This window comes from Pleurodeles waltl, chromosome 9 (genome assembly GCF_031143425.1).
Source record: "Pleurodeles waltl isolate 20211129_DDA chromosome 9, aPleWal1.hap1.20221129, whole genome shotgun sequence".
Classification (NCBI taxonomy): Eukaryota; Metazoa; Chordata; class Amphibia; order Caudata; family Salamandridae; genus Pleurodeles; species Pleurodeles waltl.
Window position 1 is genome coordinate 207,906,778 of NC_090448.1, and position 144,179 is coordinate 208,050,956.

Here is a 144,179-nt window from a genome sequence, read left to right on the forward strand (position 1 = left end):
TAATCACAACAATACACAAAGACCTAAGCCACTGTAGCCCATTCTAAATAAAAGAGGAGTCTGGAGTCAGGAAGTGGTGGTAAAGAGGGCACAATATGGACTGGACATATTCATCCCTGTCTGAACTCATCTGCCCTTGGTGCCATTAGGGTGATGGGGAGTTGCGCTAATTGTCTTGAACTCGAGGAGTGCATGGCAAAGTAAATGGGATTAAACAATTACTAGTTACAATATACATTTACTGGCCAGATGTTCAGAAACGTGAACTAAGAGTCTCAGGAAGAGTTTAGAAATAAGGTGTATTTCAGTAGTAATTCTAATTAGTGTCATAAATGGTATTATCAAGGCATATCAGGGTTATGGCAGCATTTTGTTTCACAGGGCATCAGCTTCCGTTCACTGATAAATTACTATCGTCAAGATTACCATCCACTGTGGTAAAAGCCAAACTGCGGCCCATATTTAAGAGGGCCAAGCGCCATCCTAACGACACATTAGCATCTTTTTTTATCACTAATATGGTGTTAGGTGGCCCAAAACTCTGCGCCATTTATACAAAGTGGCGCAATGCATAAATATGCCCCTATCCGTTTTAAGAGCTATAGAAAATTGTGAAGTGTGTTGCGCATCGTTCATACATTTCCATTTCTGTAACAGGTATGACACTTTTTTCTTTTTTCAAAGGAGTCTTCATTTAATAACTGATTTATTGACTATTTTTGTGATTTCAGTCTACTCCATGCAAAGGGATGAATAATGCTGCATCTTTGCCCTCAGAGGTGTGCTACCATTTGAGCAGCAGGTGCTGTGCACAGGGGCCTTTAGCCCAAAGGGGCCAGTGAACTATAATAATTGCTGCGTTTTACTACTCTTCAAGTAGTCAAAGGGGCAATTTTTCTATGCATGCACTAGAGTTGATGCCATCTTTGCTACACTACTAATTGTACTCCTGGATTTACGTTTCATGAATCGTTATTGGGACCTGCAGGTAGTAAGAGCAAGTGTATTGCCACATTTGCTTTTGTGGACTGGCCCACTATGCATAACAAAATAGTGGGTTTTGTCTGTTATGCTTGGCTACCATGAGCTACCTGGGCATGTTGATGGGACCCACCAATGGGGAATTATGCACTCTTAGAATTTCGTTTGAACAGATAGATGCAATACAAAGAGCGGAGAGCCAAAGTCAACACTGCTGACACTGTTGGAAGTTGGGAACCAGTTTACTGGACTTCTGTATTCAACTCCTGGAGCTCCAAGGCCTTGAGTTGGATAGTGAATGGCAGGTGAGGAAACCAAAGGGCTGTAGAAATGGACCGGATGTTTGTGCCATGACGAGTCCATTAGTTGGCAGCAGGCTCTTCTAGTTCTTCCTGAAATTTAGCTCTCTATGCGCATTATGCCTCAAAATCCATACAGTGGTGTCTCGTGACAGTTGAAAGTGGAGTGGGGTAAAAATTGTTCTTGACTTGTGCAAGAGCACTTGTGGGGGTATTCTTTCCACCTTGAGTTCAGAAACTCGGGTGAGACAACATCCCAATTTCTCACCCTCAGAGGTGGACCGAACCTTTGGAGTTGGTGACGGAGTCAGTAATTAGAATCATACAATTTCCAAAATCATTAATAAAGCCCGCAGTCAATATTAAACACCATGAATAATTCAACACTAAAACAAAACTTCAAACTGAATAAAGTTTCAAAGCTTTATTACAATCCCAACATCAATGTCACATAAATGATGCACAAAACCAAGTTATAAACATACATAGAAACCAGAGGCTGACCAAAGCATCTGAAAAGATTCAACCTAGAGAACATCAAAACTGTTAGACACTCCAAAAGAATTAAATAGATTATCAACAGCATAATATGAACATTTAAAGCAGATGATGGCGACATTAGTAAATAATCAAAATACAGGCTTAACAATTAATCTGAGAGCTGGGCCATTCCTAACACTAACCAGGATTGTGACTTGCATGTGTGGGGACGGGCTAACACATGCAGGGAAAAGCAAAAATGAAAGAAGGCAGAAATAATTTGGAAAATATCTAAGTAGAGAAACTAACTATAAAAATATGCTGGTGTAAGTTACTAAGCTAAAAGGGAAACGAGAAACCACATTTATGTATACCTCTCCTCATGGGACACCAGACAACATTGACTCATCCAGGCAGAGCATTCACCATCTTCTGGGGTTGGGTGGCAGCAGCATCAGGGCAGTGCAGAACATGAGCTGCACATAGGACAGATCAGCAGTTCAGAATTATTTGGCCTTATTAGTACTGAACGACATAACAGAATATGGCAGGTAAGACTATGATGAGAAAACTCATCAGGATGCTCAGAGTAGCAACAGGACAGCAGACTTAAGCAAAACAGACAAACTCCAACAGAGTTCTAAACAGTATAAAGTTCTTCACTAATTACAATCACCAAAATCCCTTCCATTGGTCGATTCAGTAGGCACAGTATGGGCATCAGTTTCCGCATCCATCATTGTAGATGGCACCAACAAATTCTGATACATACAGAATTCTTCTCAGGAAAAGTACATTGTCATCTTCTTCTGGTTACAGGATTCTGCCAAAATATTACATTTTCTAATAATCTGTTACTTGAAAATGCTTTCCCATGGCACACAATAAGCTAAGTTAATATTCTTTCACATAAGCTTCATGAATCTTCCTGTGCAACACAGCACCTAGAACAAATATTGTTCCATTAACTAAACTTGAAACATGCTTTTCCCTCGGAATTCAATAGAACATTCAAAAGTACATTTGCTGCCTAAAGAAAATAATTCAGGTTAAGTGGAAAATGAACACAAATAAAATTTTCCACTTCTGCTTGCAAAATGGACTTTCAGGCCTAGTCATGTTAAAAAAGCCTAATGCACATTAGTACAATTAGTGCATTGCTAAACTTATTTGTGCTTCTTACATTTTAAATCAAATATGCAAACAAACTATTTTATTAACCATTATTAATTTTGTGCCAAAGCAATTTTAAACCTGTATTTATTTTCTAAACATCATAAGTGTGTTAAATTCAAATTCATTTTAATACTCAAAATACATTTAATTTCCACTGTTTCTACATAAAAATAATAGTATCATGTTAATATTTATTAATAGGTCACATAGTTATGAATGACAAATGTTTTCTTGTTAAACTTGAGATTGAAATACAAGTAGTAGGCACAAATGTCCACCAGAATTTAAACTTGCACGTTTTCATTTCTACATTATTTTCACTGTTAGGCCTTTGAAACTGTATATTCATTAGCAGCCATATACTACATATATGCCAGTAATTAGTTAATAAAGTGTGATCTCTATCACATGCACAAACCAAGTGAGTATGACTGAATAGAAGCTCGTGGTGGCTATCTAGTGGCATAGCAATGGTGCCATTGGCCCCAGGTCGATCAGGGAAGATGGACCCCTCTATCACGTGTTTGGTTGTATTAAAAAATAAATAAAGTTGGGGTGCTGAATGCACTTCAAAAACATGAAGCCAATGCCTCTGCACGTGCTGCACTGTTTCCAGCTACAGCCTTGTGGCTGCCGACTGCAGCTTGGGTAGACAGAGTCCTTAGCATGAACTAGCATAAATCTTGCAGTAAGGAAGAAATGTAGGTATAAATCTAATATTTTGCTCGTTTTTACATTACAGTATAATTAGGTGTCCTGGAATTATGCGGCAGGGGAGAATCAACTATTGTGGCAAGTAATGGCAGTTTATGTGACATAATGCTCATGGTCATTTAGAGGTCGCCAGGGGTCGCAGCTGCTACCTCGGGTTGCCCCTTGTGACCCCTGCACTGCTTTTGTGACTCCTGGCCTCAAAGGTGTCAAAATCAGTCCCAGGCACACAAGGGTAGACCCACTTTTCTTGTTTTTTTGTAAATTCTTTATTAAACTAATAGTGAATAATATGTTATTACTCACAATTAGTGTAATAAAGAATGAATTGCAGTTTCCTGGGATATAACCTTCCCTAGCAGCTGAGTTAAGTAAATAAAGATTATAACTGTATGCTTGTGTTAGAATAAGTGAGTATGTGTAAATGTATGTGTATGTGTAAGCATGCATATGTGAGTGAAAGTAAATGTTTAACGGCATGTGATGTCACCTGCGCTATCCATAGATGTTCATGGTAATGCTGCACTTTTTGTGATACCTCATTATTTTTTTATTTTTACATTTTAACACTATTTGGGCAGATAATTCACGTCATTAGTACCAGTCTGACATCCAAATACAGCAATAAGCTACTAAATTAAGGAACTCTCATGTCCATTTCATTTTCCAAAAAAGCTCGGAATTACCATTTTGGTGCTGAAGCAAGTAAAATAATTACATGAAATATAATGTACTAAATGCCATCAGCAATTAACAATAACCAAGAGTGAAGGTATGCGTCTTTCACCATTTATGTATAGAAGTATTTCTTATTTGAAAAAAATAACACCTTTGACAGCGTTTGCAAGCAGGTTTTCATATAACATTTTAATTAATGTCATATTTTATCCAAGAAAATATTATCCGTAGGCAGCACCTCTGTCTAAAAAAAATAACACACTTCTTTCAAAACAACATTAACTCACTGTGACTTTGAAGAATTGATAATGTGGCGTGAGAATCAAGGCCTGCACACCTGCTCCAGGGCCGACTGCAGATTGAATCACACAATGACAGCTCCCCACCGCTACATGTCCATTTGGAACTTCGATTGCATGAATGAGTAAGCATGACAGAGCCCAGCGCTGTTCTGTGTCATTGTGGCCCATATTTATACTTTTTGACGCTAAACTGCGCTAACGCAGTTTAGCGTCAAAAAGTTTTGCGCCGGCTAACGCCATTCTGAAGCGCCATGCGGGCGCCGTATTTATTGAATGGCGTTAGCCGGCGCAAGCAGACCGGCGCTGCCTGGTGTGCGCGAGAAAAACCACGTACACCAGGCAGCGCCGGCGTAGGGGGAAAATGGCGCATGGGCGTCTTAAAATGGGGCAAGTCAGGTTACGTCGAAAAAATCGTCGTAACCCGACTTGCGCCATTTTTTTTCGACGCCCATCCCCCATCAACATGACTCCTATCATTGTAAAGATAGGAGTCATGCCCCCTTGCCCAATGGCCATGCCCAGGGGACTTCTGTCCCCTGGGCATGGTCATTGGGCATAGTGGCATGTAGGGGGGCACAAATCAGGCCCCCCTATGCCAAAAAAAATTATTAAAAAAAAATAAAAAAATACTTACCTGAACTTACCTGAATGTCCCTGGGGTGGGTCCCTCCAGCCTTGGGTGTCCTCCTGGGGTGGGCAAGGGTGGCAGGGGGGGTCCCTGGGGGCAGGGGAGGGCACTCTGGGCTCATTTTGAGCCCACTTGTCCCTTAACGCCATGCCTGACCCAGGCGTTAAAAAGCGGCGCAAATGCGCCGTTTTTAGCCACGCCCACTCCCGGGCGTCTCTTTTGCCCGGGAGTATAAATACCACGTAAAGGCCTGGGAGTCATTTTTTAGACGGGAACGCCTCCCTTGCATAACATTAACGCAAGGAAGGGGTTCACGCTAAAAAATGACGCACATTCCGGGAACTTTGGCGCTATACGCCTCTAACGCCATAGTATAAATATGGCGTTAGTTGGCGTTAGTTTAGCGTCGAATTTGCGTCGAAAAAAACGACGCAAATTCGGCGCAAACGGAGTATAAATACGGCCCTGTGTGTGGTTCCCCTGCGAGGCACTGAACTTATTCTAGCTATTTCCAGTGTTGTTCTCTTACTGTTTACTACAGTATAAAGCTTGAGAGAAGCTTCGGGATTGGAAAGTGCAAATGTTCACCTGAGACTGGGGGCTGCGATCTATGCACACCACCAGGCTTCCTTTCAGCCAACTTCAGAGGCGTGATGTATGCATGTCAGGCTGGCTGTATCAAAGGCATCTGTCAGACTTATCTGCACTTTCATTACATTGCAAACCTGCAAACACAGCCTTCTCTCATTGCCATAATAATCATCATGTCATGGCCACGCCTCCTCCTATATTACAATGGTCTGGCCCCGCACACTATATAAATTAAACAAAGGTGAATTAAGCTGATTTAAAATAGTGGGGCAGTGATCTGACGCCCCCTAGGGAAGGGCTGCCCCTGAATCCATATGTGGCCACCCTCCTCATTCTGGGAATGATTTGGCTGCAAAAGTAACCTGTGAGTCACAAGTAGGATTTCAGGGGGAGCTGCATGGGCCTGAGTTTGTTTTTGGGCATTTTTGGACATGCAGCTGTGAGGAGGAAGAGGCTTCCCATTGCCGTTCGGCTGGCGACCTTGGTGTGTCTTTCAGCTGCACCCATCAGACAATTGTTTTCACCAACAGTGTGGGCTCAGTGTTCTTAGCTTGGCCAGCTGGCCTCTATCAAGACAAATTAGCTCAAGTCAATGTAATTTGCCAACCTCTGTTATCTTCTGGCATCTTCAGACAAATTACAGAACTGAGGCCCATATTTATACCTTTTTAGCGCTGCATTTGCGCCGCATTCTGACGCAAAAGCGGCGCTAACTTACAAAATACAATTGCATTTTGCAAGTTTGCTCTGCTTTTGTGTCAAAAAATGACGCAAATGCGGCGCTAAAAAAGTATAAATATGGGCCTGAGTCTTCACTACAGCAAAAACCAACAGAAGCCCATGTTATGAGTCACATGACCAATAAATACTTATGGGGTTCCCTCTTTTTCTTAAATTTCAAGCAGGGAAACAGGTTCTAGTACAAATCTAGGAACCACCCCATTGTGTGTATTCAGTTAAAAACAGGTCCCATGCCCCTCGGTGAATACTAAATATAAAAGAAAAGTGTGAATGTAGTAAGTTCCTCACGGAAGCAACCACCAACAAGCAATTGGCAGATTCTCGCCAACTGGCTCACTCGCTCATCATTGTCAACTTTCCTATATAGGGAACAGAACCAATACCCAGGCAATTGCAAAAAGAATATTATGTGTGTGTGTGTGTAACCTAAAAACCTCTACCATGTGAAGTACACATCTCAACCACTCCCTCCGGGTCCCCGTGAAGGGTGTAATACTTCTTCCTCACTAACAGGGGAAAAGATTAAAAATGAGTTGCAGTACCACACTGCATATTTCTTTGATTTGTTGTGCCCACATTCATGGTTAAAAAACCCATACCATGTTTAGACCATTTTAAGCAGAACAGCCAACATGTTTCATTGCCATTTCACTTTCTGGCAATTTCTCCAAGGCACAGAGACCCCATTCTACCATTAAGTGCACCGGACCTGTAGATGAAAAGAAATGAGGTAACAATGCACAGCATAGAAATTACACATACTTTAAAACATATACCCAGGGTTGTCCCTGCCCACAGAAAGCAAAGGATAATTACTGTATACTATCAAGTGGAAGCCTACTAAGCAGACCACAGGCAGGAAACAGGAAAACATTTGGGAAACTATGATCAGTCACCTGGAATAAAAATGATACATAATCAATCACATTTCATCTGTTATAATTCATCATCCTTCTGTCACCATGTGTGTTATCAAGTTTCAAAAACCTCTATACACACCCTGTCCTTTTCTGATGTGTGCACACCACACCACAATGGACTTTCAACAGTAACACGGTCCGGAATGGATGTACTGTTTTTTTCAAAATTCATGAACAATGCACTGTTGTAAATTTGCACATACCCAAATGCGTGACCATATTTGATCACACAAAAGAATGATGGACAGAGTGCTGAACGATGCAAACACTCACCCTCAGTCACAGATCTGGGTTTAATCCATCATTATTTTGTTCACCATGCCACCCATGTTTGGACCCAGCCATATGCAAATCAGTCTTGACCCTGTTCCTCATGGGAACAGTCCAGCCTGAACTGCCAGGCGAGGTCCTCCCTGGACCAGAAACAAGCACCTTGGGACCAGTTTCAGGATAACACCCTTCATCAGCCAGGCTAGCTTGATTCCAGTATCATGGCGAGTACGGGACCCACGTCTGGGCATACCCTTCCCACTTGGGGTAGCAAATGCAAAAAGAACAAGTGATGAACAGAATGCTGAACAATGTCAAACATTCACCCCCAGTAGAGAGATCTGGGCCTAAATCCATCGTTTTTTTTCTACCCATGCCGTTCCGGTTTGGATCCAGCCATAAGCAAATCAGTCTTGACCCTGTTCCCCATGGGAACAATCCGGCCTAAAAATTACGGAAAAAATGGCACAGTGGAATGTTCTAAATTTCACCGCACCATTTTTTCAGACCTCCCTGCATCAGAACGCCCCCCTTGCCTACATTATGTCTGGTGCAGGCATGATGCAGTGCAAGGACTTACAAAGTGGTGCAATGCAAGCATTTCACCACTTTGTAAATACGGCATGGGAGTAAGGCCGTCTTAACGTCATCTTGCCGTAAAAAAAGTCCCTAGGCAACGCAGGGTGACGGTAGGGGCTTGTAAATATGCCCTTTAGACTGTGACTGTTGATGCATCTCTCGAATCTGTCATTTCTGATACTGTGGTTGTTTCTTTCCGTTCTATACCTTACTCTGTTGCAGCCTAGGTGTGCTGTTCCAGGATTTGTGTACATAATGAAATCTTATTCAATACAAAGAACAAATCAATATTTGTTGGGTCTGCAACATCTATTAAGACAGTACAACCTGGGGAGGGGGGAGCAATGTAGGATGAAATCTCCCTGAAAGAGCTTAAAATCCTAGAGGAAAATTTTCCTCAGCAACCCATCTGTGTGCCAATTAGCCTGAAGCAACACGGCAACACAGTGGTAGCAGTTAGCACAGCAGCAACCACCCTTACTGGAGGGAGAGTTTATAGTGCAAACAATACACCATTTCCCCCATCTTGATCTAACCTTAGACCTCTTTGACCAGGAGAGCATACCAAATACACTAAAGCCCAAGTGAATTTGATCTTGGTAAATTACTTTACCCTTACATATGTTCCCTCTTATCTATGGACGTCATTTAGGGGTCGCCAGGTGTCGCACCTGAGACCGCTGGCTTGCCCTTTGTGACTCCTGCCACTGTCCCCTAGGAACAAATGGAGTACATTTAGCTGGAATACAGCCTTCCCTGACAACTGAGGTAAGTAAAAAAAAGTGCTTTGAGCGTGGTTGTTGGTGATGGACTTCCATTACTCCTAGCATTTTGGAGAATTGACGTTTGTGCTACCATCTAAACAATTTGAAGACGAATGCACACTACTGTGGCATTTCAATACCGAGATCAGAAACTGTAACTGTACAAATTATTATCTATCTACCAGAGAATCAAGCAAGATCTCCAATTTATTCAGGGGTGAGGGTGTGGCCTAGCGGCCAAAGCTGCCGACGTTGGAGGTTTGAGTCTAAACGTCATCTCAACTTCCTGTGATTTTGGGCAAATCACTTAGGGGGTGATTCTGACATTGGCTAACGGCGGGCGGTGCCAGCCAAACGGGAACCGCCAGAATACCGCTGCGCGGTCAAAAGACCGCTGCGGTTATTCTGAGTTTCCCGCTGGGCGGGCGGGCGACCGGCAGAAGGCCACCCGCCCGCCCAGCAGGAAACCCCTTCCCACGAGGATGCCGGCTCCGAATGGAGCTGGCGGAGTGGGAAGGGTGCGACGGGTGCAGTTGCACCCGTAGCGATTTTCAGTGTCTGCTATGCAGACACTGAAAATCTTAGTGGGGCCCTGTTCGGGGGCCCCTGCAGTGCCCATGCCACTGGCATGGGCACTGCAGGGGCCCCCAGGGGCCCCACGACACCCGTTACCGCCAGCCAGGTTCTGGCGGTCAAAACCGCCAGAACCAGGCTGGCGGTAAGGGGGTCGGAATCCCCATGGGCAGCGCCGCCATGGAGGATTCCTCAGGGCAGCGGGAAACCGGCGGGACACCGCCGGTTTTCCGTTTCTGACCGCGGCTGTACCACTGCGGTCAGAATGCCCTGGGATGCACCGCCAGCCTGTTGGCAGTGCATCCGCGGTCGTTGGCCCTGGCGGTAGTCAGAATGACCCCCTTATAAAACTCCCCGTCCCTACAAATATGAATGTGTCCATGGGCAATGTAATTGGTGTTCATGTAAAGTGCTCCCATACCTTCATGTTGAGTTCATGCTACGTAAAAACACTGCATCTGGAAACCATGATATTATGATACGGAGTCTACTAGCCAGCAAGTGGACTAGGACATTATAGACTAGAGATCCTTACAAGCAATCAAGATGATTTTAAGATACGTGCTAAAATTATGTGAAATGTAACGAGGGACACTGACCTTAACTCTGTATTGCTAACTCTTGTGGTAAAAGTTTGAACTGCAAAAATGATCTTGATAAGGACTAGTGTGGATGCCTCTGTTCAGCCACTGAACCATGAGAATCCCTTTCAGCATGCGTGTCCCATACCTTGACGTAAGTGCAAATCCGGAGCAAATACAAGAGAAGGTGACGATATTCTAGTCCACAATAATAGGAGTAAAGCAATCTAAGTAAACTTGCCTGGCGAGGAAAACGGGCGTGGTGTGGACAATGTTGCAGGACCTGTGGCAAGGACCAGTACTGGAGAGGACAAGCCGTCCACAACATTAATAAAGCAACCGAAAATACTACTGATAAGTGTCAGAACTTGGAGTAGTGATGAAAGACTAACAGGTAACAATAAGGTGCCCGCCGATGAGATTAATAAAGAATGCACAAAGCGGGAGGAAGAGAGGAGTCTAACAAGCAAAACAATCGAAGCACCCAGGATAGTCAAAATATCACCTCGCCACATACTCCCAAACATGATATAGCCAAGGATGATGATATCTGTCTAAGTGACTTGCTCAAAGACACAGCTGAAAAGTGCGAGCGTCCACCGCGTTTATATCCTAGATTTAGAGCTAAGGAAAAGGGGGGCACTGATTTGCTCCTGCAGCAGACCCCTACTAATGGCACCCTTGTCATTAGCTTTATTGTTTAGTTAATTAAAACCGTTACAAAATAAAATCAGCATTAAACAATTGTCGTTAATTAGGATCATTGTGAGCACCAATGATTAAAAAACAAATCAACAATAAAACAGTACTCTATGGAATGAGTAAACATAATCACTGTCTTCTGAAGGAGACTTAAGCTACCAAACTAAAAAGGACTCCACAACTGTAGTCTAACGCACTAGTGCAAACACGTACAATTGCGATTATGTCAGTGATTCAGCACTTTTCCAGAAAGACCTAGGTGATGGTTGTAATCAGGCAGCATTTTGCTCCTAGGCATGAGTTCATATGTAGCCGGGGGCTGGGCACTATAATTCTTTTGTGCAAGAACTACTATTGTGTCATTTATATCAGTGCCCATAATTTCCAAGCCCTCTCTGCCGCTAGTTGCGTGGACCTGCCCCACCTTCTGAATTATCAACTGATGGCTCTCTGTATAATTGACTAAAGTGCTTGTGCAATCACATACAGTTATGATTATGGCAATAATTCAGCACTTTTCCAGAAAGACCTAGGTAACATTAGTGATCAGGCAGTACTTTCCTTCTAGACGTGGGTTAGTGTATAGCCAGACAGGCAGGGCAATATAATACTTTTGTACAAGTACACTTACTGTGTTGCTTATGTCAATGCCCATACTTTCCAAACTCTCTCTGCCGCCATTTTAGCAGGACTGCCCCACTTTCTGGATTATCAGCTAATGGCCCTCCGTACTTCATGCTAACCACTCCCGCAGAAAGAGAAAGCAGCCACCTTAATACGGTAACATATTTTGTTAATATGGCCAGGAACCAGGCCGCCGAATGTGAGAAGCAGATGTTAGATAGTTTCAGGCACGAGTGCGCCCCAAGGTTAGGGTTACTGGTTTAATTAGCTGTCTCCTAAAGAGGGACAGCAACAAAGAAGATGTAGTGATGATTTGTGTTGGTAGGGACAGAGCTTCAGCTTACAAGCTCTTTTGACTTTGTGAGTGGTCCAAGAAGGATTAAAGTCCCTAACTGGCAAAGCCAATAGCTAGAGAATCTGCCTCAGGTTTCCACATTTAGTGGCTCCAGAAAGTATGGCTGTTGAGCCCCATTCAGGTGCAAGTGATTTAAAGCCTGCACTGTAGGTCAGCTTTTGATGATCGATAAGTCTTGTTCTCTCAAGATTTCCTTTAATCATCTATTGTTATTTTCCAGGTGTTACATGGTACGCTTTTTGCCAGCTGAATAAAGTCTCCCATCTCGAAAGTCTTTAGCGTGTTATTTACTTGTGTATGCAGCGTGTTGTCTGAGGTTTCAAAGATACATTTCAAGTGGCATTTTAACAACTGTGTATTTGCTATCCTGACTCTGATGTTAAACTTTAGGATAGACACTTGACAATCTAATTTCTGAGACACTAAGCTCAGATCTAACCTTAGCCTGGAGTGCCGGACATATCTTGGTTGTTGTATGATTTCCTTGCATGCCCTGCAATGCGCTTGTTCCAAAGCTGTGTCTAAGGTTCTGAGATGTGCCAAATGGCCTTATTGCAGGTTGGGAAGGAGGGTTGCCTTTGCTACCCTCGATTTTGGGGCTGCTGATGCTCTTCTTAGTTGTTTGTTCAGTTGAGCGAGCCTATATGAAATTGCAGTAGACTTGTTTATAATTGTGCTTATCTGTATCCCTGCCCAGTTGTTTTCATTGAACCTCACACCCAGCTAGTAGTACTTCCTGGCTGTGCCAATACACAGACTTCCAAGTCACCAGGTAATGTCCTTTTTGTTTTTATACTTTCCAAATATAAGAACATTCAAAGTGTTCATTGCCTGCTCTGAGCCAAATTTTGTGCAGTCCATTATCCCAATATCATCAGCATATTGGATGATTTGAAGCTTGGTGGAGCCTATCTTCGGTGGAATCAATCTGCTAGCCTCTAGACTTTTCCCTGAATCGGCTATATACAGGTTAAACAAAAGAGGGAACAGGCCGCACACCTGCTTTAGGCCTCAGTTGGTATTGATTCTCTGAGTTATCCTATCGGGACCTGTGGTCACTTGGACCCATGTGAGTACAATGAGATGATGGCACTTAAGAGCTGTGCAGGAATACCTCATGCAGCTAGCTTCCTCCACAAAATTGCTCTTTCAACCCTGTCAAATGCAGCACTATAGACTAAAAAAACAGCAAAATGACGGAAGGAGAGTATGTTTGTCAGGTTGCTGTCTCAAAAACAATAGTGCTACGATGCTATCCACTGTAGATGCTCCAGATCTGAAGCCAGACTAAACAAATGGCAAGATCTGTTGCTCCAGGGCCCAAGCCGCCAATTGGTCCAGCAGTATGCGGGGCATAGGTTTTTGCCTCTACATCAAAAAGAGCTACTAAACATTAGTTTGAGGCAACTGTACAGTCTCCCTTTTTGCGAATTGGGTAAAGGATGGACCCTCTCCAGGAGTCTGGGATTATGGCCAACAGGAACGCACTATTGAAGAGCAGAGACAGCCTCTTTGCCCAGTCTGCCGAAGAGCATTTGAACAGGGATGCTGGCCGACCATTGGGTTCAGGGGCCCCATCCTTCCTTATGTACTTGATGATGCTTTTGATCTTCATGGGGGAGATGTGTTCAGGACCTGCATGTTCTAATTTGTCAGAAACTGAGACAATTGATGGCTCCGGCCCAGGGGCTGCATTATTTTCCGTCTCTCCTTCAACCTCCCACATGACATAAAACTGGTTAATCCAAGCATGTATTGTAAGCATAGATTTGACTCACAATGCAATGAGGTTGGTAGCAAGATGTAATTCTTCACGTAAGCTATTCAAAATTATTCTCTGCCACTACATTTGCAGTAATTCACCACTGTACTATGCAGTGTTCTCATAAATTATGTTATTTGAAATATCACAACTGTTATTATGAATGCTATGATTTCATGCAGTATAAGTGGTTAATATGAAAGGGTATAAGCAGTGCATTGTAAAGGTGAGAGTTATAATTATGGTAGTGTTTTTTTCAATTAAATTTGAAAGTTTTTTAATTGCTTTACAATTTTTTGTGGCATATCACAAAGTAAATCCACCATTGTTTTTCTTTTTATGCTGTGGCTTGGAGTGGCATAAAGTAGAGTGGCAAACAGTAGAGTGCCATGGAGTACAGTGGATGGCTGTAAAGTGGAGTGGGTTAGAGTGGAGTGGCTTAGAGTGGAGTGGTGTAAAGTGGAATAGCGTGGAGTGGTGTAGAGCGGAGGGGCATGGAGTGGAACAGCAAAGAATGGAGTAGTGAAGAGTGGAGGTGCATTGAGAGGAATACTGTAGAGTGCAGTCACGTACAGCGGTGTAGAGTCAAGTGGTGTGAAGTAAAACAGCATAGAGTAGAATGGAGTGGCATACAATGTGGGTGTAGAGTGGAGTGTCATAGAGTGGAGTGGCATAGAGTGGAGAAGCATAGCATGGAATGGCCTAGAGTGCAGTGGCGTACTGTGGAATGGCATAGAGTGAAGTGGTGTAGAGTGGAGTGGGATCCAGTAGACTGTTGTAGAGTGGAGTGATGTAGCGTAGCATAGTGTAGCTTGGAGTGGCATAGAGTGGAATGGTGTAGAGTACAAAAGTGTAGAATGGAGTGGTGTAGAGTGGAGTAGGATAGAGTAGAGTGGTGTAGAGTGGAGTGGTGTAGAGAAGACTAGTGTAGATTGGAGTGGCATAGAGTGGAATGGCGTAGAGTGAAGTGGCATAGCGTGTCATACAGTAGACCTGTGTAGAAATGAATACCATAGAGGAGTGGTATAGAGTGGGGTGGTATATATTAGAGCAGTGTAGAGTATAGTTGCATAGAGTTGAATATCATAGAGTGGAGTGGCATACAATGAAATAGTGGAGGGTGGACTGGTGTGGAGTGGAATGGTGGGGAGTGAAGTGGCACAGAGTGGTGTGGTGCAGAATGGAGTGCTGTAGGCTTGAGTAGAATGGAATAACTTATAGTGGAGTGATGTAGAGTGCAGTAACATCTAGTGGAATTGAGTGAAGTGGCATGGAGTTGAGTGGCATAGTCTGGAGTGGCAGAGAGTGGAGTGGGGTAGAGTGGAATAGCACAGAGTGAAGTGGTTCATATTAGTGTAGAGTGGAATGGCATGGAATGGAACAACTTAGAATGGATTGGTGTAGAGTAGAGTGGTGTAGAATGGAGTGGTGTAGAGTGGAGTGGCTTAGAGTGTAATAATGTAGAATGGAGCCGAATAGGGTGAAGCAGCATAGATAGGAGTGGCGCACAGTGACATCGCATAGAATGGAGTGGCCCAGAGTAAAGTGCCATAGAGTGGAGTGGCATAGAGGGGAATAGTGTAGAGTGTAGTGTGTAGAGTGGCATAGAGTAGAGTGGTGTAGAGTGTAATAGTGAAGACTGAAGGGGAATAGACCAGATAGGTATAGAGTGGAATGGCATAGAGCGGTGTGGCATAGAGTGGAGTGGGTTGAGTACAGTGGTGTTGAGTGAAGTTGGGGAAAATGGAGTGGCATAAAGTGGAATCACATAGAGTGGAACAGTGTAGAGTGGGGTGGCGTAGAGTGGAGTGGCATAGAATGGAGTGGCATAAAGTGGAGTACTGTAGAGTGGACTGGTTTTGAATGAAATAGCCTAGAGTGAAGTAGTGAACAGTGGAGTGGCATAGAGAGGAATAACATAGAGTGACGTGGCACAGAGAGGAGTGCCTTTGAGTTGAATCCAGTGGTGGAGAGTGAAGTGACATTGAGTGGGGTGGCATCAAGTGGAATAGCGAAGAGTTGAGTGGCATAAACTGGAGTGCATAGAGTGGCATAGCGCAGAATGGCATTGAGTGAAGTGGTGTACAGTAAAGTAGAATGTATTTGCTTAGTGTGGAGTGTCTAGAGTGGAGTGGGGTAGAGTGGAGTGATATTGAGTGAAATTGTGTAGAGTTTAGTGACAAAGAGTGGAGTAGCATAGTGTGGAGTGGCACAGAGTGGATTAGTGTAGAGTGTAGTGGCATACGGTGGAGTGGCCTTCAGTGCAGTGGCACAGAGTTGAGTGGCATTGAGTGGTGTGGTATGTCATATAGTAGAGTGGAGTGGTTCATCATTGAGCAGTGTGTAGTACAGTGTCTTAAAGTGGAGGGTGGTAGATTGAAGTGGCCTAGAGTGAAAGGGGATGCCATAAAAGTGGAATGGCATGTCGTAGAGTGGAGTGGTGTGTGGAACAGTGGAGCAGCATCTCATAGCATGGAATGGTGTGTAGTGTTATAGAGTGTTTTGGAATATCATTGAGTGTAGTGGCATGTGTTAGTGTGGAGTGGTGTTATTGTGGTTTAGAGTGGAGTGGAGTGGGGTGGAGTGTCATAGATTGGAGTGGACTGTCCTAGATTGGAGTGGGGTATCCTAGAGTGGAGTGAAGTGTCATAGAATGGAGTGGCATGCCGTAGAGCAGAGTGGAGTGGCGTGCTGTGTCACAGAGTGTAGTGTAGACAGGCAGAGTAGAAAATATCAGAACAGATATTGCAGAAATATAGATTGTGGGGTGGAAAGGATGCTTTTTGGTAGCAGATCTCAATTGGTTCAGAAGTGTTAAAGTTAAAAGGCACAAAAAGCTTAGGGCCTGATTTTGAACTCTGTGGAGGGGTTACTCAGTCCCAATAGTGACAGATATCCCGTTCGCCGAAATCTAAATCCCATAACATGAATTCCTATCTCTCTCAATCCTAACTTTAACTACAGAGTGGGTACCACCGCTATGTAGTATATTACAGTTTAAGTATTACATAGAATTAAGTTGGTTTTGTATGGTAACTATAAGTAAGCTTTAACCTTTGTAAATGTGTGTACACACACCCATATACATATATATAAACATATATATATTTATATTTATATTACATATATTTATATGTAGATAGATATGTACTTTTTAGTGCTTTTGCAGTGTAGTATTTTTGCAGTGTACTGCAGTACAAGAGGATGACATAATACATTTGGTGTGTGTTCAATGTTTTACAGTAAACTCTAGATTGGTACTATTTTTGTTGTGTCTAGAAAGAATGAGATACTTTATCAAACTGTGTGACTTTTTTTTAGTGATGTATATATTTAAAAAAAGATTTACGTAGTACTGCGGTACTACCTCTAAATTATCGAGGAAGTACCACAAAACTAATAAAATGTTGAACAAATAATTACATCACTGCACATATGCAACTGCACTGAATGCCACTGCACTCCATGCTGTACCACTCTACGCCATTGCACTCTACACCACTCAACTCTAGTCCGCACCACACTATGCCAATGCAATCTACACCATTCTACTTTACACCATACTACTCTATGCCTCTTCACTCTACACCATTAAACTTTAATTTGCACCACGCTACGTACTGCACTCTATGCCACTTTACTCTGCACCACTATTCTCTGACACTTCTTTTACTCTACTCTATGCCACTGCACTCTATGCCACAGCACTCTAAGCCACTGCAATGTGAGGCACTCTACTCTGCACCGCTCTATTTTATGTCACTGGACTCTATGCCAGTGTACTCTGGGCCATTGCACTCTACTCTATGTTACTGCTCACAATGCCCCTCTAATGCACTTTGCACTACTCTGCTTTAGGCAACTGCACTCTATGCCACTGCAATTTATGCCACTGTGCTGTACACCAGTCCACTCTTGGCTGCTGTGTTCTACGCTACTCTAGTAAGCACCACTCTGCTTCGCTGCAATCTACCCCAGTGTATTATACATCACTCTACTCGACTCTGCACCACTTTACTCTATAGTACTGCACTCTATGCCATTTAACTCTACTCGACACCTTTCCCCTGTATGCCACTGCACCGTATGCTGCTGTACGCTGCTCTGCACCACTCTACTCTATGATACTGCACTCTACGCCACTCCAAACTACACCACAACACAACACTCCATCCCACTCCACTGTATGACATCACACTTTACACCACTTCACTTTATGCCACTCCACTCTATTTCACTGTTCAGCACTGTATTCCCCTCTAAGACTCTCCACATCTGGCAACTCTACTCCAGTCCACTCAACACCACTTCACTGTACTCCACTCAATGACACTCTACATAACGCCCTCCAACCTACTCTAAGACACACTACTACACTGAACTTCACTATACTCTACTACTTCAGTCTACACCAGTTAACTCTAAAACCACTCTATACCACTCCACACTGACACTCAATTCCACTTTATCACGGTCTATGACACTGTACTCCACTCTGTGACACTGATCCCTACAACACTATACTCCACTCTATGCCACTCCATTCTACTCCACTCTGTAACAGTCCACTCTACTACATGACACTCCACAACACTGTGCCCTACAACACTCTCCTCCACTGTACTCAACAAAACCACACTCGATGGCACTCCATTCCACAACACTCTTCTCTGATCCACACTATGCCACTATACTCTTCCTCACTCTAGTCTACTCTATTCCACTCTACTCCATAGCAGTCCAGTCTACACCACTCCACTCTAAGCCCCTTTACACCACTCCACACTATGGCACTATATGCACGTCACTCGACCACAATCTATGACACTGGACTCCACTCTAAAAATTCAAAATTTAGAGTTTTAAAGTTATAACTCAAATTTATAATTCACCCCTGCTGTAAAATTACTACAGCTCGCACACCTCCATACACCATGATGTCAACTGGCCAGACAGGCTACATTAACTATAACTTGTGCCTTCCACATGCTCTACTTATACACTATCATTTTATACCACTTGTAGCTTGTTTAATCATAGCATTCATAAGGAAACCCATGACATCTGAAACAACGTAATTTTTGTGAACACTTTGGACGATAGAGGGGTGCGTTATAGTTATTGTAGTCTGGCTAGTGAGTTTGTTCTTCCTCATAACTACACACATTGCCATATGATTAATAAAAAAACTCTCAAATTCAACTATTTGCAAGTAAGCTGATGAGATAGTCACAAAATAAAATGCAATACCACCTAAAAGTAGCCGGTTACAGTTATCTACACAACACATAACTTACACCCACACCATGAAAAACATATCTCCGACATGATATGTTGTATCCCATGGTAAATGACATTGATGACCTCACTTGTCACATTACATTTTATTATCTTAACACTAATGTTTTCAGTAACACCACTCTGGGGTTCTTAAGTCCTATTATGTATAGATATAAATAGTATGAAGTAAAGAACAGTTGATTTAGTGGGCAGTAAATAGAGTTCCTAGAGGGAGTTTGTGAATTTGGAATTTTTGCACACATAAGCTAATGTGTTATGAGCAAAAGAAAACTACTCTTAACAATATTTTGTCTGTGAAATATTGAGATTTTTTATTATATGCTACATTCACCTATACAAACACTGCCAGCTTTTTGGCACATGAGGTAAGAGTTGGCAGAAAGGTCATGCCTTGGGCCAGGTCATGAACCCAATCTCCCTTGTGGCTAACATCCAAAGGAGAAAGGACTTGACAGGAAACTGACATACATGCATACAGTCCATTAGGTTTCTGTTGACATGTTACAGTACCTAGTATCTGGGTTAGTAGGTGGGTTCAGAGGTGGTTTGAGTGCAGACATATGACTGAGGTTGCAAAGAAGGCCTCTGGATCAACAGATTGTTTAGATAAATTGTTGATGTGGGTGATATCCTTATGTAAGAAGATTCTTCCCCAAAAACTATACATCTTCTGGATTATACCCATGTAAATTCTTAGCCATTTATTAGTTGTCTAGAAAGTTGACCTCCTATTATTGGAACAAAGGTATGCCCAATATTGCAATGGGCAAACTCATAGTCCCTTATCAAGAGGATAAGCTGGACGCACCTCATTTTGGTGGTAGTGTTGAAGTTTTTAGTGCGCTGGTGGACTTTTTTTCAGGAGCTGGTATTGAAAGCTTGCATTTTTATTACAAGCTTCAGTGACACTACTGGGTTCTATGTGCATGATTTGGAAAGTAGGGAATGCAGTTGATTTTGTCAGGTGAGAAAGTACTAGCTGACTGCCAATTAAATAATCTTGTGATATTTATGAAAGATAGTTAACTTGCACAGCTCCAGATGAGTCACAGCGTGGGATTAAAGATGAGAATATCATTACTGTTGACAATTTTACTGCCTGTAACAGGGACTGAGATTTCCAAAATTTGGATCCCCTGGTGTCAGGGCTTGTTGGGTCTGGGCTTGATTTCTGGCAGTGCAAGAGAAGCATTGAATAATGTGGCTGTACAAAGACTGTTGTCCAGATGTCAGCATATTGCCAAACAGTATGCCCAACCTCATTTACATGCTGTCACAGCTGTAGGCAACATCTGAGAACAAGCATTGGCAAAGCCAATAGGTCTCACCTCTGCAAGAGCTATTGAATTGGCCAATGTGTTTTGGCCGCATTGTGAACCAGTGTGGCTTCTGTTCAGCATGGATGAAAGTTAGTGCTGGAGAGTGGCATAGAGAGGGGTTGTATAGATTAGTGTACAGTGGAGTGGCATAGCGTAAAGTGGACTGGTGTAGAGTGGACTGGTGTAGAGAGAATTGCTCTAGAATTCTGCAGCGTATTGTGGCGCAGAGGTGGTGCAGAGTGCAGTGCCATCGGAGTCAGTGTTTTACAATGCAGCAGTGTAGATTTGATGTTGCATAGTAGAGTGCAGTGGTGTAGAGTGCAGTGGGGCAGAGTAGAGTAGAGTGGTAGAGGTCAGTGGCATACAGTAGTGCAGAGTTGAGTGCTGTAGAGTGGTGCATAGTAGAATATGGTGCAGTGCAGGGACATAGAGTGCAGTGGCATAGAGAGAAGTGATGCAGAGTAGAGTGGTGTAGAGTGCAGTGGCGTAGGGTGAATTGGCATAATATGCAGTAACGCAGAGTAGAATGGCATAGAGTTAAGTGTTGTAGAGTGCAGTATTTCAGAATAAAGTGTAATAGAGTGTAATGCTGTAGAGTGGCATAGAGTGCTGTGGTGTAGAATACAGTGGTGTTGAGTAGAGTGGCACAGAATGCGACGGTGTTGGGTACAGTGGTGAAAAGTAGACTGGAGTGGTGTAAATTGCAGTAGCATAGATAGGAGTGACATAGAGGAGAGTTCTACAGAGTACAGTAGAGTAGTGTGCAGTGGCCTGGAGTGGTGTAGATTAGGGTGGACTGGTGGAGAGTGCATTGGAGTAGACTGTTGCAGAGTATAATGGTGTAGAGTGCAGTGGTGAAGTTCAGTAGCATAAAACTCAGCTGTGTACAATGCAGCTTTGTAGAATGCAGTATCACAGATTAGAGTTGAGCATAGTAGGGTGCTGTGAAGCAGAGTTGAGTGGCATAGAGTACAGTGACTTAGATTGCAGTGGTATAGAGTATAGTTGTGTAGAGTAGAGTGGCAGAGAGTTCAGTGGTGTGGAGTGGCATAGAGTGTAGTGGTGTAGAGTGGAGTGAGGCAGAGTGCAGTGGCGTAGAGAACAGTGATGGAGAATAGAGTGGTGTTGAGTACATTGGCACAGAGTGTAGCAGTGCATAGTAGAATGGCATAGACTTCAGTGGCACAGATTGCAGTGTTGCATAGTAGAGTGTCATAGAGTGCAGTGGTGTGGTGTGGCATAGAGTGCAGAGTTATAGAGCTGAGTGGAGTAGAGAAGAGTGGCGTAGAGTGCTGTGAAATGGAGTACAGGAGTATGCAGTGCAGTGGCATAGAGTAGGCTGTTTCAGTTAAGTGGCGTAAACTGGAGTGGTGTAGGGTAGGGTACAGTGCAGTGGAAGAGAGTAGAGTGGTGTAGAATGTAATGGTGTGTAGCAAACTGGTGTGGAGTGCAGCGGCATAGAGTGCAGTGGTGCAGAGCAGACTAGTGTGGTGTACAGTGGATTGCCATACAGTGCAGAGGTGTAGAGTTATGAGTTACATGGGACAGTGATGCAGAATAGAGTGGTGTAGAGTACACAGACATTGAGTGCAGCAGTACAGAGTAGAGTGGCATAGAGTTCAGTGGCAGAGAGTGCAGTAATGCAGAGTAGAGTGTTGCAGAGTGAAATGGTCTGGAGTGGCATAGAGGACAGTGGCACAGAGTAGAGTGGAGTAGAGAAGAGTGATGTAGAGCGCAGTGAAATAGAGTACAGTAACATAGAGTGCAAGGCAAAGAGTAGGCTGTTTCAGAGTAGCATGACGTGGCATAGAATAGAATGCTGTAGAGCATTGTAGAGTGCAGTGGAAGAGAGTAAAGTGGCGTAGAGTTTAATGGCCTAGAGTAAACTGGTGTAGAGTGCAGTAGCGTAGAGGGCAGTGGTGCAGAGTAGATTAAAGTGGAGTACAGTGGATTGGAGAAGAGTGCAGAGGCATGGATTTAACTTAAATTAACGTGTTACAGTGTAAAGTACATTGGTGTACAATGTATTGGCATACAGTGTAGAAGCGTAGAGTACAGTGTTGCAGAACGGCATAGAGTGGAGTGGCGTTGAGTGGAGTTTTGCAGAGTAGACTGCAATAACCTAGACTGGAGTAGTTTAGAGTGTAGTGACGTTGAGAGGAGTGGTGCAGACTTGAGTAGAGTGAAGTAGCGCACAGTGTAGTGGTGTGGACTGGTGTAAAATGGAGTGGTTAAGAGTAGAGTGCAGTGGCATGGAGTGGAGTGACATAGAGTTGAGTATTCATGTTGTGGTAGCACACTGCCATTAGAGACAATACATTTTCAACTGAGATGACCATTACATTTGCACACGCATACAGTTTTAACTAATAAAACTATGCAGCACACAAACAATAATGTGTGGCAATGGCATCACCTAGTGTATTGATTTGATTTGATCATATTAAGGTATTTGTTTCCTACTCACTTCAGAATTAACCTAAAATGTGCTTTATTTGTGCGTTGCTCATTCTGATACATACCAAAATACTTACACAGTTCATTTAAAGGTTGCTGTGTGCTAGCAAAAATTATTTCCTACCCCCAGCATCCAGCAAGATTGTCACATAAATCCTCTCACTTTGAAGTCGGAGAAAGAAAAGTAAATAAGCTCCCTGGGAAGGCAGCGCCTGACATTTGACCTCATTCTTTGAATGCACAGCAAATGTGATGAGATAAGAACAAGATTTAAAGGCCCGTTAACATAAAGTGAGTTTATGGAAGAATAGAGACAAGACAGTTTAAGGATCGGGAGGGACAAAATGAGCCTGGAGAGCCTAAAGCAAATAAAGCCAGCATATACTGTAGAAAGCCAGAAAATGTGAGTTACAAACAACAAAGCCAATGGTAATCAACAGGCAGAGAGCTTTCCCAAAAAAACGTAGTGAATTTCCCAGGATGTCTGTAGCAAACCAGACTCAGGTAGGTTTTGTCCTAAAATGAACACACTTGGCAAAGCTAAATCATCAGGCACTGGATGCCAGACTTTTAGCTTTGTCAGTTCTGATTTTGTCATCATTTTTATAAAACTCAATTTTTGAGGAACTGCCAGCTCCTCACCAATACAAAAATGTACATTGGCTAAAAGCAAAATTATTTTTTGACCTCATATGACTTTGTCATATCAGCTCTTAGCTTGGAAGAGAACTTGTTTGGGTGGACGTGCTGCTTGTGAAAGAGCAGAATGCAGTCACTCACAGGGTCTTAGCCACTGGCTGAAGAGGACCAACCGTTTTGCCCATGATGTTGTGGGTGGAAGAAAAATGTGAATGGTACACCAACAAACCACTGTTTGAAAAGGTTGGGCTGAAAGCCCCAGGAAGTAAACATATTTTAGCAATAATTTTAGAAAAATTAAAAGGGCTCAGCTAACATCCGACTTGAAAACACCACCTGTGAACTGACAAATATCATAAAAAGCAGAACTTGCACAACAGTGGGCTTGCATTGCTGTTATAGTGTACACCTTTTCTAGTTGTTAACCTATAAGGCTACCTTTTCGGTCTGGCTTTACATCACAGCCGACTGCATGACCTATTGTTACTAACTTTTTAAGAGATATATAAGATGGTCTGTCTGTCACCTTATTGGCTATTTGATGTATTATTCCATCTTCCTCGAGGGACTATTTTGCATTTGTAAAATACTGTCAATCATTACACTGTTTGCCACATTACATTTTTAATCTCATGTATGCACTGTCTAGAGAATGCATTTTTTCTTTTACTTTATCAGCAGAGATAAAGGCATCGGTCTGTATTTAATGAATTAATTAGCATTTATGCATGCAATGCAAGCAACAAGCATTTGTGCATACCACTATTCAAATGATTTAGTACATTAAGCTAGACATCTTGGATTTGCCAGCAATTGTTTTAGAGTGAAAGAGCTTGGAGTACCAGCAAAAACTATGTGTGAATGTATGTATGTGTATGTATGCATTTATGTATTAATGCATGTATGTATGAATGTGTGAATGTGTGGGTGTATGTATGTGTGTGTGTCTGTATGTGTGTGTGTGTGTCTGTGTATGTATGGAGGCATGTGTATTTGTGTATATGTATGTATGACTGTATGTGTGTACGTATGTGTGTATCTATGGGATGTTTGCATAGTGCTGACCTAGCAGAAAGGCAACCTAGTGCTTACAGGGTCAGAGGCAAATATACAACCAAGTAGAGACAGGAGGGCATGCTAGGTCCAGCAAGAGGGGGGTGTAAGCTGACCAGTGGGGGCTCTATGAGTACCAGGCACACAGAGGAATGTGACATATAGTGATGTAGGTGCCAGCCTTGCGGGCTTCAGAATCTTAAAACAGGAACTAAGATTTGGCAGTGGTTAGCTCTTTAAGTGACTTCTATACTGCTGTTTCTGGTCATGACATGATGGCATTAAGTAGGCCAGGTCTCTCCGAGCCTTAAACCAAGCAGTAATTAAAAACAGACATTGAAATGAGTCCTACCGGGACCTATATTACTGTAATCAATTTTACAGGCAAAATCACACTCATCGAATTCTGAAAAATGAATGTAAAAAATGTTAAGGTAATCCATGTCAGTGATGTGGTTCCAGTTTATATTTAACATGGTTAATTAACATACTCTTGCATTCCCAAACAGGGTTTGCTTTTTCTCAAATGTTGTATTTATGTATTTGTTTTGTTAGTGCAGACTTTTACTCCTGTTTATTGTGTACTTTAAACTGACTCGTTTCCAGGTATGTATAGCGAGGTCACCAGCTCTGGTAATGGAAATAAAAGCAGGGCAAGCTTTTGACAGTACCTGTCTGTGGGCAAACAAGAAGTTCAGAACACATGGACAACCAATTCCTGGCCTCTACAGATCGCAGAGCAATAGTCACATGCAATTGTGATTGTATGCAAATGTGTGTGGAGCTACACACTTATCAAAATATTGAGAACACAAAAGTAAAAGAAAAAGCACTGCAGTGGGTATTATTTGTTTGTGGTGAGGGGGTGGAGCGAATGAAATGTGAAGAATTTCATGCAGGTGAGAGTGAAAAGTGGGTGCTGAACAGGAAAGAAGATGAGATTTGCAGAACGAAATTTTCAGAACGATGTGGGAGAAAAAAAGGTGTAAGTGAGTAGCATAGGCTGCAGAGGAAAGTGGTGTGAAGGGAAGAACCGGATGTGAGACACGCAGAAGACCATTACTCAATCCTAGACCTTAGTAATGTTTAAATCACAGTCACGTACTGTTAAAATTGACACATTTTCAATATTATTTAAAACAAATCATTGTTATTATTCATTCATCTTTAACATCTAACAACCTATGGCAAAGCCAATAGTCCTCGCTTGTTTTGGTTTATGTCAGTTCTTATTTTATATATCTGAATGCAATAACAGAAATCTTAGAAAGCGTCATATACCTGTCGGATGGCACACTATGGGAACCACAGAAGTATAATTTATAACTCACACCATTAATTACATAGAGCATGTTTCTTGGAAATAATTAGCCCACCCCACCCTTCAGAGACCCTCCATTTTTTATTTATTTCACCTCAAGCACTGCACAGCATTCTTGCACAGGTAACAATACTTTTGGCACCCAGATACTAATCACTCATTGCCTAATCACTCACACACACAAATACAAACAAACTTATATATATATACACGCACGAAGGGGACGATGCAGCGCTCAGACATTAAAACATAGCTGTGCCATCAGATGGAGTAAAATAGTTAAAAGGTGGAAGGCCCCAGATGTGCTGCCCCCCCAAAAGTCTTGTAATGGGAGCTCTGGGCTTGGTACTGGGCTGGTGCCTGCTCAGGCTGGGGAGAGGGGTCATCGAGGGCAGTGGGCAGGGAGGGTGGTTGTTGTCATCACTGGGGGCTCTTTAGACATTTCCACGGTATGTCTCTGTCACATGTTTCAGAAAAAAGGTTATCAAGATCCACGGAAGAGCAGAGAGCTTACTTGAACCTTTGTGGTAAATGCTAATTTCTTCCCAACTTGTAAAATGTAGACAAGAGCATGATTTACTGAAATGTGGAAATAAGTATAAACCAGACACACAGCCGTGAGGGCTGCAGCTCACTCATACAAATATATTTGGTATGCCCGAGCTGAGTCTCTGCAAGCCCTGCCCCATGATGGGTTGCTCCTGCTGGCGGTTCACGAGTTGCTCCATTCATAAACAAAAGGGAGCATAAGAGGGGGCCCTGCTTCAGCCCTGGGGGGACTGGTGAGTGTGCATTGCCCCGGGGACTGGTACGTTCCCTCGTAATGGGAGCAAAGCAAAGCAGGCAAGACTGCAATCACGAGGTCTCCACTGAAACCAGCACAGTGGGCTGAACCCACTGCACTCAGGCAGCCCTTCTGCTTCTAAGCAGGGATGTAGATCTTGTAGTGACAATTGAAATGTGTGCAGCTAGGAGGAGATTACTTAAAGAGCAGAGGACAATCAAAGCAAGTGCTATGCTGGCAAAACCACAAAAAAAAGTTCCACAAAAGCAGATAAAAACAGTACTTAGGCCTAAGGACACTGATAAGAGCAAAAACATGGGGAACAAGGAACAAGCATTGGTAAATGCAGGAAATAGTATGCTACAGCCAAAAGAAATGGAGGGAAAGTAAGTGGCAAGCACGGGAACCAATGAAAAGCAAGCACAGGACACAATGAAAAGCAAGGGTGGGATGTAAGCCAATTTTAAGGTTTATAGTCAGTATCATAGATTTCACAAGCATAGCACAAGCGCTTGCAGTTGAAACATAAAAACGAGAAGCACATTAGGAGAAACAAAACTCACTGAGAAGGAATTAAGTATATCCTGTAAACAAGCCATGCTTGTATCCACAATAATATATTTGAACTTATCCATTACAGGTGCTTACTGGTGGCATATGTCATCCAGGGAGGTGTTAGGTGGTACACATCTTTTGGAGCAAGGTGATTTCTTACTTGGCTGACGTCTTGGAGTTGCATCCAATTAGGTCCCTCAAATTCTGTTTGATGGCAATCCTATCAAAGAGGAATATGTTATGTTAATGATATTTACAGAGTGTCACTGGTATCCAGGAGGGTGTTCTGGGGCTAAACCCAAATGAATGGAGCTATTTGTTGGGGGGGGGCAAAAGTCACCTCCACCCATAAGCTAGTGTCAGGCATAAATGTGGCACGCCTGAGACCTTCCTCAAAACACTCAGACTTGTGGAAGAACAGAAGAAGGATTGCCTGTGAAGATACCTGACAGACTGGGCTTGCTCCAATTTCCACCCAGGACAAACCAGTGGATTCAAGGGTTTAGTTCTTTGATGTCCTGTTAAACTACAGGGACACAACAAACAGCAAAAAGCCTTTTTGCTGAAGATACCAGCTTACCAGTTCCAACTGGACCTGTCCTGGAACCTGTTGGTGGCTTCTCCTTCAGTGACACTTGACCCCCCGTGCTATTTCTGCTGTCCAGGGGTGCTGGGCTGTGTCACAATGTACTCTTCCTAACAGTCTGAAAAACCTGAGACTTACAACATTTTTGGCTCCAAAGAACTCCGCAATAAACCTCCCAAGTCAATTTGACCCCAGTATGTTGCTGCTGGGCTGAAGATCCCTCATGTTGGGGTATTTTGAAGCAGCAAAGCCATTCAGAGGGAAAGGCATTCAACTTTGTAGAACCTTCTTCGGCTACAGCCTTTCTCCTAAAAGAATACAGAGATCCAAAAAAGTGACTACATCCCAGTCAATCAGTACTTTTTTCAGCTACATTTTAGCCATAAAAAGTCACAGTACAAACAATAACAAACACAAGCTCCAGGCTAAAATAAGGAGGGTTTGGAAATCCCTGAAGATTTCCTGATCCTATGGGAACATCTGATGAAACTAATGACATACTGACAAATAAACAGACTCCCCAAACACTGGAGGAGTTTCAAATTCACTTTTGCTGATCTGGAGTTAAAAGAGAGCAAGATAGGATGCAAAAATGTGGCTCTCTGAAGAGAATAAAATTAGCAGAAAACAATAAAGTGAATAAAAGATTGCTGACTAATCTGTTCACATGGACAGCAGGGTAGGAAAGAAAACCAACTATCCTAGACAGGATAAATTACAGAGAAATGTGACATAGGCAACCTGAAATGGGTCAGATAAAACCTGTATTCCTGATTGAAGACCCAGTGCAAGTATGGCTGGATACGGTTCAGAGTTGTAATTTCTTGCTGCAAGGCAACTGTATCCATACACTGGGACTTCTCAGCCATTTTCAGGTCCGTATTGTTTACAAAAATAGATCAATCAATCAATCAATCATAGCATTTTTAAAGCGCAACACTATCACCCCTAAGGGTATCTGGGAGCTGAGGATGCTGTGTCTCTGTCAAAAAGCGACACCTTGAGTCTCCTTCAGAAGTCGCCCAGGGAGGGAGATGTTCAGAGGTGTTCAGAGGTGCATGCGGGGGGTGAGAGGTTAAGCGAGGTAGAGTGTAGATGTCTTGATGTAGGATGGCCTAGGTTGTGGAGAGCCTTGTATGCAAGTGTGAGGATTTTGAGTTGACATATTTTCTGGACGGGGAGCCAGTGGAGGTTCTTGAGGTGTGGGGTTATGTTTGAGTACTTGGGGATGTTGAAGATCAGTCTTGCTGCGTTGTTCTGTAGAGTCTGGAGTCTTTTAAGAAACTGGAAGGACACTCCGACATAGAAAGTTTTCCCATAGTCAAGGCAGCTGGTGACCAGGGTGTAGCAAGGAGATCAGTCTGTAGGTTTGAGGTAACTGGGGTTGGCGGAAGGTTTCTTTAGGAGGGGGTCTCACCTCTACATGTTTCCATTTATCTGAGAAGGTTGCAGTTGAGATGAGGTGTTGAGGGTGCAGGTTACTTCTGTGCTAATGATGTTGGCTCTGAGGTTGAAAAAGCTGATGAGGGCAGGCGGCGTGGGTGCCCCGGAGTGGATAGATGACATAATAGCTGCGGTGGTCTGTGTGATAATCAGGGACCAGGAGGTTATCGTGTGGCTGGTGTTCGCTGTTTGAGAGATGTTGACTAGCCTTGAGGTGGAGGGTTGAAAATGTTGTTTATGGTGGTGATCTTGCTGTGGAAGTAGTCTCAGAGAGTGTCACAGAGTTTCTGGGATTGGTGGATGGTGGTTTCTGAGGCTATTGAGTTAGAGAATTTCTTGTGATTCTGAAGAGTTCTTTCATGTGGTTGGCTGCGGTGTTGATGCGGGCAGTGATAGCTACTCTTTTTGCTGCCTTGATGTGTTAGTGGTAGTTGTGGAGTGCTGCCCTGTAGGTGGCTCTCATGGAGGCGGCTTTGTTTCTCGAGTAGGTGGCAGTCACGTTTGGAGTTTCTGAGCTCCAGAGTGTACCATCTTGCTGGCTTGGAGGTGTTGTTGATTTGAGCTTGTTTCAGCGGGGCAACTCTGTCAGCGGATTTGGTGATCCAGGTTGTGAATTTTTGGACATGGTTGAGGTCAAGATCTGCTGTGGATTCGGGCTGCATGGTGCCTAGGGCCCATAGAGTCTTGGTTACCTTGCCCCAGCTTTGGTGGGGGGTGCTGAGGTGCTTCGAGGTAGTGTGCTGAGAATTGGAGATGGTAAAGTGGACGATGATGTGGTTGGTCCAGGTGAGTCTAGTCATGTGTCGGTGAAATTGATTTTGTCGCTAGAAGTGAAGATGGCATCCAGTGTGTTTCACAAAGTAGGATGAAGTGGAGGGAGTCGATGCCGAGGTGGGCAATGACGTTGGCGATGGTATCACAGAAGGCTGGCTGTGGTCCCAGGTGTCTGTATGCAAGGGTGCCTCGCATTGTGGTGTTGGCATCGGTCTAGAGTCAGAAGTTAAGGTGCTCCATGAGGGGCATTAGGTTGTCATCAGCGATGGAACATTGGAGGGTTTCCTTGAAGATGATGGTGATGCCCCCACCATGTGTGTTGGTGCGGTTGTGATGTATCATCTTGTACCAATCAGGGAGCCATAGCAGTGACGGAGTTTGAGGAAGGTATTTGCCTTGTTTCTGTGATAAAGGCGAAGTCTGGGTCGTGTGTGGTGCTGGTGTCCCATATTTCCATGGTATGTTTGTATAAGAGACGGGCATTTATCAGGATACACTGGAATGGTGCTTGGTTGTTCGTAGTCTTCTGTGTGAGTGCAGTGCAGGCATTAGTGTGCACACATGAGTCCTTGTTGCAGGAGAAACAACAGTGTAGGCAGGTGAAGGGTCCCTTGGTTGAGCTTAGGGAGGCCCTGACGCAGCTGTTGATGGGGTGTCTGACATTAAGGGCCTGGAACTCCTTGGTGGTGTAGTAGTGGGGGGAGACCAGGGGTCCTGTCACTGGGTGCAGTCCAGTTATGGACAGGCATAGACAGGCTTGCCTTTGGTGCCCCTTCAGAGCTCCGGTGAGGGAGAGACCTTGAACTAGCATCAATTGTCTATGGTGAATGAAACAAATGGTGTAGACTCAAATCTTAAAATTGATTTTTTAACGAAAAACAACCAAGGAATTCTTTCCCTGTTATCTAAATTCATACAGTCTTTCAAAATTTGGCTAGAAAAGTCTGTATGTGAGGGAGACCAGATTTTTACCAAAAGTAGAAGTGGGGCTAGTTGGACCAAATCCTCTATATAGGATCTGGCAGGAGTTTAATTTTCAGCAACCTGTGAGGGCTGGCAATCCACATATCCCCAATCTCCTGCCCCATACATACCAGAAGAAAGACACTTCGATTTATACAGAAAAATAAGTACATCATTTGTTTTTTGTTTAAGCTTTCTGGCAAATTTAAAAGCGGCCTCAGCCATAATTTTAATTATTCATCTTCTCTTGGCCAAATGCTTCCCCTATTTAAAATTTGAATCAAACAAAATTCCTAAATTATATAAAAATTGAACTTTGGTAATTAGGAGCTCATCAATAAAATAAAGCTCTGAGAGCAAGTAGTTTTTAGACCCAGAACCATAACAAAGGATTTCTTATGATTTACCTTCAATTGTACGTCCCCCATAAATGTATTAAAAGAATATAAGAGAAAGTCTGTTTGCAGTCCAAGATAAAAGCACCAGATTATCTGCATAAAGTAAAATGGGCACCAGTCATGTTCTAATCCTTGGTAAATCTTTCCCTGTGTTTTGTAAGAATTGATCAAGTGCATTTATATAGAAAAAGGAATAAAAAGGGAGCTAAAATGCAACTCTGTCTAACTCCTTTACATACCTTGAAACAGAGGGTGCATTCCTCCTCAGGGGTATAGCGAATATTAGCCAAAGTGTCCCAGTGTAAGCGTTTTAGAATGTCGATCAATGAAGGGTATGCCCCTGCTGCTGTTGTTAAGTCCCTCATCCTACCCCGGTCCACCAAATTAAAAGCACTGGAATGATCCATGAATGCAAGATGTTAAGAACCATTCATGGCCTTTACATACTACCTAGAGATGAGGAGCAGGTTGACGGACTGCTCCACTGTACCTAAACCCCCTCTGAAACCAAACTGGGACTCAGCCCAATCTTTTAATTTCTGGAGAAGAACCCTTCAAAAACCATGGCCAAGGGGCCCAAGGGTCAAATCAGATGATAACATGATGGACCTCCTCAGTCATCATTTGTTTTAAAGTGACTACATCCAAACATAAAAAACTTGACCAGGTGAAGGCACCACAAGAATCCAGCCGGTGAGAAGGCTTTCCAGGGCACAAATTTTCCCACTCAGAGCTTTTCCCGCCTAAACCAATGGCTTCACTGGAACCTCGTCCAATGCCTATCTTATTTGGTGGATCCCTTCTTGGATACAACTTGCTGGCATGGCATGAGCCTCAAATAGTGCATAGATTCCTATCTGACACTTCTGTCTTACCCACATTGGCAATTAATGTTTGTTTAATGCTAGTTTTATTTAAAACTTTAATAGTTCATCTTACTGGTCCCACATATTGGATTTTTCTTCATTTTGGTGTCATTTTCTACACTAAATTATTCTTTATTTTTGTATACTGGAGTGGGATTTTTATTGATTTGTGTTTTTGACTTTTTACTATTTTAGTATTTCCAATTGCTTTACACATTTTCTCTAAGTTAAGCCTGTCTTTACTGTGCCACGGCCACCAGAGGTTGAGCTCAGGTTTTAATTACAGAAATCTTTACTGGCCCTAACATGATAGCGACATTATTACTTGTGGGGGGCTCCATACATCTCGAGTAATAACAACTTAATCACAGGATGTATTTCTGAATTGAATTTTTAATTGACATATGCCTTACCTAGCTACAGTCTGGTGAGTAAGCCATTGTGTTTTAACAACATTTTCCTCTCAATGAAAAACCAATGTAACTGTTGTCTATAAGGAGTGACATTAGTATTTGTGTGCAAAACGTACATCAGGTTAACTGCAACATTTTGAATTAACTGTAGCTTGGCAATGAGCTTTTTAGGAGAACCAAGGTATTAAATATTACAGTAATCCAGACTAGCGAAGATTATTGCTAGAAATGCTTGGTTCTGACAATCTAACAGTGGAATAGGAGAAATCTTTGCATGTATTGTTAAGAAAAGAATGCGAATAGAAGTTACTTTATTAACCGTGTATTCAAAGTAAAAACACTTTCTGAATAATATGGTTAACGGTCATAATTCAGGTGGGCATTAGTCATCAGACCAAGTGCAATTAGATGGTGTCAAAATTAGAATATCAGTTTTATTTGTATTGAGATTCAGAGTTTTGTTACTGATCGTTTTGGTCACATATAAACAACACCTACATTTGCTTATGTTTATTTCATTGGGCCATCCAGCTGAATAACTAGTTGAGTTTGATTGGCAGAAGTCATGAAATTGAATCTGAATAATCTTATCGGGTGGCAACATAAATATTAAACAGCTTTAGTCACAGAGAATAACCAGGCATTACCCCATACTTCTCCGATTTGATGTCAGAAAAAAACAAAAGAGAAATTTTACTGCGTGCATCCTTTTCTGTAAGTAAGACATCACCCAAACATTTGAGATTAATGCCATACAATCATTTTTTTAAATATCATACTGGATGGTGTGAAGTACAGCAAACAGATATTAAGAATGCTAAAATCAACTCAATTCAATTTGAGCATCGGGAAAACACTGCAGGGCATATTTATACTCCGTTTGCGCCGGAATTGCGTCATTTTTTTTGACGCAATTTCGACGCAAAACTAACTCCATATTTATACTTTGGCGTTAGACGCGTCTAGCGCCAAAGTCCATGGAGTTAGCGTCATTTTTTAGCGTGGACACCTACTTTGCGTTAATTATATGCAAGGTAGGCGTTCCCGTCTAAAAAATCGACTCCGAGGCATGTGCGTCGGATTTATACTCCCGGGCAAAATTCACGCCCGGGAGTGGGCGGGTCAAAAAAAATGACGTACGCCCGCTTTTGCGCCGTTTTTTAGCGCCTGCAAAAGGCAGGCGTTAAGGGACCTGTGGGCTCTGAAGGAGCCCAGAGGTGCCCTCCCATGCCCCCAGGGACACCCCCTGTCACCCTTGCCCACCCCAGGAGGACACCCAAGGCTGGAGGGACCCATCCCAGGGACATTAAGGTAAGTTCAGGTAAGTGTTTTTTTTTTTTTTTTTGTTGTGGCATAGGGGGGCCTGATTTGTGCCCCCCTACATGCCACTATGCCCAATGACCATACCCAGGGGACAGAAGTCCCCTGGGCATGGCTATTGGGCAAGGGGGCATGACTCCTGTCTTTGCTAAGACAGGAGTCATTTCTATGGGGGTTGGGAGTGAAAAAAAATGGCGCAAATCGGGTTGAGGCGAAAAAATTGCCTCAACCTGACTTGCCCCATTTCTTGACGCCCAAGCCCCATATCCCCCTACGCCGGCGCTGCCTGGTGTACGTCGTTTTTTTTAACGCACACCAGACGGCGCCGCCGGCTAACGCCGGCTAACGTCATTCAATTAATACGGCGCCCGCATGGCGCTTCAGAATGACGTTAGCCGGCGCTAATTTTTTTTACGCAAAACTGCGTTGGCGCAGTTTTGCGTCAAAAAGTATAAATATGGGCCTGCGTGTTTCTCAAGAAGAACAAGAGCCTCATTGAGAGAAGCACTTCACAATGTGGTAAGGACAGGAGTTAATATATCAAATGCTAAATGAAGAATCTAAGCTGGACAGACTTCAGTGTGAGAACCTCATTTTCTATTAGGGCATGCTCTTTCACTAGGGCCAGAGTACGATGGGCTAGTCCTGTAAGATAAAGAGTTGTTTGATATGTGTCAGTGAGAGAATCATTAGGATTTACAAAGTGACAGTTAACCATCTAGACTAAGGACAAAAGTCAAACATGTATTACTGCTCTCTCAGACAAATAATTTGCCAGCCTTTTACAAATATTTGCATTTTATATTTAATTGACATTACAATAATGAAGGGTAAATTAATCTACTCTCTTAAAAATATCTTTAGTAGAATTAATTGAGGATTGAATTTGTTTCACAAGATTTTTGGCTTTGTTTGACCTGTCCTGGTGACACAACCAAAATGACTGCTGTTTAAGTCCTGGTTTATTGTGCCAAAAATGTAATAAAGAGCTTAATACAAACACCCTATTTTTACAATGTGGAAAAAATAGAGGCTGTTAAGCTAACAACAGCAGAATTCTATCGCTATTTATTCAATACACCCTTTAAAACAATGCATACATTGTTGGCAGCTATCACAGTGCAGGTAACTTCCTAGCAGTTAACAAACTGATGAACTGTTATTGGACTTTTCTCATTATCAAAGCCTTTACTTGTGAAAGTACTTGTCACACTCCTTGCGCAGCTGATGCATTTTAAACGACCCTCTAAGGTGCGAAGCTGTGTCTACGAATGCTGACCCACAGCACTGGAAACACAGTGAAGGAAATGCTACGCAGTAAACTCTTTCTGAATCCTCCGACTCTGCCGGCATTGGCTGCGTTCCACAGTAAAAAGATCAATTCTTCGCTTATCTGCAGCCGGAGCTTTCAGAACAGAAATAAAACATTCGGTGAATATAATCCAACTGACTTAAAAAAATGATTTAGGAAAGAGGAAATATCAGAATGCATTCAGTAAATGAATATTTGTTATATTTTATCGAGTTTTTGGAGCACAGAAAACCGAATTACAGCATATTACTGGATCTGAAGGGCACTTATAAAAAGTTATGAGGACAGTTTAATTACATTTTGCCACAAAGAAATGGCAACGCACAAAAACATAATCCCCCTTAGGTGGCTGAGTGAACCTTAGTCTGGATTCATTTCAAATACTTTAAGTAACAGAAGTCTGCAGGACTGGTGCCAGGCCATTTGAGACTCAAAGCAAAACATGCGTGCCTCCCATCCATAATTACTTTGTGAGGAACTCTTTTTTATCCGAAGGAAGGCAAGCAGCTGCATGTATATACCACTGGCCGCGAACGTGTAGTGCCCCACTGTGAGAAAGTAGCCTCTTTCTAGCACGGTTACCCCCAAATTTTGCCTGCTTATAAGTATTTGTCAGTGTGTTTTTATTGTCTCACTGGGATCCTGCTAGCCAGTACCCCAGTCCTCATAGTTTAAAACCCTATTTGTCAGTGTGTTTTGCCTGTCTCACTGGGATCCTGCTAGCCAGGACCCCAGTGCTCATAGTTTATGGCCTGTGTGTGTTGTCAGTATGCTTGACTGTGTCACTGAAGTTCTGCTAACCAGAACTCTAGTGCTTATGTTCTCTCTACTTACCAAATTTGTCACTACACTTTAGTGACTCCATATTCCAATTCTGATTGGCACACTGTGTCCCCCTTATAAGTCCCTAGTATTTGGCACCTAGGTACCCAGGGCATTGAGGTTCCAGGAGGTCCTTATGGGCTGCAGCATTTCTTTTGCCACCCTTTAGGAGCTCATCAAAACCTTTCTACAGGACTGCCACTGCAGCCTGAGTGAAATAGTGCGCACACTATTTCACAGCCATGTTCACTGCACTGAAGTAACTTATAAGTCACCTAAATGTCTAACCTTCATTTACTGAAGGCTAGATGCAAAGTTACTGTGTGTAAGGGCGGTGCCCCGACATTGTCCAGGGCTGATTCCCCAGACTTCGTGAGTGCGGGGACACCATTGTAAGAGTGCACTACGTGTATGTCAATATATATGTCGCTTAACAATGGTAACTCCAAATATGGCCTTGTGAGGTGTCTAAGATCATGGAATTGTCCCCCCAATCCAAATCTGGTATTGCGGAGCCAATCCCATGCACCCCAGGGGCTCCACCATGGAGCCCAGTACTGCCAATACAGCTCTCTGAGGTTTCCACTGCTGTCACCTAACAGACAGGTTTGTGCCCTCCTGGGGATTGAGCAGCTCAACCCCAGGAAGGTAGAACAATGCATTTCCGTTAGGAGAGGGGTGTTACACCCTCTCCCATTGGAAATAGGTGTTACAGGCATGGGAGGGGTAGCCTCCCAGAGCCTCTGGAAATACTTTGAAGGGCACAAATGGTGCCCTCCTTGAATAATCCAGCCTACACCGGTCCAGGGGCCCCCAGCCCCTGCTCTGGTGTGAAACTCGACAAAGGAAAGGGGAGTGACCATTCCCCTGTCCATCACCACCACCCCAGGCGTGGTGCCCAGAGCTCCTCCACAGTGTCCCTGGCATTAGCCATCTTGGATTCCAAGGAGTGGGACCCTCTGGAGACCTCAGAGAGCCAGCAGTTGACGTCAGAGACCGCTCCTGGTAGGTGCATACCTGGGTAGGTAGCCAATCCCCCTCTCAGGGCTATTTAGGGTCTCTCCTCTGGGTGTTTCCTCAGATTCGGTTTGCAAGATTCCTCCAGGACTCCTCTGCATCCTGTGCTTTAGCTTCTGACCGTACGATCAACCGCAGACTGCTCCAGGAACTGCTGTAATTGCAACAAAGTATTCAGGACAACTCCAGTGACCTGGAACTTCAGCTCCAGCCAGCATTTGCAACAGTTTCCAAGGTGTGGATGCTCTGAGGACCGCCTGTTTTCACCCTGCACCAGAAGAACTGAAGGAATCTTCCGTGGAGTGACAGAATCACTTCCCTGCTTCTGCAGGCACCCTTCTGCAATGACAACTGATACTCTGGGACTCCTCTCCTGATGACGAGCATGCTCCCTGGAACACAGGTGGTGAACCAATGTGACCCAGACTGTCCAAAGGTCCATCTGTCCAAATTTGGTGGAGGTAAGAGCTTGCTAACCTCCCCGTGCAACGCGTCTTCTGTAGCTCCTTGGGATTTTGTGCACTCCTTCCAAGATTCCTTCATGCGCAGCGTAGCCCAGGTTCCCAGCACTCCATCCTGCAACACATAGCTCCCTGAGTTGTTCTCCGGCAGCTTGGGACCTTCTAGTGTAGTGCTGCGACCACCACACTTTGCATCTTCTTTGTCCCCGTGTTCTGGAACTCCCATGAGTGCTGCCTGGTCTTCTGAAGGCTCTCTGAAGTGCTGAGAGCCCCCCTCTGTCTCCTCAGTCCAAGTTGAGACCCCCCCAGGTCCCTCCTGGGTCCAGGCAGCTTCTTTTGGACGCAAACTGCATACTGGCTTGAACCAAGGCTTGTTTCCAGAATCCAGCAACGCAAACAGCCTGCATCCAATAACTCGACATGGGACATCTCCTGCACCAAGCAGGAACCCACAGCCATCTTCTTTAGCGCTCTTCTGTACTTTTCTTCTGACCGGAGAATCCAGTTTTGCACCTTCTTCTAGGTTCACAGGGGCTCCTGTCCTTCCTGGACTATTCCTCAACTTCTGGACTTGGTCTCCTCTCTCCACAGGTCTTCAAGTCCAGGATTCCATCGTTTATTGCTTGCAGTCTTACTTGGTTCTTTATCACAACTTGTAGTGTGTCCTGAGGAAACTTTCTGTACTTTACTACTGCTTTCCTGGGCTCTGGGGTGGGGTACTTTACTTACCTTTGGTGTTTTCCTACACTCCCAACACCCCTCCATACACTACACTTGCCTAGGGGGAAATTTGACATTCGCATTCCACTATTTTAGTATATGGTCTGTGTTGGCCCTAGGCCCAATGCAACCTATTGTATTTTCTACTGTTTGCATTATTCTATGACTGTCTACTTACCTGATTTTGGTTACTAATGTGTATATTGTGTATAATACTTACCTCCAGAAGGAGTATTGCCTCTAAGATATTTTTGGCCTTGTGTCACTAAAATAAAGTACATTTATTTTTGGTAACACTGAGTATTGTCTTTTATTGTGAATGTACTGTGTAGCTATAGTGCTATTGCAGGAGCTTTGCATGTCTCCTAGTTCAGCCTAAGCTGCTCTGCTACAGCTATCTCTAGACAGCCTAAGCTGCTAGAATACTGCCTACATTTCACTAATAGGGGATAACTGGACCTGGTATAAGGTGTAAGTACCCTAGGTACCCGCTACAAACCAGGCCAGCCTCCTACATCCACCCATTAATATATTTAAAACAAAAGTGCCTCTCTTATGTCGGAGGTCAAGATATGGACCACATCAAGCAGAGATAGCTCCATGAGTTGCTCTTTCAAAATTGCCAATTTTCATGGCTGGTGGCACGTGCCTCTCAAAACATTAAGTGAAATGCAGAGGAGAACACATTTTTATCCAGGTGTATCTAAGACTGTTGGACCGATTGTAAGGGGAAATGACAACTTTACTGGTGCATGTTTGAAGCTATCCAGAGCCAAGCATAATCTTTCCCTTTGCTGGCCTGTGTTTTTATGTACCACAATGTGGCATGACCAAGTCTTGAGGGATTACGGCTGGGACAGCCCAATTTGCATTTCTCTCTTTAATGTAATCCCAAAATAGCATAGAATGATGTTTCCTGGAAAGTACTCTGAATCCATTGAGCCCTGTTAGACCTGGCCCTTTTGAAGGATTATCCTCAAACATTTTGGCTTCTTTATCCTATTCCTATTTTTTTTTACTGTTTGCATTGGCTTTAGGACGCTAGGCACTTCGCCATTGCTAACCGGTGCTAAAGTGCCTATGCTGTCTGTCTAAATAGTATTGGTGATTGGTTTCTCAACGATTGGCTTATTCGATGTACCAGTAAATTCCTAGTTTGGTGCACCAGGTGTCCCCAAAAATTCTACCAGTGAGCCTGCAGCACTGATTGTGCGATCCACATGAGTAACCCTGCAAACATGTCTCAGGCCTGCCACCGCAGTTTTAAACTGCCATTTCGATCTGGCAATTGTCAGACTCAAACCTTACCTTTTACTATACGTAAGTCACCTCTAAAACAGGCCCAAGGCAACCCCATTGGCAAGGTGCAGTGTATTTAAAAGGTAGGCCATGTACTGGTATGTTTTACATGTCCTGATAGTAAAATTCTGCTGAACTTGGCTTTCACTATTGCAAGACCTATCTCTCCCAGAGCGTAACATGGGGATTGCCTTGAAATATCCTTTCTGGGTAATTTCCCAATGTGAGCAGATAGAGATTTGGAGCTTGGGGTCTCTGAACTCACAATTTAAAAATATATCTTTTGGTGGAGTTGGCATTTGAATTATAAGTTTGAAAATGTCACTTTTAGAAAGTTGCCTTTTTCTTGCTTAACCATTGTGTGCCTCTGCCTGTCTGCTGAATACATGTCTGGGTCAGGATAACAGTTGGGCTATTTGTGAATTCACTCTATCCAGTCACACAAAAGGAGGTGAGGTGTGCCCTGCATATTCTAATGCCCATCACCAGCCTGATGGGTCTTCTTGAGCTAGAGTAGTGGGAGGAGCTGACACGTGCACCTGAATAGGACTGTGCCTGTCCTCACACAAAGCAGTTTCAAACCACCTTGAGGGTATCTGGGGCCAGGGCGGGGAAAGGCAGGGTATTGTGCGCTAAAAAGACTTCTCTTTGAAGTTTGCTCACTTCAGAGACAGAAGTGGTTATAAGTACTGGATCTCAGACACCACAAAGTTAGAACACTACTGGACTGAGGACATTCTGCCAGGAAGAAGAGCTGGGTGCTGTAGGAGGGAATGCTACTCTGTCTGTTGCTCTGTTGAGCTGGCCTGCTGCTTGCTGTTTCTGTCCTAGGAGTAAAAGGACTGTACTTTGATTTCTACATCCTGCTTTCCAAGGTTCTCCAATGGTTTGAACTGAGCTTGCCTTCTGATAAAAAGTCTGAGGGCCATCAAAGACTTTACATGCCAGCACCTGGGCTCTCTTGCTGAGAGCCCTGACTTGCAAAGTGGTGCCAAATCCAGTTCCTAGGCCCTTGGAAGTGAGCTCTGGTGCAAGCAAGTAGAAACCAAGCACATCGACTCCAAAGCAACTTTGGAACCGGCACCGCTGTCTGACTACGTGCTGCTGCCTACATGCGAGCCGTGGTCCGCACTGAGTGTAATGACCGGAACCTACAACACAGGCCCGCCTCTGAAGTCCCACCAAGGGCACTACAGGTGTGGAAAATGTACAGCATGCCAATTTACACAAGACACTAAAGAGGTTAAAATAAATGGCATAATACATGTACAAAATGATTTTACAAATTGTAATACAAAAAATTTGATTTATTGCATTATGTGCCCGTGTGGTAAAACTTACATTCGACAAACCTCGCAACCAATAAAGACTCGGATTCTACAACATCGCTCAAGAATCAAATGTGGAAAGGAGCACCACTAGTAGAACACTTTTTGGAATCCACGCATAAAGCAGAAGATATTTGGTGGACGGTACTAGCGGTAATACAATCTAAATTGGATGGACCATCGATGACAAGGAAATTATTGAAATTGGAAGCTAGATTTATTGAAAAATTTCATACAGCCAAGACTGGACTAAACGATGATGATGAAATGTGGTCTCTAATTAATTGAAATTTGGTTGTCGATATTGGAGAAAATAAGCCTTAGAAAGATAACTGTATGATATAAATGTTTTGATTTATTTACTCACAGTTAGTCTGCTTTAGCACATAACACTGCAACCCCAATGCCGATGTAACAGTTATGGAACAATATGGTGTAGCGGCCTTTTAAGAAGAGATACTATTCCCCCTAAGATAATTATAAGAAATTTGATGGACTGATGTGTGAGATTCAGGCAGCTGGCTCTAACAGTTTATATATAGACTTCTTTAATCATCTGGTCAGACGATGACTTTGTCAGATCTAGAGGATACAATTGCAGTATGGGTAATTTATGACTATGGCACACCTAAGAGGGCCGCCGTATTTGGAGAAGGATTGCATAATCAGACGTAGTCAGAGACTAATAAGACGCTCGTAAGATGAGGAACACATAGAATTACGACACAACCAAGATGGCCGCCGCGTCTTGTCTATAATTGACGCAAGGTGGTTGGCCCACATAGGTATAAAGTAATGCGAGCAGGAAAGCCATGAGTTTGACGTTCGCGCCTTCCGAAGAACAGATGGTTGCTATGCAACAGAAACAGCGAAGACACGACTCGTCTTGAGCTGCCGTGATGTGTAGTCACACAGGCTTTCTGTGTCTCGGTAAGAGTTTTGGGATTACCATGCTACAGTTAATTAACGCGAGATGGGTTGTAACAGAGACATACAAGCGTCTTTGTCTTCGTGTATGTTTGCCTGTTCTGTAGGTTGAGGTGTTGGTTCCCTACACCACGAGAGTGCCGTAAAACTAATTGATTAACAATCGACTATACGGAAGGATACAAGGCTGATTGTCAGTAATTCCCTACTCATATGAAGTCCAGGTAACGCACAATGGCTGGGGAAAGCATACAATACAAGTCTGACCACACATAATGGTAAATGGGTTCAATATTACACAAAGAGCCTTTCGAACACTGATAACGGGATAAAATGGCATCACATCTTTGCGTATCGGTGTGGGCATAATGGAAATAGATTATAGAGAGCACTTTAATGACACTGACTTACTTTGCATTAATGTACTGACTACTTTAACACCACCTAAAAAGAAAAAGTAGTTTTTTGTGCTGTAACAACATTTTTATGTTTATTGTTGATTTTTTAGAGATGATATTGTCCTTCTTCAGTCCTGGTGAGGCCTTAAATCAGAAGGCCGAAACGCGTTGACATTTTTCCTTGCAAGTGTGTGGGCTCGTTAATCAATGGACTACAGTTAAGAGACTAGATTTGCACCATATAATTTCTGTGGAAAAGAAATACACAGTTCTTGACAGCTAAGTGCAAAAAAAGCCCACATTCACAGCAATGGAAGTGTATCACAACTGTATTTACATGATAGTGACCACTGATTAAATGTGTGGGGCATAACCCTTCGTTTATTGTTAAATTTTATAGATTATATAATTTTTTAGTATAATAAGTAATGTCTCGTCTATTGTCTATGTACATATTATGTATGTTTGTATTAATGTGGTGTCTAATGTTTTATTGACTAACCACAGCTCCTTTTTTAGATTTATTGAAAATAAATTTGGGAAAGAAATTAACCTAAAAGAAAAAGAATTAAGTACTATTTTTGTAATTTATCAGCTGATTTATCCATTTCTGCCACCTCGTTTGGTGTTATAGATTATAGATTGACCCTAGGCAGGACAGGGTGATAGGGTCTCCCCTCTTTTCTAGCTAATCCGAAGTCCCACCACAGCATGAGTCACAAGTGCTGTATCACCGGCGTCCATGACACCTGATTCCACCTGCAGCACCTGTGGCCCTGTGGTGTGATCACAACACTATGAAGTTGACACCACGCATCTTGAGCTGCTGGTTTTATCGACCCCACCTTGTCGTAAGAAACTAACTTCTCGCCAGTAGTGCCGCATTACCTCCCCTGCAACCGTAAGGTTCCGACGCCTACCCTCCCCTGCCTAGCCGTAAGGAGACAACTCCTCACCACCTCTGTAGCAGTAAAGAACCAATGCCGCACCGGCTCTGGGGACTCCTGCCCAATGCCATGCAACATCTTTGTTTCCTCATTGTTTTTCAAGGTATTGTATCCATGCGACTCCATGACCTGTCGGCGCTCCCTCGCGAGTGGCGTTGGACTGTCAGAAATTACTCTGTCAAGACGCCATGATAGCCCCAGTTGGAGCTATTGTGTTTCTAAGCGCTATACTAAAATTTAATTTTTGAAAATGTGTATCTTTATTTGTGTGTGTTGGACTTTTGTTGTTCTGGTCTTGCTTTACTCAAATAAATAGTGGCTATTTTTCTATACTGGTGTGGAGTACTTATGTGGTGTTTTCACTGTGTTACTCTGTGTGTGTGGGGGGGTGTTTGTGTGTGTGTGGGGTGTGTGTGTGTGTGTGTGTGTGTGTGTGTGTGTACAAATACATTACACATTGCCTCTGAAAAAAGCCTGACTGCATGAGCCACACTACCAAGGGGTTGAGCAGGGGTTATTTTAGCTGTGTGGCTCTGGCTCTACCCTGATTAGAGTGAGGGTCCCTACTTGGACAGGGTGCAAACCACTGCCAACTAGAAACCCCATTTCTAATAACCCCCACCTGTCTACTTCACTGAAATAAAGTCTCTGAGCCACTAGCTGAAATGTAGCCAATGACACTGAAGCCAGCAGTCTGCTCAACTTCTTTTGAAGGTAATAGCACTTATACATGTTCAAACTGAAATGTTCCTGGCACCTTACCTCACAGGTCAACTAGGATATTCCAGTTTTCCAATCAGATTCATTTACATTTGTAGGGCATTCTTCAAATTACTCCTGAGAATGGTTTTCTATTGTTGTCAGTCAAAAGCTTCAAAATCTACACATCCGTATATTCAAAGGATTAACAAACAGGCGGGCTATGCATGCACAATTGCAGATAAAGTATATACATGGATGGAAATAACCATTTCTACTTACGTTGTGAAAAGTACAAAGGTGTACTCAGTAGCAGTTTCTTTATGCGGGCGCAGGGGCGTCGCCCCCCTGTTTGTTTGCCACATTAAAACTGTTGATGCATTCATTTTTTTTCCGCAGTGCGCAGCTTGCCAGGGAAAGAAGTTACATGAGTGGGGAAGGCAGAGCCTCCGCTTGCTTTGAGCCAAGGACGGAGCCTGCTTATTCATTAGAAGGTGCTGGCCTCCTTGTGGTGAAGTGTGCATGTCTTTGGACGGATGCTTTGCTCCGACCAGCCAGACATGCGCCCTTTATCCCTTGCCAGGCTCTGCAATGTAGGAGCCCAGGGGATTGTTACCACGACCCCTAAGGCTCCAAGTGAGCGTTGGAAGCCCCTGACCCCACCAATCCTCGTGCTGCTGGAGTCCTGGGTTGGGACCAGCCCAGACCTGAGGGAGATGAGTTGATGAGGTCACATTCATAACTACTAACTAGCAGTGCACACGAGTCACAGCTGGAGTGGAGCCTGAGGTGCTGCGTGTTCGGTGCTGAAAGCGCTTGGATATGACAGTGAGGGGCATATTTATACTCTGTCTGCGCCGAATCTGCGTCAAAAATTTTGACGCACATTCAGCGCAAACCCTGCCCCATATATATACAATGACGCCGACCCCGTGAACGTCAAAATCCCTCCGTGTGCGTCATTTTCTGGATGCGGGAAACCGCCTTGCGTTAATGACATGCAAGGTAGGCGTTCCCATCCAAAAAATGACTTTAAGGCCTGTGCGCCTTATTTATACTCCTGTGTCATTTTGACGCACAGGAGGGGGCGGGCCTTAAAAAACAGCGCACAGCCTGATGTGCACCGTTTTTTAGCGCCTGGGTGAGGGCAGGCGTTAAGGGACATGTGGGCCCACTTCCATGGTCTCTGACCATAGAAGAAGTCCAGAGGTGCCCTTCCCTGCCCCCCAGGGACACCCCCTGCCACCCTTGCCCACCCCTGGAGGACACCAATGGATGGCAGGACCCCTCCCAGGTAAGTACAGGTAAGTTGGGGTAAGTATAATTGTTTTATTTTTTTAAAGTGGAATGGGGGGCCTAACTTGGGCCCCCCTACATGCCACTGTGCCCAATGGCCATGCCCAGGGGACAGAAGTCCACTGGGCATGGCCATTGGGCAAGGGGGCATGACTCCTGTCTTTGCTAAGACAGGATTCATTTCAATGGGGGTTGTGCATCACAAAATGGTGCAAATCCGGTTTGAGACATGATTTTTGACTCAAACCTGACTTGCACCATTTTTTGACGCACAACACCCATGTTCCCTACGCCGGCGCTGCCTAGTTTGAGTCATTTTTTTTTTACTCTGACCAGCCCGTAGCGCCGGCTAACGTCAATCCTTAAATAAGGCGCCCGCCTGGCGCGTAGGAATGGCGTTAGCCGCAGTAAAAAATTTTAAGCAAACCAGCGCCGCCACCGGTTTGCGTCGAAAAAGTATAAATATCGGCCTGAGTGTTCTTAAACTTTAGTCCCTGGTCTTTGAGCTTTAAAACTGTGGATTTGTTCTTGTGTTTTTTTTAAAGTAGCTTGCTGTGTAACGTACCAGAGCATAGCTTTCTTTATTCTGCCTTATTGTGCTATGACAGATCTACGCAGGTTAATGTCCCTTAACTCCGCCCATATCTAATAAACAAGACAAACCATTAAGTCATCAAACGAATGTGATGTTTGCATATGCGAGCGCATATCCATTAGGGTAATATACAGACTCAGTGGGCTCAGCGGTCGTGTTCTGCTATCACTCTCAATAAGTCTTAGCAAGCAGCAAGGTTAGCTCTACCTAAAGAAGGTGCACTCAGGAAGAAGACGGCTCCATTACCAGTCCATCACCATTGTAAGTGATTATCATGCATTATATCAGTTCCGTTCATTGTAAATAAATGACACTATTAACACTACATCAATGTAGGGTACTCAGTTTACCGACTTCAAAAGGATTGAAGGCAGAGTCAGCCTTGCCACGATCCAAACTCGTGACATCTGTTCTCCATTTTCGTAAGCAGCCAGACTTCAGCTCACAGAGCCATCCTTCACGCAATCAGCATTAGTTATTGTTAAGTACGGCAATAGTTTTAAATGCGAATCACGCTCCTTAAATGCATGGGCCGGCTACGGCAAATGCTGAGTGAGTAAAGTGCAGTGTATCACACACAGTAAACAGTGACGTGGCACGGCGTGCACGGCTTTCATCAAGGTATATAAAGGCATATAACACACAATAAAGTGTTGTGGCGCGGATGATATAAAATGGCACGGAACGACTCCAGTAAGACAGAGCACGACAGGGCTCAGTTCTAGTCATTGCTGCTGTCTCTAAGCCATAGAACTCTCCCAGGGCACTGCCAAGGCCTAGCTATGGTGACTTGGCATTACAAGAAGTACTCTGCCCACAGGCTGCAAGGGACAGAGCTTCCGGTGTTGTTGTGGGGCTTGCTGCACGGTTCCCCAGTGTGACACCGGCACTGCGGGCTTACAGCAATCAAAGTTCAAACCTTGAAAGTATGTTGATATCACGCAAATCCCTTGAACAGCAGCCCGGGCTGTGCGTACCCCTCGGTCTGCTACCCTGCCCTGCACAGTTATAGGCGCTAACATGAAGTAACAGAGAGGGTTGTTGGGAGACTTCCAGTGTCACTGTGTCCTTTGTTCTGTGGTAGTGACTGACGCTACTGACGCTGTGTAACCTCAGGCCTGATCCGCGGTCAGTCATGCAGCATACAGTAGAGTGAAACCTCACAGTGAACTGACCCCATAGTCTGGGGTGCAATCAGCAACACAGCAGCAGATACTGCACCATGGCAGGTACCTTTTGGATGTTCACCGCTCTGCATCCTGGGAGACACTTCGCTTTAACCCAAAGCTAGCAATATAGCACAGTGAACTGAACCTTTGATTCTGTCACAATGCAATTTATCTCCACTCATGAGTTGTGCATGAGGTAGAACTTTTAATAACAGTCAGCTAATTATAGAGGCAAGTGTGCAGCTGATGGTATGCTAATATATATCTTTTGAATGCCAGATTATGATTAATGACTTTAGCTCTCATAAAAGATCTGGTCACCTTTGTAATTTTAAATCGAGCGACCTGTAAGCATGCTATTTTCAAATAATCTTATTCTCTATATGGATTCGGAATAAAAAAAAAAACTCAAGAATTGTGTATTGATGCACACTTGCAAATATCAGTTTCACATCATATTTAGGCCTACATCTAACAGAAATATTGCTTGTTGGCATCCACCCCTCAAAGAGTGACTGGATAAGTGACAACTATGAGTAAGGGGGAGATTGACTATTTGAGTTGAGTGAGTGAATAAGAGAGTGATCATGCATATTAATCTTCGATTGGATGAATGAGTCAGTGAATGGGTGAGTATGGTAGTAGCTGAGTGAGTTATCAGTGAGTGGCTAAGTAGACAAGAGAATGGATCGATAAGTGATAGCGTGAGTGGAAAAAAGGATGCCTGAGAGAGTGAGTGACTGGGATCTTTTTATGAAAGAGAGAAGATAAAGAAAGGAAAGAGTGTGTGTGAGAGAGTGTGTGGGTTATGATCATAAATTCCTCTTTGGAGACCATACAAGCAGTCGTAGTCAAACAGTGCTGGTTGTAGAAGTACGGCACTGTAACATTTATATAGCGCTTACTATCCCTGTGTAGGGCACCGATACTGCCTAAGCTGCACTTTAGGGAGGTGGCGGTTGGTGGTCATTAGCTAAGTGGAGCTTTCAGTACTGCCTATAAGCAGCAGCTGAGCAGCTCATGTCAATCTTTTTTCAATTTTTTATTGGGAGGAGGACCTAACCTGGACCCCATGTTTGTCGTTAAGCTTGTTTGCTTTGCTCACTCCATAAAAGTCGTGCCCAACTTTTACGCCCCACCACTTTCAAATGTCACCAGCCACCACTGGTTGTACTGCAGGTTCTATGAAACGAAGTCTTAACTAGGTCTTGCAATCTCTGTTATTGCTCCCAGAAGTGTGGTTTATTTCCTACTCCAGCAAACGCAAGTATAATCAGTTGAGAATCTCTTTCAGGTAAGACACGTTCCAAGATGGAGTGAGTTTTTTTGATACAGAGAGAACTCTTCCTTTTCTCTAACATCCAAGCTTTGGTAAGCAAATTAATCATTGTCCATCCTCAAGGCATTATTTTAATACCACTGCAGGGCTTTCCACAGACAGAAGCAGTGGGATCTGATGGTACTCACGAGTAGAAGAGTCCAGGATATAATAGCCTATTGGCACTTTGCTGGGTATCTGGCACAGCACAAGAAATTCCTTCCTCAAAGCAATGCCCGCTCTATAAAAATCCTTTGAACTGATAGTAGAGGCAAATAATCAGCCTGGGCTATTTTCATATAGTAATTGGTTGTATTCCCAACTCAAAAAGTGCAATTACCTCTTTAATTCTGATGGGACGAAGAATGTTCAAAATATTTGATCACTTATACACCAGAAACTAAAGGAAATTCCTGAATTATGTTTTCATATGGAATCTAAGCATGATAAAATAAATGAGTACTAGATAATAAGTCAATGGACACCTTTTTTTCTACCTGCCTGTACGTTTATGATGTAACCCATATGGTAATAGGTTGCATCACAAAATGTACATTCTCAGGGGATCACAAAATGGCCTGTCGAATCAACATAAACTAAGCAGGTGTACTTTGTGATCCTGAGGGGTTGACTATAAATGTGGCGATGGTGTCCTGCTAGGGACTGCAGACCACCATCCCCATATTCAAAATAAAAAATGGGATAGCTTTTTTAAAACACCCCATGATTCCTAGAGCCACAGGTGGTGCTTTAAAAAACGTCTTGTAATTTGCTAAAACCTCAGGGGGATAAGGCCATGGTCCTTTGTACTACTGCATGCTCCTTTCTCGGCCACTGGCCACCCAACACGTTTACCCAAGAGAAGGATGTCCTGCAAGGGCAGCTTCCCATTTGTAACTGAATCGGACCTTTCAAGGTCATGGACGTCAATTAATCAAAATGCCAGGGGTAGCGGAGCTCACATCACACGCTCTTTCGGTTTCTACTTTCACTCACACACTCACCTACACACATATTCACACTTACATACACTCTTCCTCACATAAACATGTTCTCACCATCAACATTGCACACAACATACATTTAAAAGCATTTTTTCCTTACCTCAGCTGCCATGAAAGGACACATCCCAACTAATTGTACTCCATTTTTATTACACCAATAGAGAATAATATATTATTATTCCTTATTAGTGCAAAACAAAATTGACAGAAAACAAAGAGAGTGGAGCCCGAACTGACATTCATAAGGCTGAGGAGCCACTGTGTTCTTGGCACTGAATTTGCCACCTCTAAGGCCAGGGTTCGCAAAGACAGTGACCTCTAAATGACGTCCATGCTCAAGGTGGCAATATCTTTTCAATGGTTTAAGACTCTTATTGCCTCTAGTCATTCCAGCCTGACTGTGACTTGCAACTCCAAAAAGGAATTTACTACATGTCCACCCACCTTTTTGTGTTCTCAAACCCTGCAGTTCTGCGAATCACAGGGTGTGTGACTGTAAAAGGTTTTGTGCTCATGTTTAAAATGTTCCTTTGGCTGCCCCCCATTTAGGGAATACTTATGTCAGCAGGAGATCATCAACGTTCAGGCATTTTAAACTTAAACATAAAACGAGAGACCAGTAGCAGTCCAGTCTTCATAATGTTGTAGCCACGTTTATTGACATATCCATTGTAAAATTAAGACCATCTAGTGAAGATTGGGCAAATTTTAATTGCTCCAATTTGTTGTCCACAAGGCAACTGATGATATTTTCTTAGGCAATCTGAACCAAGGGAGACCCTGAAAGCCTGCAACTCAGAATAAGCTAACAATCTCTAAATGTCCTCTTCTATTTCTTTACAGACCTTTATTCAAACAAAGAGTAGAAGACTGGCTACATGCAATGTGATCCTCCTCCAAAGATTATTATTATCTTTTTGCTGATGCAGGTGAAAATAGAAAATAGGCTATTGTATCAATAACTGCTGCAGTTCAAGCAGATCTAGAAGACTCATTGCCAAGGCTCATATAATGTTATTATTGTATTAGTTAATACATTAATTAAAGAATCCTGTTATGTGCACTGCTACCCAAGGGGACTTCCTGGTGCTGATAGGGATAAGGCATCTGAGGGTGAGATTTGAGTGATTGAAAAAACAAGTTTTCAGCGTTTTCCCTGAAAAGAGGCAAGGAGAAGATATTTCTGATAGGAAGATACAGAGAACTTCACATTGTGGTCTCCAGGTGGAAAAAAGTGTGGCCTCCCATGCAGCTACGTTTTTACAGCATGTCAGTTGAAATTTGGAGGTATAGGCAGTGGCGGCTGGTGACATTTGAAAGTGGTGGGGCATAAATGTCTGTGTATGACTTATCTAGTGAGTGTAGCAAGCAAGCTCAATGGACATGGGGTCCACTGTGGGTCCTCCTCCCAAGAAAAAATTAAAAAAAGTTTGACAAATGGTGAATTTGGAAGGAAATCAAATTAGTGAGAAAGCTAGGTTTACAAAAGTGGGAATGCATAGTCTTGAAATACTAAACACATAAAAAATGCCCCATATTTTACTGCATTAATATGTCCACCCTTGACTTTAATGTGCGAATTGTACACTGTAACAACTTCAGGCCCTTTAAAGTGCGTGCTTACCCAGTGTCTTGCACTGCATGTGGCATCAACTTTGGAAGAAAATACTCTAACCAGGCATCTGGAAGCACCCACAGCTGCTGGCTGCAACCAGTCATCCAGAAATATGCCTTTGAGTGGGATGAAAAAAGAAGGGGCACTCTAAAAGGGAACGTGCAAAATAAAGTTCTGTGATTTCTATAGTGTGCCACCTGGCCTGTATTTTGGTTTCTCTCTGAGACGTTACTGCATCCAGAAATACAACACAACAACTTACATACACCTAAAACCTATAAGTACTGTTGGCTTTGTCAATGGTTGTTAGCTGTTTAAGATAAATGACAAACAACAATGATTGGTTATAAATATTTAACTTTGGAAATATTTCGATTGTGAAATTGTGACACTGTGAATTAAATATTATTGAGGCCTAAGGAAGGAGTAGGGCCTTCAGTTATGTGTCCTCTATGTTAGTTATGTTTGCCCTTTTTCTCTTCACATCTCATTCATCTGCTCGTTTTCAACCTTCTCTCTCCTCTTCAGCACCCTCTTTTCACTCTCGCCTGAATGCATTTCCTCACATCTCCCTCATTTTACCACCCCAAACATGCACTACACCCATTCACTTTTAAACACTTTATTTCCTTTTGCCCTCTAAACATTTTGACCTCTCTCTCTCTCTCTCTCCCTCTCTCTCTCTCTCTCTCTCTCTCTCTCTCTCTATCTCTCTCTCTCTCTCTCTCACACACACACACACACTCTTTGCTTTGGCTTCAGCCTTAGTGACAGAGCTCTCAATCAAATACCCTCAAAAACACCTGCAGAAGTCAAAGTATGCACTATGCAAGAGTAATACAATGCACAGAAAAAGAGCATGATGAAACAGCTAACTCTCTTGAGGAATGCAACGTTAAGTAAAATGTGAAATAAGAGGAACTAAATGGCTGACACACATTACAAACATTTTAACATTCATTGTTCGCATATCAATTTATTTTTTGGCAATAAAGTTAAGGTCATGAAGATAGGGCCAGTTGTAATGCCATACAGCAGATAACTGCCTTTACTATAAGCATGTATTTCTCCCTTTGAGCTTGACTCCAATATTTGGATCACTTTCACAAATGAACAAGAACCTGCTCATCTTTTGGATCAATTTTGTGAGGGAACAAATGCAGCAGCTCCACTTCTAAAGGAGCCAGCAATCAGAAGTCAGAGCCTGGGGTGTCACAGTGGGGAAGGTTAGCGTGACAAGGGGTCTCAGTATATTCAAAATAACACAAGATTAGCATTATATCACTCACCGAAACCAAGGCACTAAATCAGACCTGTTTGCATCCACTCCTACTGCATGGCGAAGAGAGAAAAAAGGGTGGGATATAGGCCTGTGAATGATAGACGGCTGCCCTCATGCAGGGTTGAAGGGAAATGAAGGACTCTGTGTCACATCCCCAACACTGCACTTTTCATTACAAGTCTGTCAATGGGATCCTCGACATCAATGCAGTAGGAAATCACACCGTAGTCTCACTACATCACTGAAGCAAAACACCTTTGATGCGGAGCTATACAAACTCCACAAACCAGCATTTAACATAGTTTGTTCTGTGGACCTACTGGGTCCCTGTAGCCGGCCGAGGCTCCATTACAGTCAGCCTGAACTTGTGACTTTCTCCCGTTCTGGCACAACCAGATATCCATAGTTGGTGTTGTACACCTTTTGGCGTTATACATGCTAAAAATGTAAAAATTCAATATCTCAGGTTCTACTGATTGGATTTCTGTCATTTTGGTCTTGTTTTATCTATTAATGTTTTGTGGATCCTTTTGTGGTTTGTTTCCACTGTGATACTGTTTAAAGTGTTGCACAAATATGTTACACATTGCCTCTAAGTTATGCCTGACTGCTCTGTGCAAAGTTACCAGGGTGTCGAGCACAAGTTAATTTTGGTGTTTGCTTGTGCCTGACCCTGAAAAGTATTGTGGTTGCTGCTTGACCAGGACACCCTAGTCAACCAACAACCCAATGGCTTGCACTGGTGTTCAGCTGTAAGGATTTGACTTGTGTTTGTGTAGAAATTCTATCCGTAATTGGCCTTTCAATTTTTTAAAATTCTCTCGATGTCTGTGGTGTCTGAACCCATCAGCTGCAGATCACAACCTTGTAGTGTAAAGTGCTAACTTCAAACAAATGCTAGCTGTGTGCCATATCCCCCTGCCATCCATACCACCTAAGTAGAGTGCTTCGAGGTGCCAATGTGAGCAGTATATAGACATGTACTGCTGATCTACACATACAGAAGATTTTCGACAACAATAACTAAAGACAAAACAAGATGACTTTGTGTGTTTAAAATTCACAGACAGCGACAATAATTCTGAAACATGTAAGTTGCTGTGCCGTATCAAGCAGGACCGGTTTTGCCCTCTTACTATGGTGTCTTTTCTTCAACTCTTCTGGCTAAAATTTGTGGTGTCCTTTAACTAGGCATGTTTGCCACCAATAATGCGTAATTGAACAATTAACTTAATTATAATGTGCTTGTATAACGTGTAACAAGCTCAGCCATTTAAAGTTGTTATACATTACTCCATGTATTTTAGATGTACACAAATATATGCTCCATTTTCTTCACAGACATTGGTTAACATACATCAAATTACCACAGTTAAAATATTTTCATTCTAAATGCAACGAGTAGTCAGTTATTGATAAAATTACATTTCTAAAATATTGTGACTTGGGGTACATGTGAAAGTGTAAAATTCTGCTACAGAAGGTCAGACTCACTCTCTGCACTCACTCAGTGAGTGTACTCGCTGGTCTGAGAAGGTGTGCAGAGCTGCCTGTAAATGAAACAAAGGTCCACATTATTTGCAACTGTTTGTCAGTCCTAATGTACCAGCGAGGAATCTTAGATCTGCAGGAGAGATGTTGGCAATTGTTCCCAGATTTAAGAGAGTATGTATGGATGGGAAGTAATTCGGCTACAGAGCGCCCAAACTGCGGAATGCTCTGCTCTTAGCAGTTTGTCAGGCCCAGGCGGAAGAACTGTTCAGGAAAAAGTTAAAATCTGTTTTTTTAGCTCAGGACAGGAAGTATGCACTCTAGAAATTACGTTATTATTATTATAATTATAAGTATTATTATTATGATTATTATTATTATTATTATGAAGGACTGAACCCATCTGACTTGTAACCAGAGTGACTCTAAGGGCTTGCTGGCATGCTTCCTGTTCTTCTGAAGTCTCAGGTACACAAAAGATATGACACACCACCACCCACAGCACCTGGACTTTGCATGCTGCAAGGCTTGCCCTGCCTAGTGGTGCCAAACCAGTCCTGGGCCTTTGGAAGTGGGTATAAAGTACTGCCAAAATCTATGCATCACCATTGTTGCACTGGTCGGAACTGATGCATCTTTGTCGGTGGCAGCACTTCACTACTCAAGTACATCGCGGCTGCCCAGCTCAATGTCAATGCATCACTGTCATCGTAAAAGGGTTCACTGACAATGCATCGGCAACTGGGCAGATAGGATCTGAAACCTTGCTTGCATCCTAATGGTTCAACGTTGAAGCACCGCCTCCTCTACTCCTTGCATCAATTCTTTGCAATCAATGCAATCTCCATCCAAAGGTACTTTAGAACATGAAAAGGTTAGTCTGTGTATCGGACCCACAGTTCACCTAAACTTTCCTATCTGACCCAGTCAAGCGTGCCCCGTTTGGCGCTTAATGTATCTAAGCACTATATTTCCAGATATTCTTCAAAAATTAATATCTCCACTTCTACTTTTTGGATTTTTATCATTTTGGTCTTGTTTTGTTAATTAAATTAAGCTCTATTATTTGAACATGGTGTGGATTATTTGTGTGTGGTGTTTTCTTTTACAGTTACAAGTGCTGCACAAATACTTAACACATTGCCTCCTAAGTTAAGCCTGTGCCAAGCTACCAGAGAGTGAGAAGAGGTTAATTTATGGCATGTATCTGACTTACCCTGATTAGGATTGGGGTCCTACTTGGGCAGGGTGCATACCTCTGCCAACTACAGACTCAATTTCTAACATCAGGCTACTGGAAGATTGTTTTGACTGAGGGTCAAAAGAGAGGTCTGCATTCTCAACCCCCAGAGAGTACTTTCTAGTTCTGGATGATGCCGTTTGTTTGAAGAATGCCCTGCGACCTTTCAAAGAAAGGTCAACAGGGTCCAAGCTGAGAAGGAGGCAATCTGTGCTCTCTGTGTGGTCCACAAAGCTGTTTACAGCTCCAGCTTGGAGGAACACCTGTACCACCTCAAGGAGGTGCTTCAGGCCCTGCCACAGGCAGTTGTAACTATCAAGACCAGTAAGTGCTAGATAGGGCATGGTTTTGTGGTGTATCTGGGTCACATGGTGTGCAGGGGCAAGGTGCAGCTACTCCAGGCCAAGAATGAAACTATCCTGGCCTGGTGGATCCTATTTAGCGTTATTGGGAACCAGGAGATAGCGGATCCTTCTGACTTGCCGGCTTGTGCCCCAATCACCTAGTGACTTTTAACCTACTTAGCCTGCTGTGTTACAGCCATTTATTTAAATATTTCTTCCAAAATGGCTGCTATGTTTATAGTTAGGAAGATGTTTTGATTTCACGTTATCAGTGCCACTCTGTGAAGGCGCCACTATCAGCATCAAGGACAAGTGTTATACGTAGGTATTTACATCATGTTCTTTTCCCAGTGGGTCCGAGAGATTCCACACTTGGAACAGGAGAAACAGCTACTGAAAATTATTTCCGATACCTATACCAGTATAGGATGGGATAGTTTGGGAGCCAAGCCGAAAAAGCCCGAAATACAAAGTATCACCCCTAAGGAGGGCACCAAACAAGCACAGGAGTGTTCCAAAAAGCACTGGGATAAACAAAAGCAAGTTAAAGACAGGCAAAGTCAGACAGCAGATTCTCTACACTCTGAAAGGAGATATAGGCCCTCATTTCAACCTTGGCGGTCGGACGAGGCCGACCGCCAAGGCTGAACGGCCAGTTGGTCGCATTTGGACCTCCACGCTGGGCCGGCGGTGATGTTGGCCGTAACATTGCAGCCGGCTCCTAATGGAGCCAGCGGCAATGAGGCGGTGAGGTGGGTGCAGCAGCACCCGTCGCGCTTGCCACTGTCTGCCAGGCCAGTGCCAAGTGCATAGGCAGTGCAGGGGCCCCCGGGGTCCGTGACTTCCCTTACTGCCAGCCTCTCCATGGCGGTGTCTACCACCATGGAAAGGCTGGTGGTGAGGGGAGTCAAAATCCCAGGGCAGCGCTGCAAGCAGTGCTACCCTGGCAGATTCTGACCACTGGGACATTCATGGCGGTGTGACTGCGGCGCTACCGCTGCGGTCATAATATGGCGATTCATACCGCCAGCCTGTTGGCGGTACGAAGGCCACTTTAACCCTGGCGGTCGGTGACCGCCAGTGTTGTAATGAGGCCCATAATCTCATAAATAGAGAAAATATAAAAACTCCTGACAATAATTCACGTCCCTCTCGTTCTTTTCAGGATGCACCGGATAGAAGTAGCGAGAGAGTGTGCCGGTCAGAGCAACATCATGACTACGTGAAACATAAGAAAGACTCACCACAGTCTTCAGACAAAAAATAAGACAAGTCCAAACAACAAAAGCCACAGTTTAAATAGAAAAAGGTGACAGTACTTTAAATCAAAAATGTCAGTAAACGTGAGAACACTGCTGAGGAACAGAACGTGGGATGTGACGCTGGTGGACAGCATCGCAGAAGTCACGCTATGTCGCCAGAGTCTGAAAGATGATCTGGCTGCAACAGCAACTGTCACTTTCATAGGAGTCGAGACTGCAGAAGGATGCATTCTCCCACCCAACAGTGTTTATGATTTAAATATCCAAATTGAGGGAGACATAGAGCACACCATTAGTGTAATATTCTGAGATGAACTTAGTTGTGATATCCTATTGGCCGAAAGGGACTGGTCTCCTGAATACGTCCGTAAGCTCCCACATGGGGACAATGTCATTTTACCTTCTTTTTCTGATCTTGTTTCAGGGGTGGTAAAGCAAGCTTGCACTGTCAACTGGGCTTTAGCGCAGGCACCTGTGCTATATCGCAACCATGTAGGTTGGGATAAGGAGTCTCCTTACCATGTAATACCGATGAGGTCTACACCCCACACTCAGCCACTAATATCCCGTTAAACATGAAGCCAAAGCTAAAGTGAGAGATCCTCACTCAGCTCAAGTAACAGGAAGTAATTGAGCCCTGTGTCTCTTCAATAAATAACCTGTTATTCCCCGTTACAAAACCCAACCATTCATATAATCTTAGATTACAGACAATTAAACAGTTATACACGCACATACGCAATACAAAATTTACACAGCACAGCACAAATTAGCAAGATAGTGCATAAGAAATACAAAACAACCTTGAATATCTCCACCGTTGTTTTCTGATAGAACTTAGAACATGAAAGACAGGGCCTGACTGCATTCTCATTGGGCTCACAAAAAAGCTTCTGTCGCTTACCCCGGGCTACAAGAACAGACCAGGGCTGTTTTCAGCCCATGTAACAGCAAAATTGCACGATTTTGATCCTGAGGCATTGTCCTATGTGGATGACCTCTAACTCACAGATGACGACCTCAACATTCATCTTGACAGGGTTGATCAGATCATTCTGGGATTCACAGCTCTTGGTTACAAATTTAACTTCCAGAAAACTAAAATAGCCTTTCTCAGTGTATTGTTCCTGGGATGCAAGCTATCAAATGAGGGCAAGAGCCTAGAAAAATGTGCTTAACTCCATCCACCAAATACTGTCAAGAAACTACAGTCTTTACTTAGTTTCTTCAACTTTGGCAGAACATATATTCCTGACTATGCACAACACATCAAGCCACTCTATGATTTAATACGCCCCGATTTTTCTAGCAGACACTGGACAGTAGAACACACACGCATCCTTAGAGGATGTCAACAGAATATGCTGGAAGAAAAACACTTACACACTCATGACAACAAAACAAATTTGGTCATCAGAATATTTGCTGCTGCCATTAGGTTCACTTATGTAACCTTTAATGAAGGCGACACAGTGCCCATAGCATATAAATCACATTTATAGTCCAATTCAGAACAACGCTTTGAGCCCACAGAAAAAATTCCAACTACAGTATAGATGCCTGTCATCAAGGAGAGGCCACTTGCCCAAGGGAAACGCATTATTGTCGTTATCCCGGTGCCAGCCTTAGAGGCTGTCACCAAAGCAAGCATTCCTAACACTAAAGTATTACATCCACATTGGATTTAATGGGCAACATCCATTACTGTCACTGATGTTGATTACATCTTTGATCCAAAACTTCAAACACATGAATTTCTCCAATACGAACAGGAGTACCCCGCACCTCCTAATATCTTTTTGCTTGACAGATACCATACTGTAATTTACACCGATGGTTCAGCACAACCAGCTATAGGTACTAAACATCAGTACTCAGCCGCTTGCGCAGCCACGAGCGGAGTGATAAAGGATGGTATATTCCACCCTCACAATACCTACACGCAGACCCTGGGAGACTGCACAGCTCAGGTGGTTGAACTTAAAGCCCTTATCCTAGCGCTAGAACATATGGATCCAGAACAAATCACATTGATTGTCTGTGACTCGCACTATTGGGTCTAGTCCTACAATGATTATCTCAATCATTGGCAATTGAACAGGTTCTGAGACTCAATGGGGAACACCATAAAACTCTATGGGGAAGGGTGGCTGATCTTAAGAATAAGCTACCTGATGCTCATGTAGTCCATACATTGGGCCACCAACGTGTAGGGGGTACACGTTATTGACAATACTTTGGCTGATGAAGTGGCCAAATCCACAGTAGCTACGGCTTCTGTTGCTGCAGTTACTCGTTCCCAGACAAGATAGGCTAATGACATTTTGGCTGCCGTGAAAGCTTCAGCTGAAGGCAAGCCTCTCCCAAAAGCATACACTACAAAATATTCATACCACATCAGTGCACAGAATGTTGCCTTTGCAATAGTTCCTGGGGTTGGAGATTGAGTGATCCATAACTAAGACTAGAGATTAGATTTAATCGAAGCAGCACATGAGGGCGTCGCCTCTGCACATGCTGGTGTTGCGGCCACAATAACACTCTTACAGAAATGCTTCTGATGACCGAGCCTATACAAACAGACCAAGCAATATGTTCTTTGTTGTGACATTTGCAGCAGATAAAGGGCTCAAACATCAAACATCCACTGCAGACATCCATCCTAGTGTCCAATAGGCCACTACAATGTGTGTACCTGGGCCATTGTGGTCCCCTTCAACCTGATGGTGCATAGAAATACATCTTAGTCACTGTAGATTCCTGTGGGTATGGCCTCCGTGACCGTCTGATGCTCAAACTGTTATTAAAGACTTGTTGATCTTTATCGGTACATATATGGTTGCAGCATTCCATTCGGACTAGATGCCTTCGCCTCTGAGACATTCAGTGACACCATGCGGACGATGGGTGTTGAATTCCATCACTCCTCACCCTACTATCCCGAGGGTAATTCAGTTGTGGAGTGGAGGAACTGAGATCTAAAGCAGTCCTTAACAACTAGAGTATAAGGTTCTGGATGCAGTTGGCTTCATCACCTGTATGGGGGTCGGAGAGCACTGAATAATCTGCTAAGACGGTCCTTGGGAGGACACACTGCTTATGAGGTGCTCTTTGGGATACCTATGTATGTCCCAGATTTAGGTGGCTCCGGTGTGGTGGCAGCAGACACACCTTTTGACATAAATGAAAGTCTCACTGTCTTACAGGAGCTTCAGCAATTTCGTGAAGATAATTCATCCACCAGTGCTCCCACTCTAGGAATAAGGGGTTACCCAAAAAACTTCTACTGGCTGGATTTCTAAAGTCGGAGATTTGGTTTGCAAGAAGATTGCTGTGAAGAAGGAGTTTGGCCCATCTTACAGCGCACCGGTCCAAGTCCTGGGAATTCAAAGTACCAAAACTGTCATCGTACCATCGCTGCCTGGTTCCAAAACAAACAGATTTGTCTCCATTGACAACATCAAACTACACCATGTGGCCTATCCTGCACAGTAGACCTAGAGGTCCCTTGGGTAATTCCTGGTCTTCTCTCACTACTCAACAGGACATACGTCTTCAAAAAAGAAACAACAACTCTTCTTACTACAACAGCATGTACAACAATGTTACAAATGGCTCCTCGAGCATGGGCAGGGAGGAAAATTCGCTTTTGCTGATTCCTGTTACCACTTCACCAACTACAACTGTCCAAGATGTGGCTGTTTTCTACTCCAGCTCAATGCAAACTGACAACATTGTCTATTATGAACCTCCACGTGAAGTGGATCCGTCCACCAGCAATGCACCGGCTCCTGTGTTTTCAGAGACTGCTTCTGGTTATTTCATCGACCTTGATGACTTTTCATCAACTTCATCTACACGTGCAACTGAAACTGTTTCAAAGACACATAAGCTGTACATATGGCTTAAAAATAACTATTTAATTTATCCATGGATTTATCTGTGGATATTTCTGACATTGCTTGCCTTTCTATTATAGATTGGTTTCGTAACTGTTTTCTTTCTCCTTATAAATGGTCATTATCTTCCTGAACGCACCTCTGTCGACCCAGTGGATGAACTCTTAACTCCATATCTTTCCTCACATAAAGTCCGGAGAGACTTATCCCTTGTGAACCTTTCAGCAGTACCAATTCCAGGTGGGACTGTGCGGGGTAAAGTTCCATTTGATATATATGGGCCTACTGAGGTCATTCAAGTTCCAGATGCCTTCAGAATTTAAATGACTGATGTAATTACACCTGGTTTTGTTGCTGATGACTGGGATGTTCAAACAATTGATTCAATGCTTGCTGAATTGCAGGATTATGCTATATTTGAAAGTGATGATAAGTACACTAACAAAAAGAATTATGGGGAAATGTTCTGTTATAATATTTGGGGTCATTACTGCGTGCACTGAACAACTAGACACAGATCAGTATTTAAGTACACACTGTGAGAACACTGTTCAAGTCCGCCTGTTGGAAGCCCAAAGCATTTACAGATAAATTCCCCTATTTTTCTGGGCATGACAATAAGAATGCACAATCAGACTACTTCAAGTTACCTCCTCCTACAATTAGGAAAATTTTGCTAACAAACACTTAATTCTTTTATTCAGATTCCTTTGTTTCCCAGCTTGCAGTTGAAGAATACGAATACTGGAAGAACACTATTGATGTCAAAAGTGTATTGGGACACAAGATTGGCAAATTCAGGGTGGGGAAGCCTTATTTAGAGCATGCCTTATTCCTGTTTAAATGATCTTTTTGAATGACACAATACTGCCTAGGGTTAGCAAAGATGAAGGAAATGAATGTGCCCAGTATCACCACACCTGCAAAATTCAACAATTGTCAGTCCTTTCTAAATGTGACAGAGGAAGAATTTGATGCTAAGGTTCAGGATGGTACCTATAATTCTTCACTTTCCAGTCCCGGTGGGTGGTTATTGTGACCATAGATGGAAATGGGTGTCAGGTGCGTTTTGTTAATTCCTCAGGGAGTTTCAAGATAAGCCGGCCAGACCCCCGCTTTGTCTTGGGTCAACACTCGGGTATAGTTACTGCATACAGTGTGGGTAAACTGTGCCAAGAACATCTTAATACACTATCTGAAGACATAGACTTACAACTTTTCTTGTTAGGTCCCAGAAAGCCATGCTCTAAAAGATTCATCTATGCCATATATCTGAGATCTGGAAGCTTTCTCAAATGGAGGCAGCAGCACGTTTGAGGCAAAAAGATAGGGAAAATTTAGAAAAGACCTAGCTAATGTTGATAATGGCAAGAATACTTTGTCCAGCAGAATATACTCCCTTAATAACATAGGCCTTCAATATGACATTGGCGGTTACTGTTAAAGTGGCAGTTAGACCACTAACAGCCTGGCGGTAATTACCTCCAAATTATGACATTGGCAATGATACCTCCCATAGACAGCCAATGTACCACACCAACTGCCAGTGCCTAAACACCACTGACGACGACGGTAGCCATCAACTGCCAGGCGGAAGTCAAGGTACCAACACCATCAAAAGCCTGGCGGAAAAACAGTACAGAAAACAAAAGACTCACTATCAGGGATACAGGGGACTGCGCTGCCGCCATGGAACCGGAACTCCATGTCTTCCTGATGCTCTACCACGCCATGGCCGTCCTGTAACACCAACGCCGATGAAGACAACGACGGTGAGTACAGACGCCTAGTACACAAGTGAGGGGAGGGAGGAAAAGGAGAGTGACACACACACGCACAACACACACCATTCACACACACACCATACACAGAACCAGCTGCAGAGTAAAACGAGTGTCACAGGACACACGTGAAAATAATGCAAGGACAACAATTCTGATGTACGAACACTAATTTGCTGCCAGCAGCCACCATAATGAAACATGAAATGTAAATGCAGGCGTCAATGTCCAGATTGGGCCAATGGCCAGCCCACTGGTTCTGGAGGGGGGCTCATTGCCCAACTGTCTCTGGAGAGGAGTAAACAAAGCCACAGTAAGTCTCTGGAGTGGGTAACATGCCCACTGGTTCTTGAGGGGGGTTCTTGCCTAACAGTCTCTGGAGGGAAGTGAAAGGCCACAGTCCCTGAAGTGGATAACATGCCCACTGGTTCTGAAGGGTGCTCCTTGCCCAACTGTCTCTGGAGGGGAGTGAAAGGACACAGTCTCTGGAGTGGGTAACATGCCAACTGGTTCTAGAGGGGGCTCCTTGCCCAACTGTCTCTGGAAGGTGGGCTACATGCCCTCAGCTGGTGGAGGGGGCTCCTTGGGTGCCTCTGCTGGTGGAGAGGGTTCCTTGCACTCTGCTGATGGTGAGGGCTTCTTGGGTGCATCTGCTGGCAGAGAGGGCTCCTTGCCCACTGCTGGTGGAGGGGGGTCCTTGTCTTTTGTAAGTGGTGGAGGGGGCCCCTTTGCTTTCTTTGGTGGTGGAGGGGGATCCTTGGCTTTCTTTGGTGCTGGAGGGGGATCCATTAGTTCCCTCTTGTGATGGGCCCCCTTTGCCTTTGACATTTGACTGGTGTCCTTGCCTCCAGGTTTAGGAGGTGCCTCCACTGATCCCATTCTCTGTCTCTTGGGTTTCACCACCCTAGTCCTCCCTTCTGAGGCAGAGGTGTGCACTTAGTAGGAGTGGCTGCTGTCACACTCAGGGGGCCCTTTGTGTCAGCAGCTGATTTTTTGGTGGGAGCAGTGGCAGACTGTTTGGCTGAGGTGCTGGGCTGGGTTGTTCTGACCCTGCTCTTAAGGGCAGGACGCGCGGGGAAGGGAAGAGGTCAAGCTGGGCAAGGAAAAGCTACTTAGGGATGTTGGGGCAGGACGTGGGAGGAGGGATGGGAGTGGAGGTAGAGGGAGTGGCTGTAGGCGGTATACGTCTGCTGGACTTGGGTGAAGGTGCATGGACAGTGTGTGTGTGAGGTGGATGGCTGTTGGGTGTCTGAGTGGGAGCATTTGTGTCTCTTGGTGGGGCATACAGGGTGGGAGAGGACAAACATGACGTGTGGATCGATGTAGTGGAGGTGTCTGCAAATGAGGTGTGTGTGCTGCATGATGTGGTGATGGTGGTGGTGACTGTTGATGCAGTGCATGCAGGTGTGAGTGCGGATGTGACTGTGAGGGAGGAGGAGGGGGAAACAGTGGAGGCAGTGCATGTTGTTGTGTGTGCAACTGTCTATTGTTTGTGTGAGTGCTTGTGGCTTGAAGTGTGCTGTCTCTGTTTGTCTGTGCCACTCTTGTGTGATGTTATGTGTGCATGCTTGATGCTTGTCAGTATGAGTGCATGGGATGGGTTGGGATTAAGGAGACTGGGAAGTGGTAGTTGGAGGGGGGACAGTAGGACCAGGGACACTGCCTGCCATCAGAGAGGAGGCCAGAGCATGAAACGATCTCTGTAGGGCAGCTAACCCACAATGGAATACCCTCCCGGTAAACATTGCTTTGCTGCATCTGGGATGCCAGCCCCTGGATGGCATTCACTATGGTTGACTGCCCTACAGAGATGGATCCCAGGAGGTCAATAGCCTCTGCACTGAGGGCATCAGGACTGACTGGGGCAGGGTCTGAGGTGCCTGGGGCAAAGGAGATGCCCACCCTCCTGGGTGAGCGGGCACGGGGAACTCAGTGGAGGGCGACTGGGATGGCAGTGCTGGTACGGGAGGTGGTGGCTGTAGCTGGAGTGGTTCCAGAGGTGTCCACCACTACCAGGAAGCTTCTATCGGAGGAGGAATCACCTCCTGTCCCCGCCGTGGTGCTCGCCTCATCCTCAGTCCCACTGGTCCCCTCAGCATCGATGGACTCTGCCTCCTGGGTCCTGTGAGCTGCAGCGCCCTCAGTAGCCGGTGCCCCTGCTCCTCTGCCAGATGATGCTAATGCACACATGGACAGGATGACAGAAGAAAATAGGGGTGGGAGAGAGAAAGGGAGCACCTGGTCAATTACAGCACCAACACCACAGATGGCATACACATTACCATCAAAATTACAGCACCAACACCACAGATGGCATTCACATTACCATCACACTCAGGGATCAAGATTGATCACCATGCATCGCACTGGCATTCCATTGGCTAGGTACCTCAGCAAGATGAAAGCCAACCACCACCATCTACACCCCTCCTGGGACCTACTAAGCCCTGTCTGACATGGAATGCCGCCTAGCTAGGTAACAAGATTTTGCCATTCACCCATTTACCCTGAGATGGACCACACAGCAATGTCTGAGCTGACATTAAGGGGCACCCATGAACTGAAACCCACCACCAGGCATCAAAGATGGTTGTTACACACACTGTACTCACCCACTTGTGGCTGCTGTGCTGGCCCGAAGCGCCCATCCAGCTCTGGGTAGGCCACCGCTAGTATACAGGCCATCAGGGGGGTCAGGTTCCAACGGACACCCCTCCCATGTTGGGAGGCCATCCCAACCTGGGCCTCCACGGTCTTCCGGGCCCAGCATCTCAGGTCCTCCCACCATTTCCTGCAGTGGGTGCTCCACCAGTCATAGACCCCCAGGGTCTGCACATCATTGGTGATGGCATGCCACAATTCCCTTCCTCTGATGGGTGCTGACCTGCAGAGGAAATACAGACGGGAGGACACCCTTAACCATACAATCCAGCATGTCACACATATGGCCCTCAAATACTATTTTCCCTCAAGTGGCACACACATCACCCGGAGCCCTGCATGTACACTACCACCTGCCATACCCCCACCGAAATTACACACTGCCAGCACACACACACACATCTCCATGCAACCTTGTCGCATGCATCATCCCCATGGTGTACTCACCTGTTGTTCTGGTGGCCCATACATCTGTCCATACAGGGGTAGGACCCCATCCAGCAGGCGCTCCAACCCCTCTGAAGTGAAGGCAGTGTCCCTTTCCCCTGTCACAAGGGCCATGGCAGGTTCCAGGCTCAGGTCACAGCAGCACATGCAGTGGATGTGTTGTCCTGTGGAAAGTCAGGAATCAAGTGAGGTCATAGACAGAAAATGGTGGTTACGTCCACATCGTCACCACCGCCAGTGATCCTCATTGGACACTGTACTCCCTAGAGCCCCATTTTAGCCAATCAGGAATTGCACAGCAGTGCAAGACTGCCTTCTGCCATGACACCCAACGCCGGCGGTGTTACATCACTTCCACCTGTCCCTACATACCAGACAGGAGGTCGCCATTTTATGGTGCTGCTCAACATTCTGAAATTGAAAACTGTGTCATTGCTGTCAATTGTACATACATTGTTATTTACATACCAATTACATACAAGCTCAATGTACCCTGAGGTGGTGATACTATTATTTACTTTGTCACTCCCTTCTCACTCTTGTGTCCCTTAAGTACCTACCACTGCGGAGGAATAGAACGAGGATGCAAGCCCCGTGTACAGACCCCTTGTGGACTTGGCCTCACTGGAAGACAGGCACATAATACTCACCTATAGACTGGACAGGACCACAATCACAGAGTGGGTGCTCAATTGGAGCCTGATCTGATATCTGCTATCTGTCATCCCACTGGGATCCTCCCTCTTGTGCAGGTTCTATCTGTGCTCCATTTCATGGCAACTGGTTCTTTCCAAGTGACAGTGGGCTTGGCAGCAGGAATGTCACAGCCAATGTTCTCAATTGTGCTGGCAAGGGTTTTGACTGCCTTGCTCAAACACATGTGCAGGTACATTGCTTTCCCCCAAGTGGAAGATCTGGCCACTGTGAAGGCTGGATTCTATGCACTGGGACATATTCCAAATATTATTGGGGCCATTGATGGAACACGTATAGCATTTGTCCCCCCCAGCACAATGAACAGGTGTTCAGGAATCAGAAGAGTTTCCACTCACTCAATGTGCAAATCGTGTGCCTGGCTGACCAGTACATCTCCCACGTCTCTGCTAAATATCCTGGGCCGGTGCATGACGCCTTCGTTTTGAGGGATAGCAGCATCCCAAATGTAATGACTTAAGTACAGAGGCACAGGGTGTGACCAATAGGTGAGGCTGAGTCCCCACTTAATGCATGTCAGTGTATGCCTCCACTGACTGGATGGTATCGATCCAATGTTTTTACTGTAATTTTATCTGTGGCATTAACTGATAAGCTCTGGGCACAAATTTACCATTTATCTGCGAGGTTCCTGCATTAGTTGTGGCAGTTAAGATTACCTTCCCCATTTCTGGAAACCACAGACTCTGGGCATGGCTCCGAGGGCAAAGCCACGGATTCAAAGTAGAAGTGTGGTGCACACGATGATGGGATAGTGTGATGGATTTAGCATGATTCTTTGAAGTGCGGAATTAAGAATAAATGTACAGCTGAATGTTGATGCCTAAAAAGTATTTGGATACTGTTAATTTTAAAGTTTATAGGATATTCTTATACACCCTGGACGCAGGGATGTATGTATCTACGTATATATGTGTGCATATAATTGGCTGCAGGAGGAGTATTTTTCTATCCGTGTTTTTTCCTAGGTTTCAGAACATGGACGAGAAGATGCGTTTTCTGTATCCGTCTGTCTATGTTTCGTTTTCTGTTTTCATAATTAATGGGAGTCTTCCGGGGTACATCTTAATGTGCACAGTGACATGGATTGCGTTCATGTGTTGGTAGATTGCAACTATATATTTTCCATACTGGTTTTGAGTATTGAACATACCTATATTAGGATAGAGTTATTACTACCTTAAGATGTGCTATGTAGGACTGCAATACAGCTATTAGTAATATACTTCTGTTGATGAGGGTGCCAAATATAAATTGCATCCTGTTTGTGTTTTTGCACTATGAAAGAGTTTAGCGAAAAGACAACTACAGATTGAGGGCACCCAGTAAAGACTGGTGTGTGTCCCATGCCCATATTTTATCTTAACCCCTTCTGTGCCGCGGACGTAGTGGTTACGTCCTGCGGCACAGTGCTGCTGTGCCGAGGACGTAACCACTACGTCCTCGGCACACAGCCCAGAGGGAGCGCTCTCGCTCCCTCTGTGTGCTTCCCCCCACCCCCCCAAAGTCAGGGATGGAAGGGGAAGCCCTTCCCCTCCCACCCCCGACCCCCTCAACCCCCCCTGTGACGTCAGCGCGCGAGCGCGCGCTGATTAGTCACAGGGTCTCCCCCATCGAGAAATGCTTTTGCATTTCTCTTTCAATCCCATGGGGGAGGCCCCGAGAGGCTTCAAAGGGAAGGAAATGTATTTCCTTCCCTTTGAAGTCTCTCACAGGGTTTCAAAAGCCGGACTGCTTGCAATCCGGCATTTGAAACCCCACTAGACACCAGGGATTTTTATTTTTTTGGATGAAACTGTCAAAAGGGAGCAACCCCTTGGGCAAGGGTCGCTCCCAGGGGGGGCATTTTTTTAGGAAGGCCTTTTCTGCCCCCCCTGGGGGCAGATTGGCCTAGGCACCAGGGAGATTTTTTTTTGTCTTTTTTTTTTGTGATGTTTTCTTTTTTTTTAGGTGGGGAGCGACCCCTTAGGCAAGGGTCGCTCCCCTAGGGGGCAATATATATTTAGGCCATTTCTGCCCCCCTTGGGGGCAGATTGGCCTATTTTGGGGAGGCAGAAACCATTAGACACCAGGGAGTTTTTTTTTTCCGCAAATTTTACGCAACGGGAGCGACCCCTTGGGCAAGGGTCGCTCCCAGGGGGGCCATTTTTTTGGGAAGGCCTTTTCTGCCCCCCCCTGGGGGCAGATCGGCCTATTATTAGGCCGATCTGCCCCCCGGGGGGGGGCAGAAACCTCTAGGCACCAGGGATAATTTAATTTTTGTTTTATTTTTGTTATGTTTTCTTTTTTTTTTAGGTGGGAAGCGACCCCTTAGGCAAGGGTCGCTCCCCTAGGGGGCAAATTATATTTAGGCCATTTCTGCCCCCATTGGGGGCAGATTGGCCTATTTTGATGAGGCCAATCTGCACCCAAGGGGGGCAGAAACCATTAGACGCCAGGGAGTTTTTTTTTTTGCATGAATTTCACGCAAGGGGAGCGACCCCTTAGGCAAGGGTCGCTCCCTGGGGGGGGGATTATTTTAGGCCATTTCTGCCCCCCTGGGGGGTAGATCAGCCTATTTTGATTCGGCTGATCTGCCCCCAAGGGGGGCAGAAACCACTAGGCACTAGGGATTTTTTTGTTTTTTTGTTTTACAGATGGGGAGCGACCCCTTGGACAAGGGTCGCTCCCCTGGAGGGGCAAAATGTATTTAGGCCATTTCTGCCCTCTTTGGGGGCAGATCGGCCGATTTTAGGTCAATCTGCCCCCACTAGGCACCAGGGATCTTTTATTTGTGCCGTCACGCAAGGGGAGTGACCTTGTAGGCAAGGGTCGCTCCCTGGAAGGGGGGGGAGGTAGGAGGGGCAAAATTATTTTAGGCCATCTCTGCCCCCCCTGGGGGCAGATTGGCCTATTGGTATTAGGCCGATCTACCCCCAGGGGGGGCAGAAACCTCTAGGCGACAGGGCAAATTTTTATTTTGTGTTTTTGTTTTTTTGTTTTTTTAGAGATGGGGAGGGACCCATCAGACAAGGGTCGCTCCCCTGGGGGGCAAACTGTGTTTAGACCATTTCTGACCCCCTTGGGGCAGATTGGTCGATTTTAGGTCAATCTGCCCCCAAGGGGGCTGAAACCACTAGGCACTGGGGATTTGTTTTTTGGCGCCAATGTCACGCCGGGGGAGCGACCCCATAGGCAAGGGTCGCTCCGAGGGGGGGGGGGGGTGGGGGTTGGGGGGCCAAATTTATTTTAGGCCATTTCTGTCCCCCCTAGGGGCAGATCAATCTATTATTAGACTGATCTGCCCCCAGGGGTGGCAGAAACCTCTAGGCGCCAGGGCAATTTTTTTTTTGTTTGTTTGTTTTTTTAGAGATGGGGAGCGACCCATCAGACAAGGGTCGCTCCCCTGGGGGGCAAACTGTATTTAGAGCATTTCTGCCCCCCTTGGGGGCAGATTGGTCGATTTTAGGTCAATCTGCCCCCAAGGGGGCAGAAACCACTAGGCACCGGGGATTTGTTTTTTGGCGCCAATGTCACGCAGGGGGAGCGCCCCGTAGGCAAGGGTCGCTCCGAGGGGGGGGGGTGGGGGTTGGGGGGGCAAATTGATTTTAGGCCATTTCTGCCCCCCCTAGGGGCAGATCGGCCTATTATTAGGCCGATCTGCCCCCAGGGGGGGCAGAAACCTCTTGTTGCCAGGGCAAATTTCTTTGTGTGTTTTTTTTTTTTGTTTGTTTGTTTTTTTAGAGATGGGGAGCGACCCATCAGACAAGGGTCGCTCCCCTGGGGGGCAAACTGTATTTAGAGCATTTCTGCCCCCCCTTGGGGGCAGATGGGTCGATTTGAGGTCAATCTGCCCCCCAAGGGGGCAGAAACCACTAGGCACCGGGGATTTGTTTTTTGGCGCCAATGTCACGCAGGGGGAGCGACCCCGTAGGCAAGGGTCGCTCCTGGTGGAGGGGTGGGGGTTGGGGATGCAAATGTATTTTAGGCCATTTCTGCCCCCCCTAGGGGCAGATCGACCTATTATTAGGCCGATCTGCCACCAGGGGGGGGCAGAAACCTCTAGGCGCCAGGGCAAAAAAATTTTGTGTGGTTTTTTTTTTTGTATGTTTGTATTTTTAGAGATGGGGAGCAACCCATCAGGCAAGGGTCGCTCCCCTGGGGGGCAAACTGTATTTAGACCATTTCTGCCCCCTTGGGGGAAGATTGGTCGATTTTAGGTCAATCTGCCCCCAAGGGGGCAGAAACCACTAGGCACCGGGGATTTGTTTTTTGGCGCCAATGTCACGCAGGGGGAGCGACCCTGAAGGCAAGGGTCGCTCCGAGGGGGGGGGGGGGGTTGGGGATGCAAATTTATTTTAGGCCATTTCTGCCCCCCCCGGGGGCAGATCGGCCTATTATTAGGCCGATCTGCCACCAGGGGGGGGCAGAAACCTCTAGGCGCCAGGGCAATTTTTTTTGTGTGTTTTGTTTTTTTGTATGTCTGTTTTTTTAGAGATGGGGAGCAACCCATCAGGCAAGGGTCGCTCCCCTGGGGGGCAAACTATATTTAGACCATTTCTGCCCCCTTGGGGGAAGATTGGTCGATTTTAGGTCAATCTGCCCCCAAGGGGGCAGAAACCACTAGGCACCGGGGATTTGTTTTTTGGTGCCAATGTCACGCAGGGGGAGCGACCCCGTAGACAAGCGTCGCTCCGAGGGGAGGGGGTGGGGGTAGGGGGGGGCAAATTTATTTTAGGCCATTTCTGCCCCCCCTGGGGGCAGAAACCTCTAGGCGCCAGGGCAATTATTATTATATATATATTTTTTTTTTGTTGTTTTTTAAGAGAAGGGGAGCGACCCATCAGACAAGGGTCGCTCCCCTGGGGGGCAAACTGTATTTAGACCATTTCTGCCCCCTTGGGGGCAGATTGGTCGATTTTAGGTCAATCTGCCCCAAGGGAGCAGAAACCACTAGGCACCGGGGATTTGTTTTTTGGCGCCAATGTCACGCAGGGGGAGCGACCCCGTAGGCAAGGGTCGCTCCCGGGGGGGGTGGAGGTTCGGGTGGCAAATTTATTTTAGGCCATTTCTGCCCCCCCTGGGGGAAGATCGGCCTATTATTAGGCCGATCTGCCCCCAGGGGGGGCAGAAACCTGTAGGCGCCAGGGCAAATTTGTTTTTTGTGTTTTTTTGTTTGTTTGTTTGTTTTTTTAGAGATGGGGAGCGACCCATCAGACAAGGGTCGCTCCCCTCGGGGGCAAACTGTGTTTAGACCATTTCTGCCCCCCTTTGGGGCAGATTGGTCGATTTTAGGGCAATCTGCCCCCAATGGGGCAGAAACCACTAGGCACCGGGAATTTGTTGTTTGGCGCCAATGTCACGCAGGGGGAGCGACCCCGTAGGCAAGGGTCGCTCCTGGGCAGGGGGGGTTTGGGGGGGTCAAATTTATTTTAGGGCATTTCCCCCCCCCCCGGGGCCGGCTGAGCTAGACGTCAAAATCCACAGGTAGGCACTTTGCAAAAAACACCTCCGTTTTCTGTGAAAAAATATGTTGTGTCAACGTTGTGTTTTGGGCAATTTCCTTTCGTGGGCGCTAGGCCTACCCACACAAGTGAGGTACCATTTTTATGGAGAGACTTAGGGGAACGCTGGGTGGAAGGAAATTTGTGGCTCCTCTCAGATTCCAGAACTTTCTGCCACCGAAATGAGAGGAAAAAGTGTTTTGGGGCCAAATTTTGATGTTTGCAAAGGATTCTGGGTAACAGAACCTGGTCAGAGCCCCGCAAATCACCCCATCTTGGATTCCCCTAGGTCTCTAGTTTCAAAAAATGCGCTGGTTTGCTAGGTTTCCCCAGGTGCCAGCTGAGCTAGAGGCCAAAATCCACAGGTAAGCACTGTTTTCTATGAAAAAATTTGATGTGTCCACGTTGTGTTTTGGGCCGTTTCCTGTTGCGAGTGCTAGGCCTACCCACACAAGTGAGGTATCATTTTTATCGGGAGACGGGGGGGAACGCTGGGTGGAAGGAAATTTGTGGCTCCTCTCAGATTCCAGAACTTTCTGCCACAGAAATGTGAGGAACATGTGTTTTTTTAGCCAAATTTTGAGGTTTGCAAAGGATTCTGGGTAACAGAACCTGGTCCGAGCCACACAAGTCACCCCATCTTGGATTCCCCTAGGTCTCTAGTTTTCAGAAATGCACAGGTTTGGTAGGTTTCCATAGGTGGCGGCTGAGCTACAGGCCAAACTCTACAGGTAGGCACTTTGCAAAAAACACCTCTGTTTTCCTTCAAAAATGTGGCTGTGTCCACATTGCGCTTTGGGGCGTTTCCTGTCGCGGGCGCTAGGCCTACCCACACAAGTGAGGTATCATTTTTATCAGGAGACGTGGGGGAACGCTGGGTGGGAGGAAATTTGTGGCTCCTCTCAGATTCCAGAACTTTCTGCCACAGAAATGTGAGGAACATGTGTTTTTTTAGCCAAATTTTGAGGTTTGCAAAGGATTCTGGGTAACAGAACCTGGTCCAAGCCACACAAGTCCCCACATCTTGGATTCCCTTAGGTCTCTAGTTTTCAGAAATGCACAGGCTTGGTAGGTTTCCCTAGGTGGCGGCTGAGCTACAGGCCAAAATCTACATGTAGGCACTTTGCAAAAAACACCTCTGTTTTCCTTTAAAAATTTGGCTGTGTCCACGTAGCGCTTTGGGGCGTTTCCTGTCACGGGCGCTAGGCCTACCCACACAAGTGAGGTATCATTTTTATCAGGAGACGTGGGGGAACGCTGGGTGGAAGAAAATTCGTGGCTCCTCTCAGATTCCAGAACTTTCTGCCACAGAAATGTGAGGAACATGTGTTTTTTTAGCCAAATTCTGAGGTTTGCAAAGGATTCTGGGTAACAGAACCTGGTCCGAGCCACACAAGTCACCCCATCTTGGATTCCCCTAGGTCTTTAGTTTTCAGAAATGCACAGGTTTGGTAGGTTTCCCTAGGTGGCGGCTGAGCTACAGGCCAAAATCTACAGGTAGGCACTTTGCAAAAAACACCTCTGTTTTCCTTCAAAAATTTGGCTGTGTCCACGTTGCGCTTTGGGGCGTTTCCTGTCGCGGGCGCTAGGCCTACCCACACAAGTGAGGTATCATTTTTATCGGGAGACGTGGGGGAACGCTAGGTGGAAGGAAATTTGTGGCTCCTCTCAGATTCCAGAACTTTCTGCCACAGAAATGTGAGGAGCATGTGTTTGTTTAGCCACATTTTGAGGTTTGCAAAGGATTCTGGGTAACAGAACCTGGTCCGAGCCACACAAGTCACCCCATCTTGGATTCCCCTAGGTCTCTAGTTTTCAGAAATGCACAGGTTTGGTAGGTTTCCCTAGGTGGCGGCTGACCTACAGGCAAAAATCTACACGTAGGCACTTTGCAAAAAACACCTCTGTTTTCCTTCAAAAATGTGGCTGTGTCCACGTTGCGCTTTGGGGCCTTTCCTGTCGCGGGCGCTAGGCCTACCCACACAAGTGAGGTATCATTTTTATCGGGAGACGTGGGGGAACGCTGGGTGGAAGGAAATTTGTGGCTCCTCTCAGATTCCAGAACTTTCTGCCACAGAAATGTGAGGAACATGTGTTTTTTTAGCCAAATTTTGAGGTTTGCAAAGGATTCTGGGTAACAGAACCTGGTCCGAGCCACACAAGTCACCCCATCTTGGATTCCCCTAGGTCTCTAGTTTTCAGAAATGCACAGGTTTGGTAGGTTTCCCTAGGTGGCGGCTGAGCTACAGGCCAAAATCTACAGGTAGGCACTTTGCAAAAAACACCTCTGTTTTCCTTCAAAAATTTGGCTGTGTCCACGTTGCGCTTTGGGGCCTTTCCTGTCGCGGGCGCTAGGCCTACCCACACAAGTGAGGTATCATTTTATCGGGAGACGTGGGGGAACGCTGGGTGGAAGGAAATTTGCGGCTCCTCTCAGATTCCAGAACTTATTTGCCACAGAAATGTGAGGAACATGTGGTTTTTTAGCCAAATTTTGAGGTTTGCAAAGGATTCTGGGTAACAGAACCTGGTCCGAGCCACACAAGTCACCCCATCTTGGATTCCCCTAGGTCTCTAGTTTTCAGAAATGCACAGGTTTGGTAGGTTTCCCTAGGTGGCGGCTGAGCTACAGACCAAAATCTACAGGTAGGCACTTTGCAAAAAACACCTCTGTTTTCCTTCAAAAATTTGGCTGTGTCCACATTGCGCTTTGGGGCGTTTCCTGTCGCGGGCGCTAGGCCTACCCACACAAGTGAGGTATCATTTTTATCGGGAGACGTGGGGGAACGCTGGGTGGAAGGAAATTTGTGGCTCCTCTAAGATTCCAGAACTTTCTGCCACAGAAATGTGAGGAACATGTGTTTTTTTAGCCAAATTTTGAGGTTTGCAAAGGATTCTGGGTAACAGAACCTGGTCCGAGCCACACAAGTCACCCCATCTTGGATTCCCCTAGGTCTCTAGTTTTCAGAAATGCACAGGTGTGGTAGGTTTCCCTAAGTGGCGGCTGAGCTACAGGCCAAAATCTACAGGTAGGCACTTTGCAAAAAACACCTCTGTTTTCCTTCAAAAATTTGGCTGTGTCCACGTTGCGGTTTGGGGCGTTTCCTGTCGCGGGCGCTGGGCCTACCCACACAAGTGAGGTATCATTTTTATCACGAGATGTGGGGGAACGCTGGGTGGAAGGAAATTTGTGGCTCCTCTCAGATTCCAGAACTTTCTGCCACAGAAATGTGAGGAACATGTGTTTTTTTAGCCAAATTTTGAGGTTTGCAAAGGATTCTGGGTAACAGAACCTGGTCCGAGCCACACAAGTCACCCCATCTTGGATTCCCCTAGGTCTCTAGTTTTCAGAAATGCACAGGTTTGGTAGGTTTCCGTAGGTGGCGGCTGAGCTACAGGCCAAAATCTACAGGTAGGCACTTTGCAAAAAACACCTCTGTTTTCCTTCAAAAATTTGGCTGTGTCCACGTTGCGCTTTGGGGCATTTCCTGTCGCGGGCGCTAGGCCTACCCACACAAGTGAGGTATCATTTTTATCGGGAGATGTGGGGGAACGCTGGGTGGCAGGAAATTTGTGGCTCCTCTCAGATTCCAGAACTTTCTGCCACAGAAATGTGAGGAACATGTGTTTTTTTAGCCAAATTTTGAGGTTTGCAAAGGATTCTGGGTAACAGAACCTGGTCCGAGCCACACAAGTCACCCCATCTTGGATTCCCCTAGGTCTCTAGTTTTCAGAAATGCACAGGTTTGGTAGGTTTCCCTAGGTGGCGGCTGAGCTACAGGCCAAAATCTACAGGTAGGCTCTTTGCAAAAAACACCTCTGTTTTCCTTCAAAAATTTGGCTGTGTCCACGTTGCACTTTGGGGCGTTTCCTGTCGCGGGCGCTAGGCCTACCCACACAAGTGAGGTATCATTTTTATCGGGAGACGTGGGGGAACGCTGGGTGGAAGGAAATTTGTGGCTCCCCTCAGATTCCAGAACTTTCTGCCACAGAAATGTGAGGAACATGTGTTTTTTAAGCCAAATTTTGAGGTTTGCAAAGGATTCTGCGTAACAGAACCTGGTCCAAGCCACACAAGTCACCCCATCTTGGATTCCCCTACGTCTCTAGTTTTCAGAAATGCACAGGTTTGGTAGGTTTCCCTAGGTGGCGGCTGAGCTACAGGCCAAAATCTACAGGTAGGCACTTTGCAGAAAACACCTCTGTTTTCCTTCAAAAATTTGGCTGTGTCCACGTTGCGCTTTGGGGCGTTTCCTGTCGCGGGCGCTAGGCCTACCCACACAAGTGAGGTATCATTTTTATCGGGAGACGTGGGGGAACGCTGGGTGGAAGGAAATTTGTGGCTCCCCTCAGATTCCAGAACTTTCTGCCACAGAAATGTGAGGAACATGTGTTTTTTAGCCAAATTTTGAGGTTTGCAAAGGATTCTGGGTAACAGAACCTGGTCCGAGCCACACACGTCACCCCATCTTGGATTCCCCTAGGTCTCTAGTTTTCAGAAATGCACGGGTTTGGTAGGTATCCCTAGGCGGCGGCTGAGCTACAGGCCAAAATCTACAGGTAGGCACTTTGCAAAAAACACATCTGTTTTCCTTCAAAAATTTGGCTATGTGCACGTTGCGCTATGGGGCGTTTCCTGTCGCGGGCGCTAGGCCTACCCACACAAGTGAGGTATCATTTTTATCGGGAGACGTGGGGGAACGCTGGGTGGAAGGAAATTTGTGGCTCCTCTCAGATTCCAGAACTTTCTGCCACAGAAATGTGAGGAACATGTGTTTTTTTAGCCACATTTTGAGATTTGCAAAGGATTCTGGGTAACAGAACCTGGTCCGAGCCACACAAGTCACCCCATCTTGGATTCCCCTAGGTCTCTAGTTTTCAGAAATGCACAGGTTTGGTAGGTTTCCCTAGGTGGTGGCTGAGCTAGAGGCCAAAATCTACAGGTAGTCACTTTGCTAAAAACAGCTCTGTTTTCTGTGATGTGTCCACGTTGTGTTTTGGGGCATATCCTGTCGCGGACGCTAGGCCTACCCACACAAGTGAGGTATCATTTTTATCTGGAGACTTTGGGGAACATAGAATAGCAAAACAAGTGTTATTGCCCCTTGTCTTTCTCTACATTTTTCCCTTCCAAATGTAAGACAGTGTGTAAAAAAGACGTCTATTGGAGAAATGCCCTGTAATTCACATGCTAGTATGGGCACCCCGGAATTCAGAGATGTGCAAATAACCACTGCTTCTCAACACCTTATCTTGTGCCCATTTTGGAAATACAGAGGTTTTCTTGATAGCAATTTTTTACTCTTTATATTTCAGCAAATGAATTGTTGTATAGCCGGCATAGAATGAAAACCCACTGCAGGGTGCAGGTCATTTACTGGCTCTGGGTACCTAGAGTTCTTGATGAACCTACAAGCCCTATATATCCCCGCAACCAGAAGAGTCCTGCAGACATAACGGTATATTGCTTTCGAAAATCTGACATTGCAGGAAAAAGTTACAGAGTAAAACTTAGAGAAAAATTGATGTTTTTTTCACCTCAATTTCAATATTTTTCTTTTTCAGTTGTTATTTTCTGTAGGAAACCCTTGTAGGATCTACACTAATTACCCCTTGCTGAATTCAGAATTTTGCCTACTTTTCAGAAATGTTGCAGTTTCTGGGATCCAGCATTGGTTTCATGCCCATTTCTGTCACTGACTGAAAGGAGGCTGAAAGCACGAAAAATCGTAAAAATGGGGTATGTCCCAGTAAAATGCCAAAATTGTGTTGAAAAATTGGGTTTTCTGATTCAAGTCTGCCTGTTCCTGAAAGCTGGGAAGCTGGTGATTTTATCACCGCAAACCCTTTGTTGATGCCCTTTTCAGGGAAAAAACCACAAGCCTTCTTCTGCAGCCCATTTTTCCATTTTTTTTTAAAAAAACGAAATTTTCACTGTTTTTTGGCTAATTTCTTGGCCTCCTTCTGGGGAACCCACAAAGTCTGGGTACCTCTAGAATCCCTAGGATGTTGGAAAAAAAGGACGCAAATTTGGCGTGGGTAGCTTACGTGAACAAAAAGTTATGAGGGCCTAAGCGCGAACTGCTCCAAATAGCCAAAAAAAGGCTCGGCACAGGAGGGGGAAAAGGCCTGGCAGCGAAGGGGTTAAAGGAACATCTGCATTTCACAACATCACACTTGTACGAGAAAGGGGAAGTGACTTCTGATGGCGGTGATGCCTGCAAGGTCCCAACCCCTCCAGCATTGATGCAAATATTCTGTGTGTTGGAAGAGAATAATAGGATACAATGCTGTGTTCCAAAAATACTGGCTGTATACAGGTGTAACGTGTTTTCTCCTGACTTTGGATTACCATTTGTTTGGTGAAATAGTTTGTGGGAATATTCTACTGTTACTGAGTGTCATTGTTATTTATTTTTTGAGTGCTGATTTCCGTTTAAGAGTGTACTAGTATATGTGATTAGAATGGCTATCCTATAGCATCTATTTGTTCATACTTATTAAATGTCTCAGTGATGGGACTTTAGATACAGGGACAGTAACAAAATAATTAATATAATGTTATCAGTAGATCTACAATGTCACTTCCGAATGTATGTCCTGTGTTACACTTACACTAGAAGAGAAGGACTTGATGCATTGATTATACACCTGACTATACAATGATGGTTGGCTATTACTATTAACATGTGTTTTCCAAATGTATTACTGCATATTATTTTTGAAAGTATACTTAGAAAAGTTTATGTTGCAAGTGTGAGGCAGGGATGATAGAGAGAGAAATTTTAGTTCTGTGTACAGATTTATGTCATTTTTCAATATACCTTTCTTCTTTCAGAAGCATGTGGTTACACACAGAGTAGAGAGCCTTCCCCCCCACGTACCTCAATTGGGTTTTCCTTTCCTGATTTAAAAAATGTAAACAAGATTAAAAAAAAGATAATAAGGAAACAAAAACATTTTTAGATGCATATTACCCCTAGCTCCACTTTAGCCTCACCTAGTTGAGTTACAGATTTCCGATGTAGCACAGGTATGGTTTGCAGTGATAATGATTGTGCCTTTGATATGTGAATATTATTGTCCTGCCTACATTAGTAGAATGGAATGGTGCTACTAACAGCGATGTTGTATGTTACATGTGTTATGATGATCCACTTTTTGATATGAGTAACAGCTGAGAGGTGGTACAATAGACTGTGGGATTAGGTGTGCGCAAAGAGGAGGGGGTGAAATAATTTATTTAATTTAGTTACCCCATAAACCAGTCAGATATGTCCCTTTATAAGATTTTGTGCATCTGCTGAGCGGTTCTAGATTGATGCACTACCACTTGCTTCATTGGTCAAGAGAGGCACCCTTGACAAAGTTGTCAAACTGAGCACCAACTGAAATACTGTTTGACTGGCCTATGAACATGTCTGGTGCTGAGAAGTTATTATCTGATAAGACATTTTGACAGCAGTTTGCATTGCCTTCAGCATTAGGTGCTGCAGGCCCTTCCTGGCTAGACAACACTACCTGGACATGATCTCCAACAGGGAGATTGGGCTTGGGTCACCTGTAAAGTAGGAGGGACTGACCTCCTGGATCCACAGCTTTTACACCAAGAAGGTAGCGGTACATGGACATCCACAGCAGCAGAAACGAGTGGAACAACTGGTGGACCCACCATCACGGTAGAGTCTCCGCTCTACAAGGGCTGCTCATGCTGCACGCCTCCAAGAGACCGAGGGTGTAAGCGGGCCCTGTTTGGTTCTAATACAAAGTAATCAAGTTATCCTTTGATGCCACACTGAGGGGGTACCACCGACTGTGGCACAGCTGATTGCCATTCCATGGTACTGTAACTGCAGGCTGTTGGCAGCGGAAATAGGAGCCCTCTACAACTGCAACATTTAAGGATCTCTTCGTCTCCTCCAAAGAGTATAACTGCAAGGACTATGGGCACCGTCAACCTCACCAACTGTCAACTTCAACTTCACAACCTTCATCTCCTCCATCTAAATATATTAGGTCATTTGATGTTTGCGTACACCTGCTCCAACAGTGCTTAGTAAAAAAAAAAAATTATATATACAGATTAGTACAGTACATCACCTTTACCACCTATAGCTGTGAAAGACATAGAACAGCATCAACATTCCATTTCCTGCCAAATAAGAGTTGACATTGATAATAATGCATAATATCAAGTACAGGTGTAGTGATCATAATAGGAGGAATGGGTTGTTGTTAGGTTAAGACTAGATTAGTAAGTAGTGGCCCAACTTTGCTTCCCAGATTCCAGGTAGAGGAAACAAATATTTGTTCCTAATTACACACACACACACACCAGATAATAACTAAGGTTAATGTCCCATGTGCAACATTGCTTACAAAAATAAAAACCCACATATAGTGATATATCAGGTATCCTCTGAAGTTTGAACAAGAGGTACAAAAGATGACAAAAGACAGCAATAGTAATGATTCCCAAGATAGCAACAGCATGCATACCAGACACAATATCTAGACCTAAACACTGATGGGTGGGAGACAGTTCCAGGAGGATTGGGAAAACCATTTCATCATTGATTATCAGAGGACGGAATGTGGAAACTGGCTAAGGAATCCATTTTATTATCCCCCCAAGCCTGACCTTATCCTGTGATACTCAATGATGTACAGGCCTGAAAAACATATGCAGAAGGTTGGATGACCTTTAGTACATTAACCCTGACAGGCAGCTTGTAAAGCAAGGCTTGCTTAAAATAGAAAGCTCATGCGACATGCTTTGCTTCATTCGCCCAGCAACAGACAGACATCTCGATGTCCACATAGGTCTGAGGAGAGGTTATGAGGAAGCTGGATTGGTGACGCCTTGGAAATCCCAACCGTCTTTGAAATGTGAAGATCACGCTTGTGGTCATCTTGTATCACGCTGCCACAATGAAATGTTATTCTACTGTGATTGGATAGATGCCTAATATATGTGCAATACCATGCATCTCCTGATCAACATCACGCCATGTACTTGATGAAGAAATTATCTTTCAGTTGTTCTGATTGGATGATGTATTTTCACCCTTTTGTGGTTTTCATGCATAAAAGACTGTATTGGAGTTTCGCAATTCAGACAGCTTGGCCTTTCAAGCCACAGTCTCCGTGCACGTATTATTAAATATTTCTGCTTGTACCTTAAGGCTGGCTGGTCTCTGGTTTGTTCCTGAAGGCAGATAGAAAAGGACGCTTCAACACAAAGTTCAGGATTATTGCACAAGATGAAACTGTTAATATAATTGCACATTTTCGTCACATAATGCACTATCACTCAAGTTGTGTTCAAGGGTGTTTATTGTAGTGAAAAATATAGAAGGTACAGTGCAATGGAATGAGGTGATGGTAGAGGTAAGTCCAGGATATTGGTCCAGTCTGTTTGTAGCACAGGTCCAGTGTCCAAGGGGCCATAGGAAGGGGAGCAATGGCAGTTCATAGTGGACAAGGTGACAGAGTAGAACACAAGGAGGACGTTCAGGAGGGCCTCATTTTCTGGAGGTGGTCTTAATCTTGGCAAGTGTCTCTGGCGTCTGTCTGGGTCACAGGGAACATTTGAGGCGGTGGTTCACCTTCTGCAAGGGGAGGGGTGCTGGTGGCCAGTGGGTCTTGTGGCAGGGCCACCTGTCCACTAGCTGCAGCAGATGTGGAGGGCTGTTCAGTTGACTTGCTAGTGGAAGGGGCCCACTGGCGTGCTGTGTAGTCCCTCATGATGTTGGCCATACCACCCAGCACCCTTCCTATGGAGACCATGGTGGTGTTGAGGGCCTGCAAATCTTTCCTGATCTCCTGGTGGTGTTCCTCCTGCAGCCGCTGGTTCTCCTGCATGATGTTTAACATCTGACCCATCTTGTCCTGGGGTTGTTGATAAGCCCCCAAGACATTCGTGAGTGCCTCCTGGGCAGTCAGTTCTGTGGGCCTGTCCTCCCCCTGGCACACAGCTGTCCTCCGTGTGTCCCTGTCCTCCTATGTCTGTTTCCCCTCAACAGTGTGCCCACTGCCACTGACCCCAGGGCCCTGATTGTCTTGGCTGTGAGGTGTGGACTGTGGTCCCTGTACAGATCAGCACACTGCTGATTGACATGCCCTGGGGACAGGTGTGGGGACGTTGAGTGGCTGCTGTGGTGTTGGACACTGTGGGGGGAGGCTCCTTTGTGGAGTGGGTGTGGGCTGGGGTATCCAACTGACCAGTGGTCTCTGATGGGCCATGAAGTTCATCCAGATCCAGAAGTTCAGAATTACTGTCATCACTGGGGTCATAATTTGATGGGGGACCGAGTAGCCGTGGCACCTCCTCGCTGCTGAGATTGTCTGGGGCACCTGTGGGGATGTAAGTGGTGTTATGTTACATGTCTGGGGCATTTTCTACATCCCTAGCTTCCCCTATATCATTGCTGTTGCCCTGCCACCTTTGTTTGTGTATTGTGATCTATTGTGGGATTGTTAGTTCTCCATGCTGTGCATGTATTGGTGGTGGGTGGACATGCAGGGCTGGGTGGGATGTTCATGCAGCAAGAATGGCATTCAGGTTAGTCCATTTTGGTGGTGCACTGTGTGGGATGGAGTGGAGTGATGGGTGTCAGGGTGATGGTGACATGCAGGTATTTGGGGGATAGGTAGTAAACATTGACTCACCAGTGTCCAGTCCTCCGGCAACTCCAGTGAGTCCCTCAGGATGCAGTATTGCCAAGTCTTGTTCCTCCCATGCTGTCAGCTGTGGGGGAGTAGGTGGGGGTTCACCGCCAGTTCTCTGGATGGCGAGCTGGTGCCTTGCTGCCATGGAACGTACCTTCCCCCATAGGTCATTCCTCCTCTTACTGATGTCGTCCCTTGTTCTTGGATGCTGTCCCAGGGCATTCAACCGGTCCACGACTCTCCATAGCTCCATCTTCTTTGCAATGGAGATTGTTTCCAAACAGCTGTGGCTCTACCCTGACTATTTCCCCCACCATAACCCTCAACTCCTCATCTGTGAAACATGGGTGCCTTGGTGGGACATGGGTGTTGTGCGGTGTGTGTTGGACAGTTGTGGTGGGGTGTGGGGTGCATGACGAATGGATGGGTGTTTGTGTGTGTACTTGTGTCTCTGATTTGCATGGCTATCTCTTGGCTATTTTTTCATGTTTGTAAAGGGTTGTGGGTAATGTGGGTGTGTATTTTATAGTGCTGTGGGTGTGTGTGGTGTGTGTATCAGTTTCAGGTGTGTGATTTTAGTTTTGGCCAATGTTGTGGGTTTACCGCCATTGACTGTCCACCGTGGTGATTCATGGGTCATAATGTGGAGGGTGTTGTATTGTTGGCGTAATGGTATGGGTGTTCGTAACAACAATTTACCACTAACGTTTGGTCTGGCGGATATGTGTTTGTGGCAGTATTCTGTCAGTTTAGTGTGTGTGTGTGTATCGTAATATGGCAAACGGATGTTCGCCTCCGCGATGGTATGTTAGTGGCCGTCACCACAGCGGTAAGCGGGATTTACCGCCAATGTCATAATGAGGGCCTTAGTTTGTTGGCAGAGTAAGACAATTGATGAAATCTTGAGTTATGCCAACTATTGTAGTGAAAAATTGGGGATGAAGCAAAAGAAATTGAAAGAAAAGCTAATGAGGGCAGAAATGACAGCTGCACAACGAAGTTTGTAGCAAATATTGGTTTGATGCAGGTAGTGCATCAACAGGGCATTCCAGTGAGAAACACAGTGTTACCAGAGGTCTGTTACTTTTCAGGAAAAGACACAGGTCTCACCGAAGGTGTTGAACCTATCCACATAACAGTGAAACCTAATTTAGAATATTCAAGGATCCCACAATATGATCTGACTTCTGAAGCTATTGCTGGGATTACTTCTGTGACTGTAATGCATTAATGCTTTAACAAAAGATACTAAAAGAGATTATTCTATCTAACTCACCAATTATGGATGTGCAGAAACCCTGTGGCAAGCACCTCATTTTGACAGGACTTGAAAAATATTAATGCAATTGTAGTTCCTTGTTGTTCCATGGCATCGAACCCAGCTGTGATTTTATTTTAGATTCCTCGTGGTGCTGAGTAGTTCACTGCGATTGATCTTTGCCAAGCCTTCTTTTCCATACCGTTGCATGAAGAAAGCCACTTCCTCTTCATATTTTGGTTTGGCATTCATGTTTTGGCATGGCGAAGAGTCACACTAAGGTAGCCTGAGAGTCCTTCCATCTGCAACCACATCCTTAAAAATTATCTGGATTCATTGTATTGCCTTTTCGTTCAGTCTTGGTTCAGTTTATTGACAACCTCCTGGCGGCATCAAATACTCAGGAATCTTGCAAGCATGATACCATTGCCTTATTGAACCACTTAGCTGAGAATGGACATAGAGGGGGTCATTCTGACTCCCGCCGGGCGCGGTCACCGCGCGCCCGGCGGGAGCCGCCAAAATACCGTACCGCGGTCGAAAGACCGCAGCGGGTATTTTGAGTTTTCCCCTGGGCTGGCGGGCGGCCTTCAAAAGGCCGCCCGCCAGCCCAGGGGAAAACGACCTTCCCACCATGAAGCCGGCTCGTAATCGAGCCGGCGGAGTGGGAAGGTGCGACGGGTGCTACTGCACCCGTCGCGTATTTCACTGTCTGCTATGCAGACAGTGAAATACAAGCGGGCCCTCTTATGGGGGCCCCTGCAGTGCCCATGCCATTGGCATGGGCACTGCAGGGGCCCCCAGGGGCCCCGCGACACCCCCTACCGCCATCCTGTTCCTGGCGGGCGAACCGCCAGGAACAGGATGGCGGTAGGGGGTGTCAGAATCCCCAAGGCGGCGCAGCATGCTGCGCCGCCTTGGAGGATTCTGACGGGCAGCGGAAAACCGGCGGGAGACCGCCGGTTTTCCTGCACTGACCGCGGCCAAAGCGCCGCGGTCAGAATGCCCTGCGGGGCACCGCCGGTCTGTCGGCGGTGCTCCCGCCGACCCTGGCCCCGGCGGTCTGAGACCGCCGGGGTCAGAATGACCCCCAGAGTATTCCCAACAAAATTGCAGCACTGTAACAGAGAAGTTCTGTGTCTCAGACATTACATTGAGAAAGGAGCAAGGAAGGTGACACAAGAAGGAATCTCAGCAATTCTGTAAATGAAACTACTAACAACTCCTGAAGCATTGTTATGGGTTATCCTTTTTATATTTTTCTCCCCCACTCTGTGGAGACATTGTTGACCCGCACCAAAACCGAACATCTCACTGATGTGGTATGAGCAGACTATGGGGGTCATTCTGACCCCCGCCGGCGGCGGAATCCGCCGGCCTGGCGGGAACCGCCAGAAGACCGTACCGCGGTCAAAAGACCGCGGCGGTCATTCAGACTTTGCCGCTGGGCTGGCGGGCGACCGCCAAAAGGCCACCTGCCCGCCCAGCGGGAAAGCACCAGCAACGAGGATGCCGGCTCCGAATGGAGCCGGCGGAGTTGCTGGTGTGCGACGGGTGCAGTAGCACCCGTCGCGATTTTCAGTGTCTGCCAGGCAGACACTGAAAATCTCAATTGGGCCCTGTTAGGCATGGGCACTGCAGGGGCCCCCAGGGGCCCCACGACACCCGTTCCCGCCATCCTGTTTCTGGCGGTGAAAACCGCCAGAAACAGGATGGCGGAAAGGGGGTCGGAATCCCCATGGCGGCGCTGCTTGCAGCGCCGCCGTGGAGGATTCCCTGGGGCAGCGGGAAACCGGCGGGAAACCGGCGGTTTCCCTTTTCTGACCGCGGCCTTACCGCCGCGGTCAGAATTGCCCCAGAAGCACCACCAGCCTGTTGGCGGTGCTTCCGCGGCACTCTGCCCTGGCGGTTTTCAACCGCCAGGGTCAGAATGACCACCTATACGTGGTGCAACCAATGTTGCTCTTAAGAGATGCACAATATTGAATCCTGCAAATGTACTACCTGTTCCTGTGAATGATAATGATGCTGAAAATTAAGTTGAGCATGACTGTCTAGATGTTAGTGAGCTGTGCTCTAAGCCAAGGCCTGACATACAAGATATGCCACTACAAGGAACAGATCATGTCATGTTTGTTGATGGCTCCAGTTTACAAGACCATGAAGGAAGCCTGAGAGCTGCCTGCGCAGTTTGGACTGTCTCAGGTGTTGTCGAATCATCCTGGCTTCAAGGAGTGATTTTTGCATAAGCTGAATTGGTCACTCTTACTAGAGCTTGCTGTGTTTCAGACCAGCTGAAAGTGACCATTTTCACTGATAGTCAGTATGGCTTTGGTGTCGTCCATGACTTTGGGCAGTTATTGTGACAGCGGCATTTTATGACGTCTTCTGGCTCTCTTATAAGAATGAAGAGAGTGTGCATAACTTTTTTAAACCATTACAGCTACCTGCTGAGATTGGGATTGTCAAGTGCTGTGCACACTGCAAGGGATAAGCTTATTTTACGCTGATGAAGTTGCCAAATACTGTGCTTTAAATGCTTGTACTTTTAATAGTGAATATCAAAAGGAGGGAACAGTTGAGACCAATCTCAACCTTTTTGTTAACTGCAGCAGATGCCTGGAGGAAGTGAAGAGGTTACAGGAAAAAGTGTCAGAAGCAGAATGGGTTAGAGCTGGTTGTGTCAAAAGAGATGTGGATGACAGTTGGGATTCAGCAGATGGGAAACCTGTATTGCCAGCCAGTTTGTTACCTCCAATGACAAGATCTTATCATGGACTGGTTCATGTAGGAAGGAATGCTATGGTGCATCTGTTTCGGCAGATATGGTTTCATCTTAGGTTCAGATTGGCAGAAGCTTTGTGTTACAGGTGTGTCAGATGTCAGCAGATGAGTGTAGATAAAAGTGATGGTTACTTAGGCCCTAATTATAACATCGGCAATACATACTGCCTACCACCGCTGTGACAGCCGCCAACATACTGCCACCATGGATACCATCCGTCCGCCATATTATGGGCACTGCCTGACTTCCGCCACAATAAGGGCGAAAATACGACAGTGCTCATGGTGGTGGACGGTGGTAACCTGGCATTGCTAACACCAGCACCGCCACGCCAGAAGAACGCCACCAGACGTATTATGACCAGTAATACGGCCTGGCTGTGTTCTGCTGGTGGGGAGTTGCTGGCAGGAGCAGTGCCCCTTCCTGTTCCCTGCCGGAAGACCTCCTTGCCCAAGGTAAGTTGGGCTTCCGACAGGGTAGGGGAGTGAGAGGGTGGGGCTGCTGTGTGTGTGTGAGTGTGTGTCTGAGTGTGCGCATGAATGTCTGAGTGTGTGTGTCAATGCGTCTGTGTGTTGTGTTGTTTGTGTGGGTGAATGTGTGAAAGAATGGTGAAGTGAGTGCATGTCTGCATGTCAGTGTGATTGTGTGTAAGAATTGTGTGAGTATGTCTGGAAGTATGCGTGAATGAATGCATGTATGTCAGTGTGTGAATGAATGCGTGTATGTCAGTGTAAGTGAATGGGCGTATGCCTGGTGCGTGTGGGTGTCTGTGTCCATATATACAGGGGGTGGGGTGAGGGGCGCTGTGACTGTTGTGAGGGTGGGGGGTGATGTGTATGTGTGTGTGGCTATGGGGGGTGGGGTCAGTTGTGTGGGGTGTGCGTGTGTGGGGGTGAGTGAGTGGATCGGAGATGGGTGGGGGGTTGGTTTGTGTATCAGGTGGGGGTGAGTTTGGATGGAGGGGGGTATCAGGTGAGTGTTGGGGAGGGTGGGGGTGGCATGGAAAACAATGGTGGTAAGCCGGCTCACAATGCCATGGGTGGTACTATGCCGGCCGCTGGGCTGGAGATAGACATCTGCTGCCTGGTGGCTCATACCGCCATGGCAGTATGAGTGGAGAAGTGGCGGGTTGGCTGAGGCCAAACCCTCCAAACTTATAATGTGGTGGTATGTACCACCAGCCTGTTGGTGGTCATACCACCACATAATCCTTGGCGGTCAGAAGACCGTCAGGGACATAATGACCCCCTTAGTCACATAGAGAGATCAGGTGGTCCTTTTTAACAGAATGTAGTTGGACTTCATCAAAATGCCTGTGCGCAACGGGCTGAAATATGTCCTAGTGATTGTTTCCATCTTCTCACGCTGGATTGAAGCTACAGTAGCTAGGGGAACTTATCCCTAGGTATGGGTTCCTGACTCCTCTAGAGTAATACCGAGGGACCCACTCTAACAATGAGGTCCTGAAACTGTTCTGTGTAGCCTTGTAAGTGGAGCAGAGGCTACATTGCAGTTATTGGTCAGAGGCTTCAGGTCTTGTTGAACAAGTCAACTGAACACTAAAATCCAGACTGGCTAAAGTGTGTGCCTCCAGTTCTTTGAAATGGTCTGATGTGAGGGTGTGGCTATGCTGGCGACTTTTAGAAAGTAGGCATTTTCTTGCTTAAACCATTCTGTGACGCTGCCTGTTTGTGGATTCCCTGCCTGGCTCAGTTTGACAGTTGGGCTGTTTGCACCTCTCATCTAGACAGTGACACAAAGGGAGCTGGGGTGTAGCCTGCATATCTTGATGAGCCATCTGGGCTGGAGGGGAAGGGATGAGTGGTCACTTGCACCTGAATGGGGTGTGCCTGCCCTCACACAATACAGTCTCCAACCCCCCTGGTGTGTATCTGGGGCCTGGCCTGTGCAAGGCAGGATCTTACAAACAAGAGACTTTCCTTTGAAGTTTGCCTATTTCAAAGGCAGAAAGGGGTATAAGTAGTGGACCCAAAACCCCAGAAAATTATATCGCTTCTGGAATCAAGAGGAACCTCTGCCAAGGAGAAGAGCTGAAGAGCTGAGGAGAAGTGCTGTCCTTGCCCGTGACTGCTTTGTTGGGCTATCCTGAAGGTGTTGCTTCTGCCTATGAAAGGGGACAAATTCTGGACTTTGTGGTATTTTCCTGCTTGCGAAGAATCATCCAACGGCTTTGACAGAGCTTGCCCCCTGTTCTGAAGTCTCAGGGGCATCAAAGACTTCCTCTGCCAGTACCTGGACTCTCTGCTGAGATTCCTGCCCTGCCAAATGATGCCTAATCCAGTCCCTGAGCCCTTGAAAGGAGAAGCTGGTGGAAAAAAGAAGAAAAATCAAGTACGCCTCCGGACTGATGCCGCTGCCAAATCCTGCGACGGTTCCTGCAACCAAAAACGTGGTCCTCGCTGGAGTGTGACGACGCCGTAGGCCCGATGCTGCTGCACCCCCACTGGAGTCTCCGACTCTGTAGAAATCGCCTCACCGCGTCGTGACTGCCGGATATCGACCCTGCTGGAAGAGCGCAGATCCTGTTGCTGAAGTCTCAGGGCCATCAAAGACTTCTCCTGCCAGCACTTCAGCTCTCTGCTGAGACTCCTCCCCTGCCAAGTGATGCCCTATCCAGTCCCTAGGCCCTTAAAATGTGAAGTTGGCAGACAAGAACTGAAAATCCATGCACAGAACGCCGTGCGGGGCAATTTACGATGCACCTTCTGCAATGCAGCTGATAAACGACGCACTGCCAGCTTCGTGGCTTAAATGGACGCTCCACCTGCATTGGGGCTGGGAGATCGACGCATTGCAGCTGGTGAAATGAAACGCAACACCCACTTATGGAGGCTGATAATGACGCAAACCCCACGCAGCGTCAATTTCTAATACTGTGCAACTGGATTTTTCATGCATCGTCCCTGGGTGTCCAAGTCAACTCGACTCTGCACAGATCTGAGGTGCCCCGAAAATTGATGCATCGCTCTCTTGTGAGAGCAAAAAACAACACATCGCCATCCCGACAGGAGAAAGAAACAACGCACTGCCTCATTTGCGAGTAAGGAATCTGCGCATCGCTGACTTTTCCAACGCACAGTCACCCGTACGGCCTTATTTTTTATGCTAATGAGGTACTTTGTGTAACAACAGCATCCTTACTGTTTTCTAAGGATTGAGACTCTTAGGCCCATATTTATACTTTTTTAGCACTGCATTGCCGCCATTTTTTGATGCAAAAACAGCGCAAACTTGCAAAAAACAATTGCATTTTGTAAGTATGCGCCATTTTTGCGTCAAAAAGCGGTGCAAATGCGCCGCTAAAAAAGTATAAATATGGGCCTTATTCTTTTAAAATTCATGACTTGTGTATGTTGGAATTTACTCATTTTGGTCTTGTTTGATTAAGATAAATTTTACCTAAGTTTCTAAACTGGTGTGGTGTTCATTTTGTAATGTTTTCTGTTTCTAAACTGGTGTGGTGTTCATTTTGTAATGTTTTCATTGTACTACTGTGTGTGTTGGTACAAATACTTTGCACATTGCTCTGAAGTTAAGCCTGCCTGCTCGTGCCAAGCTACCAAGGGGGTGAGCGGGGGTTAACTGTGTGATTCTTCTTCACCCTGACCAGAGTGAGGGTCCTTGCTTGGACAGGGGGTAACCTGACTGCCAACCAAAGACCACATTTCTAACACTTGCAGGCACCCCAGGTGCCAGACATCCTCTGGCCAGTGTCAACCTGAATCAGGGTGAGACTGGAGATATAGGGTGGTTGATGGCAGCCTAAGTGTGGCTGCCGCACCTTGGAAGCCACACAGCAACAGGGTCTGCGGGCAGGCTTGAGGCACAGCCCACTCAAGCCTCACAGTGCAGCTCGTGAATGTGGGTGTTGGGCCCCCCCGCCTATCAACATGACAAGCCTGTGCCTGACCGGGGCCGCTGGTGCTGTGCGGTGGAGCCCAGGGCCATGGGAGTGGGTTTGCTGGCCACAGAGTGTTTCCTGCTGCTGTTGCCTGGTGGCCAGCACTGGGGCCTATGCTGGTGCTGGGTCGCTGGGGAAGTGGTCTGTAGAGGCACCGCCATGTGCCCCCACTCTCCTTTGGAACACTGGGCTATCGGCTACAGCACCTGTGCCCCCACTGGCCCTGTTGGCCCCATTACAGAGGGGTGCGGGCTTGACCTGTGGGAGAGTGCCGGGCCTGCGCTGCTTCATTTGCCGGGCCCACTATAAATCGCGCACTGGAGAATACAGCAGCAATACCTGCCTATGGTGCACACTTAACTTTGGTACATGTCCAGCGCTGCCATGGGTAAAATTGGCCCTAGGCAGCACAGATTCATTCTTGAGAGGCAAAAACATTTGCTGCAACAAGGAGAGCCCACCATGCAGGAGCAGGAAGAGCAGGGAAGCGACGATACGCCACTGACAGGCAGCGCCGTTGCCATTCTGATGGAGCTCTGTGCAGGCTTCAAGGCCATTGACGCTAGATTTGACATGATGGTGAGTCACCTGGACTGCATGGGTGAGCGCCTTGACCGCCAGGACCTGCGCCTGGACCAGGCAGAGGACCAAATATCTAAGACAGGGGGTGCCACTACCAAACATGTTAGAAGGTTGGAGGTGCACGAGGCCCGTCTTTGCACTGTCGCAATTAAAAACGAGGACCTAGAGGCGAGAAATAGACGTAACAACATACACATCCTTGGGGTGGCCAGGACTACGGACATGGGACGTATGGACATTTTTATAGAACATTTGATTACTGGGCTTTTTGACCATTCCAGATTTACATTTACATTTGTTGTGGAACGGACCCACAGATCTCTTATGGCTCGGCCTGTGCCTGGTTCTCCCCCATGGCCAATCATTGCCCACCTGCTCAACTTTAGGGACTGCAACACTTCCCTGCACTTGGACCGTGAAAAAGCTCCTTTACAATATCAGGGTGCTATGATATCCATCTGTCCTGACTACACAGTGGCAGTACAGGAAGCCAGATGGAAATTTCAAGAAGCCAAGACAGCCCTTCGGAAACATAGCCTTCACTATGGTATGCTGTGCCCGGCCAGACTTAGTGTAGATGTCCCAGATGGGAAGCCATGCATCTTTGACAACTTGACTGAAGTGCTGGACTTCTGCAAAAATCTCCCTAAGACACCGTCATTCTGCAATCGCATGTCTAGGAGTGCTTCACTGGTGCACTCCTCCGGAGCTGCCAGCCAGGAACTCTTCACCTCGGACCGATAGTTCACAGTGAGACTCCCGAAGCCGCTTTACGATGCAAACAGAGACCTGGGTTCCAATGCCTGTCCACCCTTCCTTGGCCGTGGGCCCGTCCATCCCAGGTCAATTGCATCCCTCCTCGGGCTCCTCAATATGACTTAATTCTTCCCTTTTTGCATATCGGAGAAGTGGGGCCTATCCACAGTGGCGTTGCCACCAGCCACATGGTTGATACAATGTTACTTGATCTTATGGGTTTATTCCTCATTCAAGGGATTTGGATTTCATCTGTCATGTTTCGGCACATGTGGGTGGGGGATGTTGTATATGTATTCAGTTACTGTATTGTTGATATGTTTCTATGTTGCAAAACAGGACGCCCATACACGACTCTTGTACACCACTCTTCACCAGGTAGATGACTGACACACGTACACCAACACGGCAAACATTGGCCATTATACTACTATCATGGAACATCCGAAGCCTCAATAATCAAAGGGAAACAGGTTTAACAGTATGTCACAAGACATGGTGTACAAGTCGCCTTCCTGCAAGAGACTCTCCTGCCTCCCAACTCTGCATCCCTATGAGCCATACAATGGGGTCCACATTGATATTTCTCTAATTACAGCTCCTACTCAAAGGGGGTTTGCATCCTGGGTCACAAACCTTTACCATTTCATCACCAACACACCATAGCAGACGACAGTGGCAGATTTTTACTGGTGAGGGGCATTCTGGCTGGCCACCACATAGCTTTACTTAACATATATGGTCCAAACACTGATACTCCTGAGTTTTTTCACATGATACAGTTGCACTTGGACAAGGAACCTGCTGAACACCTGATAACTGGGTGTGACTTTAACCTGCTACATGACTCAACCCTGGACACCACCTCCCCACACTTCCCACACTCCTCTAACATTCCTCGATCGCTGCAGGTTCTCATGACATATGTGAAATGCACTCCCTCCATGACCCTTGGCAACTCTCCACCAACACCATGCTTACATACACTTCTATGCTGCCCCCCATGGCACTTGATTACGGATTGATTTCTAGCTCCTGTTGCCCTTGGTCATGACATGGCAGGGTTGCACAGCCAATCCACCACGCACACTTTCAGACCACTACCCGGTGCGACTTGAGCTACACATCCCATGCGTGGTCTATATGGAACGTCTGTGACCCTCTTCCGCGTGAGTCATGCACAATGATGCTTTCCGCGAGGAGATCAACTTGGCGATCACTGATTATTTCAACCTTAACGCACCCTTTACCCCATCACGGGCGGTGCTATGGGAGGCTTTCAAAGCCTATATCAGGGGGATAATTATCTCTAAATATTCGGTGTGCTGCATTCTGTACGCTGGGAGCTTGCTGAGCAGAGGTCTCCCTGACTAAACTAGACGAGGATTGCTTTCACAACCCTGCTGGACCATCGTTGTGGACTAGGTCCCACCTTATGGATGAATTCAGAGAACTACCAGAGCGTGAACTTAAATTTATGTGTAAATTTGCCACAGTACGCCGATATGGTGAAGGCGAAAGGCCCAGCCATATGCTGGCCCTCCTCGTTCGCCCATCTAGCTCTGCCTCCTATATCCCTGAGATAAAAAGGCCGGATGGCACCACAGTCTCTGGCACTACAGATGTCCAGGCACAACTCCTTGACTATTATAAAAAGTTGTATACTGCCCGGAACACTTCCAGTTCCCTGGCTCTCCTATACTATTTAGAGGAGGTGACTATGGTTTGGTTAAGTTCAAAACAACAGCAATTCCTCAGTGAGCCCTTCACTGAGGAGGAGCTTTTGCTGGCCAAAGATGTGGGGGTTGGCTCTAAAGCACTCAGGTCAGGTGGCTTTACAGGTGTCTTTTATAAGACATACAATGATCTTTTGACTCCTTACCTCCTTAACATGCACCAGGAGGCAGTGCTACAGAAGGTACTCCCCACCCACGCTTAGAGAAGCAGTGAGCACTTTGCTCCTGAAGCCAGGAAAAGACCCCACGCTGTGCGGCTCATACTGTCCCCCATCATTACTGAATTTTGACAACAAAATACTAGCAAAGCTGACCGCCAATAGGCTGTGTTGTTGGATCAGATTATTTCACCACCTCAAACAGGATTTGTGCCACACAGATCCACCTCTATCAATCTCAGCACGGTCTTCGTGACTCTTCACTGAGTATCGGCCAGAGTTCCTACAGCGATAACCCTGCTGAACGTGGGGAAGGCTTTTGATTTGCTTGAATGGCCATTCTAGGAGGCCACCCTTCACAAACTTGGATCCCACAGGGCTTCTCTGATCTGATAATGCTGCTGTACGCATCCCCAATTGCTGGCATCCAGCTTAATGGCACACTCACTTCGCTTTTTTCATTACTAGAGGCACAAGACTAGGATGTCCACTCTCCCCCTCCCATTCATACTTGCAATGGGCCCACTGATTCAGCATCTACAGGAGAGACACTTACATAGAGGTCTACAGTTTAAGACTGGACCTTTGCTTGTCTCCTTTTATGCTGATGACACCCTCCTCTTCCTTCATTACCCTGCCACTAACCTGAGTCCTGTACTCACAAAGATCACCCGTTATGGCACCTTTTCAGGGCTGCAGATAAATTAGAATAAATCAGAACTATTACCCCTGACGGAAGCTTCTGCCCCTGTGAACTGTGAGTTTCCCCTTACCTGACGTGCAGATCAGGTCAACTACCTAGGCGTTTACATACACAGAGACTGTGAAGAAATTATTCACCTCAACTATGGCCCAGCAGGGGACAAATTGAACTCTCAGATTGACCAGTGGACCTGCCTACCCTTGTCCATTGTGAGGCGTATTGCCCTGATAAAAATGGTAGTACTCCCATGGCTCTTATGCCCCTAAATTAGCATTCCAATGCTACTAATCAACTCCTTTTTTCAGAATGCTACAGAGCTCGCTTACCCGACTCATATGGGCATCTATGCACATGCTGGGAGGTCGATATGCTCCCTCACGCATGAGGGGGATTTGGTGTTCCCCCATATATTATCTAACTGCACAGTGCCATTACACCTGTTATTGGTATCATCCAGATGCCTACTTGCCATAAAACAAATTAGAAAAGGAACTAGTGTTCCCTACATGCTTGAAGACCCTGCTTCCATCCAACGTACCGTTAGACACTACAAACGTTCAACCCCTTGCCACAACCTGCTGGGCATGGCGCCGCTTGGGGTACCATTCTGGCATCCCCCACATTATACTCCACAGCACTTCCTCTGTGGGACAATCCGTGGCTTCCGCTCACACAGGAATAGCAGGTCCACCGTACCCTTCTCTCCCATCACTTACTCACCACAGGTGACCTTTTCCCGGATGGACACATAGGGGGTGATTCTAACTTCGGCGGGCGGCAGAGGCCGCCCGCCGAAGTTCCCCCACCAAAATACCGCTCCGCGGTCGAAAGACCGCTGAGGGTATTTCGGGATTTGCCCTGGGCTGGCGGGCGGCCGCCAAAAGGCCGCCCGCCAGCCCAGGGCAAATCAACCTTCCCACGAGGACGCCGGCTCAGAATTGAGCCGGCGTAGTGGGAAGGTGCGACGGGTGCAGTGGCACCTGTCGCGTATTTCAGTGTCTGCATAGCAGACACTGAAATACTTTGTGGGGCCCTCTTACGGGGGATGGCGGTAGGGGGTGTCAGAATCCCCATGGCGGCGGAGCGTGCTCCGCCGCCATGGAGGATTCTCAAGGGCAGCGGGAAACCGGCGGGAGACCGCCGGTTTCCCGCATCTGACCGCGGCCGAACCGCCGCGGTCAGAATGACCCCCATATTCTCCCGGACAGAGGACCCTCACTTCGTAAAAGCCAATCAAATGGATCACTTTGTCCTTAGTCGTCACATTGCGGGCATGCCTCCCCACCTACCCCCTTCCACCTCCAGATTTTACCCCACTCATCCTGATGATTACCGCTGATTTTAAAGCTGGTCTCATATCCAAACTTTATCATACTTGTTTTGCACAGTTCCAACTTAATGACCGTCATGTGCAGGAAGCATGGGGGACAGATCTAGGACATGACATAACGGACAAGGTGTAGTATGAGTGTTGCACACAAGCACGTATAATATCCCTTAATCACAGATATAAGCTGTTGCACTATACATTTCTACTTAGAACATGTATGATGCCTAATGCCCTATCCAAGCTGGATCCCACCCTAACCTCTAACTGTTTGAAGTGTAATTCCAAACATGTGGACTTTGCCCACCTGGCATGGATATGTGACTGAGTGTCAGGATACTGGAGGGAAGTTTTTGTAATGCTTTCATCTATGATTGACATCAATATAGCACCAGATCCCCAGATGGCACTTATGGGATATGTAACGGCAATTCCAAAGCCAATGCAGTGCTTTGCAGTGATGGCCCTGTTGCTAGGTAAAAACGAGAAATAGCACTGCATTGGAGATTCAAAACATTCCCTACAGCTGAGAGATGGTTCCATAATCGGATGAACTGCAACACCACTAGCGAGATCTTTGCCTCTCTGCAACCACCCAGTTCCCATCCCAAGGACATCTGGCAGGCACTTTGTGCCTACTTGTTGACACTTGATGACTTTGGGTGGGTGAACACAGTGGATCTTGGCTGCCCCTCTAATTAGACTATCCCCCCACTAGAGGTGGACTCCTTGTCAAGTACACAATCAGTATGGTCCTAACAGTGTGCAAACTCATGATTTTATATGCTATGACTGGCTCATAACACTGGTGCTTCCAGCCATTGTTGGGTTATATTAATATACCTTTGTATGTTTCTCTGTGTCAGACTTCATATGTTACTGGCCCTATAATGGGCATGTCACTTTTTGTATGTGGCGTATGAGTGTTTATGGTTGGAATTCAATACAAATGTCCCCCAAAAAATTAAATGACCTGATGCTTTGCCCCTTGTGTTGAGTCTTTACATTACTCATGATAGGAGGACAGGACTGTCTCCTCATGAGATCATCATGGGCAGAACCATGAGTTTGCCAGCTGTGTCCACAAATGCTCTTGTAAACATTACAGATGACATGGATCTTGACTACTACAAAGGCTTGGCTGACATGGTGCATTCTGTATCTTATCAGGTTGGAGCGGCTACAGGTGCACCTCAACAGGAGCAGTGCCATGAACTTAGTTCCGGTGACTTGTTTATGGTGAAAAAACACGTCCGCAAAACATGGAGTGCCGGTGTTTACAGTAAGACAATGGGAAGAGTTTAGCCAAGCTTATTGGGACCGAAAAGAATCCGGTACAGTACAAGTTTGGCCTGAGGGGGTCTGAGTGAGTCATCAGTTGATGTCGGAAGAAGAGGGTCTCATCCTGAAGTGTTGACTGCATAAAACTCAGATCCTGATGAAGACCTAGTACTGCAGTTAAGTGAGCAGTGCCTGGAGACCACTGGCCAAACAGAGAACAGAGTTTCCTGAACTATGAGTACCTCACACTATCCCAGAAGAAACTGCTGAATCTGGCCTAAGTGACAGTGATGATGAAGGGCCAGTAGTGAGGAGATGAAAGAGAGCAAGAATGCCCTGTTGAAGGTATTCCACACCTGAGTGGACATATTTGGCTGCTAATGACTGTGAGAGATTTTAGAGCATTTTGTTATAATAATTCAAATCCAAATGATCCTCCTTGAACTGAAATTTGTGGTTGAACTGATCTTTGGAATTGTGTTGCCACAAAACTGCACACTTTGGGGGTCATTCCGACCCTGGCGGTAAAATCCGCCAGGGCCGGGGACCGCGGATGCACCGCCAACAGGCTGGCGGTGCATCCCTGGGCATTCTGACCGCGGCGGTACAGCCGCGGTCAGAAACGGGAAACCGGCGGTGTACCGCCGGTTTCCCGCTGCCCTGGGGAATCCTCCACGGCGGCGCAGCTTGCTGCGCCGCCATGGGGATTCCGACACCCCTTACCGCCATCCTGTTCCTGGTGGCCACAACTGCCAGGAACAGGATGGCGGTAAGGGGTGTCGTGGGGCCCCTGGGGGCCCTTGCAGTGCCCATGCCAATGGCATGGGCACTGCAGGGGCCCCCGTAACAGGGCCCCACCAATTGCCATGCAGACACTGAAAATCGCGACGGGTGCAACTGCACCCGTCGCACCCTTTCCACTCCGCCGGCTCCATTCGGAGCCGGCATCCTCGTGGAAGGGGGTTTCCCGCTGGGTGGGCGGGCGGCCTTCTGGCGGTCACCCGCCCGCCCAGCGGGAAACTCAGAATAACCGCGGCGGTCTTCTGACCGCGCAGCGGTATTCTGGCGGCTCCCATCGGCCCTGCGGTTACCGCGGCCGGCGGGAGTCAGAATGGCCCCCTTTGTCTTAGATGTGATTATTGTGAATTTGCATTGCACATTTATTAGAGCCATTTAAATAGACTTAAGGAGTGAGGGAGAAAATACTTTCTAGGTGTTAGAAATGGGGTATTTGGTTGGCAGCCAGGTTACCCCTTCTCCAAGCAAGGACCCTCACTCTAGTCAGGGCAAAGGAGAAACACAACCAGTTAACCCCCACTTATTCCCTTGGTAGCTTCACACGAGCTGAAAGGCTTAACCCAGAGACAATGTGTAAAGTATTTGTTCCAACACAAACAGTAATACAGTGAAAACGCTACAAAATGACTCTACACCAGGTTAGAAAAATAGCCAATATTTATCTAAACCAAAACAAGGCCAAGTACGATAAAAATCCACAAAACAAAATTAAAAATATGTCTTTAGCAATTAAAAACACAAAAATAGTAACTAGAAGCACCAATGCTGCAATTTGTTGTTAAGCTGCATTGTGAGGGAGTTGTTTCCCACAATGCAATGCCACTGGCGCTGTTCCTGGAGTCACACGGACCCCAGGTACAGTACCTTAGCAAAATGTGGAAACAAGCCGGTGCACGGGATTTGGGGATCGTGCCGTCGCTGGGTCCGAGGCAACGGCGCTAGATCGGAGGCGGCATCGGTTCCAGTGCTGCAGAGCAAAGGAGCGGAGGCGTCACAAAGAGGCAGAGTGATGGAGGTGAGGCGGTGTTGGTGTGAAACATTGGATCTGCGCACTTCTGGCGGATATCGACATGGCAGCGGCATCGGGCCTATGGGGTCATCGCACTCCGGCGAGGACCACGACTTCAGTTACAGGCGGCGTCAAGGGGTTCAGCAGCACCATCAGTCCGGAGGCATCCGAAGTCAGGTTACTTGGGGGCATATTTATATTCTGTTTGCGCTGAAATAGCATAATTTTTTTTAATGCTATTTCAGCGCAAACTTAACTCTAGATTTATATTTTGACGCTAGATCCGTCGAGCGTCAAAATATTGGAGTTAAAGTAATTTTTTGCCTTTGGAAAACTACCTTGCATCACTGAGATGCAAGGTAGGCGTTCCCGGGCAGAAAATGACTCTAAGGGGGTCATTATGAACATGGAGGAAACAACTGCCTTGTTCATGGTGGCGGTCAAAACACTGACCGCCAGTGACCCCGGAACCTCACCGGCCAGATTATGAACCTTTCTGAAAGCCGGCAGGTGGAAACCTGGTTTCCGCCCGCCGACTCACAGAAAGGCTCGGCCAGGACATTGACCTGCCTCTGTGCGGTAGCTGCAGTTGCACCCGTCGTGCAGATCTGCGCGACGGGGCTCTGCATCGGGCCCCTGCACTGCCCATGCAAAGTGCATGGGCAGTGCAGGGGCACCCTTTCCGCCAGCCTTTAAAGCCTGGCGGGAAATGAAACATTATCCGCAGGGTAGCGCCGCTGCCATGGTGGATGGTGTTTCATCCTGCCGACAGGCTGCCTGACGGCGGGAGCCTGGTGGTGGGTGACGGCTGCCGCTGGCGGTCGTCACCATGTTTATTATATGGCGGTTCGTCCCGCCATGCGGGCTGGCGGCTTCGTTCGCCTCTGCAGGCATGGCGGGCCGAACCGCCATGTTCAAAATGAGGGCCTAAGGCCCTTGCGCCTTATTTATCCTCCCATGCAAAAATTGTGCATCGGAGGGATGCGGGCCTAAATAATGGTGCTAAGCTTGCTTAGCGCCATTATTTAACGCCTGGGTCAGGGCAGGTGTTCCAGGACCTGTGGGCCCATTTTCATGGTGGAACACCATGGAATGAGTCCACAGGTGCCCTCCCCAGGCCCAAGGGACACCCCCACCCACAGCAGAGGGACAGCGGAGGATGGTGGACCACATCCCAGGTAAGTACAGGTAAGTAAAGGTAAGTATTTACCTTTTTATTTGTAAATGCCATAGGAGGCCCAGATATGGGCCCCCAAACATGGCACATGGTGCAATGGCCATGTCCAGGGGACCCTTGTCCCCTGTGCTGGCCATCGGGATGGTAGGCATGATTCCTTCCTTCTTTAAGGCAGGAGTCATGTGGCATGGTAGGTTTTGCACCATAAAATGACACTAATCTGGTTAGAGTCATCTTTTTTTTATTCTAACCAGCGAGTGTCATTTTTTGGTGCTAAACACCCATCTCCCATACAGCCACCCGCACCCGGCTAATGTCAATGTTTTTGACACTAGCCCACCCTTTGCGCTGGATTGTGCCATTCCATTAATATGGCGCCCGGCTGGCATCCTGGAATGGCGCAAACCGGTGCTATACTTTTTGACGCAAACCTGCATTAGCGCAGGTTTGCGTCAAAAAGAATAAATCAGGGCCTTGGTTTTTCTTGTTTTTTCCACCAGCTTCTCTTTTCTAGGGCCCAAGGCCTGCATTAGGCACCACTTGGCAGGGCAGGAGTCTCAGCAGAGAGTCCAGGTACTGGCACAGGAAGTCTTTGATGGTTCTGAGACTTCAGTACAGGGGTCAAGCTCAGTCGAAGCCCTTGGAGATTCTTCTCAAGCAGGAATATAGCACAAAGTCCAGTCTTTGTCCCCTTTCACAGGCAGAAGCAAGCAGCAACTGCAGGATAGCCCAAAAAAGAACAGTCAGCTCTTCTCCTTGGTTCCAGAAGCAAATCTTGAAGAAATCTAAAGTTTGGGGTTTTGGGTCCATTACTTATGCCCCTTTCTGCCTTTGAAGTTGTCCAACTTCAAAGAAAAGTCTCTTTTGTTTACAGGACCCTGCCTTGCCCAGGCCAGGCCCCAGACACACACCAGGGGATTGGAGACTGCATTGTGTGAGGGCAGGCACAGCCCATTCAGGTGTAAGTGACCACTCCTCATTCTACTCTAGCCCATATGGCTCATCAGGATATGCAGGCTACATCCCAGCTCCCTTTGTGTCACTGTCTAGAGGAGATTCACAAACAGTCCAACTGTCAGTCAGACCCAGACAGGGAATCCACAAAAAGGCAGAGTCATACAATGGTTAAAGCAAGAAAATGCCTACTTTCTAAAAGTGGCATTTTAAAACTAACAGTCTAAAAACCCACTTCACTAAAAGCTGTATTTTTTAATTGTGAGTTCAGTGACCCCAAACTCAATTTTTCTATCTGCTCGCAAAGGGAAACTGCACTTTAAGAATATTTAAAGGCAGCTACCATGTTAACCTATGAGAGAGATAGGCCTTGCAATAGTGAAACTCAAATTTGGCAGTATTTCACTGTTAGGGCATATAAAACACATCAGTACATGTTCCACCTTTAACGTACACTGCACCCTCCCCATGGGGCCACCTAGGGCCTACCTTAGGGGTATAAAAGGAGGAGGTTTGGGCCTGGCAAGTGGGTACACTTGCCATGTCGAATTGGCAGGTTAAAACTGCACACACAGATACTGCAGTCGCAGGTCTGAGCCATGTTTACAAAGCTACTCATGTGGGGTGCACAATCAGTGTTGCAGGTCCACTGGTAGCATTTGATTTACAGACCCTGGGCACCTCTAGTGTACTTTACTAGGGACTTACTAGTATTTCAAATATAGCAATCCGGGCTAAACCAACCACCAATACAATTTACGGAGGGAGTATATGCACTTTAGCACTGGGTAGCAGTGGTAAAGTGCCCTGAGTCCTAAAGCCAACAAAACAGGTCAGAAAAAGATAGGAAGGAGGCAGAAAGGTTGGGAATGACCCTGCAAAAAGGACCAGGTCCAACAGTATGTGTTAGAAATTGGGTCTGTTATTGGCAGAGGAATGCACCCTATCCAAGTAGGGACCACAATCCTAGTCAGGTTAAGTCAGTTGCACAACCTAAATTAACCTGTGCTCGCCCTCTGTTAGCTTGGCAGAGAGCAGCCAGGCTTCGCTTAAGGGACAATGTGTAAAGTATTTGTGTAAAACACTTACAATACTGTAACTCAAACAAAACAACACAAGAATAATATTTATCTGTGTAAACCAAGACCAAAATGACAAAAATTAAAACAGTGGAAGTCGAGATATGAATTTGTAAACATTAAATGAAAATTGTACTTAGAAGTCACTAGCAGTCAAAAGATTACCTGGGGATGCGAGAGACAATTCCAAATCTAAAGCTCAGGCTCACCACGATGGAGGGTAGGCCGACTACAGAACCCATGCAGGGTCCACTGAAACAGTACCTTTGATAGAGCAAAGTGTCAACATCGAGGGCATGAGGGCACGATGCATTGGGATTTTCCATGCAGTCGGGTCACTGAGTCATCGTCGGGCACCGTTGAAGTGAATGTGATGCGTCGCCATTGAACCGCACAGAGCGTCATTGTTCAGCTATGCAGTCTGTGAATCTGCTATCATCAAACAACCTTTTTGTCAGAGTCGAAGGAGCATTGCGCTGAAATTTCCCACACACTCAAGTTGATGCATTGGTTTTTGCAAGAATCAGTTCCAGAACCCACTTCTGAGGCCTAGGACTGAAGAGGGGCACCTCAGACAAGGGTAGAACTTACAGATGGAAGAGTCCAGAAGAGCGGCAATCCTTACAGCACAACAATTTTTACTCCAGCAGAGTTCTTCCCAAGTCCGGTAGTGACCTGATTTGCTAGGGTCATAGCCCCAGTACGTATACCCAAAAGTGCCTTTCAAGTGGAGGTGACTTCAAAGCAGCTCCTTAAAGAGCACAGTTCTCCCTTTCATCCCAGCCCTGGCTCCAGAGTATCAGTTGGGGGTAATCAGCCTTTTGTGTGGGGCTTAGGCAATTACCCATTGAAGTGTAAGTGTGAGCACTTCCCATCCTCCATGACTAGGAAGACCAATTAGTATGCATATGAATGCAAATGCAGTTGATTGTCCTGTGTTGTTGGTGTCTGAAGGGAATGCACAAATATAGCTGTTACTCAGCCCAGTTCGAACCTATATTGGAAACAGGCTTTCAGGCACACAGAGCAGTGAGAGCAGAGAAACACCCACTTTCTAAAAGTGGAGTTTCTAAAATAGTAATAAGTAAAGAGTAAAGAGGATTTATTATTACCATTCCAATTATATAAAACACGATGCAGCTACTCCTTTCTGATCTGGAATTCCAGCGTAAAAGTATATTAAGGAATTTTTCAATGTCAGTTTATGAGAGGAGCAGGCCTCATAGTAATGAAAAACGACTTTGGGAGTTTTTCATCACCAGGACATGTAAAAGTACATGTCCTGCCTTTTACTTACATGGCACCGTGCCCTAAGCACAACCTAGGGACTACCTTAGGGGTGACCTATACGTTAGCACAGGGGAGTTTAAGGCTTTACACAAGATTTTAAATGCCAAGTGGATGAGGTAGTGAAATTGCACACAGAAAGTGAAAGGCAAAAAGGCTGGGGTAAGACCACTCTATGAATGTCAGGTCTAACACGTGTCCTCCGCAGCTAAAAGTGGGGAGAGCTACCCAACCTCTGTGGAGTTTCTCATTACTAAGGTGGAAAACCCACAGGTCTGTGTTCTACCATGAGGGCCATACCCTATCGGGAAATGGACCACCTCAACAGTTTTGGATTTTTGTCCCTCATTTGCATGAGCCAACTGGGGGGCCTGTGGTAAGTCTGAACCAGTAAGTGAGTGCTAAACACTTCTTCAGGGCCCAAACCAAGCAAAAACATCTCTCTCAATAGCTCCCAAGAGATGAAGTATTGGTCCAGGCCTTCTTCATTCAGCTGTGATAAAACCACCCCTATGCTATGCTCTGAGGCATCAGTCTGAATGATAAACTCCTTGGAGAAGTCACGGGCCTTAAAAACAGGGGCTGTGCACATGGCTTGCTTCAGTGAGTCGAATGCTTTCTGACATACCTCTGTCCAAATCACATTCCAGGCCTGCTTCTTATATCTTAGCTCAGTCAAGAGGGCACAATGATGCCATATCCCTTGGCAAACCTCCTATAGTACCTAGTGAGTCCCAAGAATGTTCTGATGTCAAGCTTGGTTTGATAGTCTTAATCTTAGCCTGGAGGGGCTGCACCTTACCCCTGCCCACCAGGTGTCCCAAATATACCACCAACCTCTGCCCTATCTAGCACTTACTTGTCTTGATAGTCAGGCCTGCCTATTGCAAGGCATGTAGCACTTCCCAGAGGTGAAATAGGTGTTCGTCACAGCTGCTACTGAAGACAACTATTTCATCCAGATAGGCAGCTGAGAAGGCCTCCAATCCAGCAAGGATCTGGTTCACCAACTTCTGGAAGGCGGCAGGAGCATTCTTTAATCCAAAGGGCATCACTCTGAACTGAGAGCAGTCCTCTGGAGTGAAGAAGGTTGAACTCTCCTTGGATTCTTCTGTTAGGGCGATCTACCAGTACCCTGATGTAAGATTAAAGATAAGTATTGGGCAGCCCCTAACTTGTCAATGAGTTCATCCGACTGGGGAATGGGGAGAGCATCGTTCTTTGTTTAGCCTTCTATAATTCATACAGAACTTCAGTTTAGGTGTTGTGCCCAGCGGGGTAGATTTTGATACCAGAACCACAGGACTGGACCAGGGTCTACTGCAGGGTTGTATCACCCGCAACTCCAGCATCTTATAGAATTTGCTCTTGATGTTGGTCCTCAGCCTACTCGACCACCTGTACTCTTGACAGGGAGGATGTCCCCTGTGTCCATATCATTCATACACAGGTGGGTAATCCCTGGCGTAAGGGAGAAAAGAGAGGAGTAGAGTTTCTACTCTTAGCGACAGTCCCTCTTCTCTTCAGGACACAGAGTAGGGGAAAGGATTACTCCTTCCAGAAACCCAGCCTTCTCCTTGGAGGCTAAGAGAACAGGGAGAGGTTCACTCTCCTCCTCAGTTTCATCAGTCACCAACAGCATGATGAGCTCTGACCTTGCAAAGTGTGGTCTGAGGTGATTAATATGAAGCACAATATGGGGTTTACTGGGGGTCTTGAGGTCCACCATGTAGGTGGCCTTACTCTTCTTCTTAATCACCTCATAGCACCCAGTCAAGTGGTTCTGGGGGGCTTCAGGTTCCACAGGCTCCATCACCCACACTTTCTAACCTTGCTGGAATATCACAGTGATATAAGTTTGGTCATACAACTCTTTCATCACAGCCTCGCTGGCTTCTAAGTTGTCAGCAGCTTGCTTCCACAATCTTAGCCGTTTGGCTTTGGAAGGCCAGCATGTAGCTCACTACATCCTGGGGAACTTTCTTGGGAGTTTACTATCACCCCTATTTCACCAAACCAAGAGGTGCTCTAAAAGGATGCCCTTATAGAAGCTCAAAGAGGCTGAAACCTACTCACTTCTGTGGTATCTCCTTATAGGCAAACAACAAACAGGGCAAGAGGATATCCCACTTTTTCCTGAGGCCCTCAGGCAGACTTCTGATCATGCCTTTCAGGATCCTGTTGAACCTTTCAGCAAGCCCATTAGTTTGGTGGTGGTAAGGGGTGGAGAACTTTGTAGTTACTGCACAGCCTTTCCACATGGACTTCATGTATGGAGACATGAAGTTGGTCTCCCTATCAGACACCACTTCCTTGGGGAAACCCACACAAGTAAAAATTCACAAAAGGGCCGTTGCCACTACAGGTGCAATGGTGGTCCTCAGAGGGATGGCCGCTGGTACTGTGTGGCATGATGCACCAGAACCAGGATAAACCTGTGACCAGAAGACGTCTGGAGATCCATAGGCCCAACAATGTTGATGCCCACCCTTTCAAAGGGGGTGTTAATGATGTGTACTGCAGAACGTGTCAGAGGAAGTCCTGATCTCAGACCAATAAAAGTGGGGGACAAGCCTTGCAAAGTTCTTCCCTTCCTGCCAGGGGAATATCGTGAGCCAGCTCCAGTAGGAAGCCCCTGTAGTATTGGGCCACCACCAGGGCCCTGTTGTCCCATGCACAGTAACTTTAGGCTAACTGTAAAGAAGGTTATCCGCACAGTAAATGTGACAGCTCCCAGAAACATCACCAGTTGCTTGGGTTTCGGCCTGTTTCCTCATGCCCTCAATGGTTGGGCACGCCCCCTGTACCCTAAAGAACTTCCCGTTGGTGGGCCCTTCTTTCACATGCCAATCAATAGGTATAGACATGTCAACAAGGGGAGGAGTGCCCTCCTCAGTGGATTCTGCGGCCGGCCACCACAGGTGCCCCATCCATCTCACTGGGGGGATACTCAGGGGCTGTTTTCCCACACCCTCTGCCATTTCCCTTTGTAGCAGCTGAGTAGGCCATTGTTTCAGGCTGCAGCCCTTCTTGACTACCCTCCCAGGCAGACATGGACCTTGTTGTTGCACAGATCCAATCAGGTAATCTCAACACCTTCACATGAGCCTTGAGTTCCACTTCATTCCAGATAGAGGACCCAAGATCATTACTCAACAAACAGTCCAGAGGCATGGCAGGGCTCACAGCAACATTCAGAAGTCCTGAACAACCCCCACTCAAATTGAATGAGGCCCACGTGATATTGACCCTCTCTGTTGTCAGCCACAACAACTTGCTGGAATACATGGCGAATCACCTACCCTTGGGACACCAGATGACTCCTTACCATAGTAATGCTGGCACCTGTGTCCCTCATAGTCTCAATACCTTGCCCATTGATGATGACCCATTGTGTATACTTGGTAGTATTTGATAGCACATGTATCTGGGACCATCTCACTGTCACCCAGGGAGACTACAGTAACCACACTAAAATCCCCCATCATCTGGAAGAAACTACTGCCCTAACACTATGCAGCCACCCCTAGGTTCTTACCTCCAGTGGGAGGGTGTGCCCTTTTTGCCCTTTTATTGTCTATATACTCACCATACACATAGCACTTGGGTGTTTTGGGCTGCTGACGTTTAACAGGGTAGTTTTGCTTCTGGTGGCCAGATTCGGAATAAGAACCAGGGGCCATATGTACTAAAGCATTTTCCCATAGACACAGAATGGGTAAAATCCTTTGATACATCTGGCCCCAGATTCTTTCCCTTGTGAGTTTTTCTTCTGTTGAAAACCTTGACCACCCTTTTGGGAATTCCCCCACATACCTTCTTGGACACTCTGGTGCTGACCCAGATGTCCGCCTCCTCAGAAAAGCCTCCTATGGTTAGTAAGCTTGCTCTCAACTAGGTGTTGGTGCAGCTCTAGATAACAACAATCAAGCATGTGCTCCTTTAAAATCAAGTTGAACAGTGCTGTATAATCATCAACCTTGCTGCCCCTCAACCAGCTCTTCCGTACCTTACTGGCATAATCCAAGAAAATATCTGTGATGAGATCTTGTGGCTGCCCCTGAATCCGAGCCTGTACCTGTGAGAAGTCAGTCCAAACTTGCTGACTAGGATGGCCTTCATTGCACTGAAGCATGTCTGGTTCTCTACTTCTAGTGTAATGAGTGTGTCCCTCACCACTGAGGGCATGTACCACCCCAGAACTCCTCGGGATCCTGTGCACTCTCAGAGACATTTCATAGGCTGCAAACCATTTGTCTATGTCATCCTCCACCACATAACTGGGCACCACATCTTTGGGTATCCTGACACTGGACTTACCACTGGACACTGTAGGTATGCTGTCACCATTGCTATTGCCGAACCCCTCTCTCAGGGCTCTGATTTCCAGCACTCTTATGCTCATGGACCATTTTTCTCTTCTCCATGGCCAGCTTTTTAGCCTCCAGCATTTGCTGTTTCCCCATTTTAGTAAGGGTCTGCTTCTGCTCAAATTTCAACTTTGCAAGCTCTAATTTCAACTTTCCTCCTTTCAGTGCTCTAGCTCCTCTGGGGACAGGTTCCTTGAAAACACACTGGTCCCTGCTTTAAAGTAGACTTGCCGTCCTAGAAGAATATCGCTTTCTTCTTCTGTAAGCTGCATGATAGGATCCTCCGTCAGGTCCAGCTCTGATCCCTCCTCAGATAAAGAAAACTTCTCCTAATCCATTTCTCCTTCTGGGTGGGCTGCTGCCCATGCTCTTAAGGCTTTTTGAAGCTCTGCCTTCTTGGCACTTCCCTTACTGAACATGCTTCTCTCCTAGCCGAACCCCTTGAGCTGGACCACTGTGTAGGTTTCCAGGTTAGCCAGCTCGAATTCCATATTGTCAGGCAGGACCACAGATATTGCAGAACAAAATGGGACTTGGGCAAAAAGGACTTTGCAAAAATCAAAAGATGTCAATCAGGGAGAATTGACAATTAAAAAAAATGCCAATTAGTACAAGAAAGACAACTACTTTGTCTTTCAGGAGGAATAGGTATGAATTGGCCTGGGTAGAGAGTTGTAGTGGACTCTGAATTACTATATAGTATTGCACAAAGACAAGTCCTATCCTCACAGCTCACCAATGTTAGAAATTGGGGGCCTTAGTTACAAGAAATGACACATCGCTGCATTGCGGCAATGGTACATCAAAAATACTTGTGTTGCAGTATGCCAGATTCGTATGCCATGGGAGCCCAGTATTTACAATAAGGTGCACCATGGCACTGAATCTGGCTGCAGCAGAAAAAATGACACATCTTGTCACAGACAAATCTGACACTAGTGCTGCAAAAGTGATGCAGGGCAGACTTGTGCCACGTAAGGGGACACAAATCAGCCCTGCATCACTTTTGTTGTGGAATGCATAAAACAATCACCAAAAATGATGCGTCAGTGGACAAGCAATGACATACTTCACAGAAAGCAGCAATGGAGCATGCAGCAGACAGCAGATGCAAGGACAACAACCCCAGCACCGGCCAGGATGGCCAGACAGGCTCACAGGGGAAGAGGAAGAGGAAGTCTAACTTCAATGAGAAGGAGAATTATATCTTGATCACTGAGGTGACAGAGCACCAACATCTGCTCTTTGTCACCTCAAAATTGTCACTAATAATGAAAGAGATTATTTGGCTGTCCATTGTGGATTGAGAAGATCAACAATGTGGGATGAGCAAAAATGACTGTCACTGACTGCAAGAAGTAGTGGCATGATTATAAGTGCTGGACAAAGGAGAAGCTGGACCTACGACCTGAAGGCAGCAATGCAGACTGGAAGAGGGAGACCAGCACCCCAGGAGGAGCTGGATGCCTTGGAGGAGTGGGTAGCAGCTGTCAACCAAGATGAGTTGGTGACTGGAGTCCCCGGACAAGACAGTGCAGCACACGAGGAACAATCACAGACACAGGGTGAAATTAACAAGGGGTAATGGGTGCAACCAAGTCTTCATGTGCAGTGCAGCTAGCTATATCCCAGTGCACACTCTGCAGAGAATAGGACAGGAATCTGGACCATGTCTCATTAAATTACACTGGAATGGATCTCTCACTGTCCAGTAATATGTCACACAGCTCAGTCAGTCTCTGACATCGGTAGCCATTACATGTGTGAAGTGCATTACCTGTCTATGTTAAGAAGTGCATACTGGCATGTGCAGTGCAATACACAAAATGAGTCACCAGAACCATAATTCAGAAACGTGGAGACCTAATCACAAGCAATGCAGCACAGGGCAGCAATTCAAGACACCTTCCTGTACTGCCAGGTGCCACATGGAAAGGGGAGGAATGACCTGTAATCACTAGATAATGTGCCTTACTGTCCTCAGGCCCTGCACTGATGCACACTGGGTAGTACATTGTCAAACTGACACCCTTGCACCATTTTTCAAGGACAACTGCATTGCAAGCACGATTGTCTCTGCGCTGGAAGGGACACCCTCATGCACACAAACAGTAATGTCTGGTTTTGTACACTTCCTATGTGAATGAAGCACACAAAGAAAAAGTAAAAAAACAAAAAAAACAGACAACACTTCCTGGAAAGGTGTTAGAAATTGTCACATTCCCCAGTTCACTGAACCTTGTAAATCAGGGAAAACAAGAAAAACCATGGCTTTTCCATGAGAAACACAATGTAAAGGCCATGGTACTGCCCCTTGATGCAGAGTAAGCCAGTGGAGCCACTTGTTCTGCCTTGCCTCACTACATATCTATAATCACAGAAAAAGCCATGCAAAGTTGAGCATTGTGGCCCTGTAGAAATGGGTCTGCCGCTTGCCCCGCTGGTGTGTCACAAATAGTGAAGTTCCGATGGCAGAAGCTGCATGAACATATGCGCCATGAACTGCAACAACACATCATGCATGCACACCAGAAACCTATACAACCTGATGGGAACAATGCAGGCCCCCTTATGCCATGTGTCCACTGTGTCTGAAATGGAGCAATATACATGCAGGAATGAGCCTGTTAAAGGAGAAACAGCTCACCTCAGAGGGGGGTTAGGTGTGTGTGATGCAAAACAATATATGTGAATTCAGACATTCTTTACAGTGTAAATGAACAATCAAGAGACACTCCCTGGTAGCATTAACATCCTGGCAGTTGGCCATCTCACCACGGATGTAGTGTTCTGGTGCGCCTTAAAGACAAGAAAAGGTACCATGGTCTTTGAATGCTGAGCATCTACCCTGTGTACAGACATTGCACAGTACATTGCAGTCACTAGTGTCTTGTACTGCCAGTACCTCACCACGGATGTAGTGTTCTGGTTCACCTTAACGACAAGAAAAGATTTGGGGCCAGATGTACCAAGAAGGCCTTTTGCGAGTCGGAAATAGCGATTTTTAAGGAATCACTATTTCTGATTCGCAAAATGGAATGTATCACATTTGCGATTCGGTAATAGCGATTTCTTAAAAATCGCAAATGCTATTAACGAATCGCAAATTGCGATACCGGCCCCATTCGCACCTATGGGCCTGAAGGCCCATATATGCGAATTTTTTGCATTTCCAAAATAGCGATTTCTTAACTGGAAATCGCAATTTTGGAAATGCAAAACCCCAGGGTGCTGGGGGCCTAAGGCCCCCTCTGCTGCACCCCAAAAAGTTTTATAGGACATGTAAGGTGCACACATGCCAAAAGGGCATGTGTGCTTTACATGTACATTTTAAAAATGCATTTTAAATGCATTTTTTTAATTTGCACTTTGTTACCACCAAGTCCAACTTGGTGGTAAATAACGATTCCTTAATGCCCAATTCGCATTAAGGAATTGCTTCTTGCATGTGCTTAGAAATCGCAAATAAGGAATCCTTATTTGCGATTTCTTATTTAGAGAGTCACAATTTACGACTCTCTAAACAGGGTCGCAATTTTAAGGAATCACTATTTTAGCGATTCCTTAAAATTGCTTTCAGAATGCCTTTAATACATTCTGAAATGGCTTTTTGCATTCGCAAATGGGCATTCGCACTGTTTGCGAATGCAAAAAGCTTTCATACATCTGGCCCATAATGCTTTGTGCATGCTGAACATCTACACTGTGTACTGATGTCGCATGGTACATTGATGTCACTAATGTCTTGTACTGCCAGTACAATGGAAATGTAGCATAGGACTAAGAGTGAAGGTCCAAGATAATGGGTGTATGTTTCACATGTTGCAGAGTATTTATACAGTACCCGGACCCTCATATATCAGTTGTAGGAGATTGGGTGACTATACTCCCTAAACAATGCTGGATGTCTCATATAGCACCTATGGGCCTAGACCTCCTAATATGGTGTGTTTTTGAAAATGTAATGTGTGATATTTATTTGTCAGTCATACAGTATCTCATGGCATCCTAGCCAAAATGTATATCTCATCATTCGTGATACATATAGGCCCTCATTATGACATTGGCAGTTTTTTGCTAAAACCGCCGTGGTGACAGCCACCAACATACGAACATCCGCCTGCCAGATTATGACACACACACACAAAACCGACAGAAACCTGCCACAACCACAAATCCGTCAGACCCAACGAATGCAATAAATTGTTGGAACTAGCACCCATACCGTTACGCCAGCAACACAATGCCCTCCAAATAATGATCCACGAGTCACCACAGTGGACATTCAGTAGTGGTAAACCATTGGAGGTGCACAACGCTGCAGCGGAAATGGCCACCCAAAGCCAACACAAGCCAACTTTGGCCAGTCCAAAAAACCAACACTTGGCACAAATACACACACCCACCAACAGCACTATAAAACACCCCCCCCCACATCACCCACAATCTTTTGCAAACACAAGAAGACCACTACACCTTGCCAGGTCAATCCCAGAGATAACTGAACACACACACCACAACTACCCATTCATCCGTCATGCACCGCATACCACACACCCCACCACATCACTCAACACCCTCTGCACAACACACACCACACAACACCCATGTCCCCACAAAGGCACCCCTGTTTCACTGATGAGGAGTTGCAGGTGATGGTGGAGCAAATAGTCAGGGTAGAGCCACAGCTGTTTGGAGTACAGGTACAGCAGATCTCCATTACCAGGGAGATGGAGCTATGGCGGAGGATCATCGACAGTGTGAACATCGTGGGACTATACCCACTCACAGGTGACAATGTTCGGAAGAGGTGGAACGACCTATGAGGGAAGTGCGTTCCATTGCAGCAAGACACCAGCTCACCATCAGGAGGACTGGCAGTGGACCCCCACAGTTCACAGCATGGGAGGAGCAAGTCTTGGCAATGCTGCATCCTGAGGGCCTCACTGGAGTAGCCGGAGGACTGGACGCTGATGAGTCACCATTACCAACCTACCATCACCCATACCTGCATGCCATGTCACCCCCTCACCCCTACTCCCTTCACCCCATTCCATCCCACACAGCGCACCCCCCCAATTACCACACCAAAATGTCTACCCCTGCATGCCATACCCACTGCAAGCACATCCCTCCCAGCTCTGCATGCACACCCACCAGCAATGCATGGACAGCATGTAGAACTACCAATCCCACAATTCATCACTATACACAACCAAAGGTGGGAGGACAACACCAATATCAATGGGAAAGGTAGAAATGCAGAATATGTGACAGACAATTACCCTAACAAATCACTTACATCCAAAAGGTGCCCCTGCCAATGTCAGCGGCGAGTAGGTGCAACGGCAGCCCAGTCCCCCACCAGAGGATGCCATCAGTGATGACAACAACTCTGGAGGTCTTGATCTGGATGAAAACATCTGGGACCACTGGTCAGTTGGCTACCACATCCCACAGCCAGTCCACGACAGGGCCCTCCCCTCAGACTCAAACACCACAGCAGCCAGCCAACACCCCCAAACCTCTGTCCCGAGGACACGTCAATCAGTCGTGTGCCCACCTGTACAGGGACCTGAGCCGACACCACACAGGCAAGATGATGAAGGTCCTGGTGTAAGTGTGAGTGGGCACACCGTTTAGGGAATTCGAGCACAGGGGGCCAGAGGCAGTCGGAGGACAGCTGTGCACCAGGAGGAAGTCAGGCCCAGGGAACCGACTACCTAGGAGGCACTCACAAATGTCCTGGGGGCTTGCCAACAATCCCAGGACAGGATGGGTCAGGTGATCAACATTATGCAGGAGAACCAGTGACTGCAGGGGGAACACCTGCAGGAGGTCATGCAACAATTGCAGGCCTCTACTACCACCGTGGTCTCCATTGCAGGGGTGCAGAGTGACATGGCAAACATCATGCGTGAGTACACAACACACCAGTGGGCCCCTTCCACTAGCACATATACTGACCAGCCATCCACATCTGCTGCAGCTAGTGGACAGGAGGGCCTGCCACAGGACTCACAGGCCACCAGCACCCCTTCCCTTGCAGAAGGTGAACCACCCGCAAACGTTCCCTGCAACCCAGACCGACACCAGAGAAAGTTGCCAAGACCACCACCAGGAAATGAGCCCTTCCAGAATGTTCTCCTTGTGTTCCACTTATTCACCTTGTTAACTTTGGACTGCCATTGCTCCTCTTCCTATTCCCCCATGGGCACTGGACCTGTGCTACTAACAGACTGGGCCACTGCACTCGACTTTTTCCTAGCATCATCCCACTCCATTGCACTTGACTTTTTTTTTTGTTATTCAAATAAACACCCTTGAACACACCTTGCGCAATAGTGCTTTATCAGAAAGAAATGTGCACTGTATTGAACTGTATTGAACTACATTATCCTGTGCAAATGTCCTGTAATGTGTGAATCCATCCAACAAATGTGTCTCAGCAGTCTGTAGACATCATATCAGTACATTGTTGTAACCAAACCAACATCTGCAATAAGGAAAAGTGTAGGTGACAGTTAGTTGTGATGCAAAGGTAGTGACTGGCACAGCATCCCTGTTCTTGGATTCCTAACAGGGGTCAACAGCCAGGACAGGTTTGGGTATCTGGAGTCACCTGGAAGAAGTGAGGGACACACATTAACCATGCACAATGGCATGGCTCCAGTAGGTATACACTGACATACGTTGGGTGGGACTCTAGCTCACCTATAAGGCACACTCTGTGCCTCTGCAGTCATGCTACCTGTGGGACACTGCTATTCCTCACGACATAGGCATATGCACAGATCCAGGATACTTGGCAGTGACGTGGGAGATGTACTTGTCGGCAAGGCACACCATCTGGACATTGAGAGAGTGGAAACTCTTCCTATTCCTGTGCACCTGCTCATTTGCCCTGGGAGGGACTAAGGCAATATGGGTCCCATCAATGGCCCCAATCACATGTGGTATGTGTCCCATTGTGTAGAAACCAGCCTTCACATTGGGCAAATCATCAACCTGGGGAAATGCGATGTAGCTGCTCATGTGTTTGAGCATGGCAGCCAAAACCCTTCCAAGCACAATCGAGAAAATTGGCTGTGACATTCCTGGAAAGAACCAGTTGCCAGGAAATGGAGCACTGACAGTATCTGTAGAAGAGGAGGAATTGCTGTGGTGCTACGGATAGCAGGGATCAGATCAAGCTCCAATTGTGCACACAACTCTGTGATTGTGGCCCTTTCCAGACGATAGGTGAGTATGATGTGCCTGTCCTCCAGTGTAGCCAAGGCAGTCTGTACACGGGTGCTTGCCTCCTCCTATTCCTCCACAGTGGTTGGTATCTAAGTGAGCCAAAAGTGAAATGGGTGTGACAACAGGACCTATGGACACACAACACCACAGTAAACAGAGCATGTATGTATGTAGGACTCTAGAATTGTCTCGATGTATACAGTAACCACCAATGATGCACATATAAATTCAAAACATGAGTACTAGCCACCTGTCCTGTATGCAGGGACAGGTGGAAGTGACCTCACTCTATCGGCATTAGGCGTCATGGAGGAAGGCAGTCTGCACCGCAGTGCAACTCCTCATTGGCTAACATGGGGCTCTATGAGTACAGGAACCAATGATGATCAACATCAGTGGTGACAGTGTTCACTGCCACAGACGTGACCGCCATTTTCTTTCTAGCACTTCACTTGATTCCTGACTTTCCACTCAATGACATCTCCAATGCGTGTGCTGCTGTGACCTGTGTTTGGAACCTCCCATGGCCTGTGCTACATGGGAAAGGGCCCCAGCCTTCATGTCAGAGGAGTTGGAGCAGCTCGTGGGTGGGGTCCTACCCTTGTATGGGCAGTTGTATGGGCCTCCAGACCAACACATGAGTACATCATGAGTACATTGCATGCAACATTGCTGCATGTAGATGTATGTGTGTGCTAGCAGTGTGTCATTTGAGGGTGTGTGGCTGCAGGCATTATGAATGCAGAGGTACGGGTCATGTGTGTGCTTTATGAGGGGCAAATGTCGTATATGGCTTACATGAGTGTGACAGGCTGGATTGCATGGTTCATGGTGTCCTTCTGTCTGTGTTTCCTCTGCAGGTCAGCGCCCATTAGTAGAAGGGGTTGTGGCGTGCCATCGCCAAGGACATGCGGACCCTGGGGGGTCCATAGCCAGTGGAGCACCCACTGCAGGAAACGGTGGGAGGACCTAAGACGCTGGGCCCGGAAGACCACAGATGTCCAGCTGGGGATGGCCTCCCAATGAGGGAGGGGTGCCCGTCGGAGCCTGACCCGCCCTAATGGCCTACCTGCTCGTGGTGACCAATCCTGAGTTGGATGGGCGCTTGAGGGCAGCACATCAGCCACAAGGGAGTGAGTACAGACTGTGTGGTATTTTATGTATGTTGCCTGCCATGGGGCTTGGGTGCAAGGTTCTAGTCAGTGGATGCCCCAATATGCCGGTATAGCCATTCCTGTGTGGTCCTGCTTAGCTATGTAGGGTGGTATGCATTTTTGGTATTGCTAGGTAGTTCGCATACCATGGCAGACAGGGCTTAGTTGGTCCCAGTAGGTGTGCAGATGGTAGTGTTTGGGTTCCTTCCTGCTTTAGTACCTAGGCAATGCTGTGTCACTGTGGTCCGTAATGTAAGTCCCAGAAAGTGATTGTGATGTGAATGCCATCTGTGTTGTTGGTGATGTGATTGACCCTGTGCTCCCTTTCTTTCTCCCCCACCCTCTCTCCTTTTCTCATCCTGTCCCTGTGTGCATTAGCATCATCTGGCAAAGGAGCAGGGGCACTGGTGAGTGAGGGAGCTGCCCATGGGACCCAGGAGGCAGAGTCCACAGACGGTACCAGTGGGTTGGAGGGTGAGGGGAGCACCACGGGGGAGACTGGAGCAACAACTGCAGACTGATTCCTCCTCCGATGGAAGCTCCCTGGTGGTGGCGGACCCCTCTGGGACCAACCCAGCTAGAAGATCTTCTGGCACCCCCGTACCAGCACCACCCTCCCAGTAGCCCCCCACCCAGTTGCCCGTGCCCGCTCACCCAGGAGGGTGAGCGTCTCCTTCGCCCCAGGCACCTCAGGCCCTGCCCCAGACACCCCTGCCGTCCTCATTGAGGAGGCTATTGACCTCCTGAGATCCATCTCTGTAGGGCAGTCAACCATGGTGAATGCCATCCAGGGGCTGACATCCACAACGCAGCATTGCAATGCCTTCCTGGAGGGCATTCACAGTGGCTTGGCAGCCCTACAAGGATCGTTTCAGGCTCCAGGCTCCTCTCTGATGGGAGCCAGTGTCCTGGTTTCTTCTGTCCCACCTCCAACTACCTGTTCCCAGTCTCATAGCCCTCTTCTCCAACCCATCCAATGCACAAAATCTGACGAGCATGCACACAGAACAACAGACAGGACTCGCACAGACAAACATAGGCACCACACTTCACTCCACAAGCACACACACAGCCAACAATCATATGCACACACAACAACAGCCACTGCCTCCCTCTCCTCCTCCTCCCTCACAGTCACATCAGCACTCACACCTGCATGCACTGCATCATCAGTCCCAGATCCTACCACCTGTACAGCCTTGCCCACAGTCACCACAGCAGCAGACACGCAGACATGCACACCACACACACATGCCCAGGAACCACCATCACCATCACCACCTCATGAAGCACCCCCACCTCACTTGCAGACACCACTACAACATACACCCACACGTCCTGTTTGTCATCCCCACCCTGTCTTTCCCCCCTCCAAAGACACATAAACGCTCCCACTCAAACACCCAACAGCCATCACCTCACATGTGCAAACTGTCCATGTACCTGCACCCAAGATCAGTCCACCTCCTATTCCTACAACCACTCCCTCTACCTCCACTCCCATTCTTCCTCCCACACCCCACCCCACTGGTCCTAAGAAGCTTTTCCTTTCCCACCTTAACCTCTTCCCTACTCCACCCTCCCCCATCCTGCCAGTAAGAGGAAAGTCCCCCCAACCCAGTCCCTCCAGCTCCCATTCGACTCCATGTTCCCCCCCCTTAAGAGTTCCCCTGCCACTAAGGGGAACAAAAGTGGCACTCCAGCCCCCTGTCCCAAGGCCACTCCTGCACCCTCTACCCAGAAGGGCAAGTACCCACCCCCTCCCAAACCCAAGCCCAAGGACCCCCCTCCCTAGAATCTCCCACACCCCCTCCACCCTCCCTGCCTCCTGAGGTGCCTGCCTGCCATCTCCATGATGCCCCTGCCCAGAGGAGTGCCTAGGCTGTCAGGAGTCAGGTTGGGCCTTGGACGTTGCCCTGTGGCCTTTAAAAACTTTGGACTGACCAATGGCCCTTTCTGTACATATGTATATATCTCTTTTAACAATTGAGGTAGCTGTTCCCACCTAATTCCAGTGGTTGGACAAACAGTATGTGTCCTGACTCTTTTCTCCTGGGTTACCCTGCTGTTGATTTACTCTGCAGATTGTTCTGTGTGTGGCATGTGTGTTTGGTGTGTGTTGTGTGTGTGTGTGTGTCACTTAATCCTCCCTCCCTTGTGTGCTAGGCGGCTGTACTCACCGTCGTAGTATTCATCGGTGTTGGTGCTCCTGGACGGCCATCGCGTGGTACAGCATCGGGAAGACTTGCAGTTCAGGTTCCATGGTGGCCTCAGACACCTCTGTGTCCCTTGAGGTGAGTGTCTCCTTATATATGATGTGTTTCTGCTATGGCTTTTGGTGGTGATGATAATGCCCTTGGAAATCCTAGAGGTCGGCTATGTCATAATATGGTGGGCAGATCCTTGTCTGCCGCCAGCCTGTAGGTGGCTACCGCAGTGGTCAGTGGCCATACCGCACTGGTGGTTGGGGTGGTACATTGGCTGTCTATGGGAGGTATCACCGCCATGGTCATAATTTGACAGTCATTACGGCCAGCCTGGCGAAGGTACTACCACCATTGTCATAATGAGGGCCATAATGTGGTATTTGTCTAAGCCCCTGTGCTGCACTGGAATTATACTCTCAATAACAGTCCCGTAGAATACACTGTGCAGCCATATCTTCAAGGCCATGAAAAACCATGCAAAGTGGCTTTGCGTGGCCTTGAAGATATGGGTCTGCAGCCTGCACCACTGGTGCATCACAAAAAAGTGATGCACCAGTGGCACAAGTCACTTGTAAATAAGCCCATGTAGCTGACACACTTATCCACACACATACATGCATGCATACATTCATACACGCACATACATCATAACATACATGCAGACATGCATACACATTTCCATACATACACCCACTCACACACATTCATACACACACTCACATTCATACATGCACTCACACGCATGCACGCAAACACCACTACACACACACTCTCATTCACGCACACACTCACACATACATGCACACCCCACCCCCCCCACACACAACACTCCTCACCTCCCCTCCCTGTTAGAAACTCGAGCTACCTGGATCCAGAGGGTCTTCCGTCAGGGGACGGGGCGCGGCTACTGCCAGCTGCGCCCGCCAGCAGAACACCACCGGACTGTATTATTTGTCATAATACTTCTGGCGGCGGTCTACTGGTGTGGCGCTGCTGGTGGTAGCCACGCCACCTTACCACCATCTGCCAGTATGGCCACAGCCAGATTTCTGCCCTTTTTGTGGCGGAAATCCGGCTGTGGTCACATTATGGCAGACGGATGGTAGCCGCGGCGACTGTCTTTTGGCGGCCGTCACCACAGCGGTAGGCGGTTTTTACAGCCAATGTTGAAATGAGGGCCAAAGACTCTAAAGTGAAAGAGACTTCATACTTCCTGGTGTGCAGAATGGCTGAGCCAATACATCACTTCCTGGATGGATGTGCCATGATTGCTATGAAAGCATCACTATTACTTCTGAACCGTCACTTATTTTGGAAGAAGAGTCACTTTCCCTTCTCAAGCATCACATTTTAAAAAATGCGTCACTTTTTTAAACACAAGCATTGGAAGTGTCACGCCTTAGCCACAAACGTCACTTTTCCTCCGCAAACATCAAGAGTGTCATGTTTAATGCTAAAGCTTCACATTTCATACTCTGGCATCAAAAGAGTCACTTCCTATCCAAATGTGTCACTTTTCCTGCTAAAGTGTTGATTTTCTTATGCATTGTTTGGGAATAGGCCTATGTATTTGTTACACTTTTCTTTAGTTTTTTTTGCACTATATTTCTTTACTGACAAGCTTTTAGACTTGGTTTGTGTTGTATGTGTATCTTAACTTTGGGCATATGTGTGACTCCTTGCGTTCATGGGTCATTATTTACAGACATTTTGTGTAGGGCAGTGCTGTAATACATTTAGCATTCCTGCCCTTCGCCAAATGGAAAGGGCAGGAATGCACCGTATCTACAAGATACAGGGGGTCATTCTGACCTTGGCGGTAATTACCGCCATGGCGGAGGTTGGCGGTAGCACCGCCAACAGGCTGGCGGTGCTCCGCCGGGCATTCTGACTGCGGCGGTACAGCCGCGGCCAGAAGCGGAAAGCCGGCGGTGTACCGCCGACTTTCCGCTGCCCATGGGAATCCGCTATGGCGGCGCAGCTTGCTGCGCCGCCATGGAGATTCTGACAGCCCATACCGCCATCCTGTTCCTGGCGGTTCACCCGCTATGAACAGGATGGCGGTATGGGGTGTCGTGGGGCCCCTGGGGGCCCCTGCAGTGCCCATGCCAATGGCATGGGCACTGCAGGGGCCCCCGTAACAGGGCCCCACAATGAATTTCAGTGTCTGCTTTGCAGACACTGAAATTCGCGACGGGTGCAACTGCACCCGTCGCACCTTCCCACTCCGCCGGCTCCATTCTGAGCCGGCTTCCTCGTGGGAAGGGTGTTTCCCGCTGGGCTGGCGGGCGGACTTTCGGCGGTCGCCCGCCAGCCCAGTGGGAAAGCCAGAATGACCGCCGCGGTCTTTTGACCGCGGAGCGGTCTTTCGGTGGGAACCGCTTGGCGGGCGGCGACCGCCGTCCGCCGCGGTCAGAATCACCCCCACAGTGCATTCCTGTCCTTTCAGTCAGTGCCGGCACAGAAACTGCACCTGAGTGCCAACGCAATAAAGGTATTTGTCCTTGTTGTGCCTCTCTTATGCCTCCCCTGGGAGGCGTAGGCTTTTGACACATTCCCTGGTATTTACAAGGCCATGAATAGCCACAGAGGGTGGCTTTACATGGCCTTGTACTGTATATATGGCCCTGCAGTGTGTGTCGCTAGATCGTCACTAAAGGTGACATTCAGGCGGTGCACAGGGGCTTTTACGTAGGTCCCAAAGTCTTTACTCACAGTTGCCATGTCCACTTTATCTGGATTGTGATGGGGGTAAAAAAGTAAGTGCACATTTGCACAACACATACTCAGGACATGTGCACAATATTGCACATTGCCACCTTTGTTTGTTGTGTTTTTCCACACAAAAACATTTGCCACATGTTGGCGATATGCACACGTTGACCAAATGATTTTGATCTGTTGTGTGACATACACATGAGTACCTACATTCATAATTGTCTATATTGAAATAGGTATGATAACGATGGTATGCAATTTTTACAGTAATTGTGAAATGATAGTCTGTACACATGTGTTCTGTACATTGTTTATTCACATATTTACAAAGTATATTGCCTATGAATTTGTAAATGGCATATGTTCCCATCATACATGATTAGTCTGAAAACAAACTGTGGGCTATGTTGTTCATTCTTTGTGTTCCAGCTACAGTTCAGACATTTTCAGCTCCGTCCTCCTCATCTGTGTTTTCCTCCTTCACTGGTTCATGCACCTCTTGACCCTGGTCCCAAGGGACACTTCTATTCTGCACAATGTGTGTAGTGAGAGCACACCAGTATTATTTTACAAACTGTTTGTGGTGAGTACAGCAGCCTCCATCTGGACATATCAAAGCACCTGAAATGTGACTTCAGCAAGCCAAATGTCCTTTCAGCTTTGTCCCTGTTCTTGGTCAGTGCATCTTTGTGTTTTTATGTGCCTCAATCTGTGGATTTGCAAACGGGGTCATCACCCATGATTGCAGACATATCCTTGGTCAGCTGGAAAGACAAAGGAAGATGAGTCAGTCAACACACATTAGGCAAAGTGACACATTGGCTTTGAATGTCTTGTGACATATACATCTAGGGTCAAATTTACAAGCGGCTTGCACCGCAGGTATGTCACTTTTTGTGCTGCAGTGGATGGGCAGGCTGCAGGCCCATATCTACAAGGCTACGCAAAGCCACTTTGCGTGGCTTTTGATGGCCTTGCAGATTTAGAGTAATGCAACTCAGTGCAAGTCGATGTGTTGCCTTACTCTGTGTCGTAGAGGAGTTCCCTGGGTGTTGCAGTGAGTGTTCACATACAAGACCCATGGATTTTGTTGTATTCCCAGATTTACAGCATTTTGTAAACCTGGGAATGTGACAAAGACCTAATCCTCCCCAGGGGAGGTATAAGTGAGGCGCTAAGAGGAGAAATACCATTATTTCTCCTGTTGTTTCCTTTTTCTATGTATGCTGCATTCTGCAGCACACGTAGGAAGATGAGGACACCGCCATTAAATGTTTGTGTGCAGGAAAGTGTCCCTTCCTGCATGAAGCCAATTGTGGCAACAAGACAGGCACCCTTGCACCATGGTGCAAATGTGCTGATGTTGACACTAGATATCAATTTGTGCACCAACACATGCAGAAAGGGCAAGAATGTGCTATATGTCACTGATGCAGCGCATTTCTGCCCTTTATTTTGTATGCAGGGTAGCACAGCAAAAGGACCTGCAGTGCTACCCTGCTCAAAAATGTTAGATATGAGGCCCTGTGTGAGTTAGAACACACAGATGTGTCCATTGGGTCATTCAACATTTGCTGTGGGTGGGTCAGTTCTGTAGTTCATATGTACTTACCAACCAGTAGGCCATTCCCACATTGGCCAATCTGGAATCTTTCATTGATAATGGAGTGGCGAAAGATGTATACATCATGCACATTCCCAGAATATTTGGCCTGGACGTTGGTAAAAAGGCCACAATGATCCACAAGGGCCTGAACGTTCATGGAGTACGTGTGTTTCCTGTTCCAGTACACTGGTGCAGTAGCTATTGAAGGAACAAGTTGCACATGTGTGTAGTCCATGGCACCCAGCACATGTGAGAAACCAGCAATGGCGAAGAAACCTTGTTTTTTCTACAGCGTCATTTGTTGTGTGTTCAGGAAGAGGAGGTACTGTGGTGTTAAGGAGATGATGGCATCCTGGATATTATTGAGGAGATCTGAGAATGATGGGTGGGAGATACCAACCACCCTGGCTGTGGTGATCTGGAACGACCCCAACGACAACATGTGGAACATAGCCATTGGCGGGATGTTAGTGACCTGGCCAGTTGATGTTTGGGTCCTAGGTGCTATTTGATGTAGTAATTGGATGACTGATTGCCTCCATAGCCGAAACTGGGTGATGACCTCATTCTCCCTTAGGTCAAGGGGGCTAACCCAATGCTCATATAAGCGCTCCCTTCTGCTGTGCTGCCTTCGGGGCGAGGGGGTGGGTGGCGATGCTTGTGGATGGTGTGGCAGAAAAAGTGGCCTTCTCCGTGCCTTTCCCAGCTGCCAAATGAGGAGTTCCATGATCTCCTTGAGCTTAGCTATCTGTGTTCTCTTTATGTTTCAATGCCTATGCATCGTTTCCTAAGCTTGGGTTACCGATGCGTGGGAATTTTGATGCATTTGTACAGTTGCAGTGAACTTTCATCCGATGCGTCACTTTTCAATTTCCCTGTAAATATCCATGCATCGGTTTTGCGGGAAAACGTACCCATGAGCGCCTACCTTACATACATTAATACTTATGTCATGCAGCAGGAACAGGCATAGAAAACCTGCGATCCAGGATGACTAAAAGTGATGCATCAGCCTAGATGCATCACTCTGGGAATATGGGGCCAGATGTATCATTATTTCCAATAGCGATTACCTAATTGCAATTTTGTTGTGATTTGCAATTAAATAATCGCTATTGGAATGTATGAAACTCCAGGAGTTTCATATTGCGATTCGCAAGGGCTTACAAATGGACCTACCTCGTTAATATTCATGAGGTAGGTCACTATTTGCAACCCATTGCGAATGGCTGCAATCACAGGGATGGTGGCCTGCTGGGTCCAGCAGAACACCATGTCTGTGATTGCTTTTCAATAAAGCAATATATATTTTTTTTAAATGCAACCCGTTTTCCTTAAAGGAAATAGGATGCGTCTAAAAAAGAAAAATGAAAAGTTTTCTTTTCATTTTTTAAAAATAGGCACTGGTCCATGGGACCACTGCATGTTCTTAAAAAATGTTTTTGCATGCATTCACAAAGGGGAAGGGGTCCCTTGGGGATCTGGCCCAGGGAGTACAGACTGCACTGCTAATGTGTCAAAGATGTTGAGGCACTGGCGGTTCGAGCTCCTTGCACACAAGCCCCTGGCTCTCTAGTTGGCAGAAGTATACACCCTGTCCAAGTAGGGACCACAATACTAGTCAGGGTAAGTCAGGTACACAATCGAAATTAACCTGTGGTCATACTCTGGCAGCTTGGCACAGAGCAGTCAAGCGTAACTTAAGAAGCAATGTGTAAAGTACCTGTGAAACACACTTAAAATACTGCAGCTCAATGCAAACACCATAGAAAGACTCCACAGCAGCTTAGAGAAATAGAGAATATTTATCACGTGGGGAAGGTGACAATGATAATGTTCAATCACTCTTCACAGCATTAGAGTGACCAGAATAGCTACCTATAGCCCCGCCAGCTGTTATTTTGATTTAATAAAAATGAGTGCTTCACATTATGGACATTTCTGCACTAAAATGAAAACATTGTACTTGACAGAAATGTATTTTTCCAATGATTGTCACAACTAGGCCTAACTTCCATCTTGTATTTTTTAAAACAGCCATGATGTGTGTTTTCCTTTCTCTTTTCAATGCACATAACCAAAATGTGCACTATGTAATGTTCTGTATAAAAGGTGCTTTTCTCAAAGAACTTTGGTGGAACCCTTTCACAACATTCAAGCCTCTTCCTGACAGTAATACTGTAGACCATTTATTTATGAGACTTTCATTGTTTTGCGTAACTATGTTTGTACTGCCACGTCCCATGATGTTAGGACAGATTACGGTACAATAATATTCATTTAGGGTGTAGTGCTAGGTTCGTGGCAATAGGGGACTCTGTATAAAGCTGTACTGTGATTTATTTCGTTTTGCTCATCATATGCTAACTATGCAATTTCTACTGGCTTCTATTGTGAATTTTCTTACAAAGATTGGTTCATTTGGAGGCAAGCCAGTCTTCTGTCTCCCCGATTACGGAAACTAAACCCTTGTCGATTTGTTTCACGTTAGACTTGGAATATTCTTGCCCTCATTTCATGCCATTCTCTTGCTCAATTTGATTGAGCCTTAGGCTAACTCCCTAAATTAACTGTTATGGAGTTGGACTATTATCTTTGCTTTCTTTGATGCATTTTGAATTATTTTAATAAACCTTCATGGTTTCCATTTACAAAGGATAATTGAGGATTTTTCCCCCCTTAGAATGCTTATTATTTTAATTGTGTTTGTGTGCTATTTAGGGTGATATTGCCTCTTACAGGCTTGATGTTCAACACCATTCTCTTGTAAAGTAGGCATTCTATCTTGATTATCTAATAAGACAGTGCCACCAAGGTGATGCTACTGTGCCTCTACCTGCACCTAACTCATGGAATTCTTTTCACAAGCAAAGGCCCATTTGGTCCTCTCTCACTTAGCACACTTACCCCACTGTCACCCTCCTGCCTCCTGCTGGCCACCATCACAGTCTTACACTGAGATGCAGAGCTCAGGATTTAATTGAGGAAGCAGCACACCTTCACACTGAGGACCTGGGGACCCTCGCTCAGGCAGGAAAATGGATAGCTAACCCGCATTTAAGTGGGAATCATGAATTAAATAGCACACCAGCGCTTCAACATAGGGTTTTCAAAGTCCTGCCCACTAATTCTTCTCACTCAATTTGGTATTAAAATTGGCGCTATTGGGGGAAATACAGTGCGAGTCTTCTGTAGCCACACAATGTAGTTGAAACTAATACGAGATCATTATGATCAATCCCATCCTAGGATATCGTGAGTTCACAAGTTATTTTGCAAATAAATCACAAAATCAGCACTTTTGTAAAAATCCCGCAATTATTTACAAGAGTGTCAGAAAAATTAGAGTTAACAACAAAAAGACGGGGATAATCCTCTTTTTACTGGCTCTGTACTGTCGCTGAGCCAGTAAAGGGAGGGTGGCCAACAGACAAGCAAACAGAGGTGTTAACTTCCTCTGTTGCCTGCCTTTGAAATCGGATATCCTGGGGAGTCCGATTTACTCTCCTATTTTAGGAACATTATTCCCCTTCCTCTCCTTCCCTGTGACTCATTTCCTACTCTCCTCCTCCCATGATTCATCTAGCCATCCCACCACCCTCCTCAGACTCTGATGCCTCCCAACCCGCTCTACTGCACACCCTCAATCCCTGCTGTCCTTGACACTGCAGGGTGTCTGATGCCAGAGCAGGTTTCACATTACAGTCTATGCTCTGTGGCATGAAACATTCTGCAATTCCTTAGCGCTGTGATGCTGGAGACTGCAAGGTTACATACTGTGAGTGACACAGCACAGCCTCCAGCAGTGACAGAGCACAAGCCATGCAGAATTTTTTTGTGGCAGGCACCTTTTATGCCTACCGCAAAAATAGTGTGAATTTTGTGGTTTTGAGCTGCAAATTTTGATTTTTTTGCCACAAAATTTGTCACCCAAAGTTGCAAAATTCGGGGGTTCTGTATAATGGTGATCTCACATAAGGAGTTTGAGACAATTGGAAGTCAGAAGTATTGTAGAGTAATTGCAACTCACGTCATCAAAAGGGTATCCCGCCAATGCACCTGTCCTTGTACTGCTCCGGATGTTGTTTTGCTTGCTGTTCGTATCAGCATACGGCATCTGGTGTGCAACATCATGCACCAATTATGCATCAAAAGCCTACGAACATGATGTTGTGCACCAAAAGGTTTAAATGGACCGAAATGGCCATGCTGGTTTCATAATTTGGACCATATTAATTTAAATTTAAATGGGTTAAAATTATTGACGTCAATTCACCGAAGTGCCAGGGGTAGCAGAAGTGACATCACACACCCTTTGACATCAACTTTGACTCACACACACATACTTACCAGTCAGCGCTTCTGCCAGGAAAGGGTTGGGGGGAGCAAGCGGCACCGTGTGGAGTGGGGGTGAAGTAAAAAAAAAACATAATAATAAACTTACCTGCCCCTCCGTGATACACCACTCCCACCACTTTCCGTCTTCTTCCCTCCTTAAACAGCATGAAAGAAGTTCCGTGATTGGCCTGAGTGAGCAGAAATGCCGTTCCATGAGGGAGGGAGTGGAGCACTGTGCATGGTCTCCACCCGGCTGTAAAATATATCCATGTGGAGAGTTTCTAAGTGCGTATGTTAGTGTGGCCAGTCTTGGGCGGCCGGCCAAACTGACATGCGCACTTAGAAGCGCACTACTACTCCTCCTATACTTGTGGATGTAGAGAAGGCTGCCCCCCACCTTACGAAAGCAGGAAAATAAAAGGATAGTAAAATACTTTAATTCAGCAGCAAGGCAACACTCCTCCACTATAGCAGACCAGTTACAAAGTGCAGCATCAGTGGCCTGTGTCAACTGGAGCAGAGGGTAGAGGGAGACAGAAAGAAATAATACAAGGATAACTGAGAAGGTGAGAGTGTGGAGAGAGTGTTGGGAGGGAGAGAGGGAGAGAGACAGCTGTAGTACATGTTCTCACTTTGAGTGCTATGGCTGAAATGCTTGAAAATAAAAGCAGATGTGGGTTCCTTGCTCACTGTGTTATGCGACTCATGCTGCACCCTACTGATGAGGCTCAAGTGTGTTTAAACCAGCCTTGGGTTCCTTGTGTTACTTTTCAAAGGGGTCTTGCTCTGGCATTCCTACTGGATGGACCAAGGCTAATTTTCATATGGCTGGCTCCTGTCTGAGGTGGTGTGGTGGGCAACTGTAGGAAAGTACCATCTTTCTTGGCATGTTACCCCCATTTTTACCTGTATGTCAGTATGTTTTTGCCTGTCTCACTGGGATCCTAGTGGTCAGGACCCCAGTGCTCAAAGTTTGTAGCCTAATGTGTGTGTTGTGAATAGTGCTTAACTGTGTCACTGAGGCTCTGCTAATCAGAACCTCAGTGCTTATGCTCTCTCTGCTTTTAAAAGTTGGCACTATAGCATGGTGACTTCATTGACCAATTTCAGTTGGCACACTGGACCCCCCTCATAAGTCCCTAGTATATGGTACCTAGGTACCCAGGGCATTGGGGTTCCAGGAGACCCTTATGGGCATTTTTTTTGCCACCCATAAGGAGCTCAGACAAACCCTTTCACAGGACTGCCACTGCAGCCTGCATGAAATAGTGCACACATTATTTCACAGCCATTTTCACTGCACTTAAGTAACTTATAAGTCACCATATATGTCAAACCTTCATTTACTGAAGGCTAGGTGCAAAGTTACTAAGCAAAGGTGCCCCCACGCAGTCCAGGGCCAATTCCCCGGACTTTGTGAGTGCGGAGACGCCATTACACGCGTGCACTACATATATGTAGCTTCACAGTGGTAACCCCGAATATGGCCATGTAAGGTATCTAAGATCATGGAATTGTCCCCCCATTCCAAATCTGGTATTGGGGAGCCAATTGCATGCATCCTGGGGGCTCCACCATGGATCCCCAGTACTACCAAACCAGTTCTGATGTTTGCACTGCAGCTACAGCTGCTGCCACCTCACAGACAGGGTTCTGCCCTCCTGGGGTCTGAGCAGCTCAGCCCCATCAAAGCAGAACAAAGCATTCCCTTTGGAAATAGGTGTTACAGTCTGGGGATGGGTAGCCTCCCCCAGCCTCTGGAAATGCTTTGAAGGGCACAGATAGTGCCCTCCTTGCATAAGCCAGTCTACACCAGTTCAGGGACCCCCAGTCTCTGCTCTGGTGTGAAAATGGACAAAGGAAAGGGGAGTGACCACTCCCCTGTCCATCACCACCCCAGGGACGGTGCCCAGAGCTCCTCCAGTGTGTCCCAGACTTCAGCCATTTTGTTTTCCAAGGTGTGGGGACACTCTGGAGTCCTCTGATTTGCCAGTGCCAGCAGCTGACATCAGAGACCCCCCCTGATAGGTCCATACCTGATAAGGTAGCCAATCCCCCTCTCAGGGATATTTAGGGTCTCTCCTGTGGGTTTCTCTTCAGATTCTACTTGCAAGTTTCCAGCAGGAATCCTTTGCAACTACTACTTCATCCTCTGACCTCGGATCGACCGCAGACTGCTCCAGGAACCACTGTAACAGCAACAAAGTGTCCAGAAGGGCTACTTTTCCTCTGCAACTTCAGCTCCAGACAGCAACTACAACAGTTTCCATGGTGTGCATTCTCTGGGGACTCACTGTCTTCACCCTGCACCAAAAGGACCAAAGAAATCTCCTGTGGAGTGACGGAGTCACTTGCCTGCTCTTGCAGGCACCTTCTAAGTCGACGACCGGTTCTCTTGGACTACTCTCCTTGTGACGAGCGCGCTCCTTGGAACACAGGAGGTGGACCCCTTTGACCTAAACTGTCCTAAGGTCCTGCTGTCCACATTTGGAGGAGGTAAGAGCTTGCCTTCCCCGTTAGCGACAGTACCCCTGTGTACTGCATCATCTTCACCTCCTGGGGCCTCTGTGCACTATTTGCAAGAATCCTTCATGCACAGCCTGGCCCAGGTCCCAAGCACTCTATCCTGTGACAATCAATTCGCTGAGTTGACCTCCGGCGGCGTGGGGCCTTCTTTTGTAGTTCTGCACCAACCGCAGTTTGCATCTTCTTTGACTCCGTGTCCTGGGACCTCTGTGGGTGCTGCCTGGTCATCTGTGGGTTTTTTCCAGTGTTGGGAGCCCCTTCTACCTCCTTAGTCCGAGTTGAGGCCCCCAGGTCCCTCCTGTGTCCAGGCAGCACCACTTTGATGCAAACGCGACTTTGCTTGAACCAAGGCTTGTTGGACGAATCCAGCACCGAAACTCGCCTGCATCCAACATATCTTCGTGGGACACCCATTGAATCATGCAGGAACCCACAGCCATCTTCCTTTGGTGCATTTCTGCAGTCTTCGTCCATCCGAGGCCTCATCTTTTTCTCCCTCTTCAAGGTTGGCTGGGGCTCCTGTCCTTCCTGGAACTTCTTCCGACTTCTGGACTTAGTCTCTTCTCTTTGCAGGTCTTCAGGTCCAGGAATCCACCATTTGTTTTTTGCAGTCTTGCTTAGTTCTTGCAATATCGCTAATCACAACTTGTAGTGTGTCCTAAGGAAACTTGCAGTGCCTTACTTCTACTTTCCTGGGCTCTGGGATGGGGTATTTTACTCACCTTTGTGGTTTTCGTACTCTCCCAGTGATTATCTACACACTACACTTGTCTAGGGGGAATTCGTGATTCGCATTCCACTTTCTTAGTATACGGTTTGTGTTGCCCCTAGACCTATTTTCTCCCATTGCATACTATAGCATTTCCTATTGTTTGCACTATCCTATGTCTAATTACTGACCTTATTTTGGTGTCTAGTGTATATATTGTGTTTAATACTTACCTCCAGAAGGAGTATTGCCTCTAAGATTTATTTGGCCTTGTGTCACCCAAATAAATTACCTTTATTTTTAGTAACACTAAGTATTGTCTTTGCTTGTGAATAAGTACTGTGTAACTATAAGTGGTATTGCAGGAGCTTTGCATGTCTCCTAGGTCAGCCTAAGCTGCTCTGCTATAGCTACCTCTATCAGCCTAAGCTGCTAGAACACTACTGCATTTCACTAATAAGGGATAACTGGACCTGGTATAAGTTGTCAGTACCCAAGGTACCCACTACAAACCAGGTCAGCCTCCTACAGCAACATAATGATGAACTTGATTATTGTCTAGAGTATTTTCCAGTAGCTGACATTAATTCAGGCAATCAATTCACCTGCATGATGCTCTAAGTATGTCCAGATGTGAGTTCTGTGCTTAAGGTGCCACAGAACTCAAGTTGCACCCCACTGATAAGGCCCAAAAAGGCCAAAGACTGGTCTGGGGTTCCTTGTGTTTTCCTCCAGATGAGGCCTAGTCTTGTAGTTTAGGCTGGGTGGTTCCTGTTGAAGTAGGATAAGACATAGTTATGTATGGCTGGTTCGTGTCTGAGGGCATGGTGGGCAAAACAAATTGGACCAGATGGTGGTCCAGAGTAATCACCAAAGCCTGAGATTAATTCAAGCCATCCACCCATCATTTTGTTTTCCTCAGCAAGAAGCAAACAAAAGTAAATCAGTGCCCTCACGTCAGCAGTGGAAAGAAACACAATCAATCAAAAAGCATGGTGAAACCTCATTGCTCCAGAGGTGGGACAAGCTCAAGAAGAGGGAGGAAAGCTATTAAATTGGGAGCATAGAAATAAAATAGACAAGAAAGGTATCCAATCACTAGTAAGAGGTGCACCAAAAGACCACTCTAAATATATGCTGAAACGTCACTCACAATGATGTCCACTATAGTGTGACACAAATAGAGCATCATACTATAGCTCTACAATATCTGATGCAAGTTACTACTGTGAGCGCTGAAATTAACGTTAATGATTTTTACATGTATTCCTATATTTGACTTAACATATAAGATGTAATTAGCATAGAAAATAACGTGTGACTCATAATGTGCCTACTTGATTGGCCATCATCGTGTATGGGTTGTAAATTAATAATGCATTAATATGAACTAAGAGTTTATATATGCTTGAAAATGCATTACTCTATCATACTTGCAGCAAAACATTATGAACTGTGCTCAAGCTAACTGAAAAGGTCTCAAGTTTTAAAAAGGCCATGGTCCGATTGAGTATCTGTCAAAAGCACCATAAGTTGTTACAGTAGTAGAACGATCTCATGTCCACTGTATAACAAGTTCTTTGTCTGAATCTCAAACTTGTTTAGGGTTTGTATTCATAAAATGTATTTATTTCGAGGAAATGTTGTATAACCCTAGAATGTTTCTACATCACTGTAACTGTTGATTCATAGCATATTTGGGAATGGAGAAGAACAATGAACTCTCTGATGATGAACGAAATGATCCACAAGTTGATTCTTAATGTATTGACTTGATATATGCAAACGGAGAAGAACCAATTATCGACGTGTGGATGTCTGTCTAACATATTTTTCTGATATGTACTAAATCTGTAATTGGACAATCTTCATTGCAAGATGCCACTGACCAATGACAACGTGAAATAGATTTAATTTAATGGTTCCACATTTGGAGTTCATCTACTATTGTGTTGTCACTCTATGACAACCAGCCACTTATGACTCTCTGACACTGACACCTTCCAGCCTGTCTACTGACCATTTGGTACTTTATTATTTTAAGTGATTTCTTATGCTCCATGCAATGCAATGATGCTGGTGCTTACTTTAGCGTTCAATGCTTAGAGCCTGTAGCGACTTGTTGCCTACCTTAGATAACTAACTTGATGGTTCAGAGAACTTAGAGTCCAGATTCTGAACCGCCCCATTTCCCAAATCCTCTGCCCTGATGCTGATGTCCTCCTGAAGAAGCTTAAGCTGTTTTGCTGATCCTTAAGGATAGGTAATATGAATAAACTATGCATTGTTGTTTGTCTTTTGTTTTTCAGGTACCAACTGCTGGTTTTGATAGCGCCATAGCCAGATGTTTCCTAAATGTGTGTTACTAAAACTTTTGCATGAAGCCAAACATGTTGATGCTAATCTGTAGGTAGTGAGGTGTTACCTTTCTCGTCTATGACTTAATGTTATTCAGTTGCTGAACAAATGTATGCAATTTTTCTTGCGAAAATATTGTTGTTATTACTTTGTGTGATCTCTATTCAAATCATTGTGATTATGACTCTGTTTAAATTGAGATTCTTTAGGAGATTTGGCCAGCCTGTGTTATTCCTTTACATGGACCATTTGGTTCTGAGACTAACTTTCGTGACCTTAGTATTGTTACTATAGGGAAATAAACAGTTTAATTGATCAAAGGTGTGGATATTCATAACCAAATAGATCATGGTGCGTTCTTTACTGACTCTCTAATGACTCGTATTGTTTTATATTGTTGATTTGTACGTGATACTTAAGGTATGATCATCTTAAACGAGTCAAAAGGTTCATCGGCCTTGAGGACGCGTCTGCTTATAAGTTAATATAACCAAACAGATCAGCCTGGGAGTGCTCACACTACTACAGAGTAAACCCTCAAGGGGATGTATCTGAGGCATAGCACCTCCTCGCCCCAGCATGCCAATCACATATAAAATGACATGTGTTCAAATAGTGAAGAAAGGTTAGGTAGAACACCACTCTTAAAAAGATACTGAGCTGTAACCCAGTTTATAGTTACATGCCTCATCCGCTTGCCTATCGTGAACTATATTGAGGTCAAATTACAATATGCGTAGGCTTCTTGTTAATTTGGAAGAATTTGAGATGGCGCTACTAAGATGGGGGAATGTTGTTCCAGTATAAGTGTAGAGATTAGATACTATCTCAAAGTCACTGAGACCAAAAGATCGGAAGGGACTGAAGCAGAAAACAAAGTTACGGCATAGTATTCTGTGTGTTGATGTATTCTGTGAATTTTGTGGTTTATTCTCTTCCCAACCATATTATTATCAATATATTATTAATTTGCCTTTTTAACTGCTTGGTATTGGACCTATAAGGACTGATTGGATCAGTGATATGTTGGGTTCCAAGGTGGTGTATGTAGGTTGTCTATACTGGGAAGAAAGGCAATGTGCAGAGGTGCCTCCTACAGATGCCCCATCTTTATTTCAGAACAATTTATATATTTAAATTGGAAAAGGCTGTCTTTTACAGCTATGTTGGGAAATTTCACAACTAAACAATTGGGAGTCCGGTTCCTTTAATCACAAGTCTCCAAGAGTTCTTTGATGTTTTGTAAAGTGGCTTGCTGGCGAGCGTTAGTCTAAAGGACTTCTATATACAAACTAAAGAGGACTTCCTTACTAAGGTCAAACTGAAGATCTTGCAGTAGGATAAATAAATCTTTGGTGTCCTTAAAGTAGAAAGGTAATTTTCTCTACCACAGGTTCAGAAAGAAAACACAGAACTGTGAGAGAGGTTGCAACATTGACCCTATCCATGAAACTTTAGCTTGCATGGAGAAAGATGTCTAGTCTTGCGAATTTTAGGTAGAGGATAAAAATATTGTATTTTAGGAGTATTTGCTACTAGAAAACCTTCTTCTTGTTGTATAATCAAGTCTAATGTCAATGCCTCTGTTGCCATCTTTTTAATCAGGTATTAAATCTCTCACTTGCGTCTATGGTTAACCTATTGTAACTTCTGTTATGTGGGAAAAGAGGCAAACTTTCCTCACAACAGGCTGTGTGTGGCTGTATAAATATGGCATCTCCCTTGTCTGCCACTTTGATGATAAGATTATTGTCATATGAAAGCTACTATAATATTTGGCATTACAAATTAGGCACTAATGAAGTGATGATGTGGTTTTCCTATGCCACCAATTTCATGTCACGGTCAAGTCAGTTTACTGGCTCAGTTAAAACTACTTTCTCCTTCTAAAATATGAGATACCTATATTATTATTACATTATTTAAGAATGTTGCAACAACTCTTTGTACAAGAGGTTTCCCAACTTTCACTGTGATCCTGGCTTCTAAGATTAAGGACTCTTAGTCAAAATACTAAGGGACCGATTTAGATTTTGGAGGGATGGATTACTTCATCACAGCGGTGGTGGATAGCCCGTACGCTGAAATGCAAATCCCATAGGATACAATGGGATTTATATTTCGTCAGCCTGGCTACCCGTTACTGTGTGATGGAGTAACACATCCGCCAAAATCTAAATCAGGCCCTAAATGAGCAACTAGGCCATACTGGCCTCAAATTCTCAAGAAAATCCATTAACATGAATGAAATACATATTAACACTTTAATTGTTCTTGTGTTATTTTTGTTTACTAGAATATCTGTATAAAGGCAAAAAATAAAGATGTGATGATGCTTGCAACACAACATTATTATAAGGTTTCTGCTACCATTTACATATATCAAACAATCACTGACAAAGCAAATATGTATGGCTTTGCTGTAGTTATAAGCCATGTCATACAGAAAACACTTAATGCACCTGCTCGCAACATCACTAAATATACATACAGACGCTCATGCTACCAAGCCAACATTCGCACATACACATGCAATTGGAAAGTTGACCATGATAATTCATCCCTAACTACACCTGAAACGCATGGCCAGCTACACAGAAAACAAGAAAGAGGACATTCACGTCATGCTAGGAAACCTACCCTTTCTGAAAATGGGAAAATAACTGAAATGGAAAAAATTAAACTCTTAAAATAAGTTCAGAAAATCTACTTTTCAGAATTGCTATGCTATGCAACATGAAACTGCTCAATGAGTTCAGACTTTCCAAGATGCTCAAATAAGTCACTGGGTTAAGGTCCGTAGCAGCTAAATATCTGTGTAACCTGCTAATGACACACATAAATCAGAAGATGGACTTCCCTGCTGTCTGGGAAGGAAGCCTGGGCCTGCTCCCGTCATCCCAGGCAGAATGATTCCAAGGGTCCGCTGAGTGTCCTCCTGTTCTTAGCTCCTGGGATATAAGAGCTTCAGAGGTCTGCCTGCAACTGCTCAGCTGATCTGTTCCCCAGTACCTTCCTGGATCTGCAACTGAAGGCCTCTGCTGGAGTGAGCTCCTGATACCCAAGTGGTGTCTCCCTAGGTCCTAGGCCCTTGGCTGGCATCAGAGAGAGGTCCTCCTGGCCTCACTGAAGGTTTTACCAAATCTGCCTCGAAGCGACGCAAAGGCCCACAAAGCCTGGCCACACAACTACAAGCTTCATAATAAGTGATGATGCATGATGCTAAGCCCCTTAAAGCCTTGCTGCTCAGCATTCAGCTTCATCGGGACCACCATCGACCAATGCAAAGCCCTGCAAAGTCTTACCTCACAGCTCCTTGGAACTGATACAGAGTGACACAAAGCCACTGAAAGCGTTGCCGCATAGCTTCATCAGAACCGACACACAGACTACGCGAAACCTTGCAAATCGATGCCCACCAAGGAAATAATGTACAATCCTCAGCAGGCCAAACCAGGTCCTGTATGCAGCCTGCTCTCCACCGTTGCCAGCCTGAACTTGTGACTTTTTCGCAGTCCAGCGTGACCAGATATCCTCAGTTGGCACTTTGCGCCTTTTGACACTATTTTGATCTATAATCTTTCAAAGTGCATATCTCTAGTTCTACTCATTGTATGTTTGTTGTTTTGATCTCAAATGAGTTATTGATATATATTTTATTTTTCTAAATTGGAGTAGTATTTTTCTTGTGCTGTGTTTTAACTTTATTACGGTTTAAGTGGTGCATAAATACTTTATACATTGCCTCTAAGTTAAGCCTGAGTGCTTTCTGCCAAGCTTCCAGACAGTTAAGCACAGGTTCATTTAAGGACTTATTTTGGTTTGCCCTGTCAAGGAATGTGGCTCTAGCTTGAATAGGGTTTCAACCCCTCAATCAACAACCCAGTTTCTCACAAAGTCCAAATGGGAAAACTCTGTACTGCCAGTGCTGACCCTGCACACAAAATCTCAGACACTTCTAATTGGGTTTGAACACTGGGACATGTAGATAAGCACCCATCTAATCTGCTGTCACCAGTGCATATCCTTTATTAATGAAAGGAATGATTCTTTGAAGAGTTTCCATTTTCAAATTGATCTTCTAATTTGCTGTGGTCTTTCAAATTTATCACAATCCTGAAACCTCCATTCTGCTTAGGAACAAGAAAAACAATTAAGTAAATCCCATCCCCCTCTCTTTCATTGGGACACGAACAGTGGCATTCTTCTGAAGCAGGGGTTGAATACTTTTCTTCAAAGCTTCTATATTTTTTTAAACCTTGGTAATGGAGTATGAATGGTCGATGGGAGGATTGGGGGAGAGGAGAACTCTACCTTGTAGCCCCTCTGAACTATGTCCTGAAACCATTTGTTGGATGTGGATTCTTCCCATCTGTTTAAGGGAAAAAGTGAATCCTGCCACTAGCCTCAATCTCAGCTCCATTTGTTTCATGGTTTCTGGCATAGCCAATAAACCTGGTTAGAATTGGAGGATTTGTGTTTCTGCTTCCTTTGAAACTTGGAAGGGAATCCCTTACCTTAGAATTCCTATCCTCCTTCCACATTCTGGCCCTCATTACAACATTGGCGGTAAAAGCCGCTTACCGCCGTGCAGAAGACCGCCAACACACCGCTGCGGAATTCCGCCACAGCTATTATGACCCACAGTTCGGAATCCGCCAAAATTCAGACACCCACACAAGTCCGCCACACCAAAGGTCAGTGATAAACTGGTGATAACAAAACCTCCACCGTCACGCCAACAGAAATACGCCCACACTATCACGACACACGAATCCACTCGGCGGTCTTTCAACTGCGGTATTCCATTGGCGGTACACACCGCTGCGATCAAAATACACACGCATTAACAAAACACAGCCACATTGGACAATTCCAAATACACACACTTAATACACATACACACACCACTCCCACACACCCAATACAATATAAAACACACACCCATATCACCCACAAACCCCTAGGACCAAAAATTCTGAAAGAAGGCCAGAGAGAGACAGCACCAGCAAGAACAACAGCATCCACAGGCACACAACACCATCATCCACAGAACTTCCACGCACCTCACACAACACACCACTACATATCAGCACACTTATCACCACACACTCCACCCCACCCCACCCCATGGCAGGGCAAAGACACCCCAGGTTCTCAGAGGAGGAGCTCAGGGTCATGGTGGAGGAAATCGTCCAGGTAGAGCCACTGCTATTCGGATCACAGGTGCAGCACACCTCAATTGCAAGGAAGATGGAGCTATGGCGAAGAATTGTGGACAGGGTAAACGCAGTGGGACAGCACCCTAGAAATCAGGAGGACATCAGGAAGAGGTGGAACGACCTACGGGGGAAGGTGCGTTCGGCGGATCCCCACCTCCTCACCCACAACTAACAACATGGGAGGAGCAGGTGTTGGCGATTCTGCATCCTGAGGGCCTTGCAGGAGTAGGTGGAGCAATGGACTCGGGTAAGTCAATTCTTAACTATTACATCCCCCACCCTACCTGCATGCCAGCACATACCCCCACCCTCACCCCATCACTCTAACTCCTCACAAATGTCCCCACATCACAAACCACACATCCTAACACCAAGCCCTGCATGCAACAACAAAGCATGGACACCCATCACCAAAGCATGCCCACTGCACATACCCATACAACCCCCAAACCATCATCACACAAGGTCCCACACAGGAACGCAAGCACTGGGGTACCCGGTCACCCACCCATTGCACACCATGCCACACACAGATGTAATAAACATCCTTTTATACCCCTGCAGGATCCCTACCCACCGTCACCGGACAGGAGGGTCCACACATGTCCACACCACCAACAGAAGAGGCCCACAGTGATGACAGCAGCTCTGTCCAACTGGATCTAGATGACCAGCCCGGCCCATCAGGGACCTCTGGACAGTCGGTTCCCCTGACACAGTCAAAGGCCACTACAGACCTTTCCCCCGTCTGGAAACACCAGCACAGCACCTACCCAGCGGGCCCATACCTCCGTCCCCAGGACACGTCAATGAGCAGTGTGTCCACCACTACAAGGAACCCAGGCTAACCCACCACCCCAACACCAGGGACCTGGGGGCAGTGGCAGTGGGCACACGGTCCAGGGGACGGAGGCCCAGGAACACAGGGGAACTGGGAGGGCTGCTGTCGACAGGGGGCGGACAGGCCAAGCGAACCCACTCTCCACAAGGCCCTATCCTCCATCATGGGAGCCTACCACCACTCCCAGGAGACGATGGCAACGGTACTGGCCAAGTTTCAGGAGACCCAGCGCCTGCAGGAGGAACAGTATATGGGCTTCAGGGAGGAACTCAGAACCATCAGCTCCACCCTGGGCACCATCGTAGGGGTGCTGAAGGAACTCTTGAACACCAGGAGGGACACTGTGGCACTACAAGGGGCCCCTGACACTAGCATGGACAATGAACTGCCCACCACCTCTGCCGACGCTAGTGGACAGGACGCCCCGCCACAGGTCCACCACACCAGCACCCCACCCCCTGCAGAGGGAGAACCACACCGATAACGGTCCCTGGGATCCAGGACAAAGACAGAGCACGATGCCAAGACCCCCGCCAAGAAATGAGACCACCCTGATTGTCATCCTACTGTCCCACTTTGTCACCCTGTCCATACTTAAACTGCCCCAGCTCCCCTTCCTATGCCCACATGGGCAATGCACCTGTGAGACTAATAGACTGGACTGTGCCATGGACATTCCTCCACCACTACCCCTCACCATTTTACTACCCCCTCCAATATTGAGCACTTAAATAAACACACTTACAACACTAAACCTTCTGGAGTCTGTCTGTGATTTTGAAATAGTGTATTAGCAATTACAGTGACAAAATGCTCTTACAATTGTAATGTCAACATACCTATGTCACACAGCTCTAGTCCATGAGGAATCTAAGCAGATGTCACACAGTGGGACCCACATCTGTGAAATTGTAAGGGAAAGTGACAACTCAGTGCCAACACACTGGGTGAAAAGGACAGACAGTAGAGAGGTAGTAGTGTTAAAGTACATGTAGTAGGCAGGTCTGTACTCTTCCCTGTGTCTCACTGGAAATATTGCTGGATCACTGAGTCCCTGTTGTTCATGTCTTCTTCCTCTGCTTCCTCGTCTTCACTGTCCACAGGCTCCACAGCTGCCACAACACCGCCATCTGGACCATCCTCCTGCAGAAAAGGCACCTGTCGTCGCAAAGCCAAGTTGTGAAGCATACAGCAGGCCACGATGATCTGGCACACCTTCTTTGGTGAGTAGAATAGGGATCCACCTGTCATATGGAGTCACCGGAACCTGGCCTTCAGGAGGCCGAAGGTCCGCTCGATCACCCTCCTAGTTCGCCCATGGGCCTCATTGTAGCATTCCTCTGCCCTTGTCCTGGGATTCCTCACTGGGATCAGTAGCCATGACAGGTTGGGGTAACCAGAGTCACCTGCAAATGGCGAGGGACAACTGTTAGACACGCACTAACCTGTAGGGATATCCTCAGACCCAGACAACCATTCCCACTGTCTTGCTCCCAGGTGCTCACCTAATAGCCACACACGGTGCCTCTGGAGTTGACCCATCACAGAAGGGATGCTGCTATTCCACAGGATGTAGGCATCATGCACTGAGCCAGGGAACATGGCATTCACATGGGAGATGTACTGGTCTGCCAAACATACCATCTGTACATTCATTGAATGATAACTCTTCCTGTTTCTGTACACCTGTTCACTCCTGTGGGAGGGGGACCAAAGCCACATGGGTCCCATCAATGGCACCTATGATGTTGGGGATATGTCCCAGGGCATAGAAATCACCTTTCACTGTAGGCAAATCCTCCACCTGAGGGAAAACGATGTAGCTCCGCATGTGTTTCAGAAGGGCAGACAACACTCTGGACAACACGTTGGAAAACATAGGCTGGGACATCCCTGATGCTATGGCTACTTTTTGAAATGACCCACTTGCAAGGAAATGGAGCACTGACAGCACCTGCACTTGAGGGGGGGATTCCTGTGGGATGGCGGATAGCTGACATCAGGTCTGGCTCCAACTGGGTACACAGTTCCTGGATTGTGGCACGGTCAAGCCTGTATGTGATTCCATTGTCGACAGGTCCACCAACGGTCGGTACACCGGAGGATGCCGCCATCTCCTCACATGTCCCAGCGGACGGTGCCTATGAAGGACAACAGCGAGCACAGAGTCAAACAACTCAGAGGTACGTACCCACAGTTTACACAGAACACCATTCATACTCAAAAGGTGGCCTGTATGTGTGTTGACTATAGGCCTAGGTATGTGTGACGCAGTTGAAAATGAATCCACGTGGGCCCCTGAAATGGCGGCTGCCTGACCTCTAAAGTGGGACAATGGGATGTGAGGTAACTGCGCTGGCGTTGTACACCATGGCGGTAGGCGGTCGAAGACCGCGGCTCAATGCTGCATTGGTTAGCATTGGACCCTATGGGTCCCAGGAGCCAATGACGATGTACGCCAGCGGTGACGGTACGCACTGCCGCGGACGTGACCGCCATTTTCTGTCTGTTCAATCACTCGATACCTGATCTTCGACAGGAGAGGACCTACACTGCAAGTGCTGCTCTGACCTCGGTCTGGAAGAGACAATGGCTCGAGTGTTTGGGGAAAGGGCCCCTGCCTTCACATCGGAGGAGTTGGAGAAACTCGTGGATGGGGTCCTCCCCCAGTACACACTACTCTACGGTCCTTCAGACAAACAGGTAAGTACACTGGGAGCATGCTGTATGAGCTATGCCTGTGTGGAGAGGGCTGGATGTAAGAAGGAAGGGGGAAGAGTGCGGCGTGCATGAAACAACGGTGAATGCATGTGCCACATGGCAAGGGTAGGGATGGGGGCTAATCACTGACGGTGCAGTTGGTAATAACTTACTCTTCCCCCTGCACATTTCATGTAGGTCAGTGCCCACCAGAAAAAACATATTTGGCGTGTCATCACCAAAGACGTCCGGACCCTGGGGGTCTACCACAGACAGAGCACCGACTGCTGGAAAAGATGGGAGGACATTCGCCGCTGGAGCAAGAAGACGGCAGAGGCTCAGCTGGGGATGGCCTCCAAACGTGGGAGGGGTGCCCGTCGCACCATGACCCCCCTGATGTTCAGGATCCTGGCAGTGGCCTACCCGGAGTTGGATGGGTGCTTGAGGGCATCACAGCAGACACAAGGGGGTGAGTACACCCTCATTCTGCTGACTTTGCGCGCAGTGGAGGGGTCTGGGTGGGGAGGTGGGCTGTGGGTTTCTCTAGGCCAGGGCGAGTTCCGTAGGCAAGGTCCCTCCGTAAGGCAGGCCATGTGGCACCCCACCCCTGTAGAGTGCCAACTACACTTAGTCATGCCCCTGTGTTATCTATGTGTGCAGATGTCGACCATAGCCTTGTAGGGTATTTCGCAGGAATTGAACAGTGGAGCCCAAGAGCACGGCGTAGTGCAGGGGGCTTCTGTGTCTGTCATGTCCGCCAATGGTAGCGGTAATGCATGCACTCAACATGTCTTTCTTCTGTCGTCCCCCCCCTTTTTGTGGTCTCCCTGTTCTTGTGTGCATTAGCCTCATCAGGCGGAGGAGCCGTGGCACCGGAGCACCGGGGGCTGCATCCCATATGTCCATGGAGAGCCACACTACGGATTCGGACTTCACCAGTGGGACGGAGGGTGAGGGGAGCTCCACGGCGGGGACAGGAGCTGAGACCAGTGACACGGACTCGTCCTCTGATGGGAGCTCCCTTGTGGTGGCAGCAACATCTGTGCCCCCCACCCATCTACAGGTACAGCCGCCACCCCCCCTTCCAGCACCGCCCTCCCAGCAGCCCCTCAGCCTTCGCCCTTTGCCCGCTCACCCGGGAGGGTTGCCATCACCTTTGCCCCAGGCACCTCAGGCCCTGCCCCAGTCACCCCTGCTGCCCTCAGTGAGGAGGCCATTGACCTCCTCAGGTCCCTCACTGTTGGGCAGTCTACCATTTTGAATGCCATCCAGGGTGTCAAAAGGCAGTTGCAACAAACCAATGCATTCCCGGAGGGCATTCATTCTGGTCAGGCGGCCCTTCAGCGAGCTTTTCAGACTCTGGCCTCAGCACTGATGGCAGCCATTGTCCCTGTCTCTAGTCTCCCCCCTCCAACTTCCTCCACCCAGACCCAATCCGCTGTACCTCAGCCTATCCCAAGCACACCTACAGACCAGCATGCACACACCTCAACACACAAGGGAAGCTCAGGCAAACATAAGCACCACACATCCCACAGGCACTCACGCAAATATCACACACATGCAGACACACCAACATCCACTGCCTCCACTGTGTCCCCTCCTCTTCGTCTCCCTCCTCCCTCCCAGTCTTGTCTACACTCACACCTGCATGCACTACCTCTACAGCCACTACGTCCCTCTCCATCACACCCACCAACACACCCCGCTCACGTGGAGTCACCACCCCCACTACCATTCACACGTCCCCTGTGTCCTCTCCCAGTGCGTCTGTGACGCCCCCTCCCAAGATAAACAAACACAGGCACACACCCACCCAACAGCCATCCACCTCACGACAGCCTCCAGTGCATGCACCTTCACCCAAAGTCAGCAAACGAACACCTCCTACAACCACCACCTCTTCCTCCACTCCCAAACCCCCTCTAGCTACCCGTCCCAGTGTCTCCAAAAAACTTTTCCTGTCCAACCTTGACCTCTTTCCCACACCTCCCCCACCCCGTCCGTCTCCTAGGTCCCGAGCTAGCACCTCAGCCACAACATCTCCGGGACCAGTGGTGCCTGTAGTCACCGGAATCTGGAGTGCACCGGCCACCAGGGCAGCCAGTGTGGCACGGAGCCACAGCACAGACAGTCCCCCACCTGTGAAGTATCAGAAGTTGGCCAGTGCCCGGCGAGAGAGGGGGAAGACTCCATCCACCAAAGCCGCTCCCAGGGGTCCCGGTGGGAGTGTGGACTCAGCTGTGACACGCTCCAAGGTGGGGAAGGGCCACAAGAAACCAGGAAAGTCTGGGAAGAGCAGCACGGCGGAGAAGACCGCCATCATCCCCTCTGCCGAGGAGGCCACCTCCAGCACCAGCCCAGTTGCCCAGGACAGGACCGCCAGCACCAGCCCAGCTGCCCAGGACAGGACCGCCAGCACCAGCCCAGCTGCCCAGGACAGGACCGCCAGCACCAACCCAGCTGCCCAGGACAGGACCGCTAGCACAAGCCCAGCTGCCCAGGACAGGACCGCCAGCACAAGCCCAGCTGCCCAGGACAGGACCGCCAGCACAAGCCCAGCTGCCCAGGACAGGACCGCCAGCACAAGCCCAGCTGCCCAGGACAGGACCGCCAGCACAAGCCCAGCTGCCCAGGACAGGACTGCCAGCACCAGCCCAGCTGCCCAGGAAAGGACTGCCAGCACCAGCCCAGGACAGGACTGCCAGCACCAGCCCAGCCACCCAGGACAGGACCACCAGCACCAGCCCAGCTGCCCAGGACAGGCCCGCGAACACAAGCCCACCTGCCCAGGAGGCCACCGACAGCAAAAGCCCCGCTGGGCCATGAAGGACTGCCAGCAGCTGAGTCCCTGCAATGGAGACAACCGCCTCAAGCACCGCTGCACAGGGCACCGCCGTCTCAAGCACCGATGAACATGGCACCGCCGTCTCAAGCACCGCTGAACAGGGCACCGCCGTCTCAAGCACCGCTGAACAGGGCACCGCCGTCTCAAGTACCGCTGAACAGGGCACCGCCGTCTCAAGCACCGCTGAACAGGGCACCGCCTTCTCAAGCACCGCTGAACAGGGCACCGCCATCTCAAGCCCCACTGAACAGGGCACCGCCATCTCAAGCACCGCTGGCCCATGAGCGGCAAGGGCACTGACGCAACTGAGTCCGTCATGGGGTGACTGATGCACTCTGGGCACCATGCCCCCTCCAGATCCATGGAGAATGTCATCCACTACCTCTGTCCTTAGCAGGATGAAGCACTCTGGGCACA